This window comes from Thermobia domestica, chromosome 14 (assembly GCF_964235325.1).
Source record: "Thermobia domestica chromosome 14, izTheDome1.hap1.1, whole genome shotgun sequence".
In the NCBI taxonomy this organism is placed as follows: domain Eukaryota; kingdom Metazoa; phylum Arthropoda; class Insecta; order Zygentoma; family Lepismatidae; genus Thermobia; species Thermobia domestica.
In genome coordinates this window covers 135,615,062-135,731,414 of record NC_137467.1, presented here as the reverse complement: position 1 = coordinate 135,731,414, position 116,353 = coordinate 135,615,062, and the positions used below count along the sequence as shown (strand labels likewise).

The 116,353-nt window shown below is 35.2% G+C and overlaps 1 protein-coding gene across 1 annotated transcript; it reads left to right on the top strand.

The window, feature by feature from the left end:
• Nucleotides 1–23,922: 23,922 nt before the first annotated feature.
• Nucleotides 23,923–110,907, top strand: LOC145670331 (acid ceramidase-like). The gene is made up of 10 exons (XM_081738859.1): nt 23,923–24,093; nt 28,121–28,268; nt 35,172–35,212; nt 47,104–47,188; nt 49,481–49,764; nt 55,659–55,803; nt 57,816–58,037; nt 87,395–87,628; nt 96,453–96,558; nt 101,852–110,907. Exons 2-9 carry the CDS (start codon nt 28,146–28,148, stop codon nt 96,540–96,542), a joined length of 1,224 nt encoding a protein of 407 aa, XP_081594985.1. The 5' UTR covers nt 23,923–24,093; nt 28,121–28,145; the 3' UTR covers nt 96,543–96,558; nt 101,852–110,907.
• The last annotated feature ends 5,446 nt before the right edge of the window (nt 110,908–116,353 follow it).

Genomic DNA, 116,353 nt, shown 5'->3' with positions numbered 1-116,353 from the left:
CTGTATGTAGTTCTAAGGACTACAAGAAAATTTTTGATTGAAACATATTGAATATTTTGATCCAATAACAAAATTGTATTTTGCGTGGCCAAGATACGAAGGTAAATTTATCATCATTATCATAGGGTAAACATTGTTTCAATGCGTCCAACTTCCAAGATACGCAGGTGGACCAACTTACAGTGTAATAAGTAGAGCAACCCACATTATGCTTTATTTGTTTTTTCAAATTATGCTTTATTATTAATTTCATTGTTTTACGTTAATCGTTTATAATGTATAATATTTACTACACATTAAATATTATAAATATCTTGATCTATTTATTAATATTTTATGCAAGCAGTTTCTTTCATATTTCATGAACTTACTACTTAATGCACTATAAAGAGATATGTTTTACTCGAGTCCGTTTATATATATACAACTTGTGTGCACCTAAGAGCAAGGTGACCAGACGTCCCGTTTTAGCCGGGACAGTCCCTTTTTTCAACCGTTGTCCCGTTTTTCTCTGATTCTCAAACGGGACGCCTAAATGTCCCGTTTTTAAGCAAACATGACGCAAGTGTCCCGTAATTATTATTCAAAATATAAATGGTCAATGCAAATTCTACATTCTTCCATATCAACACTCATTGGGAAGGTTCAGCAGTATCTGAAACTTCTGAATGTTCATATGAGAATTGAGTGCTCTGTGGTTCAAATGGGAATTGAGTTCGATTTCTCAGTGTTCAAGGAGTTAAAAGTATTGTTGGGTAGTACTTAACTTAGAAACGCTGTGTTATCATTCTTACTTTGTATTTTGTAAATTGAAAACACTGTTGAGTCCCAAAATACAATCAGATAGTCACATATTTACCCCATTCCCCACCATGCCGATTCGTATGTGTCCCGTTTTTGCAACTAAAAATTCTGGCCACCTTGCCTAAGAGTGCACATATACGAGCACTCGTACAAAACGAAAAGCAAAAGATGCCACCAAAAAGTACAGAAAGGGCTACAGTTCAAAAGGTACACATAACAATATAGTGTGGAGTTCTTGTATACTATTCATTGTCGGCGGAAAGTTTTCTTCTTTTCTTTTTCTCTTCTGCACATCAAAGGATTACAACGAAATAATAATAATAAAAAAGAAGCTTTTCATTGTTGCATTGTTAGGTTCTCAATGATTTTGCATTGTAAATATTGGATTTAAAAAATATTAATAGGGATGGGCACGAGTCGAGCCAAAGGGAATTTTCTCGAGTCGAGTTTCGAGCCAAGTCACTGTTTTGAGGTCGAGTTTCGAGTCGAGTCGAGTTTGATAAATTGCTCGCTCGTTTTGAAATCATGGCCTGATTAAGTGATTAGACTGGAAAGCGAAAGCTATGAGAAATGTGAACAGTAATGTGGAATGCTTTTAGTGTTCCTCACGAAAGGGGCATTGCTCGCATTTCGTCTCGTCTCGATAATGAGACAACAATAGATTTTTATAACGAAACAGTCTCAAATATGGTGAGCATCAATATAAATATATACTGTAGTTCTTACCATCAAAGCTGAGACCTGCACGGTCGAAGTTTTGAGCCCAAGCAAAACCCAACCTCAGGTAGTGATGTGAACCGGCTCGACTCGGTTCAACTGAGTGAACAGCTCGAACCGGCTCGATTGGGATAAGCCATCAGCTTGGCTCAATTTAGACGACGGCTTGAGCTGGTTCGGTTGGGATGAGCCATCGACTTAACTCAAGTGAGCCAATAGCTCGAGCCGGCTCGGTTGGGATGAGCCACCGACTCAGCTTGACTCAGCTCAGGTGGGCCTTCGGCTCGAGAGGGCTCGGTTGAAACGAGTCCATGGGCTCGGCTCGACTCGGTTCTACTAAACCAATGGCCCCAGTAGGGTTGGTTAGGATAAGCCATCAACTCGGTTCGGTTCCGCTCAGGTGAGTCACCGGCTCAGGCAGACTCGATTGGGATGACCCATCGGCTGGAATAAGCTATTGTCCCGACTCACTTCTCGGTATGGATATGCACAAGTCAAAATTTAAGACTGTTTCGACTCGAAATTCGAAACGTACAAGGTTATATAAGCGTTTTTTTAAATAATTTACATTTTATGTAGCAAATTGGATTACAAATTTCAATTTTTATGGCAATTTTAGGACATTTTATGCACTATAATGAATAATTATATATTCATAAAGGAAGTCCAATAAATAATAAAGTACTTCACAATTCCATTCATTATGAATGGAATTGTGAATTGCTTTCGTATTTATTGGATTTCTTCTATGAATATATTATTATTATTATTATTATTATTATTATTATTATTATTATTATTATTATTATTATTATTATTATTATTATCTTCTCGACTACAATGATACAAAAAACAAGAATTCCGTCACTAGTAACTTAGAAGCGAAAATTACTTCTAATTGGAAATAATGGACCTATGTGTTTAATTCCGGGGAGAGACTATAGGGGCACTTTAGAATTTACTGGTTTTCTTAGCGATTCACGCTCAATGTTTGATAAGCAATATATTTTATTATATTATTTGTCAAGTTTAGTTAAATGAGAGTCTTACCAGAGTGGCAAATTGAACAATTAGGCTAAGAAAACAAACGCATTGGCTGTTCTTTCTTCAAACATATACATATGAAGAGAGAGCCCATTTGGTCAGGATATTTTTTGTTAGCTTAGTGGAATCTTGCAAGGAGAAATCTTGGAAATACAGTATGTTGGTTTTTACAAGGGACTTAAATGGACATCCGTTATATCAGTACTTCAAATGAAAAGCAAAACGAAAAGAGCAGGATTGCCACACTTGAGACTTAAGAAGATGACAAACATCGACCTACCTAAATTATGCTACATTTTTGTAAATTATGCCAGATTTTTAAATTGTCTTCATAAACTCATTATAAATACCCGCCCTACTTATCTTCATTATTTTAATGAAGTGTTTTAACTGTATTCATGTACAAAACTAATATGACGCTGTCAGAATTCCTTTCTCAAAAAACACTTGCCTTATTAACAGCCTGGGTGCAAACTTCAAAGTTTTCATGCCGAAAGATTATAGAGACATAGTGAACAGTATAAAAAAGATTTAGGAATCGATTTCTTTTTAAAAAATATCCGCAGTTTAATATTCACAGAGGATATTTTTACAAAATTTAAATTTGATGGGTGAATCAGTAGACTTTTAATACATTCACATTGTATCCACTGAGTTACGAAATAGTGTACCTTCAGACGCACTTAATTTCTCAATCATTCTCAGATTAATCGAACAGTTTAATATATTTGAATATGACTTAACTAGCTGTATTGCTATATGTCCACATACCAATCGGCGGGATACCATTGTTAAAACAATGGGAAAGGTTAGAATTCGAAAGAAAGAAGCTCCTTGTTACTGTCACATAATTTCATCTTTCTGTCATTAAAAGAAAAGAAGATACTGTCACTTGAAAGTGACATATAGGTGTCGGACAATACTTTAACTGTTGGAAGTCAGAAAAGAGTATTTCAACATGTAACATAAATTAGTTTCATGTATTTAGAAACAGCGGAAATGTCGATAATACATTATTGTTAAAAGACATTGAATGATAGCTAAGAGACTTAAAAGAGGGAGAAAATCCTTTGAGGTCAAGTAAAGAAAGGAAAGAGACGCAGCTGTGATGTATTTTTGGGTGGTCCAAGATTTTGGAGAGGCGAACTGTAATGTCTTTTTTTAATAGGGGATTGTGACTTCTACCCTATGGAGACTGAAAATATGCGGAAAAAAAGAAATAGCACTCATTATTCTGAAGGACAGAGATTTTAAGAAAACAGCTAGTTAAATGTTACATGTCACTTTGTGAAAGTTATTGCATTGCCACATACTGATGGACTAGACATAGGATTGGGGGGCGAACTGTAATGTCCTTTTGTGAGCAAAGGACCATTTTTTTAATTGGCGTGCGACTTGTTATGCATTTGTTAAGAAACTTGTCAGCTATAGGCAGAGGAAGACTGTTCATTGTTACCTGAGTTTGAAAGGGGATAAAGACTGAATGAAATGTGTACGTAAGGCAACTTTCCCTTTTTTGCTTTTTGGAAGAAGTCTTAAAAGATTTCTTTAAGGTATTTTTTGCATAAATGATTTTATCCTTTTAAAAACTAGATTATTGAATTAATTATTTATGAATATTAATGAGATGGTAATGAATATTAATGAGGTGGTAAAGAAAGGGTTAGAAAGAATGATTTTTTTGTGTTTTTCGTATATTTAGAGCTATATTGGGATATATGTAATATAGAGTAGTACATATTGTACATAAATGTATCAGAAATTGGGGAGGAAATGGGCGCAACTCTAAGAAACGTATTTTACGTATTGATATGGTATTTTCAGTAGCTGATATGGGATTTTAGCATATAATATTATCTTTTGGATACTGTATGGGTCTAATGGTGTACGAAGCTTAGACGAATGACAAATTACATGTATATATGAATATATGATTAGTTTGTAAGTGGGTACATGTATGTATGTATATTGGTTTTGATAACGAGACAGGAATATATGTATCATATTGTAGACATATTATCTTTCGTTTCCATGTAAGTGTTTTAAGCATGTGTTGTTGGGTTGCGTAGTTTTAGGGGCTATACTAGGCTGGATGCAAACACCTGAAGTGTTTGTATTGTATTAATATTGGTTTGTATTGTAGGGTTATATATTGGGACTTTTTATACATGTAGCCTTATTTTAACGTAATGTAGAGCTGTATATCTTGTTTTGGTGATATGCTAGGTTGCATAAGCTCCAACTTTTCGATTATATTGTAGGCTTATATATTGTGAGTCCTTATGTATATATGTGTTTTAGATTACCTTGAATAGCATGTTAGGATGTATATATTGTGATTTTTACGTACGTAGATGCTTGTTAGACATGTCCTAGTGGTATTTGAAGCACAAACGATATGATTGTGGTATAAGCCATTTACTTATAGATATCTTTTAACTACAGTATTGTAATGACATATATTGGTACTTTTACTTACTTCTAAGATGATTGTTTACCTTGTAGAAGACATTTAAAAAAACGATTAGAAAATGATTGAGTTGAATTAACGAAAAGGAATAATTTGTTTGTTGAGAACAGTGGTGTATGCAGAATATGATTATGCGGGCGGCTTATTGAGAATAAATTTAGATTGTAAGTGAATATGTAAATGCTTTTGAGTGATTATATTTTTAGCTATTTAGCGTTACTTTAAAGATATGTTTGCCATTTGAAAGGGGAAAAAATAGGTTTTGAGTATGATGTATGTATATGTAAAGCTACATCATACTGTTATGGTGGCTACTTGCAAAGCACATGCAAATTATACAAATTTTAAAACATTGTTACTTACCTAAAAGAAAATGTCCTGTTCGAGGTTTGAAGCACATACGAAAACTGTATACGAACAATTAAAATATGGCGGGAAAAACACGGGAAGCGACAAAATATTTTTGTCGGTAAACGTATGAGGCATTGCCGTTTCTACAAATAACACTAGGCCGGTAAATATTGATGTTAAGCGTACAAAAGCCTGTATAGTACTCATAATTAAGGCTATATAGATGGCGCTGATTTAAAAAAGTAAGATTTTCCCGTATAATAATTTTAAATGATCATAACTTGTAAACTATTGACCGTAGGACAAAATGAACTACAGAAATCGATTTGTCAGGTCAAAAACTATATAGAAAGACACCCTACACGATAAACTTGAACATTTTTTGTTTTTTCGAATTATTACGAGAAGTTATCAAAAGTATTTTTTATTTTTGGCTTTTTACGGCAAACTATTGGTCGTAGAAAGTAAAGAAAGATATTTTCTTGAAGCACACGACCTAAGGAACACTACTATACAAGTTAGAACATTGTAACTTTAAAATAATTTTAAATGATCATATCTCGTAAACTATTGATCGTAGGACAAAATGGACTACAGAAATCGATTTGTCAGGTCAAAAACTATATAGAAAGACACCCTACACGATAAACTTGAACATTTTTTGTTTTTTCGAATTATTACGAGAAGTTATCAAAAGTATTTTTTTATTTTTGGCTTTTTACGGCAAACTATTGGTCGTAGAAAGTAAAGAAAGATATTTTCTTGAAGCACACGACCTAAGGAACACTACTATACAAGTTAGAACATTGTAACTTTAAAATAATTTTAAATGATCATATCTCCTAAACTATTGATCGTAGGACAAAATGGACTACAGAAATCGATTTGTCAGGTCAAAATTTCTATAGAAAGACACCCTAGACGATAAAGGAACAATTTTTGTTTTTTTGAATTATTACGAGGAGTGATCGAAAAGTATTTTTTATTTTTGGCTTTTTACGGCAAACTATTGGTCGTAGAAAGTAAAGAAAGGTATTTTCTTGAAGCTTAGGACCTAAGGAACAGTACGATACAAGTTAGAATATTGTAAATTGAAAACAAAAATTTAATTAATGTGCATAAACAATATGGCGTCGATTTTTTGAGACTTTGGAAATATGCTTATTAGAGGATATATTTTTATATCAATAGATGAAATGAATGATATTACTAAAATAAACACCATTTTTTCGCCTTTTTTCCGCTAACGGTGCGCACCGCGTGGTATTTGCGTCCGGAAAAAGGTTTTTGCGACGCGGGACGCGTAAAACATTGCCGCCCGGAAACTGCGCGGGATATTGCCGGTTATAAAAACAAACAACACTCGGTAACTTGCTATGGTACATGTGCACACACGCACAGTCTTATACACACTAATGTTAATGTGTGCACAGACGGCGCTGTTTAAAGAAACAAACATGGGAAAATCAATGAACAAGGGTAAATTGTTATAAAGAAATAATAGAACTATACAATACATTGCAGGAAAAATTTTAAACAAGAGAATAATAAAAAGAGTAACCTCACAGGTGTATGCTTTATAAAAAAAAGAATAATAATTTACATGACTAACAATGGTAGACTGTTATAAAAATAATAGAAGTATACAATACGTTGTAGGAAGAATTTTTAAATAAAAGAAGAGAATAATAAAAGAAAAATCTTGCAGCTGTATGTTTTAAAGAATAATAATAAAAGAGAAACGTTGGAAAATCACTGAACAAGGGTCGTTTGTTATAAAGAATAATAGAAGTATACAATACATTGTAGGAAAAATTTTAAATAAAAGAAAGAGAATAATAAAAGAGAAACCTTGCACATGTATGCTTTAAAGAATAATAATAAAAGAGAAACCTTGGAAAATCACTGAACAAGGGTCGTTTGTTATAAAGAATAATAGAAGTATACAATACATTGTAGGAAAAATTTTAAATAAAAAAGAGAATAATAAAAGAGAAACCTTGCACCTGTATGCTTAAAAATAATAAGAGAGAAACCTTGGAAACTTGTTAAAGAATACTACATTGTTATAAAGAAAAAGAAAAGAATAATAGTTTATGTTGATGTCATGGGAAGCTGTATTGTACAATAGATGAAACATTAGTGTGTATAAGACTGTGCGTGTGTGTACATGTACCATAGCAAGTTACCGAGTGTTGTTTGTTTTTTTAACCGGCAATACCCCGCGCAGTTTCCGGGCGGCAATATTTTACGCGTCCCGCGTCGCAAAAACCTTTTTCCGGACGCAAATACCACGCGGTGCGCACCGTTAGCGGAAAAAAGGCGCAAAAATGGTGTTTATTTTAGTAATATCCTTCATTTTATCTATTGATATAAAAGTAAATCCTCTAATAAGCATATTTCCAAAGTCTCAAAAAAATCGACGCCATATTGTTTATGCACATTAATTAAATTTTTATTTTCAATTTACAATGTTCTATCTTGTATCGTACTGTTCCTTAGGTCCTAAGCTTCAAGAAAATACCTTTCTTTACTTTCTACGACCAATAGTTTGCCGAAAAAAGCGAAAAATAAAAAAAATTACTTTTCGATCACCCCTCGTAATAATTCAAAAGACAAAAAATGTTCAAGTTTATCGTGTAGGGTGTCTTTCTATATAGTTTTTGACCTGATAAATCGATTTCTGTAGTCCATTTTGTCCTACAATTAATAGTTTACAAGTTATGATCATTTAAAGTTATTATACGGAAAAATCTTACTTTTTTAAATCAGCGCCATCTATATAGCCATAATTATGAGTACTATACAGGCTTTTGTGCGCTTAACATCAATATTTACCGGCCTAGTGTTATTTGTAGAAACGGCAATGCCTCATACGTTTACCGACAAAAATATTTTGTCGCTTCCCGTGTTTTTCCCGCCATATTTTAATTGTTCGTATACAGTTTTCGTATGTGCTTCAAACCTCGAACAGGACATTTTCTTTTAGGTAAGTAACAATGTTTTAAAATTTGTATAATTTGCATGTGCTTTGCAAGTAGCCACCATAACAGTATGATGTAGCTTTACATATACATACATCATACTCAAAACCTATTTTTTCCCCTTTCAAATGGCAAACATATCTTTAAAGTAACGCTAAATAGCTAAAAATATAATCACTCAAAAGCATTTACATATTCACTTACAATCTAAATTTATTCTCAATAAGCCGCCCGCATAATCATATTCTGCATACACCACTGTTCTCAACAAACAAATTATTCCTTTTCGTTAATTCAACTCAATCATTTTCTAATCGTTTTTTTAAATGTCTTCTACAAGGTAAACAATCATCTTAGAAGTAAGTAAAAGTACCAATATATGTCATTACAATACTGTAGTTAAAAGATATCTATAAGTAAATGGCTTATACCACAATCATATCGTTTGTGCTTCAAATACCACTAGGACATGTCTAACAAGCATCTACGTACGTAAAAATCACAATATATACATCTTAACATGCTATTCAAGGTAATCTAAAACACATATATACATAAGGACTCACAATATATAAGCCTACAATATAATCGAAAAGTTGGAGCTTATGCAACCTAGCATATCACCAAAACAAGATATACAGCTCTACATTACGTTAAAATAAGGCTACATGTATAAAAAGTCCCAATATATAACCCTACAATACAAACCAATATTAATACAATACAAACACTTCAGGTGTTTGCATCCAGCCTAGTATAGCCCCTAAAACTACGCAACCCAACAACACATGCTTAAAACACTTACATGGAAACGAAAGATAATATGTCTACAATATGATACATATATTCCTGTCTCGATATCAAAACCAATATACATACATACATGTACCCACTTACAAACTAATCATATATTCATATATACATGTAATTTGTCATTCGTCTAAGCTTCGTACACCATTAGACCCATACAGTATCCAAAAGATAATATTATATGCTAAAATCCCATATCAGCTACTGAAAATACCATATCAATACATAAAATACGTTTCTTAGAGTTGCGCCCATTTCCTCCCCAATTTCTGATACATTTATGTACAATATGTACTACTCTATATTACATATATCCCAATATAGCTCTAAATATACGAAAAACACAAAAAAATCATTCTTTCTAACCCTTTCTTTACCACCTCATTAATATTCATTACCATCTCATTAATATTCATAAATAATTAATTCAATAATCTAGTTTTTAAAAGGATAAAATCATTTATGCAAAAAATACCTTAAAGAAATCTTCTTTTAAGACTTCTTCTAAAAAGCAAAAAAAGGGAAAGTTACCTTACGTACACATTTCATTCAGTCTTTATCCCCTTTCAAACTCAGGTAACAATGAACAGTCTTCCTCTGCCTATAGCTGACAAGTTTCTTAACAAATGCATAACAAGTCGCACGCCAATTAAAAAAAATGGTCCTTTGCTCACAAAAGGACATTACAGTTCGCCCCCCAATCCTATGTCTAGTCCATCAGTATGTGGCAATGCAATAACTTTCACAAAGTGACATGTAACATTTAACTAGCTGTTTTCTTAAAATCTCTGTCCTTCAGAATAATGAGTGCTATTTCTTTTTTTCCGCATATTTTCAGTCTCCATAGGGTAGAAGTCACAATCCCCTATTAAAAAAAGACATTACAGTTCGCCTCTCCAAAATCTTGGACCACCCAAAAATACATCACAGCTGCGTCCCTTTCCTTTCTTTACTTGACCTCAAAGGATTTTCTCCCTCTTTTAAGTCTCTTAGCTATCATTCAATGTCTTTTAACAATAATGTATTATCGACATTTCCGCTGTTTCTAAATACATGAAACTAATTTGTTACATGTTGAAATACTCTTTTCTGACTTCCAACAGTTAAAGTATTGTCCGACACCTATATGTCACTTTCAAGTGACATTATCTCCTTTTCTTTTAATGACAGAAAGATGAAATTATGTGACAGTAACAAGGAGCTTCTTTCTTTCGAATTCTAACCTTTCCCATTGTTTTAACAATGGTATCCCGTCGATTGGTATGTGGACATATAGCAATACAGCTACTGACTTAAATTTCTATTCGTGCCTATTCTTATCAAACACGGAGATTATGAAAGAACGGATGTACTGTACAAAATATAATGAAAGTATCTCATTCGGATTTCTATCATTCCGCAGTCCAACCCAAGACTGAACTCCAAGAGATGGGCTTTCTCATTATAATCAAGATAATGTGCCTAGCTGAGATTTTACATCGTAAAGATTATATTACTGAAAATTATGCAAATGCAATTTTACAATTAAATAGAAGTTACTAAATATTGAGCTTCCCCGTGGCTATGTGGTTAGCGTACGCATCTTCGGTGAGGGAGTGCGTGGTTTGATTCACTGTAGGAGCTCATATGGTTCAAATTCCACGTTAAGTGTAGGTTCTCGTCCTATACAGCTTTGCTCCTGAAAGGGACACCAAATTATAATATAATTTAATATTACTATTTTTAATTTCATAATTCACACGCATTTAGTATCTAGCATCTTGTCTTCAGCATCTTGGCCAAATCTAGGATAATTTCATTCTCCTCTCTGGAGAACAGAAAAAGAACGAAAATTTAGATAGTTCAACGACCGTCGGGAATTTTCCCTTTTAGTTGAAGCGATTGTAGGCAAGGGCGCCTATCAGGGGAGCAAGGTGGGGCGCTCGCCCCATTAGAGGAAATTGTACTTGAGAATATCGAAAATCCAATAGAATTTTTACATTAGTTACAGCAAAATTTGAAACTATTTTTTAAAAGTCGCTTATAGTTGCCCCCCTTGGAAACCACAACATTGGCGCCCTTGATTGTAAGAGTAATAAAACCAGTCAGTATTTCCGCTGTAGTATTGTTGAATTCACATATTTTTTTTAAAAATATAAGCAAAATGTGATTCTATAAAAGAGTATCTACTTACCCATAGTTTTATTACTGTCAACTGAAATCGGAGTGAGTGGTTGTCTGGGCTGTTTCTGTCCCTTCCCACTTTACAACTTGAGAGGGAAGGGGTCATGAGCGTCAGGGGACAGTTGGTAATACATCCCTAAAAGAAATGCTTCAGGGCTATATCGGAAGAGGCATGTTTTGCATGTATTTCTTAAAATGTTATCCATTCATAAAATAATAAATTCGCCCTTCCTTCCCCCTTCCCTCTCTTCAATATAGAGAACCGACTCTTTTGCTGATTAAAGATCTTCAGAGAAAAATGAAATGGTTGTGTCTTAACTTTATTTCAAGCACAAAGTTCTTTATCGGACACAATGAACGTAATTCCTTTAGTTTCTTAGTGTGTTCAGCTTACAGGTTGACAAGTTTGAACCTTCCACGAAAATGCTAAAAATAATGACAAGTGCAAATATACAGGGTGCCCCAAAAGTAGGTATACAGTCCCGTACTGATCATTTCATTTCTTATTGTTATATATCAGGTAGACTTAGTTTCTTTATTATTTGTTCTTAATGTATTTTTACTTACGTCTTAAGCTCGGAAGAACCGAAGCATATAAACCAATAAACTAGAATGTAAGTTCCAGGGGTGTACACCTACTTTTGGGCCATCCTGTATATGACAAATCTGTGGGTAAATCAAATAATGCAGACAAATGGGAAGATGATTGAGCTTCTTCGTGGCTGAGCGGTTAGCGACATACCTTTGGTGTGAGAGACCCGGATTCGATTCCCGAGGAAACACATGTGGCTCGGATTTCACGTTAATCAGTAGGTCCATGACTCATATAGCCTCGCTGCTGAAAGGGATGTTAAATTCAAAATCAGCTTAATTCAGCAAATGGGAAAATGAGTTGAGTTGATTTTGAGTTTAATATCCCTTTCAGCAGCGAGGCTATATGAGACGTTAATGAGAAAATGATGAAGTTATCTTTAAAGTTAACAGTGATTGATGCAGCTCAGGCTACCACTTGTAAAATAGTCTTAAAATGTTCATATTTGGTATGCGTGTGTATTTGAATATTTGTTTCTGAATATTTATATACACTTGTGTCTTATACGTAATTGTATATTAATATTCATTGGATTAAGTGAAAATATAAAACGGATTGCATGGCAGTCAAATTCACTTCATTTTAGTAAGTCATTAAAAGATATTTTGTAAAATTAAATTAGATTATAGTTTGGTGTCCCTTTCAGGAGCAAAGCTGTATAAGACGAGAACCTACAGCTTAACGTGGGATATGAACCACATGAGCTCCTACCGTGAATCAAACCACGGACTCCCTCGCCGAAAATGCGTACGCTAACCACATAGCCACGGGGAAGCTCAATATTTAGTAACATCCATTTAATTGTAAAAATGCATTTGCATAATTTTCAGTAATATAATCTTTGCAATGTATACCCTAAAGTCTCAGCTAGGCACATTATCTTGTTTATAATCAGAAAGCCCATCTCTTGGAGTTCAGTCTTGGGTTGGATTGCGGAATGATAGAAATCCGAATGAGATACTTTTATTCTATTTTGTACAGTACATCCGTTCTTTCATAATCTTCGTGTTTGATAAGAAGAGGCACGAATAGAAATTTAAGTCACATTCAAATATATTAAACTGTTCGATTAATCTGAGAATGATTGAGAAATTAAGTGCGTCTGGAGTTTCATTATTTCGTAACTCAGTGGATACAATGTGAATGTATTAAAAATCTACTGATTCACCCATCAAATTTAAATTTTGTAAAATTATTCTCTGTGAATACTAAACTGCGGATATTTTTTTTTAAAAAAGAAATCAATTCCTAATTATTTTTTTTTATGCTGTTCACTAGGTCTCTATAATCTTTCGGCATGAAAACTTTGAAGTTTGCACCCAGGCTGTTAATAAGGCAAGTTTTTTTTTTTTTTTTTTTTTTGAGAAAGGAATCCAGACAGCGTCACAATTGCTTTGTACATGAATACAGTTAAAACACTTTATAAAAACAATGAAGATAAGCAGGGCGGGTATTTAAAATGAGTTTATGAAGACAATTTAAAAATCTGGCATAATTTACAAAAATCTAGCATAATTCAAGTAGGTCGATGTTTGGCATCTTCCTTACAAGGGACATCACCCAATTGTCCGGCTCCGATTTCAATGAATTTTTTGTTGCTGATAGAGGACATGTATTCATTACTTGTGATGACAGAAATTTTTGCCATGGTGCATGTTTTCTATTTTTTAATAATTTTTAAAGTTGTGATGTGGTTAATAGAGATTACTGCAGAAGTCCCTTACTACCCTTTGTAAACGGAGTGTTAATGAAAGAACAACCATGTAGATACGTATAGGGCCTAGGGAGAAGTCGTATGGTACGTATGACCTTGACGGCAGCCATCTTGAAATCCGCCATTTTGAATTAAGGTCAAATTTTTTAAATGGGAATAGGGTAATATGATACATAATTTCGGGCTAGAATTTAATCAGGAAGACAGTGGTGAAGTTAGTTTTAAGATGCGTTCATTTAGTGAAAAGTTATAGGCATATTAATAGTTTATACTTACTATGTGCGTAAGTCCCTTACCTCCGCTTCTAACCCGCGTATTAATGATAATAAGTGGATAAAGGTTTCGGTAATACATATAGTTTAAGATTCCAACTGGCACTTTGAAATTGTTTCCATTGCTCATGTTTTCTAAATGTATTACATTTTTTAAGAGTTGCAATTTGTCAGTTCATGAATAGTGTTGGGATAAGCATCCAGCAATCTTTCTGAATTTTGAAGACTTGCCATGTAATTATTAATTTCCTAGGCAGTGTAATTATTTATTTTAACCCAGAGTACATGAGGAACCTATGGACCTATGTGACGTAAAGAAATACAAATGGAATTATATGAAATTGGTGTAACACGAACTCAAAATTATCATGAAATGTAGCCTACATGTTGCGCAAACGACAAACAGCACTTTTTAAAAAAGATTATACAACTTTAAAGGAACAGCAGCTATGATAGAAAATATCAAAGAGACATAATATGACTGTTCCTAACACTGTTTGTACCATGAACAAAATATGAAAACAGGTAACTTGTTTATAAAGAGGTGTAACTTAATCGAGTTCCCGATCAATACTGACTATAAATCTTACAAACATGAACCATCGACAACAATCGCTAGAAAACGAATGACTTTTTTGTCTGACTAGCTAAAATATTGCCATAGAAAATAAATAAATAAATAAATAAACAATAAACAAATAAATATAAAACAAAACAAAATACCATTGATTTACACAACAATCATATTTCGTTTCCTTTTTTGAAGTGAATTTTCAACTTATTTCTCGTCTCATCTACTATCCATTACATGCTACGTCTCCGGTATTACCTGAATGTAAAGTTGGAGTTCTTTCGTTCTGCGATGATTCATATCAGTAAACGAGGTTTTGAAGGGCAGGTATACGAAATAAATAATTACATTGCCTATAAAATTAATAATTACATGGCAAGTCTTCAAAATTCAGAAAGATTGCTGGATGCTTATCCCAACACTATTCATGAACTGACAAATTGCAACTTTTAAAAAAATGTGATAAATTTAGAAAACATGAGCCATGGAAACAATTGCAAAGTACCAGTTGGAATCTTAAAACATTCGGTGAAAATTAGAAGTGTTGCCAATTTCAAAGATCTAATAATGGACGTTTCGTGCACATTAGAAGAGTCATAAATTCATACTGGTTAACTATAGAACAAAAATAAGCATACCATTGGCTTTTGGGGAAAATTTACTATTAAAATTTGGTGCCGCATACCATGGTTTTCAGTTTTCAAAACTTCACTTTAATTCAAAACGGCGGATTTCAAGATGGCTGCCGTCAATAATACCCTTATCGTATCACTTCCCTCTAGGCATAATATGTATTACCGAAACCTTTATCCACTGTATTATCATTAATACGCGGGTTAGAAGCGGAGGTAAGGGACTTACGCACATAGTAAGTATAAACTATTAATATGCCTGTAACTTTTCACTAAATGAACGCATCTTAAAACTAACTTCACCATTGTCTTCCTGATTAAATTCTAGCCCGAAATTATATATCATATTATCCTATTCCCATTTAAAAAAATTGACCTTAATTCAAAATGGCGGATTTCAAGATGGCTGCCGTCAAGTTCATACGTACCATACGACTTCTCCCTAGGCCCTATACGTATCTACATGGTTGTTCTTTCATTAACACTCCGTTTACAAAGGGTAGTAAGGGACTTCTGCAGTAATCTCTATTAACCACATCACAACCTTTAAAAATTAGTAAAAAAATAGAAAACATGCACCATGGCAAAAATTTCTGTCATCACAAGTAATGAATACATGTCTTCTATCAGCAACAAAAATTTCATTGAAATCGGAGCCGGACAATTGGGTGAAGTCCCTTGTTAGTCTCAAGTGTGGGAACCCTGCAGAGCTTCAATGGCTCTAAAGAGAAAAAATGAAATGGAATGAAATCTTTGAGTTTTACGACCCACGCTTATGCCGGTTAGGCTAAAGGAGACGTAATGATGAGAAATGAATCAAGTGGGAGGAAACGGGAGAACCCCAAGGAAATCCACGCACACGGTGTTTGTCTACCACAAAGTTCACTTGGTGGAGGCTGGGATCGAACCTGGGACACCAAGCACTAGAGGTGAACGCTCTACCACTGAGCCACCACGGCCCCTTGGCTCTAAAGAGAGAAAGACGAGTGTATTTTTCTATATTTTTGGCACTGAAGAATAACGTTACTATTTCAGTGATATACTGTACGCACTCTGTGTTTTACTAATCATATCCAAGCCCCATTCATGCTTCACCATATATCGGATGGTGGTTTCGTTTTTCACCATCACTTTTGGGGCACCCTGTATATACATTTTTCATTACTCATGATATGCTCAACACATTCGTTGAGGAAGTGAATAGTTTAAAAGTTATTATATAAGCCTATTGCGTTCATTGGACCAATAGATTATATTAAACTATTAAAAACTGCCAATTGCTCATTTAGACAATTTATAAAGTTCACTTTACAGCAACAGTTTTATACAAATTAGATGTCTGAAAAATGATAGATACTTAAGTACTGTTAGTATATTTAAAGTGCTATCAAATATCATTACGTATAATTATTCATTTGAATTAACTGAAATGAGATGAAAATTAAAGCTCGCTGGTGAATGGTTAACTATTAAGTTTTACACATTCTGTACCTTTACAAAGTAATACATGCTGGTACGGTATTGGCTTCAAGGCAAATAGTGTTTCTGTGTAATTAGTTCGAAATCATTTTAAAAAATAACCCAAGATTTTCGAGACATTCGAGTCGAATGAAGATTTTTACGAGCAGTCTCGTACTCAAAAATTCGAGTCGAGAAAGAAGTTTGTCTCGATTCATCTCGTATTCGAGACATGTGTCGACTCATCAGTACTTCTCGGTTCGGCTTCATAGTGAATGAGCTGAGTCGAGCCGCTCGAGCCGTTAACAACCCTAAACCTGGACCGAGGAGTTTTGAACATGTTTAGCCCGCGCCCTATAACTTTTAACAAATTTTGGTTAGAGCCTGAATTCTTGCTCCTCCGGAACTTAAACCCAGAACCTCATGAACAATGGCTTGCCTCCTAGATTCACAACTACAGAGATCGGCAGTCAACTAGTTTTTAGTATTCATATACAAACAGCCTATCTTTCATGTTTGTACTCGGTGTTCTTATAATAATAACAAAACTACTACTACTACTACTACTACTACTACTACTACTACTACTACTACTACTACTACTACTAATAATAATAATAATAATAATAATAATAATAATTATTATTATTATTATTATTATTATTATTATTATTAGTAGTAGTAGTAGTAGTAGTAGTAGTAGTAGTAGTAATAGTAACATTGGTAGTAATTATATTGTCTATGTAGAGTAATTCAAAAGAGTACTTGAAACCACACACAAGATTTGGCTCGTTTCGGCTCGACTCGAGTCGAAACTCGACCCAAATTCAAGTCGCGTTCCGAGTCGAGTTGGAGATATTTTTTTCATTTCAGACACTTCAAACTACATTTCATTCTCTCTTAACGCTGGTCTAGTGGTTAGCACATGTGCCTTTGATGTACGGGGTCCCGGATTCGATTCCTGGTAGAGGAATTTTAGTTGTTGTAGATGTTTTTGCATTCGCGTTCCTGGCGTTCAAACTTAAAGGAAATTATTGTAAAACGTTTATAATCGAGCAGAAAATAGAGACAAGTTACTCAGATACGTTTAGTGAATCAGTTAACTTAAAGAGAAGAAACAAAGTGTCTAAGGCACTTGTCTGTAAATTGTAAAGAACTCTTAAAGGTTAGTTCCAGTTCCACCAAAGTAACATTTTTCTTTTACCTGTTCTCGAAGTTTCTCTTTGTAATTCTATCGGATTCGAATAAATAGAACTTCGAGTAGAGACCACGTTGAATTCATTTATTGAGTAAGCCAGAAATTCTTGTAAGATATGACTATGATTTTATAATAATAATAATAATAATAATAATAATAATAATAATAATAATAATAATAATAATAATAATAATAATAATAATAATTATTATTATTATTATTATTATTATTATTATTATTATTATTATTAGTAGTAGTAGTAGTAGTAGTAGTAGTAGTAGTAGTAGTAGTAGTAGTAGTAGTAGTAGTAGTAGTTAAAGTACGAAGTATCACATCAGACGATGCAGTATTTACGTAAACTAAATGATAATTTATTTGATAATATTCACTAGCCCACTATACATTTGCAAGGTTTTGCTTTGGGAAATGAAGTGTATACGACATTGAATAGTAAAAATATTACAATAAAAATATATTGATAAAATATTGATTACGTAATTGGAATTAAACATGCTTTCCAGTATGAATTATATAGAGAGAGGATTTACTTTAAAGTGCGATGTAAACGAATATTCTAGTTTTAATCCGATTAGAAATCGATAACTTACACAATAATATTTACTTCATTAGTTCTATAAATCTTTATGATTATCGTATTATAATTATCTTTAAAATTATGATTTTGCCATTTCAAAACGTAGAACTAGAAATAAATGTAATATTCTACCTAGGTATTTGTTAAGGATACCTTTCAAACAGTGACGATTTCAAGGCATGACCTGTGGGAGAATTTGAGACCCTGTCGACATAAATTTCCCAATTCGTGGTCATATCTTCGATCATGCTCAAAGTGGACTAATAATGTTTTATCAGTTATCTCTCATTCATATATTGACCATTACCCGGGGAGAATCTTCTGAAATCATCAATGCTTATAATTAATTTTTCATTACAAAACCAAGGATAATAATGAAATATTGAACATACTTAATATTTTGTTTTCAGATGTGGATTTTAGATTTGCAATTCATACAATGTTCCCTTCTAATGGAATTTGAGAGAAAAGTTGTTGCCAAATATTTATTCAAAGAAATGTTCTCAGTCCTCTGATGAAAACAGGAACAGACCTTTAAGAAAAAAAAGAAAAGGAATACTTACTACAGGGTTTGAACACATAAACTTCTGTTTGATAGACTATTGGCCCAAATCACTCGACCAGTTCGTACGTCTTCACTAAGCTTTTTTTTAGACTTGTGTAAAGTGGTTTCCTGCTCCACACTTTTTTATGTCGACCATAAGTTTGTGGTGAATATTACGCCGTTACAGGTCTTGCAACGCATAAAAGTCTTTTTTGTATAAACTACATTTAATTTTACGTTCTAATAACTTATATACAACAAGTTGAATCTGTGAAATGATTGAGGTTGGAGTGATCGTAAATGTTTTCATAGTTAGGAGCCTGGATATGCAAACCCGCTTAACGTGGGGATTTGCGTCTGTGAAATTTGGCACTTACATATTTGCATAATGCGAACATTGACGAATGTTGGAAACCAATTTCTTAATACAAAATGTACCCCCACCCCTTAAACGTTAGCAATTCAAATTTACTACAATGACGGACTGATGAAAGTATTTTAAACTATATGGGTAATATTGTGTACAGCCAACTGTCAAATAACTTTTCTACAAAGAAAACATGGACAAATAAATGATGTGAAAGTACTCCTTGCCTCCGCTAATTTTGTCATTTTCACCTTATTGGTGAGATCACTGGAAGGAAGGCCAGTAATAGCTCACTCAGATATGATGGTAGGATGTATTAAATGCCAGGTAATTGAACTCGGCTTGCACACTATCGTTGTTGAATAGGACACTTCTGAATCCTGCAGTTTTGTTTTTCTGCATGGAACTGACGGATTTCTACATTAGGTTGCAGCTATTTTCAAGAATGATGTCTTTTTACTGAGGAAAAAATGAAATCTACAGTACCGTGGATTCGAGCCGGAGTCCGCAAAACAGGAGTCTCGTGGTTTAACCACTACACTATATACATGTTGACTTGAGATACGGGAAGTTTCGTTGCTATATTATAAACTTACGAAGCTTTTTCATTGTGATTTGTATATTGTGATTTGCGTAAAAACTTGTAAAATTGTGTAAAAACTTTGTGGGCCAGCGTGAACTTGGTTCCCACTTCAAGGACTAACGAAAAATAAGTCCATTCGTTAATGTATCGTTAGCGCTTCTGCAAAACACCCATAGTTCCGTTAATGCTTAACTATTCATGTAGATATGGCAAATTATATGCCACAAAGCCTCATAAGAAATTCATGGGGAGTTTTTCATTGTGTCAAATTTCCGCCAAAATCAAAAGCACTAATGACCTCTTCTACTGAAATCGTTAGTGCTTTATAGTGCAGTAACACCTAACGTTAGTTCTTCATTAATGTAGGTTCTACAAGTAAAAAAAAAAAAACTTTGGAAGCCTTCATGAACTTGGCGCCCATACTTCAACCAATAACGAAAAAATTAGAGCCGTTCGTTAGTGCATCGTTCGTGGTTCTAGAAAATACTTTCAGTTTTGTTAGTGCTTCACTATTAGTGTAGTTATGGCCAGTTACATCTTAGGAAACTCACTTGAGAAATTTAAGGTTTTTTTCACTGTGTCAAATTTCTGCCAAATTAAAAAGCACTAATGGTTACTTCTAGTACAATCCTTAGTGCATCGTTAGTGCTTCTTCGTGCACCAACCCCTAACGTTAGTGCTTAATTAGTGTAGGTGCTAGAAGTAAAATATCTTTGGTGGTCACCATGAATTTACGCCCACTTCAAGCACTAACAAAGTAATTAGTGCATTCCTTAGTGCTTCCTGAAAATACTGACATTTTGTATGGAATTTGATATTTCTGAAGTTGGCCTCCCCACCAAACATTTTGAATAAATCACAAAATGTGGTAGCACTAACGTTAGTGCGCAGTACATTTAAGTGCACTAATAACGTTCTAACGATTGCCGCCATGTTTCTACCTCTATTTGTATAGAATTTGATATTTCTGAAGTTGGCTCCCCACCAAAAATTTTGAATAAATCCCAAAATATGGTAGCACTAACGTTATTGCTTAGTGCTTTTAAGTGCACTAACGATGCACTAACGGTTGCCGTTAACCTCATGTTTCTACCTCTATTTGTATAGAATTTGATATTTCTGAAGTTGGCAACTCCAACAAAACTTTGAATAAATCCCAAAATATGGTAGCACTAACGTTTGCCGTTAACTCTATGTTCCTACCTCTAATTGTATAGAATTTGATATTTCTGAAGTTGACCCCCCACCAAAAATCTTGAATGAATCCCAAAATATGGTAGCACTAACGTTAGTGCTTAGTACGTTTAAGTTCACTAACGATGCACTAACGATTGCCGTTAACTCTATGTTTCTACCTCTAATTGTATAGAATTTGATATTTCTGAAGTTGGCAACCCCAACAAATATTTTGAATAAATCCCAAAATATGGTAGCACTAACGGTAGTGCTTAGTGTGTTTAAGTGCACTAACGATGCACTAACGGTGCGCTGAGTTTTGTGAAAATCTGTCTGCATAAAGATGGGTGGGGCGCTAACTTCATATGAAGTTGCCCCCCCACCAAAAATCTTCAATATCTCGTAAACCCTGATAGCACTAACGTGCACTAACGACGTGCAATGTTTGGTGTAATTTGGAAGAGGTGGGGGCCAACTTCAGGCACGTAACGAAATTTGCCCCTTTTATTTCTTTCTATTAGTTTTACAAAATGAGACCTGTTTTTTTTTTTTTTTTTTTTTTTTTTTTTTTTTTTTTTTACAAAATCAAACATACTTGTTCTCGGAGTCCTTTTCTGATTTTGTTTTCTTCATACGTTGTAACTGTGTATTTTGTTCATTAGCTGCAGAGAATAATATCTAAAACGAAGCACCTCGACGGAATTTGACATCCCAGTACGCACACCTCCTGCCTTTGTTTCTGCTTCTAGCCAATGTTGCTAAGTCCCTCCAATATAATATTCACCAAAATTTCCCCCTCAAAGTTTTAATAACTAATGATAAAATTATTTGGCAAAATATTGTTCTAAGTTATGGGGCGTTTACACTTAGTCGATTTAGTCGCACGACTAAATCGACTCGCTGCATTTGCCACTAAATCGAAGCAACTAGGCCGAATCAGATTGATGGATGTCTTCAATTATTTCAACCACAGAAAATAGAACGTGTTTTAATTCAGTTGCCAGTCGATTAGTCGGCTTCGATCAACAAGCGATTAAGTTGAAGTCCCGTTTACACGGTCGATTAAGTTGAAAGTGACGTCAATTCAACTGAATCGAACGCAAATCTACTAAGTGTAAACGCCCCATTAAATATATCATTTTGAACAGGCCTAATACAACAAGGAATGGAATTAAAAAAAGAATAGGAAAAAGAAACACTGAGGAAAACGAACATAATGTAACTAATAGAATTATCTCGTTACAGTCGTATTCATTATAATACAACTTCTCCAGAACTCACTTAACATTCTTCTTCTCCTTCTCTTCACTATTTTTGCCAGGACTAACTCGAGTGGCTGGATGGAATTCTCTTCGTTTTACTCTTTCATTTTCAGACTAGCTTTCCTTCAACCATGGCCTGAACACACCAATAGGCATCTTTCTTATCTTTATCGAATAAGGAAGAGAAAGAAGAAAATTTAATACTATAATAATACTATAGTAATTCTATAGTTCTTCTGGTGTCAGAAGGAAAATCAGTTAAAGAAAATTAATTAGGACGACCTATGCTCTGGTGTAGAATATTATAAAAATAATTGATGTAATATAATGTAATTATGTAATAAAGTAATTAAATATAATGTAATAAAATGCAAAATGTAATTAAAATACATTATTCAAAAATTTTGATCTCATGTTGAATTATCTATTATGTTAATGAGAAAGTATAGATACTTCTACATCATACATTTCAGATATTATTTGATTAGAATTCAAAAGTATTTTGTATAGATTAAAATCTCATCCTTCTTTCTCAATAGATGTATTCATGTTTACAACTTTAAAAGAATGCACACTCCAACGTAGGGAAGGGAAAAATAAACACATTAACCAATATTCCAGCATATGGTTCATTCCTCTCCAAAGGAAGAAGGAAGATTTTTCCACTCTATGTCAAATAACAAAACAACACAAACCATTCGGAGTTTCTACGCATTTTTTTTCGTCAAAACCTTTTTAAAATGACAGAGAAGAATACTCACCCCTCTCGTCGAATATTGTCAGCTAGCTTGAATTTCTTGGCAACATCGGATTTCGGAGAAAACAACTGTTTCACTACCATGTGGTACGAAGAGAAAGCTAATAGGTCGATTTTCCATACCTCTTCCCAAGGTTTTTAAGATGTTTCAAAAAGTTTAGACCCTATTGATAATTTACTATGAAATTTAAAAGAAGCAACACACTTCGTACACAAGTTTAATTTCTGTTTAATAATAATAATAATAATAATAATAATAATAATAATAATAATAATAATAATAATAATAATAATAATAATAATAATAATAATAATGATGATGATAATAATAATACAATGTGAGAAATTCATACGCAAAATAGGATTTTTTGCCTTCGAATATGGGATTTGATAGTGTTTCAGGTAGGCTTCACTGTGCATTAGTGAAGTCAGCAGGAGCCACATATTTTTTCTGGGCCCGGGCCTCCAGATGGGTTAATCCGGTCCTGGTAGTGTATTATGAATTACCAGGTGAACCCTTCATTTACACAGCACCAGGGAATATAATATGCATTTGAAGGCTATCACTGGCGAACTCCATGGGGAACCACATTGTCATTGTTAATAGTGTTAAGAAGTAGAAAAAAAAAATATTAGTAGATGAGATATGTTCCCAACCAAAACCGGAATCAAATGACTGAATTGAACGGACTTATGCAGAGTCGGTTTGACGTATGATTAGAGTCATACTAAAGGCCTGACTACTGCAAAAAATATATGCTAGTCGATCGGTTTAGTATTGCACTAAGCACGTATCAGAACGACTATACACAAGGCCCAAAGAGTCGAATTAAGCGGATAAGGTAACACCTTGCCTGTCACTGTATGCGGGTAGTGGCTACTATGAAATAATTTCGCATGTCATTTGTTTGTTCTTTGTTTATTATTTCTGAAGTTTCTGACAGTACCACATATCTGGAGGCATTTGAAACTGTTATTGAAGATTAAGTTATTAATTCATTGCAGAACAAGGGAAGAAGTAGTATAAAAGTAATTATAAGTACTTTCTTTGTTCGTCATGAATATTGTTAATTGTGTTATGCAGGCTTGAGGATGAAGTGTTTTATTTACGTCTGTTCATTGTTCTTTGTCATATCACATGATTTTGACACTTTCATAATACAATAATAATGGAGGAGGTGTTTCTTCTCTAGTACAATAGAAAAAAGCGAACAATAGAATAATAAAAATAATATATCAACGTTCAGAGAAATTTAACAGTATTTTAGGTTTAAACTTTAAATGTTGATCCATCCACCTGTAGCATAATATTTATTCAAATTGCGTTTGCTTCTTAGAAATCATGTTTAAATTTCATTGTTGTTATTGTTATAAAATATTAATATAAAAGGAAGCATTAAAATGCAATTGTAGAGATGAACATATGTATTTTGACATTATTGTTTCCTGTATTTCCTATTATTGTTTCGTTTTTCGGCTTTCACATGCTTTTCTGTTATTGTTTCGTGTATTTTCTGTGTATATAGGAGAATACCCTGTATGTTTTCAAATTCAATATCCTAAGCAGTATACTAAATATCTATTATTGTTTTCAATAATAATATGAATTGAGCATATTCACTTGAATTAATTCTTTAGTGTCGTAACACACGGAGAAAAGAAATAGTGGTAAACTTTATAATGTCTCTTCAGTTGGTATCCTTACGCAGACACGAGAAATTACACTCGAACAATGTTAATGAGATGGATACAAGCTATCAGCAGGGGGCGCGGTGGCTCAGTCGTAGAGCGTTCACCTCCGGTGCTTGGGGTCCTTGGTTCGATCCTAGCTTGCGCCGTGTGGACTTTGTGATGGGCAAACACCGTGCTCGTGCGTTTTCTCGGGGTTCTCCCGTTTGCTCCCACTTTCTTCATTTCACTCATCTCTCATTATCACCGTCTCCTTTAGTCTAACCGGCATAATCGTGGGACGTTAAACTTAAAGATTTCATTTCATTTTTTACAAGCTATCAGCTAATCCTCCGCAGATGGCAGTTCCGGATTATACTCCCATCACCCTGCTTTTGACGTTGTATTACTGTCTATTTGTTGTAATTTTGATGTACATTACCTGGAATTACTGTTCTCTGAATTCTACTTGGCAAATCTTTACTTTACGCAAGGCAGTGACAGTAACCGATTCATCTGAACCGGTTCCTGCAGTTACCAGTTACAGTTCGGAAAAAGGAATCAATTCATCAGAACAGTGACCAAATTACTCCCCGTTGTTTAGGAGGCGTTCTCCATTGGTCACTGTTCTCATGAATTGATTCCTTTTTCAGAACTGTAACTGTAACTGCGGAAACCGGTTCAGATGAATCGATTACTGTCACTGCCTTGGCTGGTAAAGAAAAGAAAGAACCTAGCTACTAACCTACATGAGAGACCAATATTCTAGAACCTTCCCGAACAAAAAGCATTACGAATTAAAAATACACAGAAAGGAATCTAAACTGCACTAACCTAAATAAAAACGCATGGCATTTCTACAAAATAAAAAAAAATAAAACTCACGTCTAATGATACAACATACCAGCATGACGTAAGAAAAGGAAGTAACGTTCACCAAGAGAAATATCTGCACCAAAGTTTTGCTTCTACAAATATAAAGCAAAATCAAATTCTCAGATCTATGAGTACACACCAAATTCCGCTTCAAAGAGACCATAAATTGTCAACATTTTGAGTATGTGCACCAGAGCAAGGGTCAACAAAATTCAAAGAATGATTAACAGTTAAATGGTTCTATTTTTCTCTCTCCAAGGCACTATAACCTTTCCAGCAGTCAGTTAGCACGATAGACTGTGGATGCACATGCGAAACAATAATAAACAAACTTTCGGCGGAGCGCAAATTATCAACACATTCATGTACTGCAAGCACTTTCTATTATAGCAAACCACATACACAATCTAACGACTACTCTCACGAAACCTTGGATATAAAGTCAAAAGCCGCGAACAATTTTGGCATCTCTTTTCAAAATCAAGCAAACTACAGAGAGCTGAAAAACGATAATAATTCACATCGGAATTAATGACATACTTATTCAGAAATGATGAATTCAGATGACGTGCATTAAATTCAATAAAAGGTTCAGTAACAGCAACTCGTAATTGATCAACAGTCGCCATACAACTTGCCATATTCAATACACAACTACAGCAGTCACCAAGCAACACATTTACAAACAAATGAACAATAGGTCACATAAAAAAATGATGACATCTAATGAGAAAATAAAAAAACAAACTAAATCCATGTCAATCAGAAACAGGAACGACATCTACTGAGAAAAAAATTAGATCAATCTGAATTAGCAACAGAAAGGAACCAGTGACATTTGTGAATAATACTAACAGTGACAGGATAACACTGCCTTGCCCAAAGTAAAGAGTTACCTTCCACTGTACATTCTTAACTGCTGCTTACAAATTTTTCTTACTTCAATTCTTTTGTTACTCTTCACTAGATAATTATTCAACTGTATTATTATTACTGCTCAAAATTAGTACCTTCCGACATTTAAGTGATGCAAATTACGCACTATCAGAACTAACGAAAAGAATGTACGTTCATGTTATCATATTTCCAACCAGCACAATAACAACAACGGCTACAATGTTATTTAAGTAAACTTTTAGGTGGATGGTGGTGGTAGAGGCGAAAACTCCCTTTAAAATACATGTCCTGGGACATAAACGGTAAAATATGTACTAAAGTACTTCTTTCCGCTTAATGTTTAGATGAAAGGGACCTAACTTAACCTAATAATAACAAGTTAACGAAATTGTATCATTTTTGTCGACCGAAAAGAAAGCTTCGTACCCCCTCAACTAAACGTGGGCTTTCTTTCTGTACTAGGTTGCCATATTAGGAGATATATATATTCATGAAATATAAACTTTTCTTACTAACTCAGATAATGTTTCTTAAGGGAGGAATTGCATTAATAGATGCAGATTGACTTTAGGAGAGCTAATTATAACTACAGCGCGTGCACATATAGCATGAAGACTGCAGTGTAAATAACACGAATTAACTTCAATACACAAACCAACATTCTAGGTGGCCACTAAAAAGTACAAATGCTATTTAGCCGATTTAGGGCGGGAGCGCAGCAAGGGGGCCGAGGGGGCGGGTCAGCGAACGTGGGTATACACTATGATGAGGATAGTGGAAAAACACTTGCCTTGGGTATAGCACAGCTTTGAGACACTTTTGTATTTACTTTGTACACTGCCTTCACGTACCACTTCACTTCATATCTTCCTTATGTAGTATTACGTGGTAAGAACACACTTTCCATTTCGAATTATGCATCTAGTAGGTAAGATAACGATATGTTTTCATTACTTCTACAGTTCTACTGTGAAATCAAGTAATATATTTGAAGTACATTCATAGATTTTACAAATTTATGCCTGCATAAAATGAGATAGCACCTAAAATTTTCCCCATTTCACCACATCATGCTTGTTGAGGTTCAGGTGGTGCAGTGGACACACCACATTCTCAGAGTTTACAGGTAAGATTCAGTACCCTGCATGAAGACATGTTTAAAAGGAAAAAATCTCTGCAAGCAACAGAATTAAAGTTATTAGTACAGTTGTATTTTGTGTTTACAAGTGTAGGGTTGCTAGGGTAAAATCATGACAAGTGATATACGATGGTTAAAATAAATGGGTGCATATGAATGATGACTGTAGTAGATACTATTTTCCACCGGCAAAGTATTTCAACAGTCTACAAAAGCTGTATTTTGTGTTTACAAGTTTAACGTTACAGGGTGACATGTAGATGTTTGAAAGTGGTGGTTGAGAAAGCGACAAAACTTTCTTGGTTACCTTTATATTATTTTTATTATTATTGCAATGTATTATTTGCATTCATGCTGATGTTATCAAGTTTCACGTCATTGTTATTTCATGAATATTTTTTTCCAGCACCTTCTTGCCAATATTTCCTTTTACTTATACCAGTAGGTTTACTTATTTATTTATTTGTCTTTTTGTAGGAGTAAGAATTGACTTATAGTGAAAATGTCGTTTCTGCCAAGGCTCATCACAATTACTACTCTACTTTTCGTTTCAAACGAAGGAACTAGTCGACTGTACTCTGAAAACGATTCCACCAAGAGTATTGAAGTACCTGAATACCCACCGGTGAGTATTAAATTCTAAGGTACTAACCTAAAATGTAAGTAATTGTAACCGTTTGAGCAAAAACTTCCTGAACACATGTTCATTGAATAAACTAATGTTGTCGGTGAAACTACACCACGTTGATTATCTTCTTTCGGTTTAGCTCCACAGACAACGTTAGTTTGCTCAAAACGATATATGCTGGGAAGGCAGTAACTTTTCTTTGAACGTTTTCAGTTAGTTAATCTTGAGTGCTTTCGAGTTTTCTTTTCTTTTTTTTTTTTTTTTTTTAAATGGAACCTCGAATATGCATCCTATTAAGTAAAGTACTATAGTTTAATTTCTAATTTCATATTCTGTGTTAGAAAGGTTGAGAACTACAGAATTGGAAGCAAAGTATGACTGTGTAGAGTGATTGTAGAAATTGCTCTGTCCATGTTATCGAAGTATTTAAAAGGAACGAAAGTCTACAGGTGCTGTTTCGGCAAGGGAGAGACAAATCTTCATGTTTAGAGAGAGAGGGAAAGAGAAAGAAAACACTTTTCTCTTAACCTTGCCTCCTTGGAATTAATATAGAAACAAACTAATAAAATGACGATATTTCGCTTTGCATGCATGATCCTCTTCATTTGGTTTAAGTGAATATTTCGACTCGCTCGATAATCATCGTCGAAACCATTTTTTACTTTTTGTAGGCTGGAACTTCTATAATACTATTATGTCTCCTTATATAAGTGCTGTGAAGAAAATGAACCCCGAATTTACGTACTACACTAGATTTTTTCAACGTTATTCAGTTTAACACTTCCTTTACAATATCGACCCACTAATACACGATTAGGAACTGTTATTTCGAGTAACGGTTTTGATATCAAATGATATTTCTTGTTCATTTAACTTGTCACTATGCACACTGGTTTCCAGGTATACCAAGGATCACAGTTGCAAAAGTAAGCTTTGTCATTTTATTAATTTAAGATGCACCCCGTAGCATTTATCAACAAATGTACCAAACAAATTGTTTGATGGAATATCTGGCTTCTTTATAAATGTACTTTTTTTTCGTTACACTACAAACTACAATGTGATAATATGTTACCGAATTCATTTTTGTTTCGTAATTGTATACTAGCGTATAATAAGAATGAAGCAAAATAAAATATTGTACCGTAGTACGACTTATTTTATTTTTATCCAAATTTGCTGTAGTAACTTTCGGGCCTCGTGCACGAAGTGCACTGTCAGAGTCTGTTCCTCGACCTTGGCGTCTTAGCATGTGACCGCTATTCCCTAAGCCCTGCGCGGTAGAACCAAAGCCCTGCCTACCAGTTACCCACTTGTGGAGGCGGACTGCTAGCGAGTCAGTCCTCCCATGCTCTGTGGGCATGGTGCCCAAGCATTTCAAGGTAAGCTCACCCCCCGCACATGCTCACCGTTATCTAGATTCCTGGGATTGTCTGCTATGAGTTAACGAATCCCACGGTATGACCACAGCCCGGCAGAGTTCAACCCAATCCGGGAGCCCTAGGCATGCCCGGTGAAGCTTGTTCAATCCCGGCCCTGCCTGCCTTTATCGTGCAATTGGCAACCGCCTTCGCGTGTAGACCATGCACATGTCGAGGTACTGCCGTATCTCATCTCGAATCCAATGGTAAGCGGTTAGCGTACGCGCCTTTGGCGTACGAGCCCCGGGTTCTATTCCCGGCGGGAGCTTAATGTGGTTCGGATTCCATGTTAATCAGTAGGTCTACTTCTCATATAGCCTCGCTGCAAAAAGGGACGCTAAACTAAAATCAACTCGAATCCAATGGTACGTGTTAAGTCACCATTTGATTTTGATGCGAGCCCATACCCCCCAGAGTTTCCTCTTTTCCACTACGATCGGAACCCGTTACCCTGATACGTGGGATTGGCACCTTTTCCCAGTCGCCGTTCAATCCCCCTGCAGACAAGAATGACATTCCCCTTCCGATAGGATCGTTTAAACAATACGGGACTTCCTCTAATTACGGTAGAGGTACATTTTTACCAGAGCGAATGACTGATGTAGACCGTCTGGTCAAAGCAGGCATTATCATTGGGAAGCCATGTCTCCTCTGGTAGGCTCGTCCAAGCAATACGGGGCTACCTATCTTTTACATGTTTAGGTACAACGTACACGTCGTAGCTATATTACGTCCGTATATTGCTCGTAGGAGAAACCAAGTGAACAACCTTCTGAACTGGCAATTATGCTGCATTTTCATTAACATGGTTGCCCGTGTTCCCTGGACTTGTGATACATTCGATATATGTATTGATGATTTGGAGAAAGGAATCTCGAAGCGGAGCCCTTTCAGTAGATCGGGTAGGAAGGGGACAAGTAAAGAGAAAAGAAACAAATTCAAGAACAGAAATAACCTTGGTACTCAGGTGAGCACAATGTTCGATTGGGGGATCACGTGGTCATGTGATAGTGTTACGAGGTTGGGAATAGATAAGACTTTAGTGGAAGAAGACAAAATAATAGGATGAGTAAGTCGTAAAAGTGCAGAAGAGGAAACGAATAACAAATGAAAAGAAAGAGGGTTGAAAAACAGTACTACAATAATTTTTAAAAATTACAAATAAACAAATGAAATTTTATTTCACTGAAACTATGGTAGACTTTCAAACTATTCTATATTAGAACAAGAAGTGGTGTTAATAGAGGGAGGGCAAAAATGGAACCTCTTCCTCTGATGCTGAATGTACTTATTACCGTTCTTGTTTTATAGTAATCAATATTGAAACCGAAAATACTATTTTTTATCTCTTCTGGTTTTAGTAGAAAGTTAAGTGTAGAGTTAGGATCTGCTCTTTCTAGAAAAAGAACACTCCTTGCTATATGTTACCATTTTCGCTATGGGAGTCAGTATTGAGACCGGAAGTTGTAGATTTTTGCCACTTCCGGTTTGAATAGGATGATAAAAATGAGTATAATGAAACCTAATCCGCATAAATTTAACGCTGTTACTAATTACGATTATTTAATGATAATACATAAAAGTAAATTCACTTCTATCTACTAATTTCAAATTGAGGGACGCGGTGGCTCAGTGGTAGAGCGTTCACCTCTGGTGCTTGGGGTCCCGGGTTCGATCCCAGCCCCCGCCAAGTGAACTTTGTGGTGGACAAACACCGTGTGCGTGGGTTTTCTCGGGGTTCTCCCGTTTCCTCCCATTTTCTTCATTCCACCATTTCATTCATTACTTGTCATCACCGTCTTCTTTAGCCTAACCGGCATAACCGTGGGACGTAAAACTGAGAGATTTCATTTTTCAAATTGAGGGACGCGGTGGCTCAGTGGGGAACATTTACCTCTGGTGCATGGGGTCCCTAGTTCAATCCTCGACCAAGTATGTGATTGACAACGTCGTGTCTGTGGGTTTTCTTGGGGTACTCCCATTTTCTCCACAATGTAATTCACCAATTTTTGCACCATCACTCACTTGCCTTAATCATCCGTCTCGCATAGCCTAATGGGACGTTAAACTAAATCACCAAAAAGAAGGATTGTAAATATATATAAGTGCGAAATGCCACTGACTGCTCATTGTGTTTGAAACCCCTTACAGTAATGAGATGAAATTTGTCAGAAGCAGGTTATTAGACGATGTGGAATTTAGCGACCGTTTCAGCAAAGAGGCTATATAAGATGGACGTAAAGATCGTGAAATTAGAACCATATGGGGTCCCATGAGGAATCTAAGCCGGGTCTACCGCACCGAAAATGCGTGCGATAACCATATAACCACTCTGGAGCTCTTGTTAGAGCTGGTGGTGTTCACTTCAAGATGCTCGCTAGGCAACGAGTTTTGAAAACTCAGATCCTAATAAGGTCGAGAAAGTGGGATATCGTATCTTAAGTTTTTTTCTTTCAAAGGGTCTTCTTGTTCATTCAGATAATTTCGATATGAATCACGCTGCGTCGCTAACGCATTCGCCTTTGGTGTGAGCGGTCTCGGTTTCGATTCCCGTTCGGTCGAAAACATGTAACAGCTTTTTCTAGCCAGCCGTCTGGATGAGGTTTTTCCTGGGTTTCCCTCATTTACACCAGGCAAAATGCCGGGATGGTACCTAACATAATGGTCCCAGTCCGCTTCCTTCCTTCCCCAATCCTTTCTTCTTTCCCTTTCATCGGATGATGTGCTCGCCGAGGGACGTCATCCCTCATAAATGGACATAGATGTTGAAAGCCCAGAAATATAATTCCTAATCCCTAATTTGATAAGAATCACGGAATGGAAGGGCGTCTTTTTCTTTTGACCGGGTAGACGTTGTGTCGCGAAATGTGATGTCAAGGACTCTTCTTTTTCATAGAATGCGAATTTGTCCTTTTGTGACCATAGTAAAACATGATGAATTGGCCAGTGTATATATAGTTCCAACGAATATTGAATAATGTCATCTTGTATATCATCAACCTCTATTGTTGGTTTTAGCAAATTTTTAAGGACAAGAATTTATTGGTTAGAGAAGTTTGAAACGCGTATGTTCAACTTCCATCTACTCGCACCGTATTCATCGCACAGGAATGTTTTAAGGTCAAGCTACGAGTTTGCAGTAATGTTTCGCTATCGTAAGTGTATGCATCATAGCTTCCAAAGTTAACATATTTTATCGTGGCAGGTTTGCATGCAAAATTTTCCATGTGCAAAATTCATGAACGGTGCGAAGAAATAGGAAATGATTGGTATATCAAGAACATAATTGAGCGATACAAGAACCAAGAGGGCCCAGCTGGTAGGTCATCACCGAAAGATGGCGAGTGCCATTGAGCAGTTGTGCCCCCCCCCCCCCACCTTCCTGTGTCTCAGAAGTTAACGTCGAATAGCTTTCAGGAAAACCCCTTCTGCAAAACGTATGATGACCACACGGCTACACGTGTCCTAGAGATCTATGAACTACATCCTGCGCGGCACATTAAATTTCCGGAAGGTATTTGAGTGCCAGGGGCATTACCTAAATGAAACCCATCTTTGGGAGAGACAAGTGCAGATGCCTTTATGAGTGCCATCCATCCGATGACAAAAGGAAGTTTGTCACTATGCTGAATGAAAGTTGTATTTGTCTATCCGATTGTGGTATACTGCGCTCCATAACCTACACTTTAGCCGACCAAAGTTTCAATCTAGATTTCATCCGTAATTGCAAGGCAACTGTCTCGAAAAGAATTTATGCTCATTACAGGATATTGCTATAATGGAAGGTTACCGTATGCACTATTCGTCAAATGCCTAAAAACTCTCAAATCAACTTTGCATGCACTTTTTATACAGATCTTCCTAGTCTGTATGGAAATGCCACAAATCAAGTTCCTTTGTATCAAAACAAGACCTCGTCACATGCATCTCATTCTACGCACTGATTTCTGCAACGAATGGAGACAACTTCCGGAATCAAGAGTATTGGATTTGAGGACTTTCCGGTGAAGTCACCAGATGCTAACCCTTTAGATTTCTATGGGTTTGATCTTTTGAAGAGAACACTTTTCTCGCATGTTGTCACCACTCACTGGGGCTTGCATAATGTAGTGACTGTTTATAGAGGGTAATGGCAGAAGATTCCCGTCGTGTGCTTCATAGAAGCTTTCACAATGGAAGTTGTGGTGCGGGCTATTCTTAACATACGGGAACTGATTGAGGCAAATAGATAGTGGTTGTTAGTTTTTCTAAGATAATTTCGAATTCAGATTTGGATACATATACAGAAGTCAACCCTCTGTAAAATAAATATGATCTAATATTATTTGAAGGAACAGATCCCGATTTGCGAAACACTTAATATAGGAAGCAGAATAAAGTTATTTAAATTATATATATCCTTTCTGTGTCGTGTTATGTATTGGTGTTGATTATTTCAAATTAATCTTAACTTTTCCTTTGTTAAATTTGAAGAACAATTAGTTAGCGTGTGTGCTTCAGTGCGTGTCTTTCCCAGGTTGAATTGTCAGTGGAAACAAAATTTTCTGTGTCCGATCATCGTGAGGCAATTTGGGACTTGACTTGAATTAAAATGTAACAAACTTGAAAGCCACTGCCGATTATACATCACGTAACTACGGTCTTACTGAAAATAGGCCGTAACGGTCTTGCTGGTTACACGTCGAAAGCAAATATAAAAGAATAGATTCTCCAGCGAAGAACAGTGAAGATACACCTTGTTGACTGCTGCTGGTCACAAGTTAGAAAGAATATAAAAGGGGGGACTTACCCGTGAAGAGGGTGAAGATACATCTTGACAATTGTTGCTGATTGCACGTCAAAGCGGAATACAGAAGAATGAACTCGACGGTAAAGAGTAGAGAGCTTGTTGACTGGTGCTGGTTACACGTCAAAAGGAAATATAAAGAAATTATCTATTGGGGGAAAACAGTGAAGATACACATTATTATTTGTAGTTTGTCGCTACGAAATAACTGATTCAAAACGTTCGTTTTGTTTGTTTGTTCAAGTACGGAAGGTTGCCAATTCATGTTAAAATTACTGTTGTGGTAGTGGTGCCAATACTGGATATAACTTTTAATTACTGTCTCCCATTCCTTGCTTAACCACCTTTTATTTATGTTAAGTTTTAGATGTTTCAGAAGAACAGACTGCTTTCTTCTTTCTTTATGTTGATTGCTGCATTCTTGGCTGCAAATAAAATTTTTAAATTTGCAATATTATATTGTGTATTTTTTACATATTTGGAAAAACCTGATGCTGGATGTTCTATTTTAGTACCCCTAAAATGTTCTTTATCATGAATCTTCATATTTTGTTTGATAATTCAGTACACATTTTAAGGGTAAAAACTAAGTGAAGTGATGAAAAGCTTGGAGAAAATATTTTAAGTATACATTAACAACTATTCTCGAACTGTACTGAAGTGTGAAATGGTAATATAATATTTGTTTTTCAGTTCCGAAATTGTGAACAACATGCATATCCTCCTCAAAAGAAGTAAGTATTGTGTAATAATATGTGTAAAATTAGGCTAAATATTTAAATTGTGTGATGAATTTATGAACAACGCGTCGAAAACACTCGTTAAATCCATTTTAAGTCGAAAACATTAATAATAAAGGAAGATTGGTAGGGATTTCGTTTTGTGGAGGACTGAACTCACCTGGCATCTATATGTTCGAAGAAGTATTCGTTTTATAGAACTAAGGAAAACTGGAAGAAAGTCAAATGATCAAATACCCGGAACCTCCCGTGTATAAAGAATTATGCTAATGGCACCTATGCGTGCTCGATAATTTTCGTCAGCATACGTCATATTACTATTGTAGTTCTTACATACAGTAAATGAAAGTTCACAGAATCTTCAATATAAAGTAATACAAATGAAAAATATGTATAGTTCAAGGGTTCTTTTTTCTGTTAGTTTAAAGTTTTAAGAAGTGTGCCAGTACCATTTTACTTCGTACATAAATTTGTTCAATAGTAGTCATGTCCGGAAGAATTTTCGTTGTTATATAGACTTTCGTTGTAGATTTATTAATTTAAGAAAATAAAATAGTTAGTACGTTAATATAGTACAATTTTTATTAATTGACTCTACGTTATAATCAACATTAGCGTTTCTGGAAAAAAAAAAGAGAGAGAGAGAGAACGACAGAATTCTCAAAGACATTCACAAGAAAAATGAGAAATATGTCATTCTTGTATTCGCGCAACTATCTAATATTTCTCAGGCTTTAAATAAATCACGTGAACGGAAGAGCACGTTTCCCATTATTTCCTTGACCATTGTGGTTCAGTCATGGAGCACTCGCGTCTGATGCTAGGGTCCATGGTTTGATCCCAGGCCGTGTGAGCCTTTGGTAAACAACATAATGCCCGCGAGTTTTCTCGGTGTTCTCCCATTTTCTTCCACTTTCTCATTCCACTAGTCATTCATAATCACTTTCATTAATCAATTTATTTTCTTTAGTCTAAATGGCATAATCGTAGGACGTCAATCTGAAAGATTTTATCAATTTTACCATCAATACTGTTTAGGCTAAAGGACATAGTCGTAGTTCGTTAATTAAAGGTTTCAGTCTATTTATTTGGGGGGCGCGGTGGCTCAGTGGTAGAGCGTTCACCTCTGGTGCTTGGGGTCCCGGGCTCGATCCCAGCCCCCGCCAAGTGAACCTTGTGGTGGACAAACGCAGTGCTCGTGGGTTTTCTCGGAGTTCTCCCGTTTCCTCCCACTTTCTTCATTCCACCATTTCACTCATCTCTCATCATCACCGCCTCCTTTAGCCTAACCGGCATAACCGTGGGACGTAAAACTCAAAGATTTCATTTCATTTCATTTTCAGTCTATTTATTTATTATTAAAAAAAAAGAAAAAAGAAAACTTACATATTTCGGAGGAATTTACACTGCTTTTCATTAAGTAGCATTTGAATGAGTAGGAAGAAATACAACTAACCTGAAAGACATGTACCTCCTTTACCGGACGTAAGGGAGTATATATTCAAATTAGATAATTTAATTTAAGAGCATTTTTCATGTTCTATCTTCTTTTTAACTACAAAAGAAAAAGAAAGGGACAAAGACTTTTTGATCCAACATATACTGTATTGTATATCAATTAATCAGTTAGTAAGAGCAACTACGTAGTGGTTACTGTTTTATTGGGGTTACTGTGCAGTTACGACGCCAGGAGGAATGTGCTCCCCTCCCTCGCAGATATGCTGTAGTGTAATGTAGGTCAAGTAATATAAAACTGTATTTTCATTCGATATAAAAAAAATATGTTCCCCTTCCCTCCAAAAAATGTATATACCTCTGTGTTTCCTTCTCCTATGAAATTAAAGTTGATGTCGTCACTGTTGCTATGCAGTCGAATAAACTGCATATACCATTGTTGCACTTGGTCTCAGAAATGAAATGAAATCTTTTAAGTTTTACGTCCCACGGTTATGCCAGCTAGGCTAAGGGAGACGATGATGATGCGAAATGAAGAAAGTGGGAGGAAACGGGAGAACCCCGAGAAAACCCACGCACACGTTGTTTGTCCACCAGAAAGTTCACTTGACGCGAGGTGGGATCGAACCTCAGAAATGGAATGAAATCTCAGAAATGAAATGAAATCTTTTAAGTTTTACGTCCCACGGTTATGCCAGCTAGGCTAAAGGAGACGGTGATGATGCGAAATGAAGAAAGTGGGAGGAAACTGGAGAACCCCGAGAAAACCCACGCACACGTGGTTTGTCCACCATAAAGTTCACTTGACGCGAGGTGGAATCGAACCAAGGACCCCATGCACCAGAGGTGAACGCTGTACCACTGAGCCACCAGGGCTCCTGCACTTGGTCTCAGGTTTGATTTCTTGTGTTGACCCAGAACTATAAGGAAATCGAGGAAAATTTGAATTGAGAGATCGTGAACTCTAGTCTAGAGAGCAACAAATAACAGCGATGGGAGCCATAGCTCTACGTGGGTTGAATAAGCAATGGCGTCTCGCAATATAATGTTTTGGTAGTTCCCAGCCGTTAGCAAATATAACTTTTACGGTTGATTAGAATTATACTCTTAATAAGTGAAATGATAAAATCAATGCATAACAAATGGCCCATTTGATTAGTATATGGAATCAATTTTCCTGTACTTCTGAGCAGCAAACTTGTCTATTATATATATATATATATATATATATATATATATATATATTTGAGGCCTAGTATATTGTTTACATTTTTTTTTCTTGTTGATAGTCAATGCACTGATACGATTCTGTATTAAGCCCGGTGGGGACACTTGGTCGAAAAGGTGTTAAAAGCTGTTTCAGGCCAGCCGTCCTCAATGAGGTTTCCCTGGATTTTCCTCATTCACACCAGGCAAATGCCGAGATGGTACCTAACAAACAGGGCTCAGGCCGCTTTCTTCTTTCCCTTTCCTCAGATAGTGTGATCACCGAGGGACGTTATGCCTTATACGTGACGGGCTAACATGGCCATAGATGCCGAAAGCCCAGAAATCTACTTCCTAATCCCTGATTATGAATTAAGGCATTCCTTTTATTGTCTTTTATGTTCTTTAATATGGTAAAATATTTTTCATTTCTTAAGTGGGCATCGGAATGTAAACTATAATTTTCAGGAGCTTTGTTGTGCATCGGTAGGTTCCAAAAACCGCAATATCTTTCTACGAATTTCGCATCAGTTTTACGATGGTTCGGTAATGACATTTGCATTAGATTCAAAACATCTGTTTTCTCGTATATTTGAATTGTCATGTATGTTTTTTTTTTTTTTTTTTTTTTTAATTCTGTGCTAGATGCTAAGTTTACTCCATACATTTATTATTATTATTATTATTATTATTATTATTATTATTATTATTATTATTATTATTATTATTATTATTATTATTATTATTTAATTTTAGTGAATAACTTGGATACAAGGAATATTGTAAATGTAGGAAGTGAGCAATTTAATGTCTACAAAATGCTGTGAAATAAATTAGTAATCGAATGAAAACCTTCTCTTACATACCATAGATTTGGATGCGCAGTTTATGACGTCATAAGTCTGGGGCATCCAAATTTATACACTATACGAAACCATCTGGGCTACTTTGTACATTTTTGATAATCTTCATTATCAATTGTAGTTGTTCACTAAATTAAGATAAAAGTGGGGATGAACTGAACGAACAGCCTTAACAATATTGTAAAGTTCTGTATGCAGGTCAGAGGTAGAGGAAATTATACTCGGGAATCGTTTTCTCCCACTATCAAATTTTATTACAAAATCTTCCTGTTATAAATAGTACGAATAAAAATCACTATAATGTAAGCAATCCTCTTATAACTGGGTAAGAAAAATGTCACAAGGCCCAAGCAGCCTAGGAAAGGATCCCCACAGAGTTCCAAGCAAATTAAGTGGAATGGGTTTAGGATCCACAATGCTCTACGCAATTGGAGAGGGATAAGAAGGCCATAAAGCTTCACGCAAGCTGGGTGGCTGAGGTTAGGAATGCCACAGAGTTCCAAGCAAACTAATTGGGTGGGATATAAGGCCTAGAGCTCCAAGCAAACTAAATGTTTTGGGTTAGGTAGCTCTCAGAGCTCCAGGCAAGCTAAGAGAGTGGATTTAACCAGCCGTAGACTGATACCAGGTGTCCTGGTTTTATAGCTGTTCCAGTGTGTCGGTGGCGCTGGTTGTCCTTCGTCAGATGATTATAGTCCGCGTCACCTGAATTGGCATATGACGTCAGCAAATAAGCTCACAGTGCGCTGATTCCAAACCTTCAGTAAGAAATTTAATCTTTCCTAATTGATTTTGTTCATATTTATAGTCATTTACGAATGATTAGATACCTCACTGAAGGTTTGGCAACAGGGCACTATAAGCTTATTAGTTGACGCCATACGTCAATTCGAGTGATGCGGATTATAGTGGTGTCGCTAGTATTCCTCTCGTCTGCCACTGTTAATAGTTTACACCGTGTGCGTGGGTTTTCTCGGGGTTCTCCCGTTTCCTCCCACTTTCTTCATTCCACCATTTCATTCATTACTCATCATCACCGTCTCCTTTAGCCTAACCGGCATAACCGTGGGACGTAAAACTCACAGATTTTGTTAATAGTTTGTAGTAGGATGCACGTGGTGGTGTTGATAAATACAATCAGGTGTTGATTGTAAACAGACCCATGTGCGGGATATTATATTCAAAATGGCATGCAGCGAATTTTACGAAAGCTAGTAACTATGAACACTTTGTCCTTGTGTTTTTTGCATTGCTGTGTCTAAGACACTTCATGATAGTTTACTTTGTATTTAAGTCCATTGTGAGCAGTTGGCATGCTTAGGACGAGACTTACAGTTTAAAAGTGGAATCTGGACTACTATGGTAGTGAATTCAATGCTTTCCCATTGCGAATCAAATCCGAAAACTCGTGCCTCAAAGGTACATACACTACCCACTAAACCAGCAGCTATGTGAACCCATTTCATGACATCAACAAATTCACGTAAAATACCAAGATTATCTGAATCTTTGAACTTAGGTGAAAACTGAAACGCGAACATGTATTCGAAATGTTAAACATGGTTTTACGAAAGCAATACACGGCTGACAGATTATGAAATTAAATATCATTGTCTTGCTTTCCTTTTGTTTATTATTTTGAAGGGAATTGCAATGGATCTGAACAGGTATAATAGAATGAAGACATTTGATTGAAAAAGTAAAGAACCATGAGAACTATGTTGAATGTAAATAGTAAGCACGTCAAATATTCGCACAACCTGATCGTGTTTTATTTACATTTCTAGTAAAGCTCATAATAAACTTGTACAAAGAAAGTAACATTCGGTCACTGCTAATTGATTGCATCAAATTTTGGATTTTTTTCTGACTGTATAATTACGTTCTTTAGGTAAAGTAAAACGAAAATATGTCGTTCGTCGTAATGACGGAAATAAACTCTCAGCTGAACTGTTGGATACAGGGGTGCACAGAAGCAAATGGAAGCTTATATCTACATGTAGATATATACCTAGGTAGATTCTTGTTGCTCGGAAATTTGCAAATGTAAGAATCCCGTGTCATATTCATACGCGCGTGCATAATTAATTCTGAAATTTCCAGAAATGAAGTATGAAAACAGACTGGTTCGAGAAATTTTGCTGCTTCAGACCTTGGCTCATGCGTAAATAGGACCCGTATTATTATTATTATTATTATTATTATTATTATTATTATTAATAATAATAATAATAATAATAATAATAATAGTATTTTTATGTTCTAAATGAAAGCTCCACATCAAACATAACTTTCAAAGTAAACTTTAGCAGTATAACATCTAGTCAAGGATCAGATATTGAAGGGAATACCTCAGGGATCTCCCCTTTCGCTTCTTCTCTCGATTTAGCAATAATTTGCTCGAATAAGTCAAATATTCAAAAATACTATTATACACAAATGACCTGAAGCTTTTTACAATAGTTAATAATGAGTATGATAATTATGTGTTACAGAAAGATTTAGATACAGTAGGTTACTGCTGCAAAAATAATTTATTAGAGATTAACTATGGAAAAGCTAAATACACGACATTCAGTAAGAAAACTCAGTATTATGTCAGCAAATATAAAATTAATAGTTTCAATTTAAAAAAAAAAAAAAAAAAAAAAAAACGAAGAACAAACTAAAGATCTGTGTATTAAATCTGATAGACAGCTGAAGGTCGGAAGTCATATAAATGATACAAGACAAGGGACGAATAAAACAAGAAGCCTTATGCTCAATCAATGGTCTGATTTTAAAAATTATTGTTCTTTTATGTACTTATATAAGGCACTTATTCATTTAATTTTGTTCAGTCATTCGAATTATTGTATATAGTATACAAAGAAACGAAATAGAAGCAGTAAATGAATATTGTATTAGACTAAAATGTTACTAAATAAAAAAAAATATTATTCACTTAATTCTGAATATTGATAAAATTATTAGCGACTCCAACCTTTATTTAACCAATCTATATTTATGTTACAAATGCGACAAGAAAGGTGATATATCTAGATATTTTTAACTAGTGGCTTGAAAATAAAATGAAGATTGACTTATTCTATTAAATGAAACATTAATTATATTCTGAAAATAGTATTTAAGAAATATTGTTCTATGGCTCCCGGCATACCATTGAGATGCTCCTCAACCAACTGAATGAGCCTCATATAGAATCTGATGTCCAAGACTGCATATCTGACTAGTCTAACCTAGTTGGTTTAAGTCCTCCTGAAAAACGGGCAGAAGTTCGCAATCAATTTGGGACAAGCCAATCATCAAATTATATCAATCAGTGTTATTACAAGAAGCAGACAGTCAAGAGGATAAGGCTAGACATCACCAATTTCAGGTGCTTGGCTACAGGCATTACCTTCACACACCCTAGGACTGCACCTTCCAAACGAAAGTTTTCGTACTGCAGTTGCACTTCGCCTAGGAGTAGACATCTATGAATCATACAACTGCTCTAAATGTGGTGCATCAGTCAAGCAGAATGGTCTACACGGTCTGTCTTGTATAAGTAGCTCCGGAAGACATGTGAGGCATTCGAACGTGAATGACATTATCTGGAGAGCACTCACATCGACGGAAGTTCTATCTGTTGGTGAGCCTGTGGGGTGTAACAGATCTGATGTCAAAAGACCAGATGGCATGACGCTGGTACCATGGAAGAGGGGAAAAATTCTTCTCTGGGATTTCACCTGCTCTGACTCTTTCGCGTCATCTAATCTCACTCTTTCTTCATCTCGAAAAGGAGCTATTGCAGCTGCAGAGAATGTGAGAAAAGAAGAAAATGAAAAAAGATGTGCTCGATAGATACATGTTCGTACCCGTTGCCATTGAATCGAGCGGCATTTGGGGCCTCGAAGGGCTCAATTTCATCAAAGAAGTAGGCCAACGTATTGCACACCTTACTGGTGACAAGTGGACTACAACGTATCAGCATAGCAGTTCAGCGAGGAAATGTGGCTTTCATTTTAGGTACATTACCTCCTGGAAAATTATTAGAAGTTGTTTTCCTTTTATAACTAACTGTTCAGAATTTACTGTTTATTGTTATTATGCATCTTCAATATATCTTTACGTTATAATCTTTTATCCAAAGAACCAATCTTTTATGTTGAAAATTGTTAGTAACTGTATTTATTGCTTATTACAGCTATATATATATATATATATATATATATATATATATATATATATATATATATATATATATATATATATATATATATATATATATATATATATATATATATATATATATATATATTTACATCTTTAAGGTTTTTTTTTTTTTTTTTTTTTTTTAATCGAATGATACGATTTGCAGTATTCAATATACTTTCAATGACGATAAACTTCTGAAAGCAAAGTTACCATTTCTGCTCTAACAACCAATGTAGAAATAAGTATTTTTACAAAGCTTTCAATCAGATCTTGCATTAGCGCCAATGTTGTATGAGGCCGCCACCAGGACTTTTTTGATTAAAAATGTGTATTCTTTTAGGTAACTTGATAAAATCTTTCTTTTCATTTGAAACTAGTTTATTGACCTTAGGATAAAGAACTCTTATCTTTTCACATATTCTATGCAACGCATGGTCCACACAGGTGACATGCACCGTTTTGGAGTAGCAAACGGCAAGGCCTACTGCAACTTTTTTAATGTAAGCAGCAGCATCTGTAACAAGAAGAACGCCAAATTTTATGCCTTCTGGCCTCAATAGCTCTTTACACACTAGCAAATATTTTCTCGTCAACACAGTTTCGTCATCATTACGTAGCACTCCTACAATCACGTTTCCCACTTTTTTACTACTGGAGTCTGTAGTTTCGTCCATACATAAACAAATATTTTAATGCGCACATTCCTAGCGAATATGTTGTAGAGTTTTCTCTAACACCTGTGCAGATAAGTTTTTCGCAATGTTGATACCTGAGGCAGTTCGAAGTTCGTATATTTCACGAGAAACTTTCGTAATTCAGGGTTCTGTAATTTGAACAGTGAAATATCTGCGGATACAAAAGCTCTGCGCAAATCCATTGAAGAAGCGAACAATTTTGACGGTTCACCAGAACTAGACGCAATTGGTTGACCGATAAATGCCTGTCTCTTGCTCAAACGTGAAGCAGCAGCAATATACTTCTTACTCTCTAAATGCTGCGTAATTTGTGAACATTGGTCAGCCGCGACAGATTTACCACACGGTTGGCAAAATAGCACTTTGCCATCAGTAGAAAATACATCTTTATATTCGTCATAGAACTTCTGCAAACGAGATGAAACGTTTGCCTTTATTTTAGGCATTTTACAGTAAGGAAACATACGCTGTGCTGAAGCACCACTCAGAACACAATAAACGAAAAGACACGTAGTGGATTCAAAGTCCTGCAATGTTGTAACTGGCTTGTTGCTGGGTAGAATTCCCTTAACAGGACCTTACGTGTAGATTAAAGTAAGGCGCCAGAAGTCTGCTAGTCAACGTGCTCAAAGACAAAACAAACCTGACACACTCGATATGAAAGTGGTGTGGGAAAAGCATTTTTTCTTTCGAAGATTTCGATGTAGCAGGCCTCAATGAGAGATTTTATGTTTTTAAAACGAAAATTCTTAAAGTATGTATTTACATACGGAAAGCTGGAAAATATGTGTTTTTGCTGTGGAATAAAATTTGCTGTGGTGACATAAAGGGGTATGATCAACATTTTGGCAAAAGAAAGGGCCTCTATCTCACTGCAGAAAAAAAAACATTTATTTAAATAAAGTTCCGTTCCCTAATTATGATGTATCCCGGTGGCTCAGCAGTGGACCACTCAACTCTGGTGCGAGGGTTCCTTGTTTCGGTGTTTGTTTTGTTTCGGAATGTCTTGAGTCATTCTTGTTCATTAATCATACGTCTCCTTTAGCCTAACGATTAAAATCGTGGAACACTAAATTAAAGATTTCATTTTTAAATTGTAATTATATATTCCAATTTTAATAAGAGAAATTACATTAAAAATATAATTAGATTAAGGAAGACAAGATTTAAACACTATTCACCATCGACTACTATAGAGTTAAACTACTTACGGATCCTAACTCGGCTGATCCTCGGTATTGAAATGGGACGCTGAATTCCAACTAATTAAGAATATCATTTCCCGATGTTCATGTGCCACACTCTTGGTCACGAGAAATATGAAAACTAAATTATTTTATTTTAGTTTAACGTTCCACACTTAGGCTAAAGGAGACGGATGACTAACGAAAGTGAATGGTTGTGAAGGTATTATATTGTACTATCCCACCGGAAATTGAACCAAGGACTGTGTGCACCAACGACGCATGCGCTATCCACTGGACCAGCAGGGAGGGCTACGAGCGAAGAAAGACGTTCTGTATACACAAGTAGATAATAGAGGGTATGTTTCGAAACAACACCGACAACGTTTGGGAGGTAATTCCTGACACCAAGACAAAACAAGAAGTATAGACAAACCTGGGTGCACATAAGCTTCCTTTCGGAATTATAGGCTGCCGAAAACACGAAAAAATGAACTTTAAGTGTCCATAGTTCCAAAACTATGGGGCCTGTCGTAGTCGGGCCAAGACTTCACTTAGGAACTAATATGTGCGCTATCAAAAATAAATGTTTCAGAATCTTGCGGATACTCACGCATATAGAGGGAGTTTGGCTACGGATATATAATTTGAAGTAATTACCAACTACCTCTATACGGTAGTTGCGGAAGTACCGTAGTATTCTGAAACTTGGATATTTGGATAGGGCACATACTAGTTTGTAAGTGACGTCTCCTCCCGACTACGGTAGGTCCCACAGTTTTGGAGCTATGGTCCTTTAAAGTTCATTTTGTCATGTTTTCGGTAGCCGATAACTCCGAAAGAAAGTATTTGTGCACTCAGGTTGGTTTATACTTTTTGTCTTATCTTGGTGTCAGGAATCATCTCCCAAACGTTGTATATGTTTGAAAACATCCGATTTCCTGCACGCATTCATGTTGCAAAATCCACCTATAACTTGAATGACTTGGAAGTTTTATACGTTCTAATTGTTCCTGTTTACTAGGTTCAATTGCAAAAGGTATAAACTGAACATAAGAATAACAACAAAATTAATAAGTAGGTACATAGTTCGAGAAAAAAAAAATATATATATTTTCCGCAAATATATATTTCTTGTTTTATGTTATTAAGAGACAACTTATTAGTGCATACAATCCGAAAAATCGGATGTTGTGTTAATTATGTTTTAATTCATTATAACGCCACATCCAGAATTTTTGTGAACAAAACATTGTTGCCCGATCATTTAACAGTCTTGAGAGGGTGTTATTGTTCTCGAGACACTTGCACTTTGGTTTTGCAGGGCAAATCCTTCAAAAGCGGCCATTGTTATTGAAATATCACTAATGTTTCAAGAACATGACTGTTAAAGAAATGTGGATTCGTTGAATAACTAAAGCCGTTAACCAAAGTAACAAAGTGTTAATGTATGAAGAATAAAATATTATTATAAAAACATAGGTGAAATATAGCCTATTAGTCAAGTATTTCCCGTGCATGTGATAATTTTTTTTTTTTTTTTATGGCGCTTGCCGCCCACTACAATCAAAAATTTCAGCTAGAATCCGCTACAGTCGTTTAAAATGCTCTAAACATACCCCAAAATAACAAATTGTATGCAAATATTACCTCTAGGAAATTTCATGCACTAATGGGTTATGTCATTTTTGGAACTGGTAGAGAATTAAACTGTACTAGATTTATCTGCATTCTTGTGTTTTACTGAAATAGCATTTACCGGAACCAATCTGATACTTAATAGAAATTGACAGAGAACTTCTCAGAATGGTTAAATATTCAGTTTGGGAAGATACACTTCCCAAGTGAGTACCTTAACATTGTATTTGAAGAAATATTTCTACAAATGAGTGTGATTTTATTCAAACCCAGTTACTTTGAACGAAAAAATGAACAAGGTCACAAGGAAACTCAATAAAAGTGAACACGTTCCTTCTCTGGGCTGTAAGTTTAGATTCATGTGCACAGTTTTGGCCAGCGGTGCATACGTTAATTCTAATTAGCAATGATATAAAATATTAATGTGATTTATTTCTAAATATTCAGTTGTGTAAAAGTAAATGTTTTCTGTTGCAGTAAGTTGGCCACCTCAGTTACATGTACAAGTATTAATCCATAAATTGATTACTTAAACAAGTTGGGTGTTGTATGTGACATTAGAGTTGGCCAATTTAGATGGATTCTTACTGTATTTTATGTATTTTAGTTTTACATATAATGTGTGATAATCTGCGTATTTACAGGGATAAAATACCAACGTACAAAATAAACTTGGATTTGCCTCCCAGTGAGAGATGGGTCAGTTTGGTGAAGGATAAGAAACAAGATGTAAGTATTGATTTCTTAGATTTGTAGTTAACACACACACACACAAAAAAAGGCTTTGTTTAAAAGAGTATTTTATTAAAATACAGGGTGGCGCAAGAAAGCAGAATTTCATTTGACGTAAAATACACGGATCAACACAGGAAAAAAATACATTTAGTAATGAGAATCCATGTACAGAGCATGTCACTAGCTATACATGCAGGCCCGGACTGGCCCAGGTGATAGGCGGCGATTGCCGTCCAGACAAGGGCCAAAACAAAAGGGAGCCAAATGAAAATTTTAATAAAGAGAGGAGGTCAGGAGGAAGAGAAGAATAAATGTGGAAAACGTGTGCGACAACTAAATTCTTGTGCACAGTCACGGTGGCAATCTACATACATCAAACTCTTTGAACGTTTCATTAAAATTTAGTTGCGACTCACGTCCCCTATAAAGTAAGAATGGGCCATGCCAGCTTCAGAGTGATGTCGTTGCAAGTAAAAACAATAGTGAAATCCAACACGCTTCCTATCGTGAAATATGAAAGGGAGCCCAAAGTATAGTGGGCTGACAATACAATTCTTGAGAATTTAATTACTTGGCCCAGGAAAAATAACAATTTGAAACACAACAGAATGAGATCTAAGATCACTTTTAAGATATCATGGCGCCGAGCTGTTGCTTCGGTAACAAGATCCCGTAGTTTTGCCATTGTTGAGTCACTCATGAGCGTTTGCTTCCATCTTTTCAGTAGTTTCCAATTTTATCTGCCAAGAAGTCGACCCGTTGTCAAGTTATTCAAAATCACACTGTGAGGTAGTGTATATCCTTATTGTGTCGAAAAATACTGTGGAAACGGAGGTTAGTGCAATTGTAACGAATGGATTATAAATTCGGTCTTCTTGAATCCACAGCTTTGATAAGTAAAATATTAGTAATTTCTTTGCACGTAGGTGTTTTCTTTTAAACGAAACTGTGGCTACTGCTGTTGAATCCGGCTTCACAGTTGTTGTGTATTCATATACTACAATTGCTATTACAGTAAGAACTGGATATAGACATAAATTTGGAATAAAATACGTAAATCGAAATGAAAATTAATTACACCACTTTCTGATAGCAATATTAAGATATACTGTTGATAATTTCTTTCCTGATCTTTTATCACTTCGCAACCATAGTGGGTATAATTCCATTACGATCACCCTGTAGGCCTATATGTGCCCAATATTTGCATAAATACACACAATCTAGGTGCTTGACATAGTTCGTGTACTATAAGTGCTTACTGATATTAATTCCTTTACGAGAAGATTTTGTCGTTCGGAAGGTATTTCCCACCGGGGAAAAAAAATATTTCGGACTACGTGCAGTGGGCGGTCCTTTGCAGCTTATCGTACCCCTTGTTCAAGAATACTAAAACCGCCAGTACTAACTTTAAATTAATTTGTCCGTAGTTCTTTATGAACAAATTACAAATTTCAGCCATCCCAAAGTGAGATGAAAAAAAGTATGTTAATGATTAATGAAAAAAAAAGTATGTTAATGATTACTGTCTGTGTTATTCTCATAAATATTGTTACATAACATATACCCTGATTTTATATTATGATCTTTATGGTATAATGTACGGTATGCTACTAAAGAATAGTGTGTTTTCTCTAAGATGATAGTGTGCTTTTATCGTGGGAAAACAGTGGGCAGTTGGGGTAATGGTGGTTGGGAGGGGGGATTGAGAATTTGGGGCCAACACAATTCGTCAGCCGCCGGGGCCAACTAGTAGCCAGTCCGGCCCTGTTTACATGCCGCTTTACGTCTTGAAAATAACGTCGGAAACATGTGTTCCATTATGGTAGATAAAAAGCAGTTAAATGCTCAGTGTGCGGTGCCAAGTATTGTAAAGGATCGAAGAAAAAAAAAAAAAAAGACAGGATTAAAAAAAAAAAACTACAGTATTTTCCAAAGGCAGAAAAACTGAAAATAATGAAAAATTGTAGTTTTTGTTAGCAGTTCTTTGATTTATGATTTGATTTTCAGTTTAACGTCCCTTTCTAAAAGTTATTTTTTAGTTATGAGTGGTTGATAATTACAGCATGATGTAGTGTAAAATTCTTGCTGATACTTTTGTACGTCGCTAGTTTCTAAACGAAATATTTTGTCAACCTGTGTTCAGTAGACTCTATTTTTGCTTTGTTTGATGTAAAGCATATTTCACTATTATCGTTTTTGTATGAATAACATTTTCTAAACAGGATAACGTGTTCTGTCTCTATTATTATTTTATTATTTCATCTTGTTTTATTTTATTTTTAGATGTACAGACTGCTTATAAGCATTAAAAACTATACTGAGGAATTACTTGGAGATGTAGTGTTTAAGATGGTGGATACATTCCTGCCTTATGTTGCGAAGAGACTTCCTTATCCATTCGCAGATGAATTAAGAGGAATTGCTCATGCTGTTGATATGTCGCTTGGTGAAGTTACTTTGTTCAACGTATTCTACGAATTCTTCACGCTTTGTACATCGATAGTTGCAGAAGATGAACGTGGTAGATTGTATCACGGAAGAAATCTTGATTTTGGATTGTTTCTAGGGTAAGATTTATAAAGAGTAATAGTTACATGCAAGCGATATATATATTTTTTAAATGTGATTTTTTTTTTTTTTTTTTTAAATTAGACTAACAATAACATTCACTTTTGGACCTAATTTACGTAGATACGTAACAACACTTGATATCTGAAGTGATTTCAACAAGGAAAACTAAATATCCAGATCCCTGCAGAACAGTTTAGAAGTTTCTATTTACCTTGTTTTGAATGTATATAAATTTATGAATCTAGGGTGTCTATCGGTCACGAAAAAGTCACGAAATCAGAAAACGGTCATGAAAGTCACGAAAAAGTCATGATATTTAGCGTTTGGGTCACGATTTTTTTAAATGTGCAAATGTAAGTACAGATTGGAAAATTTTGTTGTATAAAACGTCAAAATTCACCACCTAAAATGTCTATGGTCGGCTTTAGACGCTACCAAATCGCAAGCAAAGTACGTTTCTATCGCATGGATGAAAATTCGGCCTAATTCGCACCCGAATTCGCTATTGAAAATGTTAGGAAATTTTATGATTTGGTAAAGAAAAGGTCACGAAATTTCATTTTGGAATTTTAGTAGACACCCTGGAATCTTTAATTTTTTTTATTATTTGTTTTTAGGAATTTCTATTTAAAAAATGTAGCTCCTTTTGTAATTAATAATTTTGACTTTTAAATAAAGCTTTGATATAGGAGTAATAATCATAAACGGGGTGTTCATATCACGTAACAATAAAGAAGACATTATTTGTAGAATAAGGTAAATACGACAAGATAATTGTGCCGTAGCATTTGTAGTGTTGGTTTACAAATGATATTGGTGTTAGTTGAAGAATCAGAAAATAAAATTAACTAGCTGAAACTGCGCTCTCTACACAGCATATCATTCACATATGAACATGAATCTCCGTGTCGCTCCTCACAGCATCTGTACATTTCCCTTTACAGACACAAGTGAAAGACGTCTTGATAAAAATCGGCAAGGGGTATCATAAAGGAGAGGTTTTTTCGATTATTTTTTTCAATATCTCGAGCCTACTCCCGGTTGGAGTTTCTAACTCATGTATGATCAGTGTTTTCTTTTTTACGTGCATGCAGTATGTAATATGCAAATACATTACACTCACAATTAATTATAATATTAGTGATATATGATGTTTATTGGGCAAAACACTGCAAACAATAAAGATTCATCTTAGACTGTAGAAATGGTTATCCCTCGTTTTACATTATCATTTGGCCATGAAACAAACGCCGGAGAGATATACTAACCCCTTATACAAATGTGTGGAGTTGGAATGTATAACTCGTAGGATATGGTGCTTCAGTGCTTCACTTTTTAAAATTTCAGCACCCCTAAAAATGTAATATAGAAAGAACGGCCATTTTTTAAAAAAAGAATATTGAATTAGAACTGAACAGTCTACACAAAATTTGCAATCGATCAGTGAAAACGATATCTTTCTAGAGCTTGTTGTTTCCGAGATATTGTCAAAAGAATTCACCACAAACATAAAAACATCTATAGACATATAAACTTTTCTTGACCACAAACATATAAAACTAGCATTTTAATATGTAGATAAGGCGCTAACAAACTCAGTAGAAGCTGCGAAGAATGTGAGAAGAGAATAAATCTAAAACAAAAGCAACGGCGAATGGAATGAATCTGTTGATATGAAATATAGAAGTAGGAGGGGTCCAGGTAGAACAGGTAACTAGTTTTTAATACTTGGGTAGTATTGTTAGTGAGAAAATGAAGTGCGAACGTGAATTAAAAGCAACGATAGCGAAAAAAAATTAGGAACAAGAAAAGTTCATTTTGTGGGTCATGGAATAAAGAGGTAAGAGCAAGACTCATAACGTTTTTTGTGTGGAGTGTTGTACTCAGTGAGACAGAAACATAGACTACGCCACTAGCGTTCGAAACAGACTGTAAGCTTTCGGAATAGAGAAAATTAACTGGGTCATACGGGAAACGAATGAGGAAGTATTAGACATAGGAGGGAGAAAAAAAAAAAAAAGATGTAATTTAAAAAAGAGAAGCTTAGCTGATTTCACACTGCCATGTCCTAGGCATCTGTAAATCGAGTTAGACTACTGTGGATCATTGACGGTGTGAAGGTAAGATTTCACACTTCTATCATTTAGTTATACGAAGATCGGGACAGGTTAATGTGACTCATGAATGGATGATCTTTAGATAAGATTTCATACTTCCTTGACATAGGTATATGGAGATCGAGACAGGCCACAGTGGACTATCGAAGGTGTAAAGGTAATATTTCACACTTCCATGACTTAGGCATATGAAGATCGGGAAAGGCCAATGTGGAAGTAAGATCTCACACTTCATGACCTAGACGTATGGAGGAGCTAATATGATTAGCACCATTCTTCAGTTACCTTTATCTCACAGGGTTTTCCTGATATCCATTTGACAGGTTATATGAACGTTTTGGCCGCATTTGGATGAGGGTGGAACGAGATAATAATTTCGCTCCCACCGAGATCGAACCCGGCGTGTCAAGTTGGTAGGTAGACGCATTACCTGCGATTGTCAGTGGCATGTTGACAAAAATTTCTCAGACTTGTAACTCATAAACAAGGTGTTTTTCAACTATATTATAGGTAAACTAATTGCAAAACTAACTTTATTGTGCATTTTTGTTTAATAACTGCGAGAAAATTTCTAGAAATATTGCTGTTGTCTTCCTCTGTCACGATGCACGCTAAAAAATGGACGTAAAGAACTCACAACCATATGAGTCCATATAAACGTACAGTAAATTATAGCAACAATTAAGAAAACGACGAGACTTCACTGTCTAGAAAGCATCCAACTACGTAGTTGTTAATTAAGTTTTATAAATGCATCATCACCCTGAAAGAGTTTTGGAAATTATTTTATCGTGATTAAATAAAAATGTGTAATGTATTTAATTTTATTATTAATTTAATAATAATGGGCCCAACATTTCCCTTACTAGATATTGTTTTGTGTTATAACCAGATCAGTAGTAGCAAATTCTTTGTTATTACCATTTTAATCTTTCAATGGTAATTCTTTTGAATGAATGTTGTGCTCAGGACGAATGATAATAATAATAATAATAATAATAGCTGTGACAGAAAAATAAAAAATAACAATAGAAAACACACACAATTGTTTTAACCAACTACTGCTATATGTGATGGTAGGAGATTATATCAACCAATGCATGAAAGGGTGAGTATTGCCCCACCTCACCTTTTGTACAGGAATCGATCTGGAAGTGAATGTAACAAGATTAAATACATACTGACAAGTCGCAACTACACTTAAGGATCTAGTAGAAATATGAGATTCAATATAATAATATAGAGGAAGAGTATGAAGTTAAATATTATAATGATCTTTATTATGAACACATTTTTAGGACATTCATATTATTTTGTGCAATGGACTTATAGAAGTGCATTTCATTTCACTTGTGCGGTTTTCTTTTTTTCTTTTTTTTTTTTTTTTTTTTTTTCATTTTACGTTACAATGGACTCATTATTCACGTTTCAACCTCATCCGTGGGTACTACAGCGATAACATATTCTCACATACCTTGCTTATACGTCATGATAATGCTCCAGCCAATGAGAGTACATGTGCAGACGAAATGAATAAAACTTCGTATGATATAAGGGCTTTGAGACGAAATGAATAAAAATTCGTATGATATGAGGGCTTTGAGATTTCGTTTTACGCCTGGGTTCTAGATCCGTGGGCGGGGCTTCATCTGAGAAGCGGGAAGAATGACGCTGCAGTGTTCAGGATGAACACAATCCAGCGAGACCTGCGTAACTTTTCTGCTCAAATATTTATGAACATTTTTCACTATTTGTCTTTTTTTTTTTTTTTTTAACCTTTGTATAAGTATGTAGAATCTTACGTATAAAAGTATACAATATGTTGAATTGAATCATATATGTAATTTCTTTTCGATATTTTCCTCAGGATCGTCATGTGCATAATCCGCCTAGTATAAGTTTCTTTATACTATGTTCTCTACAATAGAATTGAATTGTGAAGTATATTTGTTTCAATATAACTCCTTTGTGGTTTATTGTGGTTGTTTGTAGTGAAGTTGGAACAAAACTTCGTTTTCTTTGAATCACATCACAATTTGCATTCGTAACATCGTTTGTATACGGATAGCTTTGTATACTTTGTACGGGCGCTGGACGGATTCCAAGTTCGATTCCTGAGCTTGGTTATTACGTTGGTATCCTTTACCATCCGCAGTAATCATAATATCTCGGAGTAATAATACCTCGGAGGAGTTTCAACAAATAATTGACAATAGTTTCGTCATAACTACTGTCGGGTTTGAAAACTGAAAGATGCTTTATGCACATTTAAATATTCCATATTCTGAAGTGGGGGCCATCTTCTTCCTTTAGATTGGAGGATTGTAGTTTTATTTGTATAATTTCTCTAACCAATCGCTTCCCAAGAATACATTTGGTATCCATTCTGAACATTCTACTAAAACTGGAAATGCTAGAAATTCACTATAACATCCGGTTTCAATATTGATATACATACATCAAAAACAATCAGAGATAGCAAGAAGTGTTTTTTTGGAATCTGTTTAGTGTTCTAAGAATAGATACTATCGTCTGTTTTAACTCCCTAGAAACTGGAAATGGTATACAGCAACCACTTTCGGTTTTGACGCGTTTTAATATTAATTGAAAAAATATTACACCATACAAACCAAACATTTTCATGTTGTGCACACGTGACACTGCTAACTATTTAAACAGTCTATAATAATTGGAAGAGCAAAAGTGAGTGCCTGCTAAGTTTATTGATAAGATTACTCTTCAAACGGTTTACATTACAGTAGTTTAAGTTAACCTTTAAAAAAATGCTTTGAAAAATTTACCTACTTATTATCATGTTCCAATGGACATGTGTAATGAAAAAGTTAAAAATTGCTATACTCACGTAAATCTATATATATAAAAGAGAACGTACAAAATCCTTTGTTCCCTCATCACGCTAATACGGCTGAACCAATTTCTTTTATTTTTGGGGGGTTATTAGGATTTGGACCCTAGATGGTTTTTATCATATCACTTTAATTTTTAATTACCAGTGTCTTGAGATAATTGACCATTCAAGTGTCCATAACGTACAAATCCTTTGTTAGTTATTCATCATAGGTAAAAATAAACGTATTTATATGCAACCCGCATGACCGTGTCACTCGGCGGGTTAACATAAATGACAGGCGATATAATGTTAACATTTACTGCAATCTTCTATGGTTTTTATCATATCACTTGAAAGCGAAAAAGTAAAAATTATCTAAGTAACAAAGTTTATTGCGTTCCGGGGTGACCGCAGCGAAGCGGGGTGAACGCTGCTAGTTTGTGATATTTTTTTTAGTAAATATAATTTTAACGCATCCCAAGCTGACAGACATGGAGGGACATTGCTTAATGTGAGTATGCTTTGTGTTAATTGCATGACCTAATGCTTAAGAATTGTCTCCTTGTGATATGAACTCCGTACCACTATACTACGCACATCCTGTTGTAATTCTGCATAATATTCTGTATACTATATCGTTTATGTAAATTTGTAATGGTGTTAGGTAAATATATCTTTAGCATTTTTTCAATAAAATTACTCTCATATATAACATAACTCGTTTATTATGTCGTAACACACATCCTGCAAGTTATACATAAATTTAGCAACTATAACAATATTTCAGTTTTATAAATCTCATAAATAAATAACATTTAAGCATCATCTTATAACCGAATTATTCTTAATTTGATCTGAGCATGTTTAACGCAAATAATATTTCTGTTTCTTCCATTAATTGAAGTTTATTTTCTCTTCTTAGATGGGATGTCAAAAATCAAACATGGTTAACAACGGAAAATCTGAAGCCTCTGGTCGTAAAAGTGGAATTTCAGAAAGCAAACCGTACGCTTTTCCAGTCAATTCATTTCACAGGTTACGTTGGAATTTTGACTGGAATAAAGCAGGTGAGTAATGTTACATATATCGTGCGATAATTAGGAAAGTTGATTTTGATTCGAAGTTAGTTTCGGCACGGAAATTTTTCGTAGCTTGCGTGTGACTTTGAATACACGTGTACAAATTTCCAGCTCGGCCTGTCGCTAAACTGGCATGTGACGCGGCTGAATGTAGGCTAGTGTTGTGATTCCTTGTCACCGTTTCAACAATGGAAGAAGGAGTGAATAACAAGTCCTGTGAGCCTTTAGGGAAAACTCCAACGGAAACATTTGAAATGTTGAAAAATATTATAGATTTTACGTTGCCTTCTTCGTTGTCGTGTTTCCAAATTGTACAAAGGTTTCAGAGCTTTAAGGGAATTAGTAGAAGATGACGAGCGAATAGGTTCAAGCATGTGTCAGAGCAACTGAAATGATTGACAAAGTTCGTGGTATTATTTTGAATGACCGAAATGCAAGTTTTAGAGTAATATCAAACCTCGTAGTGGTGAATGAAACTTTCACCAAATAATAACACAGGATTTAAAGAATCGAAAGTCCTATTGCTTAACGGAAGATTAGAAACTGGAAAGAGTTTTTTGCTCTGTGTTTCTAGCTATAGCCAGATTTGTCCTCCTGTGATTCCTTCCTTTTCCCCAAATTGAAGGGTTGCATTTTGACGGTATTTCCACCATCCAGAAAGTAGTGACAAGAACCTTGAACATTATTATAATACAAGACATACTAGATTGTGCAATGTTGTGTGTGGACAAAGGAGATTCCTAGTACAGACCCAATCTCGTTCCTAATTATTGCACTGTGTAGTACGTGTGTTAATTGTAGAGTGAGTGTTAGATGGGAGTTGATTATATTTTGTGCATTTTTTGTTTTTAAGGAACAGGAACTCATAAATAAATAAATATAAAGTAAGATGAAGGTCTACAAAGTAACTACTTAACATTTACAAAATAACAATCGAAAATAGCCATTGTATCCCGAAAATTCCTTATTGTTGAAAGATATTTCAACAAAATGTATGACAACAATTAAATTGGACATATTGCTTAGCAATTACAAACACAATGAAGATAAAAATATTGCACATTGTATCCGTGTGTAAGTACTTTAAAGTTAAGTTGTAAAGTAATTTTTTTTTTTTTTTTTTTTTTTTTTTTTAAATCCGCATTGTCTCCATTGATTGTTTTGGAAAAAAGACAGGCAAGAACCATACTATACCGTAAGCATTATAACAAAAAGCAATTTTAGGTAGAGCCATGAATAATTTGGAAGACTGAGCCCCCCCATGACCCTTCTGGGTATGAACTTGTGTTACGGGTCGACAGTGTTGCCACATAAGTACGAATGTGTGGGGGGCGCTTGAATATGCCCCTCCCTCTGTCACACAGAAACGAGAGCCAATCCTAACCATTTTAAAATGTCAATTTCGTATTCAGTACCTTCAAATTAGTTAGAAGAGGATATTTTCATTTATGTAACAGAAAATAAAGGTAAAATTTGTAGAATAGTGTAATCTGTAAAGTTACATACCTCTCACATGAAATATAGAAGGAAATTCACCCGTGTTAAGGATTAAAATAAAATTGTCTTTAGTGTAACCATTATTGACATTATGAGTAAACTTTGCGCCTTCGATAGTGTACAGTCGTAAAAATATATTACAAAATTATGGTTAATCATTTCTAAATATTTTAAATCCTAAGTCTGAATTAGAAATATCAAACTGGTTACTTTTCCTAAAGAACCTGACTCCTTGCATGGCACAGGATCTGTGGCGATCGCTTCATTTGCTCCACCCATAAGATTAAGATTAATAAACCATGGTCTAAAGAAACAGAAGTAGTGACGTTAGGAGTAAATGTGCTAACTACGCATCACTCAGTTGAACATGCACCATGTGCCTGGCCAGGGAGCTTCAGTTTATATACTATAGTACTTGTTATTGTCATTGTTAGAGTGCTTTTCATTATCTAGGTAACTAAGAGTGTTCCGTAATTAATTTTTATCTGTGTTATTAATTCTAGAACAAGTTTACGTTATCAGTTAATGAGAGGTTTCGACTCAATGGCGGATACGTTGGCCTTCTAGAATGGATCTTTGGACGTAAAAACCAGAATTGGATGGGTTTCTTAACAAGGAATGTGTTTGAGAACTGCGAAAGCTACGATGAAGCTCAGAAAGTTTTAGCGAAATCTCCGTTGATAGCTCCAGTTTACTTCATCTTAGGAGGAAATAAGTCCACTCAGGTAAGATTGGAAAGTCTTGTGCCTATTGAAATTTATGTATATTAAATGCTATATTTTGCTCATTCACCTAGTCGTAGATAAAAATTGAGAAGAACAGAAATCTGAGCTTATTAAATGGAATGAGCGCGAAGAAATATTCATATCGCCTTTGACGTGTAAACTTCGAGGAAAAGAGTGGCCGTTGCAAAAAGTAGTAATTTAAATGGGTGTGATCATAGCGTTGAAAGGCATTCATAAAGTTCAAATTTTAAAGCTTGCATTCTTCTTGCTTCCAACAGTTCCCATTTTCACATATACCTTACGAGTTGATATCGGTGTGTATGAGTTGAAACCTGTCTTCTTGAACCCAGAATTTGAGTTACGATCTCAATTACTTGATTTTAAAATCAAGATCCTCGGTTTAATTCTTAGTCCGAAATAAATTAATTTGAATAGAAACTAAGTAAAATATCGTTTGTGTTTTATTGTTCCAGTAGCTGAATAATACTGACCATAATATGCAAGAGAGGGTTGCAGCTTTGTAGCTCAACTCTTAGCAAGGGAATGGTCGGGGGAACGTTCTGATATACTGTGAACTAGGAGTTTCAACTGAGGTGGTAGCTAAGTGCCTACCAAATAGAGTCTGCGAAATAAAATGAAGACTTAAAAAAGCAGAAGATAAGAGATAATGGTGGAAGTAAAAGGGTGTTACAGGATGAGTGTCAAACATAGTACGCGTGGCTAAGCAGTTAACGTACCCACCTTGGGCATGGGAAACCCTGGTTCGATTCCCGGCTGGAGCTCATGTAGTTCGGATTCCATTTTAAGCTGTAGGTCCGCGTCTCATATAGCCTTGCTGCTGAAAAGAACGTTAAATTAAATATCAAATCAAATCAAAGACAGTACTTTGTTACTTGTGATGTCTTCTGGGTTTGCTCTTCGTGACTCTGTCCTGTTCGTGGATCTTAAATCTTAGGGGCCGTGGCCGGACAGATGGCTAAAACGAACTGTTATGCATTGATGTCATTCAACTAAGGGCAACGCAACGAGATGACGGCCTGGTCAGTCTGTTCTGGGTTTCTGGGTTCTTCTTCACAACCATATTGCGGAATCTGATTGTGCCACTATGAATCTGGTGGCAACTCCCCTCAGCACTGTCTCTAAGGCCTTTTACTTCTCTCACTTCCAGTCTCACGTTTTCAGTCATAACATATCCTTTCTCAACCGTTCCCCTCGGTTTTTGCTCACCAGACACTCCAATGTAATACTGACAAATAGATGTAAGTCACTGTGCAGTGAAGTAAGAAAGACACTCGCGCGTGTCAGGAATTAGATAGAAGAAGCTTGTTTGCTTTTTATTGCAGCTCCGTTACATTATTATTTGAGGATTTCACATAATGCGTCTGGATTATTCTGGAGCGAGTAACTACTGGCAGGGTGTATCCTAAGTAAAGACGCTGTAATTTTATGATCCCAAATATTCCATCCTTCACAATAAGAAAGTAACATGCAAATATAAAAATGTCGGATTGTGTATGTCGTCATCATCATCATTATTATTATTAGGTATTCTGCTGTTGTTGGCAGGTCATTTGCTGCAACTGACAATCTTCCAAGCTCCACGGCCTTCCGCTAACCACTTCGTCTTCACGTACGACTTTCCTGTTTCAATATCGTCCATTAATTGTAGTCTCCTTCGCTCCCTTCCCCTCTTTCCTGCGACAATACTCTCTAAAATGTCCCTCATGATACAGTTCCTTCTCATCCAATGTTCCAACTAGTTTCTCTTCCTCGTCTTAATAATATCTAAAATTGTTCTTTTCTCCCCTACCATTTCTAACACCCTCTCATTCGTTTTCCGCTCGACCCAGCTAATTTTCTTCATTCTTCTCTATACCCACACTTCGAAAGCTTCTAGTCATTTCTCACCATTTTTGCGTAATGTCCATGTTTCTGATCCGTACAGTACAATATTCCACATGAAGCATTTTATGAGTCTTTTTTTCTCAACCGTTTATTCAAGGTCCCATAAAATAGTACTTTCTTCCTCCTAAAGGCTTCTTTCGCCATTCCTATCCATGCATTTATTTCACGTTCACATTTCATATCATTACTAATAGTACCACAGAAGTATCAAAAACTAGCCACCTGTTCTATTTTTTCCTCTCCTACTTCTATATTTGACACCGACCACTTCGTTCCAATCATCATGGCTTTTGTCTTTGTAACTATTTTCATCCCATGTTCTTCACAGCCCTTCATCAAGTTTTCTAACATCTTATTGATTTTCTCTTCAGTTTCTGCATTAAGCGCCATATCATCTGCGAACCATATACACGTAATCCTTCTACCTCCTACTGAAATGCCGTCTTCATTTTGCAGACTCTTTTTCATTATCTCTTCTAGATAGATATTAAATAATGTAGGCGAGAGACAGCATCCCTGTCGAACTCCCCTTCCAGTTGCACTCTCCTCTGTCATTTTCTCCCCTATTCTAACTTACTTGTTGGTTCATATATAAGTTTCTTATGAGTCTTCGATCTTTCCATTCCAACCAAACTTTCTTTAGAACTTCCAACAGCAATTCCTAATTCATGCGGTTAAAAGCCTTTTCTAGATCAATAAATACCACATACACCTCTTCCCCTTTTTCTATAAACCTTTCACCTATCACTCTTAATAATCCAGTTGCATCTCTTGTACGAAAGAGAACTTGAAGAGATCGAGAATTTTAAGTACCTGAGAAGTATTTTGACAAGAGACGCCTACTGCATCAAAGAGATCGGGTCAAGAATTGCCATAGCGAAAGAAGCATTCAAGGAAAGATCACTCTTAACTAGCAAGCTCAATATTGGACTTAGGAAGGAAGAAGGTGGTCAAATGCTATAGCTGGAGCATTGAACTGTATGGTTCTGAGACTTGGACATTAACGGAAGTTAGAAAAGACATATTTAGAGAGCTTCGAAATGTGGCGTTGGAGGAAAATGTAGAAGATAAAATGGACAGAGAGTAACAAACGAAGATGTTTTAAAACGGATAGCAGAGAAGAAGACACTTCTAGCCAGCATCCTTCGTAGGAAGGCCAATTGGATTGGACACATCTTGCGAAGAAATTGTCTTCTTCATACCGCCATAGAAAGAAAGATGGAAGGAAAGCGAGAAATAGGAAGAAGAACACAACTGATCGATGATTTCAGAAACAGAAGAAAATATTGGGAGTTGAAAGAGGAAGCTTGAGGATCGAAAGACGTGGAAGAAACATTTCCAGGCCTAAATCTAAAATTGAAAAAAAAAAAAAAAAAAAAAAAAAAAAAAAAAAACTGGTCCCAGGACCTGCCAAAAGGCAGAATACTCGATAGTAATAATATCTTGTACTCCTACCTCTCCTGAACCCAAACTGTTCCTCTTCAGCTTTTTAATTTGTTCTTCCATATAACCTTCTGTTCATAGTCCGAAGGAAAATTTTTGCTGCATGAGATATGAGTCGAATAGTTCTATAATTTATAACAAAATACTTTGGATAGATTAATAATTACCTGTACCTTGGGCAGAAAGTGCTAATACATGTGCACTATACTTAATAGAATGTTAATTTAATAATAACAAAAGAAGAATGTTTTTAATATATGTAAAATTATTATTATGGGATAGTTGTTGCTATGTAAATGTTTACGGGTACCTAGTCAGCAATTTTGTGTGCTTGACAGTTTGAAGGAAAATATATTATAAAGTATATCAGCTAATAAACCATTTTAGCAACGTTCATCGACGTTATCATTCTAATAGAAAAGGTGAGAATAATGTTATATAATTATTAAAGATAATTTTTACATGCAAACTAATACTACCACTCAATATTTGTATATCTTACTTAGACGGACCAGGTTGACGACTACCCTTGGTGAGTCGTTATAAAAATTTTGGTTTACCTCACCCGGGACTTTTCATAAATTCTATACCCCGAAGCAAAGTAAGGGTGAATTTACTTTTACAATTAAGTTAATGAATACAAATTTGACCATATTGAGAAGTGGTAGAATAATCATAAGGAAAATGGACACTGAAATAATGGAGAATGAATCCACTAATAGTGACAACGGTGAACCTAGTGTAACATCAAGAATGACATCGGAAGACCGAATCTTGCTAGTCTTACAGCGGCAATTGAGTCAGATGTCTACCGAATTAAAGCAGACGATGAAGCATAACTCTGAAGAATTAAGTAGACGAATAGAACAGAAGTCTGATGAATCTAACAAGCAATACGAAGAATTAAAGCAGACGATGAAGCATAACTCTGAAGAATTAAGTAGACGAATATAACAGAAGTCTGATGAATCTAACAAGCAATACGAAGAATTAAAGCAGACGATGAAGCATAACTCTGAAGAATTAAGTAGACGAATAGAACAGAAGTCTGATGAATCTAACAAGCAATACGAAGAATTGAAGCAGACGATAGAACAGAAGATGGAACAGAAGTCGGATGAAACGAAACAATTAATTATCCAGACGATGAGCGATATTACCTCGCAATTCGAGGAAAAGTTAAAAGGAATATCGGAGGAATGCCAGGGTAATCACAACCACCTGAGCCAAGAAATCAGTGACATAAAAAAGGATTTAGAAGTAACCGAATCTTCTGTTCAACAACAAAAGATCCAGGTCATCAATAATGCTAACAACATCCGAGCAAATACGCAGTCGATAGCTACGTTACAGGAAGAAATTAGAATGCTACAGGTTAAGGACAACACATACCGTAATAACATGTGTAGTGATCGCTTGGAGTTTCCCCACTCACCAGAGATGAACTCGCCTTCGCCGGTGTCTGATGATGATATTATATTGGAAGAAATACATCCGAAGGGTACAGATGGGCGAAACATAGATGGTGTAACGACACATCACGTCATGGATAGGAACTATCACCCAATAAGTACACGGAATGATAAAAGGAAGGTAAAATTAAGTGTTAAGATGAGTGAAATTCGAGCTATGAGCAAATTCAGTGGTAAGTGTAACGAGAAATTAATTATGGGTTTAGATTTATTATCTCAATTACGTGTCATGCTTGATTTTAAAAACCAAACGTTGACTATACCGGGTATACCTCAGGAAATCGTTCAGAAACTGCTTCCAAAATCAGATAATCTTGCTTGTCAATATAATGATATTTCTCCTGTAGTGAATAATGTTTCTGTTAGTGCAGAAAATGGTAAATTAAATGATCAACGAATGGAAGACACACAAAATTTGGTGGATTTAAAGGACGATGTATTGTTTTCTGAGCGTGTTAAATCACTCGGAAGCAGCCTTGACTTTACTGATAATACAGTAAAAGCTAACTTTAAGGATATCTTTTCACGATATGTAGTAGCCTATCCCTTGCGTAGAGCAACTTCCGCTGCTATCGTAAATAAAATTCTGAATGTATATTTTCCACATTGTGGCCCTATCGAACATATATTATGCGATAACGGTTCACAATTCAAAAGTGATGTGTTCCTCAAAGCCATGAACAAGGCTAACATTAAAATTCATTTTGTAACTCCGTACCATCCTAGTAGTTCTGTGGTAGAAAATGTACATCGTAATTTTGGTATGTTGTTTCGACACTTTTGTAAAGATAAACATGCCGAATGGATTAAGCATGTCAGCCAAATTACGTACCTTTTGAATCATTCTATATCAGACACTTTAGGTGTGTCTCCTGCTAAGGTGCATAATGGTTCTGATTTGGTTTTCCCTGTGGAACAACATTTTGATGTCAAATTAGAAGATTCGACAATTATAGATTCTTCCAGTTTAGTGAATATGGTAAAAATTCGAAGACATAACCAATTTTTGAAACGTAATTCACAAGTAGAGTCCTTGCAAGAAGGAAAATATCGGATCAAGGTCAATGACTTAGTTTTTGTTAAACAACATCCACAAAGTAATATGTTGTTAAAGAAGATTTATAAATTTTGTGACATTTTCTCAGGTCCTTATTTATGTTTTAAGGAAATAAATCCTAAAGTTTTCGAATTGTTGAACGCTAAAACGGGTACGTCAATTGGACTTCGTAATATAGATGAGTTAAAGGTTTGGAAACCTACTCAGTATACAAAGGAAAAATGGATGCATCTAGTGAAAGAGTTAGTTGCGCCTGACATTCTTGCTCAAATAAATAGGAATGAAGAAGACTGAAAGAAAATATATATATATATATATATAATACCAAAAGGGTGTTTTCTGTTTATGTAAAAATAGACTTATTTTCTTCCTTTTTGGTTATTCAAACGTAGGTTATGTTTAAATTTTGATTTTTGTTCACTTTAATTTTCTTTGATTTTCATTAACTAACGATAAGTTTTCAATGATTTGAATTCTTTCTTATTAACGTGAAGGATTATAATTTAATTCATGATTGATTAAGCACAAAAATTGTTTTCATTATATCAATTTGTGTTGGAACTTTATTGTTAAAAATAAGTATTAACGAAATTAAAGATTTGTTATAAATGTATCTATATCTATAATATGTAATGAAGATATATACGAGGTGTGATCAAAATATCAAGAACATATGTAATGTAAGAATACTATTGTAAACGGACCAGTGGTTCTTGAAGATAAAAGCCAAGCTCACTCATGACTTTTATATTCAGTCCATTTGTCGGGCGACATTTTCATATAACAAAATACTTTGGATAGATTAATAATTACCTGTACCTTGGGCAGAAAGTGCTAATACATGTGCACTATACTTAATAGAATGTTAATTTAATAATAACAAAAGAAGAATGTTTTTAATATATGTAAAATTATTATTATGGGATAGTTGTTGCTATGTAAATGTTTACGGGTACCTAGTCAGCAAGTTTGTGTGCTTGACAGTTTGAAGGAAAATATATTATAAAGTATATCAGCTAATAAACCATTTTAGCAACGTTCATCGACGTTATCATTCTAATAGAAAAGGTGAGAATAATGTTACATAATTATTAAAGATAATTTGTACATGCAAACTAATACTACCACTCAATATTTGTATATCTTACTTAGACGGACCAGGTTGACGACTACCCTTGGTGAGTCGTTATAAATTCTCACATCTCTTTGGATTCGATTTCTTAGCCATGGGTATCATGATCGTCTTCAGGAAGTCTTTTGGCCACTCTCCTGTTTCATATATTTCATTGCAGAGTCGGAACAAGTTGGCGAATGAGATAACGGGCTATTGTACAAAATATTGAAGTAAGAGTAGACTTTTGTAGTATAACTGTCGTATACAAGAATACTTTCCATAACAGTTAATTAGTTTTAAGATACGTCCGCGCTGTGCAAACCCGCGTTGTTCGAGTTCTGTTTACTATAAATTCAAATTGAAGTTGTTGTACATTAAAATTTGGAATAAGAAATAAATTTTAAAATGATACATTTATATATTAAATAATAAAAAAATATCATTTTAAACATATAAAAGTTAGAAAAACAAAACAAAAAACAATATAGTACGTCGTTAATTGTAAATAAAAAATGAAATCTTTCAGTTTTACGTCCTACGTGTATTCCCTGTAGGTTAAATTAAACAGATGGTTTGTGAAAGTAGATGATTATGAAAGGAAGTGATAAAATGAGAGTGTAGGAGGAAACGGGAGAACCCCGAGAAGACCTATAGATACAATGTCGTCTACCACTAACGTGTGGCCTAGGATTGAACCACGGACCCTCGTATCAGAGGTGAGCTCTCTACCGTTGAACTACGGTGCTCCTATTTTTCAGTTGAAGTTAATACCATCATATCACAAGCCAATACTTGACTTATACTGTGTTGCCATCTACATAATACGTGCTGTGTACTGCTTTTATTTAGATTTTCACTGCTTTTATGTGTAGCAATAAAAACTGTGTTAGGCACTATAAACGTAACCAAGAACGTTCTGTCGCTTTTTGTGGAGGTCTGTGTTTTCAATTTGCCCTTACAACGTGAGTTGAATGCGAGTGGAGATAAGGCGAATGTTAGTTGTTGGTCTGGGTATATCCAACATACTACCTGGTTGTGGCAGTTCGGTTACACCGTGAACTTGCGTCAGGACAGAGTGAACGTGGGACCTCCACAGAGCGTCATAAGGGAGTGTATGCTGTACGCGTTCAAACTGGGGTCAAACGTCGCTGCAGCGGGGCGGAAGATACGCCAGACCTTTTGTGAGGGTTCGTGACTACGCGGACAGTGCAGCGGTGGTTTAACTAGTTTAAGTACGATGACGAAACACTCGAAGACGCACCACGTGCCGAAAGGCCAACATGTTCAAAATGAAGATCTTCGGGCAGCAATTGAGGCGAACAGTGGTCAGACATGTTAGGAACTGGGATTACAATTCAGTGTGAGTAGAGATACATTCAGCAGCATCTCCATCAACTTGCGAAGCACTACAAGTTGGGTCGGTGGGTCTCACATGATTTGACTCCGGACCAGAACGGAATGCGAGCCGACACCTGTGTTTCTTTGCTGTCTCGTCTGAGGAAGGGGCCTTTTCTGTACAGGGTGTTGACATGTGATGAGAAGTGGGTCCTGTGCGAAGTTTCACGATTGGTTAGCATTCCATGAACTTGGTTCCAAAACAGCCGAAACCAGCACTGTACCGAAGGTCCTCCTGTGTATATGGTGGACTGCTCGCGGCATCGTGCATCGGGAACTGCTACCAGCTGGTCAGAGCACCAATGCAATCCATTGACTTTTATGATGTATGGCACGTAACCTCTTCTCTCAATTAGGGGAAAGGGATACGCCCATTGCGCTAGAGGACAAGTCTAGTCTCTCTCCCAGTTATGCCCATCTACAGGTGGAAGCGACTCCTCTAGCGAACAAAAGTCTACCAGCGTCTGCATTGTCTAAGCAATATGGGACTACCTCAAGTTTGTGTGTTTAGATGCCACATACACGTCAACTATAATGTACTTATTTCGGACCCAGTGACACATATAGGTCTTCATTGAGAGAAGGGCAGTATCCATTACTCTCCCCTGGTACGGGCGACGAACACTGCCTCTAGTTACGATAGAGGTTCACCGTACAGTATTCTAACCAGTGACTGATGTAGACTATCTTCATACAAAGACATTGGCATTTGGGATACTAAGCTTTCTTCCGGTAGGATCGGTGCCTTCAAAAATGTGTTGAGGTCCCACATACACTTATCTTCCGAAACTAAGAGTACGCACTAATTCCCTATTTGGAAGGATAGGTGAAGACTCCCCTCCCATTGTAGGATTGGAAGATAGCCGCCTAGTAGAATTCCCTTCTACCTCAAGTTTACTTATTGAAATACTAAGTACTTCCTCCCGGACCCAATGGGGTGTATCAGTTTCCCTTTGAGAGGCCGGACTAAGTCTAAACCATTCTTTCTTGGTGCGGCCGTTCCAATCCACTCAACCTGTGCAACCACAGCTACGTTAATTTTACATGCTGAGGTAACATACATGCACCCGGATCCGGCTAGCGCGTCACTCACTCATTTAAGAGTCCACGAAAGCTTCTCATTCCCCCGGTAGTTGTAAACCATACCATCTCGAATAATGCGGTGCGAGATAGCGCTAGCAGTATAATCGTTGCATGAATGTTTATACCCATGCAGTGAGTTCTCCTCCACATAGCTTAAGTAACTATCATTTAGAGTGGCACTCAACGAAGTACGGGGAGGTCCTCCTTCACCTTTCTCAAAACGGACTTGTTATTGCAGTGTTTTTCTGTGATATATATTTAAAAGGACACTCACACCGCTGCCCAATAATACGCTTTTCACCTCAAGCTATGCCCCTCCCAAATCGGGGAGTTTGCGGTTGTTTCATACCAAAGAACTCTCCGATTTGGAAGGGACATAGCTTCGGATGGAGAGCGTGTTGTCGAACAGCAATCTACTTACCCTTTTCAGTGTACATCATGCCGTGCTTAGGAGAACATCGCGTTTGAGAGGAGTTTTTTTAAAAATGGCATGTCACCGGTAGGAATGCAGCTTGGATTTCGTATCAGCTTTGAGCATTATATCAATAATAGAGGCCAGCGCTTGAATAATATTTTATTCTAAACATGTTAATTAGAAACGACATATGTATATTTTGCAGAAATGAGAAAAAGTATCTTGTTTGGTCTTGAATTTATTTGCTTCTTAAATAGTGTAAATTTTTCTTCCCCATCCTTTATTATAAAGGAATCCTGAAGCTGACAGAAAGCAAATTACCGGAAAAGAGTGAAAAGATAATCATACGGTATTTTAAAAAGAAAATGTAAACCGTATGTGCATTTGCTAAATATTTTATCAATTAGGACGAGGAAGAAGTAAAATTAAGAAGAAGAAAAAGAAACAAGATAACAATGAAATATGCAAGTGGGCGTCATACATCAATGTCATGGTATTACGTAATATTGATATAGCCTCAAATATACTTTTGTTCTAATTTATATTTTTCTGTTGTTGTTGTTAATAATAATAATAATAATAATAATAATAATAATAATAATAATAATAATAATAATAATAATAATAAATTTTACTACTACTACTACTACTACTACTACTACTACTACTACTACTACTACTACTACTACTACTACTACTACTACTACTACTACTACTACTACTACTACTACTAGCTGCACCTGCGCTCTTTACACAGCGCATCATTCATATATGAGCATGAATCTCCTTGTTATTCCTCACATCTGTACATGTCTCTCTGCAGACACAAGTAAAAGAAGTCTTGGTAAAAATCGGCAAGAGATACCGTAAAGGGGAGATTTTTTCGATTACTTTTTCAATATCTCGTATCGTTTGCAAAGATTTGAGCCTACTTCCGGTTGGAGTTCTTAATTCATGTACGATCTGTGTTTTCTTTCTTCTTGCATGTAGTATGTAATAAGCAAATACATAAACTAAGTAACTCTATGGCCTATGGAACCCGGAGGTTCAATACCGCGTTCACAAAAGCTCTCCACTGACTTCTATCCTTAGCCGATTGGATCCAGTTTCTACTTTGTATTCCTATCTCTGCGAGATCCATCTTAATATTGTCCTCCCATCTGCGCCAAGGTCTTCCTTATGGTCATTTTCCGGCTGGTCTTCCACTTACGATTTTCAAAGCGTTCCTACCTTCTTCCATCCTGGCTACATAACCTGACCATCTGAACCTCCTAGATTTGATGACCCTAACAGTGTTGGATAAATCGTACAAATTATGTAGTTCCTCGTTATGAAGATTCCGCCATTCCCTATTCTCGTTTTTCTTGGGTCCGAATATTCGTCTCAGGATCTTCTCAAATAGTTTCAATCTATGTTCTTCGTTCCGAGTAAGAGATCATATTTCGCAACCATACAGAACAAGAGGCATGATTATCGTTTTATAAAATTTAAAATAATCCAATACATTACACATACAATCAATTATAATGTCAGTGATATATGGTGTTCATTGGGCAAAACACTCCAAATAATAAAGATTCAACTTAGACTGGAGAAATGGTTCGTTTTTCATTATAATTTGGCCATGAAACAAACATCTGAGAGATATGCAGCCCCTATATACAATTATATTGTGTTGGAATATATAATAGGTAGGATATGATGCTTTAGTTTTTTTTTTAAATTTCAACACTTCCAGTGTACCTGTGAACATGTAATAAATAAATAATGGCCGTTTTTTTTTTTAATATTGAATTAGAACTGGACAATCTACGCAAAATTTGCAATCGATCAGTGAAAACGTCATCTTTCTAGAGCCTGTAGTTTCCGAAATCTCACTGTCAAAAGAATTTGCCACAAACATATAAACGTCCACAGACGTATAGTTTAAAAAACTCCAGAGATGGCAGCACAATTCATTTGCATTTATTTCGGAAAAGGTTTATTAAAATGCAAAGGCTTTTAACAATAATTTAAAAGGATAAACTTAAAAGAATAAAGGATCTTTGTGAAAAAGATCTCTTTAAGTAATTTATTTAAAGAACACCTTTTTAAAAATATTTGTCTTTGTTATAAACGTGAAATCACAAATAACCGTAAATCAAAGGTTTGAAAGCTAAAGTTGGAGCTCAGTCGCTCTTAATTGCTATTGTAGCATTTTAATAGATTATTTAAAAGCAGTATATTGGCAACAACAGCTTGACAACCACTAGTGAGCCAAGAATAATACAAAACACAGTGAATGCAGTGAATCATAATTATAAAATAAACAGTTTGTACATAAAATCATAATAATGAAAGAATCGTGCTAAATACATCATGATAAATGCATATAAAAATAAAAACCAAACATGTAAGTAGCTGTAATTAAAAAAATACATGCATAAAGGTTACATCCGGAAAAGTTACATGCATACATAGTAAAATTACATCCATGAACATAAAGATCAAAAGTGTATATATATATATATATATATATACTGTATATAAAAAAACATTAATAGAAATAAAAGAAAAAGTATACGCATATTAACACTTTATTTGGCAGTGTTGTTCTCAAGCAACATTGCATTCTGTTGCGTTATCCTCACGAATTATAACGTGAGTGATCATTTAATAGGCATTATTACTTTCATACAATATTCATATATACGATTTTCGTGAACAGGGGACAGTCAAAATTGTAGTATTGTAGAAGCTTTATCTCCTACATTCCGCTTTATCTCCTAAGTTCTTTTTGTTATTTTTGTATTTGTGGTTTCTTGCTATGTAGGAAAATATTTCAACGAAACTGTTGATAAATAGTGAGAGTATTCTTATTATGTTTGTCTTATTATGTCTGCTCAGTAGCCACACATAAGACCTGTTTTATGGCAATGTTGCTTTGAAATAAACATCCTGTATTTTGTAACCAAAGTAAAAAAATCCTTTAAAAATTAGAGATTATGATCACGAAGACATGGTTCAACCATAAAAGCATACTAAATGTGTTAATGGTAATGTTATCAGTGCTCCCAATTAAAAGGTTAAAGGCACCCATCCGAACAAGACTTAACGACTTTTAAAAAGTTTAAAGAATTGATGACGAACAATTGAAAATTTAAATAGGAATATATCTAAATTAAAACAGAATTTATTAGCTGTCTCAATACAGCTATAAATAGAAGATTTAGAAAATATCCTGGTACAAACAAAAGGAGTAAATTTCCAGCTCTACAGTACGGAACTCTCAACAAAATGAAACCAGCTAAATAAAAACGTCATGTAATAGATTACGTAAAAATTTTAGATCAAACAAACTGCTTCTATCACTAACAAGGTAAATTCGCGAAGTGTCCTCTCGGGATTCGTGTAAAATTGATTCAAATGCAATGTTCTCCGCACCGCAATGTGTATTGTACTAATTTTAGCGGCCCATACGGTTAAATATTTATGAGCCTTGATATATCCGGAATTCAATCATACACTACAATAACGTTCGGATACAAAATTGCTTTTAATTTCTTTGAATGTTGTAATATGCCACTACAGTCTAATGATATGTTCTTGATAGGAGGGTGCCCGAAATTTTTTGCACCGACTGTACTTGATGTTTAACAAAAGATTTCTGGCTGTTCATATAATTCGTAATTTTATTTGTTATTCTATTTCAAATTAACATGAGAAACTGTAAAAAATTCATTAGGAATTATAGTTTTGGGAATCAATACCTTTATTTATATTTTAAATTAGTTATAAGTCTTGTATATGGATGTGTAAATGGATTATTACAATTCTTACGGTGTCAGTGCTATCTGAAAACATAGGTCCACTATTGGACGGAACTTTCCAGATCAAATAACCAATCTAAAATTCGACAGAATTTTCAGGACCACCTTTCACCTCTCTTTTAGATACCTAGGTCCTTCTAAAATCTAGTTTAATCCAGATTTTACCAAATTTTATTCGTTTCAAAGCCCCACCGCCAAAATGCTTAGTTTTGATTGGATGATAAACCCACGCTATGATATTAGGGCGCAATTATTCCATTCCACGCCAGGAAATTTTACTGACAACAGCCAGATTCGGATCTTCTCGATCATAAAGTTGAAAAGGGAGTAGAAAGCTGCAAACAAGGTAATATTTGGATTTCATTAACACCTAACATCGTTGGAAGTCTCTAGGAGCCAAAAACTATTAAATTTCATACTAAAAACTGAACTAAAAAGCTGAAATAGGAAGTGCAGTATAGTAACGCCATGTTGTGCAGATATAGTTCGTGATGGACAGAATTCAGGATAGTGTGTGCATTTAATCTCCTTTCCCAAACCCAGTTTGCAGTTCAGTGAATCGAATAGTTAAATTTCCCTCTTGCCCCTCCTGAATCTGTAGGTTCGGTCAGACCTGTCCGTTCAGTAATCTGTCTGTGTAGTTAGTACGTGATTTTTTTTTCATATATATATATATGGCGGTATTTTTAGGTCTGTTTGTATTGTTAGTAACCATCAGCATGTACGTGTAAATTAAGCAGAGGGCTCCTATCTGACTCCCAACTTGGGAGTACGGCTTCCAGCGGGATGAGTTGAACATGTAGTTTGTTCCGGGTTCCTGCCCCTTCAGGGCAGGGGTCCTATTGTTAGCTAATACTTCGATATGTCCCCTCAGGGCATTGATTAAACAGGTTAAGTAAAGAATGTGATTTGGTAAATATAAGGGTCAGTTGGCCCTGTTCATTTCTTTCCTTTCGTTACCTTGCATAGAGCCGATTTAAAATGGTAAAATCTGAATGTTGTCTGTGTATATTTATTAGTATAACATGTATTAATGATAGTGATGATTGGTGTGTATTGGCATGATGTGTCTTGTAGTTTAAGTAGTATGTGTATATTTGTAATGTAGTATCAGTGGTAGTGGTAGTTAAGTGATGAAAGAGTGTGTGAGATAATTAAATATGGACAGTGTAGTATTTACTATGCGATAAATTCTTTATTATTCCGTCATTAAGTGAACTCATACACAATATTTAATAGTGAACTTAATATAGTATAATAATTCCGTGTACAAGGTCACATTCAGTTGTTCAAGGGTTGATTATATCGTCGCTAGCCCTAGTGTCAAAAGTCAGTACTAACCGCCATTCTTCCGTCGAGGTGCTTAGTGATTTAGATTTCATGAAATTGACCTTTCTTTCCGAAATAAAACCTAGAAGGTATAATTCACAGCCCATATGAATGTACAGTTAGGTCAAGTGACCCAAAATTAATATATTCTGAAGGTTTCAACATTCTGCATAGTCTAGAAATCGAGATATTTAAGTAAATAAACAATACGTAATTTTTTAACAGAAGTCGGGCGATATGATGCTAGTTCTTCGCTTTGGAATTATATTAGATGTTCATTTTTCTTCGTGGCTGCAGAAGTTCATTGTTACTGCAGAATTTTATAAACATTAAATATTATCGCGGATAATTCTATTTTCAGTGAACATACGTAGGATTTTTTTTTCGTTCTTAATAAAGCTACCAGGTATTACATAGTATTGTGTGTGTGGTGAAGGAGTCTTGAGTTCGAGTGAGGTTGTCGTGCGGTGATCGGAATGGGAAATGTTTGTAGTGACTATAGATTTTAAAGTGTTATGATGAAATGGGTATATAGGCTGGGCGTAGATAGAGGAAACAGGGTGTTTGTAAGAATATAGCGTCGTAGTAAATGAGAATGATGATATGAATATTATATGAATATTAATGTGAATATGAATATAAAGTATATGAATATTGTAATAAATGAATATAGAATATAGGACACCCATATAGTTAAATATATATATAGTAGCCCAGTGAATACTTCGCCGCGTGTTGATATATATATATATTGAATAGATACGTGTAGCTACAAACATCTCGGGTTCTGACCCCTGCACCATAATATCACGCGGACCGGACGGCGATATATAGTCGGACTATGGTAATACTTTGTAGCTTAATGTGTTATAATAATAATCAACCATAGTAATACCATCTGATAGAATGGGTAGCATCATACAATCGCTGACTAGACATATTGAATAATAAATTGTGAAAAGACAGTAGTAGTTATACATCAGGGCTGTAGTGAATTATATTTTCTGGTCGGTTTTTAAAATAGAATATCCTGCTCCGTGAGATTTTTTTTTTCCCACGTTACCTACTCGGGCTAGCTTACAATGTTCATGGAGGCGACAGCTCTGACAGGGTTACAGAATCAAAACAATTAATTATTGAAATTTATTTTCCCGTACCCGGGCATCGACCCCATTTCCCCTTGAATATTTTCGTTTTCTTTTCTTAGTTTCCAAACTAGCTAGTGATGGAAATTAATCGATGCCTCAGAATTTAGCGCATTCTGCGAAGGGGAGCTATCGGTGAGGTTTGGCAATAGAAATCACCGATCCAAAATTCAGTTTATTTAATTTTCTTTTTATTTCGGCAAATCATTAGTTAGGGATATCTTAGATAATACTTCTATTCTAGTTTCATAACTGTCCTCGAACCTTCTTAGTTTTTCTAAGGGGTCGAATATATTTTTTTTTACTTAGAGATTTCAAAATTGGGGACGCAGTTACCTGGTCCCTTTCCCCCTCTCCTTTTATCCTGCTGGTCTGGGCCGGATACGGGGATCGGATTTCAATCTTACAAGCAAACTCTTGTGGGATTGGGATCTGATGGACACAGAACTTGCATCCTTGGCAGCAGGGCGCCCCTTGAGTCTACGTATTTGAGTAGACAGACCACCCTTTTTGGCATGTAAAGGATATTTTGGCTATGGATTTTGTTGAGAGCGAAATTCGACTTCTATCTTTGTAGCGTTAGTTATTTCTCACTTAAGTCTTTGGCGCCCCTATTCTTCGTCTTCCTTCTTCTCTATCTCTCTATCTGTCTTCATTTCTTAAAGTTTTTTTTTCAACCTTTCCCCCCCCCCAAGATTTTGAACTTGTTACTTACGATTTATTTAACGTACAACTCTGATCTGAAATTACCAGCTGAGACGTTGCAAGACACGATTCATGGATAAAGTAGATATTGATTGGGTCCTCCATCACATTTTGACCTATCGCTGAAATGAACAAAGACTTAGTATTTGACGACACTTCGATTACGTTCTTTCACCGTCGTTCCTCGTAAGTTTTTTTTTTAATCCATTGGTCACTTTCTTTTCTGTGTTGGTTTTCGATTACTTTGTAGTTAACCTGGGCCCAGAAATTGTATTTTAGGTTATCTAGTTATATCTTTAGAAATGCTCTGTGTTACGTGCCTGCCTTCCAAAGTTTTTTTTCCATGATTTAAGCACGAACTGATTATATAAAAGTGAAAAATTTATAGATGCGCGGTATCAAGTAAAAAATCAATTTTCTTTTTCATATGTAATGTCGGAAGTCATTTGTTTTTGGACAATGTTTGCAACCTTGTAAAAATTTTATTATTGGGGTGATTAATTTAAATGTGTGCGCATTTATTGAATATATATATATATATATATATATATATATATATATATATATATATATATATATATATATATAGAGAGAGAGAGAGAGAGAGAAATGAATACGTCGAAATGTATATGTACTTAATATGTGAATATGATTTTAAAGTAAAAGTATGATATTAAATGTATTATGAATATATGTGAGAGCGCTCGTGTCTGTCCCCCCTAAACGTGTATTGGTTGCTATAGTTTGCCAGTGAGTTTTCCGACGAATTTGAGAATGTAGATTTTGTCATGAATACCGCCGTGCACTTAAGTAATTTTCCTTTTCTTTTGAATAAATGTAAATGATACCTTATGTAATTCTGTAATGCCATGTATTGGAAAGTACGGCAGGTCTAAACGTAACCCACATCATAACGAATATTATCCCTGAACTACCAACCCAAAAACCATTGTGGAAAGTGTACCTTGAATCCTTCTCACCTGCATATGTATCCTGTGACTTGACCAGTTTTTTTTTTTTTTTATCCTCAATTTAAACCTTCATACTCCGTACACCTGCGGGAGATCGTTTTTAAAATCCGAGTCATATACAAATATATACGAAAGTGATCTTGAAGAAAGGTCTCATGACGTGTCCCTGTGTTAAATAAATAACTTAAAACTAAGCAAATAATAAGTTTGGAAATGGACCGTCTAAGAGGAGAAACGTCCTCTAGCGATAGTGATTTTTCGAAATCCCTGGATGGGTATAAAGCGTCGCAGTGTGCGATTGCAGATATAAACTGTTAAAAGTTATAAACCAAGTATAGACGATGAATGGTTTTGTAAACCAATATATATATATATAGATATATATAAACACGAACGAAGTTAAATGGAGCGAAATGTTCTGGACACTATGAGTAGTGCGTGATCTGTGATTTGAACGCTCAAAATCATTAATATTTTATTACCCGATGTGAGGTAGAGACTCATATAAGTCCTGATACACCAAAAAGTTCCTTTTTTTTCTCTTTTCTTTCCTCTTTGTCAATTTTTTTTAAAAGTGAAATAAGTGTCTCCTTTGCGTATGTCGCAAATCATAATTTTGATTTAGCATGCCTAAGATACAATATATGTAATTATTTTTATTTGTCAAGATGATTGAATATATAAAAATTTACTAGAATATAACACTATGTACTCTATTAATATATAACCAATAACTTGTGCTTGTAATATTTTCTTCATAATTATTTGTTTGTCTTTTGTTTTCACTATGGATGTAATAAATTATTTGTATCTTTGTAGTTAGTTGGTTTCCTTTAACCATATATACACTGTCCTGAGTGAGTGAGCGTGTGAATGCATGATAGATTTAATATAAGTAATTTTAGTGATATCATTTGTTGTATTAACATCTATAATATATGTGTCGTGTTTTAATATATGTGTTAAGGTAAATAACCTAGGTCATGAAGGACCGTCACTAACGGTTTAAATCGGCTCTAGGAGTGAAACAAAAATAGCAGGACGAGCCTAAATACGACATCTTTCTTCCAGGAAGTTGAGACTCCTATTGATACGATACATAAATTTATATTGAGTTGATAAGTTTGGTTTTTTTTTTTTTTTCTTGGCTAATTCATATGTGTGGTCGATCCTAGAGAACAGAGTCCAGATGCTGGATGGTAATCAATTACCGGTTGGAATAACAGTACAAAGGATTAAATTTCACTTTTCTCATTCCCAGGTCTAGGTCTGGGCAACCCCATGATCGTGGTGCCTGGAGCTAGGTCTGGGTGGTATGAGGGAACATGTGTCTATTTCGAAGCATTCCAAAATTGATTAGTCGTTAATAACATTTAGAATGATTCATCTTTCAACGACTTTCCCGACCTTTTACTATATTTCCGGAATTATCCAGTAATCTGTTTCTCATTAAAATACCCTATTTCTTTTCTTTCTTCTTTTCCTACCTCCTTTTACCCTTCTACTTTCTTTTCTTTCTTTCCTATTTCTGAATGAAAGAAAACGGAGTCATGACAGAGTAGTCGCTATTTGCACGGTCAATAAGTTGTTTCGATGAGTTTTCTTCGGGAGTCCGATATGGAGTAATTAACGATAACAAGAAAGTTTATTGAAATTTACTGTATTGGAAAATAATCATGACTTCAATTAGTAGATGATGTTTCGTAAATCGTCCTCGTTAAAGAGAATTAATTTGTAGCGACTTCTCTCCTCTACATTAGCTCTCTTTTCTTCGTTTACTTTCAATATTGGCGGACCGTGACAGGATGTTAAAACGATCTATGGACGAAGTTTTCTTTCAATATTGGCGACCGTTGACATCGGACAGTTACCATGGAAACAATTGTTTTCCCTGGTAACGAATCTGAAATTATTTATTAAACACTGTTTAGGATCGAGCACATATTGACTTGGCCACAAAAGGTGCATAATTAAAAAGTTATAGTGGGATTAAATAATTATAGTCATTGGCTGTTCTGCTATCTTTGTCTCTCTCTGTAGAAAGGGGGAAATGAAGGAATTTGCTAAAGTGACTTCTAAAATTTGAAAATGCTGGAAGTTGACGCAAGGAGGGAATTAGATAGGAGTCCCTTAATTTATGAATAGTACTTGATTAATAAGTATTGTTAGTTTATAAGGATATAATTGCATGTGTTTATATTGTGTCTTTTTATATGGAAACTATGGCAACCAATAGGGAAGTAGTATCACACGAGAACGCGGAAGTCTCATGTACGCAATGTACTTTAGAAAGTAGTGAGAAAAGAGCTCGCGTCTCTCGTAGGCTAGTGAGGTGTCACGAATGTGGGCTGAAATGGATTCATTTCAGTTGTATTAATTTAGAGGATACTGCTGAAAACGCAGAAAAGGTCCGGGCTGGTGAGATAGTTAAATACTGCAAAGAATGTGAGGGGAAGCTCCACCAGTCGCGTGAACCCATGAGTTTATCCTCTGAAAAAGAAAATGAACATCCCGATTCGGATGGTGAGCGAGGGTATAGTACCCCGAAGAACCGAGGCCAAATATCTCCAGTGGAGATATCTGACCTCGATGATGATGAAAGAGATGGGGATCCAAGTGGTGATAAAACCAAAGAAAAGCAAAGGAAGACTGTGTCATCTAATAATGACGCTCTCCTCCTTTCATTGCAACAAATGCTACAGAAAATAGATGAAAAAATAGATAAGAATAGCCGGGAAATGAATGAAAAAATAGTTGCCTCGAACCGAGAAACCGAATCTCGATTCGAAGTATTAACTCACAAAATAGACAATATATGTGTAGACTTCGCTTCCTCAATAAACAAATTGAGGGAGCAAACGTCTACTGAAATTGATTTGGTCAGATGCGAGGCTCAACAGTCCATAAAGCAACTTCAGCAGGAGACTGAAAGTAAATTAGATCATGTAAATTCTGAAATTGAACAAATGGATACTAAATTGTATAAAATCAACAATAAATTAGAAACGCAGCAGGCCGAAATTGATAGTTTAAAGTCAACCTTGTCAGACCTATCATTGGAAACCAAACTGGAAGTAACTGACCAGAAAATTTCGAAAATTCAAAACGAGATAGCAAATATTCAAAAAGAAATGACAAAATCTAGTTGCGAAAAATCAGAGGTAACCTATCCTTTCCCCGGTAGCGATTCCTCAGGAATATTACCTGCTATAACAACTACCCGTGGCGCAGGAAAAGAAAATTTAGTGTCAGTTGATGCACGGGATATTGCGACGCACTACCCCATGCATCGGTCAGAACCAAAGTCGTGGTTCAATTCCAATAGTGTGTCGAATCAGTCGAGTGTTGTGACGACTACGGTCACTAGCGTGAGTGCTCCCTCCTTACATGGAGGTATACAATCACATAGCGTGTTGCCGGGAAGAGGAGATGGGTGCCATTCTGAGTCGTTGTTCATGGGTGCGATTGGTCCGGGGATGGAGCCCAACATATTCAATACGACCAACAAAATCCCTTTCACTTACATGGGTAATTATAACACCGCTACGACGTCGTCGGTGGTAAATCCGGTGACGACTCCGATTGTGCAGGATAATATGTTAATTCCCAGTAACTATTCCCCTGCTTATGTTAGTATGGGTTCCAAGGTTTCGCTGAGGGACATCGAACGTTTTCCCACTTTTGACGGGAATATTACCAATGGACTGCCTCGTGTTTTCCTGCTACCTAAAAGGTGAACTCACAATTTCCAGAATCTAAACTTTTCAACTGTACTGAGGACAAAAAACGGGAACTTCTATCTCAATACCCAAAGTGAATGTTACACTGTCTCATTTGAGTGTATGAGTGTATGAGTGAGTAGTTAGTTTATTAGTATTAATACATGTTAATTCTATTCAACAAAATTTTGTTATTCAAACAAAAATTTTTTTTACGACGCCGGGGAACTGTAATATGCCATTTCAGTCTAATGATATGTTCTTGATAGGAGGGTGCCCGAAATTTTTTGCACCGACTGTACTTGATGTTTAACAAAAGATTTCTGGCTGTTCATATAATTCGTAATTTTATTTGTTATTCTATTTCAAATTAACATGAGAAACTGTAAAAAATTCATTAGGAATTATAGTTTTGGGAATCAATACCTTTATTTATATTTTAAATTAGTTATAAGTCTTGTATATGGATGTGTAAATGGATTATTACAATTCTTACGGTGTCAGTGCTATCTGAAAACATAGGTCCACTATTGGACGGAACTTTCCAGATCAAATAACCAATCTAAAATTCGACAGAATTTTCAGGACCACCCTTCACCTCTCTTTTAGATACCTAGGTCCTTCTAAAATCTAGTTTAATCCAGATTTTACCAAATTTTATTCGTTTCAAAGCCCCACCGCCAAAATGCTTAGTTTTGATTGGATGATAAACCCACGCTATGATATTAGGGCGCAATTATTCCATTCCACGCCAGGAAATTTTACTGACAACAGCCAGATTCGGATCTTCTCGATCATAAAGTTGAAAAGGGAGTAGAAAGCTGCAAACAAGGTAATATTTGGATTTCATTAACACCTAACATCGTTGGAAGTCTCTAGGAGCCAAAAACTATTAAATTTCATACTAAAAACTGAACTAAAAAGCTGAAATAGGAAGTGCAGTATAGTAACGCCATGTTGTGCAGATATAGTTCGTGATGGACAGAATTCAGGATAGTGTGTGCATTTAATCTCCTTTCCCAAACCCAGTTTGCAGTTCAGTGAATCGAATAGTTAAATTTCCCTCTTGCCCCTCCTGAATCAGTGTAGGTTCGGTCAGACCTGTCCGTTCAGTAATCTGTCTGTGTAGTTAGTACGTGATTTTTTTTTCATATATATATATATGGCGGTATTTTAGGTCTGTTTGTATTGTTACTAACCATCAGCATGTACGTGTAAATTAAGCAGAGGGCTCCTATCTGACTCCCAACTTGGGAGTACGGCTTCCAGCGGGATGAGTTGAACATGTAGTTTGTTCCGGGTTCCTGCCCCTTCAGGGCAGGGGTCCTATTGTTAGCTAATACTTCGATATGTCCCCTCAGGGCATTGATTAAACAGGTTAAGTAAAGAATGTGATTTGGTAAATATAAGGGTCAGTTGGCCCTGTTCATTTCTTTCCTTTCGTTACCTTGCATAGAGCCGATTTAAAATGGTAAAATCTGAATGTTGTCTGTGTATATTTATTAGTATAACATGTATTAATGATAGTGATGATTGGTGTGTATTGGCATGATGTGTCTTGTAGTTTAAGTAGTATGTGTATATTTGTAATGTAGTATCAGTGGTAGTGGTAGTTAAGTGATGAAAGAGTGTGTGAGATAATTAAATATGGACAGTGTAGTATTTACTATGCGATAAATTCTTTATTATTCCGTCATTAAGTGAACTCATACACAATATTTAATAGTGAACTTAATATAGTGTAATAATTCCGTGTACAAGGTCACATTCAGTTGTTCAAGGGTTGATTATATCGTCGCTAGCCCTAGTGTCAAAAGTCAGTACTAACCGCCATTCTTCCGTCGAGGTGCTTAGTGATTTAGATTTCATGAAATTGACCTTTCTTTCCGAAATAAAACCTAGAAGGTATAATTCACAGCCCATATGAATGTACAGTTAGGTCAAGTGACCCAAAATTAATATATTCTGAAGGTTTCAACATTCTGCATAGTCTAGAAATCGAGATATTTAAGTAAATAAACAATACGTAATTTTTTAACAGAAGTCGGGCGATATGATGCTAGTTCTTCGCTTTGGAATTATATTAGATGTTCATTTTTCTTCGTGGCTGCAGAAGTTCATTGTTACTGCAGAATTTTATAAACATTAAATATTATCGCGGATAATTCTATTTTCAGTGAACATACGTAGGATTTTTTTTTCGTTCTTAATAAAGCTACCAGGTATTACATAGTATTGTGTGTGTGGTGAAGGAGTCTTGAGTTCGAGTGAGGTTGGTTGAGGTGGAATGGGAAATGTTTGTAGTGACTATAGATTTTAAAGTGTTATGATGAAATGTGTATATAGGCTGGGCGTAGATAGAGGAAACAGGGTGTTTGTAAGAATATAGCGTCGTAGTAAATGAGAATGATGATATGAATATTATATGAATATTAATGTGAATATGAATATAAAGTATATGAATATTGTAATAAATGAATATAGAATATAGGACACCCATATAGTTAAATATATATAGTAGCCCAGTGAATACTTCGCCGCGTGTTGATATATATATATATTGAATAGATACGTGTAGCTACAAACATCTCGGGTTCTGACCCCTGCACCATAATATCACGCGGACCGGACGGCGATATATAGTCGGACTATGGTAATACTTTGTAGCTTAATGTGTTATAATAATAATCAACCATAGTAATACCATCTGATAGAATGGGTAGCATCATACAATCGCTGACTAGACATATTGAATAATAAATTGTGAAAAGACAGTAGTAGTTATACATCAGGGCTGTAGTGAATTATATTTTCTGGTCGCTTTTTAAAATAGAATATCCTGCTCCGTGAGATTTTTTTTTTCCCACGTTACCTACTCGGGCTAGCTTACAATGTTCATGGAGGCGACAGCTCTGACAGGGTTACAGAATCAAAACAATTAATTATTGAAATTTATTTTCCCGTACCCGGGCATCGACCCCATTTCCCCTTGAATATTTTCGTTTTCTTTTCTTAGTTTCCAAACTAGCTAGTGATGGAAATTAATCGATGCCTCAGAATTTAGCGCATTCTGCGAAGGGGAGCTATCGGTGAGGTTTGGCAATAGAAATCACCGATCCAAAATTCAGTTTATTTAATTTTCTTTTTATTTCGGCAAATCATTAGTTAGGGATATCTTAGATAATACTTCTATTCTAGTTTCATTACTGTCCTCGAACCTTCTTAGTTTTTCTAAGGGGTCGAATATATATTTTTTTTTACTTAGAGATTTCAAAATTGGGGACGCAGTTACCTGGTCCCTTTCCCCCTCTCCTTTTATCCTGCTGGTCTGGGCCGGATACGCGGATCGGATTTCAATCTTACAAGCAAACTCTTGTGGGATTGGGATCTGATGGACACAGAACTTGCATCCTTGGCAGCAGGGCGCCCCTTGAGTCTACGTATTTGAGTAGACCACCCTTTTTGGCATGTTAAGGATATTTTGGCTATGGATTTTGTTGAGAGCGAAATTCGACTTCTATCTTTGTAGTGTTAGTTATTTCTCACTTAAGTCTTTGGCGCCCCTATTCTTCGTCTTCCTTCTTCTCTATCTCTCTATCTGTCTTCATTTCTTAAAGTTTTTTTTTCAACCTTTCCCCCCCCAAGATTTTGAACTTGTTACTTACGATTTATTTAACGTACAACTCTGATCTGAAATTACCAGCTGAGACGTTGCAAGACACGATTCATGGATAAAGTAGATATTGATTGGGTCCTCCATCACATTTTGACCTATCGCTGAAATGAACAAAGACTTAGTATTTGACGACACTTCGATTACGTTCTTTCACCGTCGTTCCTCTTAAGTTTTTTTTAATCCATTGGTCACTTTTCTGTGTTGGTTTCCGATTACTTTGTAGTTAACCTGGGCCCAGAAATTGTATTTTAGGTTATCTAGTTATATCTAGAAATGCTCTGTGTTACGTGCCTGCCTTCCAAAGTTTTTTTTTTTTTCATTATTTAAGCACGAACTGATTATATAAAAGTGAAAAATTTATAGATGCGCGGTATCAAGTAAAAAATCAATTTTCTTTTTCATATGTAATGTCGGAAGTCATTTGTTTTTGGACAATGTTTGCAACCTTGTAAAAATTTTATTATTGGGGTGATTAATTTAAATGTGTGCGCATTTATTGAATATAAATATATATATATATATATATATATAGAGAGAGAGAGAGAGAGAGAGAAATGAATACGTCGAAATGTATATGTACTTAATATGTGAATATGATTTTAAAGTAAAAGTATGATATTAAATGTATTATGAATATATGTAAGAGCGCTCGTGTCTGTCCTCCCTAAACGTGTATTGGTTGCTATAGTTTGCCAGTGAGTTTTCCGACGAATTTGAGAATGTAGATTTTGTCATGAATACCGCCGTGCACTTAAGTAATTTTCCTTTTCTTTTGAATAAATGTAAATGATACCTTATGTAATTCTGTAATGGCATGTATTGGAAAGTAACGGCAGGTCTAAACGTAACCCACATCATAACGAATATTATCCCTGAACTACCAACCCAAAAACCATTGTGGAAAGTGTACCTTGAATCCTTCTCACCTGCATATGTATCCTGTGACTTGACCAGTTTTTTTTTTTTATCCTCAATTTAAACCTTCATACTCCGTACACCTGCGGGAGATCGTTTTTAAAATCCGAATCATATACAAATATATACGAAAGTGATCTTGAAGAAAGGTCTCATGACGTGTCCCTGTGTTAAATAAATAACTTAAAACTAAGCAAATAATAAGTTTGGAAATGGACCGTCTAAGAGGAGAAACGTCCTCTAGCGATAGTGATTTTTCGAAATCCCTGGATGGGTATAAAGCGTCGCAGTGTGCGATTGCAGATATAAACTGTTAAAAGTTATAAACCAAGTATAGACGATGAATGGTTTTGTAAACCAATATATATATATATATAGATATATATAAACACGAACGAAGTTAAATGGAGCGAAATGTTCTGGACACTATGAGTAGTGCGTGATCTGTGATTTGAACGCTCAAAATCATTAATATTTTATTACCCGATGTGAGGTAGAGACTCATATAAGTCCTGATACACCAAAAAGTTCCTTTTTTTTTCTCTTTTCTTTCCTCTTTGTCAATTTTTTTTAAAAGTGAAATAAGTGTCTCCTTTGCGTATGTCGCAAATCATAATTTTGATTTAGCATGCCTAAGATACAATATATGTAATTATTTTTATTTGTCAAGATTGAATATATAAAAATTTACTAGAATATAACACTATGTACTCTATTAATATATAACCAATAACTTGTGCTTGTAATATTTTCTTCATAATTATTTGTTTGTCTTTTGTTTTCACTATGGATGTAATAAATTATTTGTATCTTTGTAGTTAGTTGGTTTCCTTTAACCATATATACACTGTCCTGAGTGAGTGAGCGTGTGAATGCATGATAGATTTAATATAAGTAATTTTAGTGATATCATTTGTTGTATTAACATCTATAATATATGTGTCGTGTTTTAATATATGTGTTAAGGTAAATAACCTAGGTCATGAAGGACCGTCACTAACGGTTTAAATCGGCTCTAGGAGTGAAACAAAAATAGCAGGACGAGCCTAAATACGACATCTTTCTTCCAGGAAGTTGAGACTCCTATTGATACGATACATAAATTTATATTGAGTTGATAAGTTTGGTTTTTTTTTTTTCTTGGCTAATTCATATGTGTGGTCGATCCTAGAGAACAGAGTCCAGATGCTGGATGGTAATCAATTACCGGTTGGAATAACAGTACAAAGGATTAAATTTCACTTTTCTCATTCCCAGGTCTAGGTCTGGGCAACCCCATGATCGTGGTGCCTGGAGCTAGGTCTGGGTGGTATGAGGGAACATGTGTCTATTTCGAAGCATTCCAAAATTGATTAGTCGTTAATAACATTTAGAATGATTCATCTTTCAACGACTTTCCCGACCTTTTACTATATTTCCGGAATTATCCAGTAATCTGTTTCTCATTAAAATACCCTATTTCTTTTCTTTCTTCTTTTCCTACCTCCTTCTTTTACCCTTCTACTTTCTTTTCTTTCTTTCCTATTTCTGAATGAAAGAAAACGGAGTTATGACAGAGTAGTCGCTATTTGCACGGTCAATAAGTTGTTTCGATGAGTTTTCTTCGGGAGTCCGATATGGAGTAATTAACGATAACAAGAAAGTTTATTGAAATTTACTGTATTGGAAAATAATCATGACTTCAATTAGTAGATGATGTTTCGTAAATCGTCCTCGTTAAAGAGAATTAATTTGTAGCGACTTCTCTCCAGTACATTGCACGTTATTATTAATTTTTTTTTCGTTTACTTTCAATGTAACTGACAAGAATGTAGGCATATACAAAACAAATTACATCAAGTACTGCTTTCTGACACATGTTTCTCATCCCAGCCGCCATGTTGAATCCGCCATATTGGATTCAGCTTTCGGTTTTTCAAATGGGAATAGGTGCAAATGATACATCAAATTCATTACAATATTCTCGGAAATTCAGAGCTGTAGTGAATTTTACCGCAACTTGTATCGTTTGGAAGGTATTGCGTGTTAAATCCCTCCAGGCCCTTCGCGAGTATACATTGCAGAGTAATATCAGTTACGCTTACGTTTTTGATGTTGACAAATCAAAACAATTTTTAGGTATAAACAAACTCTTTACAGCATTGGTGTCATAATCTTATTACATTTCTGTGAGTGATTGTTATTACTTTCATGTTATATTATAATAAGAAAGTATATTACGGTCAAAATGCTTAATGTCAATCCAGATACGACCAGATTTGGATGAAGACCTACCATTTTTGTATTGACGTCTGTATGTCTGTACCTTTAGAGAATATTTGAACAATAAATCACGTAAAAAATTACATACACGGGGACCTGCTCAACTTTCTATTTGGTTCAATATTCGTGAAGTGCCTGGCATTTAACATGCAATACCTTTCAAACGGTACAAGCTACGGTAAAACTCCTTACACCAATGAATTTCCAAGGAAATGTACAAGAATTTTATGTATCAATTGCACCTATTCCCATTTGAAATACCAAAAGTTGAATCCAATATGCCGGGTCCAAGATGGCGGCCGGGGTGGATAACACGTGTCAGACAAGCAGTATTTGATCCAGTTTGTTTTGCATGTGTCCACATTCATGTTCAGTTACATCTAAAGAAACTAAAAGCAATTTTGTGTCGTACCGTTATAGTAGTGTATGGAACTCCGGGTATATGTAGACCCATAAATATGCAAATTACCCGTATGGGCCGCTAAAATTAGTGCAATACACATTGGATTTGCATCAATGCATTTGAATCAATTTTACACGAATTCCGAGGGGACACTTCGCGAATATACCTTGTAAGAGTTAATAATTTTAAATCCTCGCGTATAGCACTTAAGCTGATAATAATAATAATAATAATAATAATAATAATAATAATAATAATAATAATAAAGCTCCGTTGTGGCTATATAGTTGTGTTTTCACCTTCAGTTCCAGCTGGGAGCTTACGTGACTCGGCTCGCGTGTGAAGCTGTAAATCCACGTCTTATACGGCCTCAGCGGTGAACGGGTCGCTAAACTTCAAACCAACCAGTAATTATAAAATAATAATTAAAAATTATAATTTTAAGTGCCAAGTACAAGTGTATAACTTGTTACAAAGTAAGAAAGTTAGTATTAGATTTGCATAATATGTAATTGCCTATTTTGTGTTCACTGCTTCAGGGATGCATTATAACGAGAGGCAGGAATGATTTCGATATATTGACTATGGATCAGCTAAGGGCAGCGAACAAGAATTCGTGGTATCTAGTGCAAACGAATTACGATCATTGGCATAAGCCTCCTTTTTATGATGATCGCAGAACACCTGCTACATACTGTTTGAATCATCTGGATAGACAACAGCCTTTGAAGATGCTTTACAATGTGTTATCAACGAAACCAGTTCTTAATAAGGTAGGTTTGTAGATTGAACAAGGGAAGTGTGTGTGTTCGAATTGCAAAGATATTTTGAAATTATAAAATTTAATTTCGAACAAAAAGATTATCGTTAAAAAGATTGACTCGCCTTAGCTTTTTTTCTAAAAAAATCTTGTTATATATATTTCAACGAGGGCATATCATCATCATCAGTACGAAACGTTTAAGGAATTTTTACGTTGCTTTGTGGGTTCACTTTACCAGTAATCTTTCTGCACTATATTAAAACTATTATACCATTGACATCAAATTCAATCCTGAATTTACTGCAAAAGAACCCTCTTCAAGTACTAAAGTACCAAATTGTGTTTTAATGCACACATAGGAAAGGTTGTCAATGAAACTTTTAGATATCTAGGTATTGTAATAAGTACTAGAGATTTTAAGAATCCACATGTTATTATTATGTTATTCAGTTTTCTAGTACGAAGCAAACTTGATTATGCAAGTATAGTTTGGACACCGTATTATAAGCAGTACATTGCAAAAATTGAACGAAATGAGAATAAGTTTCTAAGATATTTATATTATAAAACTTACAGAATAAACCCTTATGAAGATAAAATATCGTATGCAACTCTCCTAAGGTTATTTGATGTTGGAACTTTATCGGCTAGACGGAAGTATTTTCAACTTATATTTCGTTTTAAGTTAGTAAACGGAATTCTTGATAGTCCTGAGTATTTACGTTCATTAAATTTTAATAGTACATACAACTGCTTGTCATAAACTCATTTATTCATTATTTTGGCTGTATGCAGTTCAAGCAGTTTAATTCTCTTTTTAATTTAAAAGGACTAGCACATCCTAGCAGACGATGTTACTATGTGTGTGTGTTCTCTCACTCAGCGGATGCATGTGGGCGGTGTGACCTTGATCAGCACTTCTTTAGCCAATCACAGCCCTACGTCACTTAACGCGTGAAACCCACGCGAACAGCGAGAGCTGAAGAGATTTAGCGGGAGACAAACTACTTGGCGCCGAAGAGACGAATGTGCAACAGCTTCTACTACCCTGCTGCAACAAGACATTGTGTAATCATATTCTGCACTTAGTCGAATCGAATTATTTTTCATATTATAAGAAACATCCATACTCATTATTATCACAACTGTATTTCCTAGTTTAAAGCTATGTAAGTATTAATATAATTAAAATTTCCCAAATCGATTGATGAGTATTTTCTGCGATTGTGCATGTCATCTCCTATGCCTGGTGGTCGTCTATTTGAGTACATGGTGCAAAATTTACTTTTTACTTATTATTTGTGTAATTTGTTAGTTTTCGGAAATATGATGCTGAATTTGTTGTGTCTCTAAAGGTTGTACGTAGAATTTTTGCTTACGTGTAGTTGGCGTTGAAGGGAATCTTTTCATATGATTACTTGTTTCATCGTCAACGCTCGAGCAAACGTTCTATTTACGACTATCAAATATAATGCTTGCTCTATCTGGATCACCATCCTATGGAGTAAACATTATAAAATGGTGCCGGGATATATGTGTCGAAGCAGGAACCTTTCTTTTTGTATAAATGTTCAGTTTTGTGTCTACGAACATAGGCCTAGGTATTCTTGATGTTCAAAACTTGCTGCGTAATTTTGCCGCCATCTCAGAGAGTCAATAGTACATGAAATTCGTGTCATTGTATCCTTGTCCAGTGCATTCATCCTTGCATATTGAAGCCTAAATCCTGTCTAAATTAGACTACTTTTATTATTTGCATTCTTAGATTTTTGCAGAAATTAGTCAATTATTTGTGTTAGCGAGTTTGTTATATTTGCAACGTCATGGCTGAGGGTGATCTTAGAACAGTTCTCTTATCTATGCAAAGGGAACTGAGTGTATCAATTAATGAAATTAAAGAAAGCCAAAATGAATTGAGTGATAATCAAAAGCGTGTGAGTGAAAGCGTTGAGGCGATAAATGTAAACCAACCGAAAATGCAAGATAATATCAATGAATTAAGTAGCGAGTGTCGTGAAAACATATCCCGATGTAAAGATGATTTGTCAGGTGAAATTAACAATGTGAATAAGTGTATTAGTGCAGTGCGGCATGAATTGATAGAACGAATTGAAGCAGTGGAATTAAAGTGTTTTAATACGAGTGAAGATATACGTAGAAGTGTACGTGAATTAGCCGATGCAGTGCATGATATACGGGGCACAGTTGAAGAAAATACGCGCCAAGTAAACGACCAACAACGTCAATTAAATGAATGTCACAATAGAGTGGATGATTATGAGAAAAGGTTACGTTTGGTCGAAAGTCTCGACAAGTACCGTGAAAGCAGAATTCAGAAGTGCGAGACTAAACAAAGTGAATACGGTATAGCAGTGCAAGAGTGTATTCAAGTGTGCCACGAACAGAGTAAATTTAACCAGCAGTGTTTTGAAACGTGTCTCCGCGCCAGTGAATTAAGTGAACAAACCAAGCAAGATGTGGAGCGATTATCAGAGCGTGTGCAGCGTATAGAATTAGCAAATGAGCACCATGATACTGGAAGTAATATGTCACAAAGAAATACAGGATCCGTGCACAGTGTGAAGCGCGAGAGGAAATCGAGCAGTGAGTCTCAAATGGCGTCTGATACAGAGGTGGAAAGTGACGTAATAAAAAGAACCATGCCTAGAATCAAAACCGAAAGAGAAAGTCTGCGTATTAAGCGTGCAAGAAATAGTGAAGTGAATGCAAGGCGTTGTCCGTTGCGATTAGCAGACATTAAGCAACTCTCTACATTTTCAGGTGATATGATGAAGGAAAGTGCAAGTGCATTTTTAGAAAATTTTGGTAGAGAAATGTCGTTCGCCGGAGTGCCTCAAAACGAATATTTGACGATCATGCCGTTGATTCTTAAGGACAGTGCACTTAAGTGGTACGATTTACACGGTAAGAAGTGTCAAACTTTTCAAGAATTTGTGATAGAGTTTCAGAATGCATTTGAGAGTCCCTTAGTGAAAGCCACGCGTCTGCGTAACTTGCGTTCTATCCCATTTGATCCAAAGCGCTATAGTAGTGTTGTTGATTTTGTGACAGAGCGTTTTAGTCAAATTCAAGCTCTGGAAGAGTATGAAAATCCAACCATTACGTTGCCACACATCATCACTCTCCTGCCCAAGCGGTACCAATTAGCTATGATGGGTTCTATGCCTGATAATATAAATCAGTTCCTTGCGAGTGTACAGTCCATTGAAGGATTGTCAGGAATTACTAATATGTACGACAATCAGCATAATAAGCAGAAACAGCAAGGTGGTACCGGTGTTAGCGTGAATAATGTGAAAGTGGAACACGGTAGCGAAGTGAATAGTGATAATAGTGCGTGCTCGAATTTCAAACAAGGATGGAAAAGGAAATTTCATAGACGTGGACGGCGAGGTAATTTTAACAGAAATAATAACAACTCGAACGGTGGTAATCAGTCGCAAGGCAATGGCCGACAAAACACAAGTGCAAATGAAAATCGAAATGAAACGCAGGGTGCAAGGGCAAACGAAAATCAAAGTAGTGCGTCGACTTCCCAAGGTAGTGCGAATCAAAATAATAATTGGTTTCCAACATTTAATAGAGGTCCTGGTGTAAATAACGGTAACAATCAGCAACGTCAATATCCATACCAACAAAGTGGTTTTTACCCGCAGAGTTCTGTGCCTTTAAACTAGTAGCGCCCTCCCACTTGGTCGCTGCAAAGGGGAGGGATTTTAGTAGTGTAAACCGGATTACTTTTCCACATATGTGCAACGAGGAAGATTTACAAGCGGAAGATGATATAAGTAATGATAATGAAGAAGAAGTGATCAAATGCGAATTAGGTCATAATACAATGAGAGTAAAAATTTTGCTAAACGATCAACCCAAAATCTGTCTGTTAGATAGTGGATCAGAGCTGTGCCTATTACGGTACAATATTTTTCGAGAAGTAACAAAGTGTGTAGCAAACGTGCATTTACAAAAAGGAGAGCATATCGTTTTGTGCGATTTTCTAGGAAGAAAGAAAAAGAACGTAAAAGGAAAGGTTATTTTACCGGTACGAATTGAAAATGTGGAAGTGCCAGTTGAATTTCTTGTGTTACCAGAACTGCATGAAGATGTAATACTCGGTGCAAACTTTCTCGAGAAATTAAACAGTGTCATCGATTTTAAGCGAAGTAACTTGCGTGTTGAATTTCAAGGAATTAGTGGTGAAGTACCTTTAATACAGAGAAATAGTGAAAATGTCATTGTAGCTAATGTAAGTGAAATTAAGTGCAAGGTAGCCCCTATTGTTGTGTTGTCCGAGATAAGGGACCTTAATGATTTTTATGCGAGAACGGTGAATGTGTTCCGCAGTGGGTGCGCCGAGCCTTTAGAGAAAATTGAAGCTAGTGACTTTGTGGAGGACTTCCCACCGGATCTATATTTCACAGTAGATGAAATAAGGGATGCAGTTACACGCGCTACGCTGTTTAGTGAAAACGAGAAAGAAGAATTATTTCAGTTGTTAATGAAACATAGAAGAGTGTTCGCCCGTTTTCCTGGCCTGTGCAATAAATTTCAGTACCGATTAGAAGTGGATACAAATGAACCCAGTGTTGCTCGTCCTTACGATATCCCGCACAAATATAAGGAAGGAGTGAGTGAAGAAATCCGAAAATTGTTAAAGTGGGGTGTAATCAGACCTAGTCCGTCACGTCATCTGCTACCTTTGCATATAGTGTTGGAAAAGAGAAGAAAGTTGAACACTATTGGATCCCAACGAACGAAGACTAGTTTATTAACGTTTCCAAGGAAATCAAGAAGAAAGCAAACGAAGATTGCGTGGTGCAAGCGAAAGAAGAAAAAGAAGACGCTGAATAGTGAAATTACCGAACATTTTCGTCGAAATGTCTTGTGGTATATACGACATGGTTATTTAGATGAGCGAAAGTTGTTGAGTTTATTAGAGAAATATTACCATTAGCACTCCGAAGAAGTCAGTTTGAATTTAGAGATATGTTAGGAGGTATTAGAGTAATATACACATCTATTAGAGTATTCCTTTTGTTGTTATTGGAACAACATTAAAGTTTTACCTTAAGACCTACGACCACATTTCACCATGAATTTCATGTGCATCGTTTTCTTTTTGTCTTCTATAAAACTCTATGGGGTTTCCTTAGTATAATTTGTTTGTAACCACATCTCTATGTGTCTTCGTGGTCGTACTTACAATGGGTAGGTTTATATGGTTTTTGTGGGTTGGCTCTTCTTCATTTAGTCGTCAGACCATCCCTAAGATGGATACAGGTTGGCATCTGTAGACATCTGACATTGCTCCAATATAATTCTCCATCATTCGAGCTTATATTGGTTTATTTCTCTCTTCATTATAGTATTCATGTAACAGTCATCATTAAGGTTATATCTATAGGTCTATTATATTATCTATATATATATATTTATTCAGCATCATGTCCTATATAGGTATATTTTAATATTAATTTATCATGTACCATGTACTTATTTGATGAAGTTGCACGAAGGCGTTGAGGATTGGGACGTGCTTGTCGTAGTTTATGCTCGTGAAGCGATTTGGAAAAAAAAAGGAGAATGAAAGAAGAAATACTTACATTTCTTTTGTTAACCCATCCCAAGTCAACTTCCTTTTCACCATAATTATGTTATTTTAACCTTATTATAGTAATTACATGTAACACGTAGAAACATACACTTGATATCCATACACGAAGAATACAACACAAGGAAGAACACACGTAGGTCCAAACAATAAGAAGAACACACATTCTATTCACCTCCACTTAATACGAATGCAGCGGAAATAAGTGCAGCACATTTTAAGTCAAAAAAAAAAAAAAAAAAAAAAAAAAAAAAGGTAGAAACGAAGATGCAAATTATACGTTAATAAGTTTATATGCAATAAGCTACAATATTCCATGCATCTTCATATTGGCGCCGAATCTTGCCTGCAGAGACCGTCTAGAACTTCCACCGATGGACCTAGCCCTATCCAATGGGAAGAGGATAGGAGCAGAAGATTTAATTGCCGAGTGTTCATTCCATGGGAAGAGAATGAACGAAGAGGCTGGCCTATGGACTGAACATTGTTCTGGAGCATGGTGTAGATTGTGAATAGTGGACTACATGGACAGTGTGACGTGTGCAGATAGTAAAAGTATAAACAGTGTGCTATAACTGAACTGTGAAGTGTTGTTATTCGAACTAAATATATATATATATATATATATATATATATATATATATATATATATATATATATATACTCATTCTTTTTTGTTTTGTTCAATTAATTGCAAAAGCGAAAGTGTTTTAAAGGTTGAAATTAATTCATTGTTTGAAGTGTTTTCTCATTTTATTCATATTATTTGCAATATTTTATGGTATGTGTTAAATATCCAATTTCTTTAAGTATTGAGTGAACTTACATTTGGACTAATAGGACTATAATAAATATTTTTATGCATTTATTGATATATTACATATTTGTGGACTGAATAAACATTTTACTTTAGTGAGTGCAGTGTTAACCAAGCGTTAATGTGAACTATGACCCAAGTGAAGAGTGCTTCAAAAACTTACAGTGTGTCCTCGTCATACGCAGACACAGACTATAAGTGTTGCCAGGGTTCTTAGGATAAACGTATCTCACCAGAACTTTACCTATCAGCTGTTCGGGTGCCATTTGTCATAAACTCATTTATTCATTATTTTGGCTGTATGCAGTTCAAGAAGTTTAATTCTCTTTTTAATTTAAAAGGACTAGCACATCCTAGCAGACGATGTTACTATGTGTGTGTGTTCTCTCACTCAGCGGATGCATGTGGGCGGTGTGACCTTGATCAGCACTTCTTTAGCCAATCACAGCCCTACGTCACTTAACGCGTGAAACCCACGCGAACAGCGAGAGCTGAAGAGATTTAGCGGGAGACAAACTACTTGGCGCCGAAGAGACGAATGTGCAACAGCTTCTACTACCCTGCTGCAACAAGACATTGTGTAATCATATTCTGCACTTAGTCGAATCGAATTATTTTTCATATTATAAGAAACATCCATACTCATTATTATCACAACTGTATTTCCTAGTTTAAAGCTATGTAAGTATTAATATAATTAAAATTTCCCAAATCGATTGATGAGTATTTTCTGCGATTGTGCATGTCATCTCCTATGCCTGGTGGTCGTCTATTTGAGTACATGGTGCAAAATTTACTTTTTACTTATTATTTGTGTAATTTGTTAGTTTTCGGAAATATGATGCTGAATTTGTTGTGTCTCTAAAGGTTGTACGTAGAATTTTTGCTTACGTGTAGTTGGCGTTGAAGGGAGTCTTTTCATATGATTACTTGTTTCATCGTCAACGCTCGAGCAAACGTTCTATTTACGACTATCAAATATAATGCTTGCTCTATCTGGATCACCATCCTATGGAGTAAACATTATATGCTTGAGGACAAGATTGCCATTTATTTAAAAAAAAAAAAAAAAAAAAAAAAAAAAAAAAAAAAAAAAAAAAGTTGCACATTTGAATGCACCTTTGATGTGTAAGGATTATTTAATAAGTTAATACAAGATAACATTGAAATAGATTTTACTATGCCACTCATTGCCTACGTAAGACAGTTATAGCAATTTTACCACATTTAGATAATCTATAGCATAGGTATTTCAATTTATAAGTATTTGATTATGATATTTATAATGTTATGCCTTATTTATTAAATAAGGTAATTTAATTGTAAAATGGTAACAATGTATGCTATTAATATTTCAACAATATTTGAATGTTACTATTTTGAATTTGCTTGGTAACAATATTGTATCTGGTAATAATTGTTTTTGTTTAGTAAGTTTCCTTTATGGGTTTTGTTGTGCCCCTTTACTTTAGTATTACTTTTGAAGTCTCTCACTGTTCCTGTGTTCATAAAAACATTATATTAGACTTTAATGTGTCTTCTATGTTATTAATCGTATGTGATTTAGTAGTTTCTTATATCTTGTATCTTTTTTACCTTTTTCTTCTTTTATTGCTTATTCTTAGATTTCATATTAATTTTGTAAGCCTGTTGTAACTGGGATAAACTCCTGTAATAGGCAGCAATAATAAATAATAAATAAATACCATAACGCTAGAGAAAGAACGGGATCCATGTAGCTAATCCGTAAGGATTCTATACACGACGACTTAGAATGATATGTTCGTAGTATTAACTTTCTTACATAAAACATTATTATCAGAACTGTTATTATACAGATCAATAAAATTAACGTAAGAACGTTTCAAATACTTGATCCACGTCGAATTAGCCTAATTACTTATGAGGTTATTAGGCTAATTATTTACAATGTTAAATAAAATTGAGACTTAAACTTCTGAAATGAGGTACACTTTTGTGATATGTTCAAGTATTTGGAAAAGTAACAAAACGGCTATAAATTCTAGGTTACTAGTGTCAGTTCATTAATGAGCGTAGATAAAGAATATACTGACTCTAGACTTAACTGTCCAATTATTGCATGAGTAACATAGAAAACTCAAATAATACGAAAATTAGTAAAGAATAAGGGTATATTTCAGAGAACATACTAAAATACTGTAATGGAATAAACGTGCCCACTCCATCCTTTAGTATAATCATTAGTCATTAGTTAGCAACTGAGTGAATTGGAACAATTGTGTGGGGTATTCTTTTCTCCACGCATATTTTTATTAAATATCACAGCCATACAGGTAAAATTTGAAAGAAAAAAGACCAAAGGTAAAAGCTAAGGTATTATTTTTTATTTATCTGTTGTTTCAGCTGACAGTGTACACAGCGTTAATGCAAGTAAACAGTGGTCTACTAGAAGCGTGGATACAAGGTTGTGAAGAACCATGTTGGCCATGGTGATTGCAGGATTAAAAAGGTAATATCTAGTTAATTCATGATTTATGCTGTTTATAATACAAAAACATGTTAGTCAATGAGTAAAGCTAATTCCTAGTAGTACATAGTAAAGCTAATAGGTGTTGCTACCTACCTGCCTGATGCCACATACTGTAACTTAAAAAGTGCATTATTCCAAATGAATTATTTCAAAATAATTATTTCAAAGGTCATAACCATATTTGTTTTGAGCTTTAACATTTGTCAGTCTGTGAGTAACCGTAATTGCTAATAGTACATAGTCATGCTATTAGGTGTCGCTACCTACCCGTCTGATGCCGCTTATTGCAAATTATAAAGTGCATTGTTTCAATTTAATTATTTGAAAATAGGCAAAGGCCATAACCATATTTATATTTGGGCTTTAACATTTGTATATATTTTTACAGTAATATATTGTGATATTTTAAGCCATAGTATGCAGAGGACCGAAAACTCTGGCGCAACAACTATCTTTTATAAAGTGAATACCAGATCAATTTCCGATGAAGATAAACACTTTCAGGCAGTGGCCGAATTAGAAATAAGTTACTATTGATATTCTCGTATGGATGTAGTGGTGGCCCCGCGTAGCGTAGTTGCTAACGCTCTCGCCTTTAGTGCGAGCGGTCCCGGTGAAGACAGTCGGTCGAAAAGGTGTAAAGTTTTTTCAGGCCAGCCATCCTGAGTAAGGTTTTTCCTGCGTTTTTCTCATTCACACTAGGTAAATGCCATGATGGTGCCCCAGGCCGCTTCCTTCCTTCCCCATTCCTTTCTTCTTCTCCATTTCCCCGGCAGTGTGATCGCCGAGGTACGTCATCCGTCATGTATAACGGGCTCACATGACCATAGGTGCAGAAAGCCCAGTAATCTAATCCCTAATCCTAATTGTATGGATGGTCCTGTCTTAGGTGTACTTTTGGAGGAGATGTTAAACAAATTGCTTTACGTTGCCTATCTTTTATGAAAATTAACACATTCATTCTTTAAAATTTTTTATTTTTACCTCTTCGGTATGTAACAGCAGGGAACGACTGCCTTGCCGAGGAAATGCACCGCCCCCCCCCCCCAAAAAAAAGTTTAATAATAAAAATAAAATAAATGAATTTTCTTGAAATATTTATTATTTTTTCCGGAATAATACACAAAATACAGTATTCCACATGTCTTGTGAATCTGTATTGGTAACAACTTTTCAAGACGCGTACAAGATTGGCTAACCAGAAGTGACAACTATATTGCCAGGGAGCTGTGGATATCTTCTCTAATCAAACTGATATAACACTTTTTTTTAAGTATCTTTATTTCAATATGTGGTTATAGTCACAATATAAGATTTATATAGCAACATAGGGTGGTTCATTAGCAATAGTTTTTTTTTTTAAAAAGCTTCAGCTACATATCGAGGCACACTGTGCCTTACTTCCATTTGATATTGAGAACCTGTATGCGAAATACGAACTGGATTAAGCATAATTTAGAACTCCCCCAAAACGTTTACTTTAGTTGATCTTTGAAATTATTATGTATATTTCATGAAATATATGGTCGGAGAGAAAGTGAGAAGATATGTAACATTCTGGATTCTACAGAGATCTTTCTTCTTCGTCGACGGATATAGAAGACACTTATAATCCTCAATATGTGGTTCCGAGTCACGCAAAAGGGAGAAATACACATGGAAATTCTCCTTATACATTTTGACCCCAGAAATAACTTCAGTACTAGGCCGCTTTAATATATTCGACCGCAAGGCAATGACAACTATTGGAACTGTGTCTAAATCAACAGAATAAACATTGGAGGAAAGACTCTCTCAACAAATTCCATTCGACGCCACTGAAGGAAAAAGAGGGAAGAAATAGGAAAAAGTGACTCGTCTGTAATGCCAGGTGCTGGCATAACTCCAACTGTTCCATTTCTGCTTCATTTGGATACAAAGATGCTGCCATACAGTGATCCTCACCATTATAGCAATGTTCATATGGTTGCTTTGGTAGTAATCTAGAAACAGCATAGAAATTCTGATTAGTGTATCGCAGATCCTTAACAGCTTAGGTATACTTCAAGCCGAAACCTGCTGTTCGGCATTCCTAGAATGTGGCTTGAAGGATCAGATTAAGAGACTTGTCTTCGACACAACAACATCAAATATCTTTCGTTTGCAGAGAGCTTGCATCTGGATTCAGGATATATTGGGTAAGGAGCTCCTCTGGATGACCGGCATCACATTTTGGAAGTCATTCTATCCGACGCCACCAAGTACGAACATTGTCCTTCGGTATTGCCGAACATCTCCCTGTTTGCTCGCTCGCTTAAAAGAGCAATAGCATTCTCTTGACCACGATTATTGGAGCTTTGCATTCGAGAATCCTGATCTGGGGGAAAGCTTATCGGAATTAGGGGACCTAGCAGACCCGAAATCCCGAGCATTGAGTTTCCTGAAAAAAGTAATTGAATTTTGTGCACATCCGCGTGACAATTACAAAGATTTTTTTTCTTCATTTTTTCATATGCCTTCTTGGGTGAACAGCCTGAAGGAGAAGTTCGCATTAAAATCCCTAGCACTTTCCACCATGCCAGGTGGATGGCAAAGGTTATTTATATGATAAAGATATTCCTCTTCCAGAAGCAGGTGAAACTAACTGCGAATGAACATAATGCAGTTAACTTACAAACGTCCGTCTCTTCGTCAGTCTTTTGAACTGTTTATACTGGCATGAAGTGCCCAATCGCTGCTCACGCTCCGAAAAATGATTTGAATGATTTGACTTCATTAAGGATCTTGAAGCTGGTCTACCAGATCGGTCCGGTGCGAAAGTGGCTTTAAGTGCTCTTCAGAGACATCTATGGTATCTTTCGGAGGACTTGCCTTTCTTGACGAACGAATCTATTACCAGGACAAAAGGAAGACGGTGGATAGATTGTACATGCTAGAAGGGAAAGGACTCAAACGGTTGGAGAGGAAGAACTTATCTCTAACAGCTCTCCATGATTGCACCACCGAGAAAACGAGAAAGATCTTAGATGCAATACTTCCAAGTGGCCAAGAGAAGTCTCTTTTATTTCTCGCGATAGACCTGCCAACATGAGAGGATGGTGATACATACCAGGAATTTAAGAATACTCTCAAAAGCATGACAGTTGTCAACGACACTGCTGAGCGTGCGATCGCTCTTGCTACTAATTTTAACAATTGCCTAACGAAGGATGAGTGCCAGAAACAGTACCTTCTAAAGTTGGTTGCAAACCATCGTAAAGATATGTTCATCTGTTAAGAAGTCTTGCTTGTTTGACGTGAAATCTTACAAGTGCGACATGTTCATCCTTAAATGCTGCCTGCATTGTAGATTCATTTAATATACTTTTTCGCATTTCTACGTTTGTACTGACATAATCATTCCCTTAAAAGACGGGAGAAACGAGTGGATGCACCTAGTCAACGTAGAAAATTATACACACTTAATGATTTGTTTCGTATCGAAGTGTTTTGTATCTGAATGTAAGGTGTTTCAAATTACTTTAAAGATAAGAAAATAATTTTTAAGGGGAACCCCTAAATTTTGGACTAGAAAGACAGATTTTCGTAAGTGAACTCTTTATAGCAAGTGGTACAAATTGAAGATATGTCTTGATTAGAATAAACACTTCTAGAAAAATGAACCACTCTAAGCAATATGACATAATACGCCACAATGCCGCCCTCTCAATATCTATGTCCCTGTCGTTTTATTTGATGCCCTCTCTGGCTTTGCTATTATCCTTCTCATGGAGCCAATCTTTTCCTATGTATCATTATGATATGTTGGAGTCTGTGTGCCCATAGATAGGGAAATGCCAAGTAAGTACACTTTAATAAGGATATTAAAGCTGGGCACATCAAAGACAAGCAGACAAGAAATTATGTCCCCCGAAACAGAGAATTCGCTGTATTTCTTGACATAAAGTAGCACTTATTGAATATTTCGATTAATGTATTTCAAAAATTGGTCGTCCATGGGCCTCACCATATATTGGTTTGCCTCAACGCAACGCCGCAAAAGTTTGCGACAATAATTAAATATTGACTTTGTGTGTTTGCTGTATGAAATCAGGAAGGAAATGAATTTTACAGTATTATTTGAGTGTGATGAATTTTGCCATATACGTCTACGTCTGGAAAGTTTGCATAAACTCATAGCCACCAATTTTAACGAATATTTTTCGTTAAGTTTTACTTTGTTTGTAGTACGTAATGAAGTCCGCAGTCATTCTCAAAAGAAAACACTCACTTGGCCTCTACCAGAGATTTTAGCACATCGAATTCACAACCGCATTGTGTACATCTATCATCATAAACCTAAACTGTTTTGGAAAATTTATGATTTTCGCAGCACCGAAAATTCGCAGTTATAGAATGCTCCTTTTACACTTAAGTTTCTGCTGGTACTTGAAATGTGTACTATCCTTGAAAGGTAGTCAGGAACTTGAAACACCACACGTGTATTGTTCTCAGAATGACACGCATGTAACAAGTTTTCTATTACAATCCATCACCAGAAATTCAATGTGGATCTTCCGTCTCAAAGCTGAATTTGCTAGCAATATCAGCCGCAGAGAAGTTCCATTGGTATTGACATTTCAGATTAATATACAGGGTATTACAAAAATTTCTCACAGTATTTTGGGAATAGATTCCTCACATCAAAATTAGGGGGGAAAAAAAAGTTCGTATGGATTTGTGATCGGAAGTGCATAGTTTTGTAGTTATAGGGCACCGAAAATGTGAAAAATGAACTTTTAAAGGTCCATAGTTCCACTACAATAGGACCGATCGTAGTGGGGTCAAGACATCACTGAGGGACTGGTATGTGAACTATCCAAATATTCATCTTTTAGAACCTCCGTTACTTGCACAATCATTTTTAGAGAGGCTGTTTGGGAGGACTTGATCACTCTCCACCTACGTCTCTAAAATTGGTGTGCAAGTACTGGAGCATTCTTAAATATGACTATTTGGATAGTTCACATACCAGTTCTTCAGTGATGTCTTGACCTGACTACAATAGGTCCCATAGTATTGGAGCTATAAACTTTTAAAAGTTCACTTATTTCACGTTTTGGGCACCCTATAATTCCGAAACTATCCACTTTTCAGCAGAGGTCCATATGACTCGTTTTTTCTTATTTTGATATAAGGAATCTGTTCTTAAAAATATTGTGCCACATATTTGTAACACCCTGTACATTAAAAATATCTCTTCTCTATACGTATAGAAAGTGACTATAATGATTTATTTATTTACTTATTGCAGGTTGATGATCACTGCAGTTGTACACTGATTCAAGCCGACTGATAACTCTGAAACTGTGATAAAATATGCTGCTATTATTCGCAGTTTTAAACTTTCTGTTTTATTCTTATTTTTATACACTAATTCCGTGAGTACAGAGAATGTATTGTTTCATACTCCTTTCTTTTTTACTTTTTCGTTTTTATTTGACTATTTTTTCTTTTAATCTTAACTCGTTTAAGTATTGTAATGTAATAATTTCTTTTTATAAGTGTACGTTGATTTCATACTGAAAAAAGTTGTGTGCTATAAGAATTCAGCAACGCTTTCGAGAAGTAAACTTTTTGTCTTTAATTTTATTTTTACATAAATTCAGACAACTGCTAAAAAATGTACCTGATATCTTGTTGCATTATTGGACTTCTTTTTTCTATTTTACTGAGTACGTGTGTTTTAAGTACTAATATTGTCATATCCACAAAAATCGAAAACGAATATATTATGTATTTTTTGTGTAATTGTTAGTGTACATGTATATATTATCGTTCTGACAGATGTCTTGTGTTCTGAATTCCAAAGGATTTTTAGACTGCAACAAGTTTGACTGTCAGCGGTTGTTTTTCTGCGAAAAGATTTAGTTGTTTTGTATTAGAACAAAGCAAGAATATAAATATCCTGTTTAAGTAGGAAAGTACATAGAAGGGTGGTGTGTCAAAATTGGTAATCTCTACTTATTTTTGTGATAACAGTGGAAGCGTTGATGGAATAATGTACTGCTGCAGCACTTATTAAGAATTACTCTAACTTACATTCAAAATGGTGTTAAATTACACTTCGGTTGATTTTTGTAGTCCACCGTATCATGGGACAAGAGCTATTGTGATTATGTCCTAAAATGTTTATCCTACGGTGCATGTTTTGAAGAGGGCACCGTAGTAGCTAAGTAGCTATCACATGAGTGTGCAATTCGTGATTCCAGCAATGTTTCTTTCAGAAAAAAAATAAGTTTCGGGAGGCACACTTAGTATTCAGAGGGGCACATCTACCGCTGGTATTTATTACTATATTATAGACACATTATTTTGGTCTCTTAAGAAGCACTCTCGGAGCTCCATGGGGCAGTGCCCCCCAAAACATGTCTGGAACAAACACTAGTTCCAGGTTCAGTTTTTGGTGGGTGAACAAGTCGTTAAACTGCAGATCACGTTTCTTATAGACTTGGTGCTGGAAAAGTTAAATTGGAATCAATTGGTGCCTATCAATAATAGGTGGACATCAATCTATATCCTTTTAATTTTACTTAGTTATTATTAATAATAATAATCGTTGTTAGTTACTTTTTTTTTTTTTTCATTAAGGATAAAAAGTGCTACAGCAGTTCATCTGACAAGTTTCTTATTATCGTATTTCGTTACTTTCGAATATGAATGAAACTGAGGACAAGCATATTGCATGACGTACAATCTTTTGTGTTCTTAAGGATTAAATGTTTATCGGTTATGATAATGTCGTTAGGATCCCAATTAGGTGTTAAGACGCGAATCTTGCGAGGATGGCAAAACATGATGGGCGGTATTCAGAGAATTCGTTAATCAAGCGTTAGTCACGCGATAAATTAGTGTTGTATTAGTGATTTGACTATGCATTTAATATTAATGTCGCGAATCTGTTCATCATTCGGTAAGACTGAGAAATAATCCGCCACCACCACATGTTGAATGTATGTTATTGTATGGTCATAATTGAGTCATCATATCATCAATACCCATCTTTGTAAACGTTGTGAAGTCAAGGTTGGTGTACTTGTCTTTTCCCAAAAAAACATTTAGCAGGAAGAGAGTCTTTAAGGAGCGGTCGGCCAAAAAGATAATTATGAAACTCCTTGAATGCGATTATTATCACCGTAGTTTCCTTTTTGAATTGGCTGTATTTCCCCCCCACTCCCCATCAGTCAACGTAGCAGAAGCACATGCCACTATAACTTAGTTTGCCCTTATTCTTGTTATAGAGTTGTGTTTCTGCCTCATAAGTCCTACTATATCTAAAAAGAATCACTTAGGAAGTGGAACCAACCGGATAAATGCATTTTGTGTCCTGTAGCATTTGTTTAAATAATCGAAATTCGCTATTTTGATTTTCCATCCAAGACTTTTTTTTTTTTTTTTTTTTTTTTTTTGTTGTTGTTGTCTGTTCGGCATTTACAATGATACATTTGGCTTATTTTTACGGAAGAAATTGACCATTCTGAGCTATGCCTTAATTGCAATACATCGCGCTTTAAACTTGCATCTTAAAGTTTTTGCAATGAAAATATTCATTCCTGTGAAATACTGTAGAATGGCATAGATAGTTAATGGTAGATAGAAGGAATTGAAATGTGTCAAATCGTACGTTTACATTTATTATTGCAGTCATTGCGAAACTGGAGTGGGTGCGCTATAAACAATCATCCTTATTTGTACCTGCTACCAGGATATTCTTAGGAAAGGCGAAATCATTTGGTATTATAAAATATTTGATTAATGACATGAGGATGGCATGGTAGACCACATGGCAGTCACTGTAATAGTAATAGTCCCAATGGTATCGTGATAGTCAACAATGTTTTCTATCTTTCTTCAACCAGAATTTGCTGATAGACCATTCTCAAATCGATAACTGAATATTGTAATGCCGTTCAATTCAAGATACCTTCAGGTTTTGACAATGGGTAAACTTAAACTTACGTGAGTATACGTGAACTTTATTTTGAAACTTACGTGAGTATACGTGAACTTTATTTTGTTTAATATAACCGTGTAATCCGTATACTACCGTAACTCTCAGTTTTTCTTTCTACAATAACCATTAGTATTGTCCAATCCGAGTACGATGTATATATATATATATATTTCCATGTCTCTTGTTTAACCAAATTCTCTATATCTTGTTTTATCTGCTGTACTATATTGTAAGTTATTTGATAATGTTTTTTAAACATGGGACTAGCGTCAGATTTGATGAAAATGTGGCACCTGAATCCGAAAATCGGTTTGCTAACCAATTCGGAGAATACAGTAGAAAATTGTTTCAAAAGTTTACCTATCGCATCCTTGTTAATGGCTCTTAGTTCGGTTATATCCCCGCTTTGAAAAATTTGTCTGCATGTTGTGAATAGGACATGTAGTCACTGTCTTCCTAAAATTACATGAAATAAATTATTATTCACTACTGTCAGCGCTGACAGCATAAACAATCTTCAAAATTAGTTTGTTTCAACCTATATTCTAATTTGACCGCAAACTCTCATGGGTGAGCCTTCTGCTGCTCTTAAAGCCTTACTGTTTCTCGTAATGTAATGTTACGAATGCACTTCTGCTTGAAATTACTGTGGCTATCGCTCCTGTACCTACGTCAAACTTTATAGGAACCTTGGTACCCAAAAGTATGACCAAGCAAATTCTAGTCTTGGTAATCTGTGTCCGCTGTATTATCACAGTAGTTAGCCTAAGAATGCACTCGTTTTTTTATATTCCTTTGCATGCTGGTTTTGGAAGCCACTCGGTTCAATTAAGGATCTTCATTAGTTGTGAAACCAGTAATTGGTAGAGATTAACCTTTGAATCAGAACTAACTTACACATAACTTACTCACTTAAGAAACACATAATTTGAATTGATAATTAAATCCCCATTCCAGTTTTAAGATATATAACAATGCAATAATAATTCAAATTATATAGCTCATACATATTAACTTCATTGCAATAAATGTATGTATAGCAATATGATATATCTGTATCAGGTTTTACAAATCCATGAACAAGTAATCAGTGTATAAAAATTCAGTAAACTAATCTTATAAACATTCGAAGCACAGAACTTTGTGGTATTATGATTCAAACAAGTTAAGTGTAATAATATCTTAAGTTTATTATCCCCTAACTCGTACTTACAGTACTATCTTTTAATAGTCTATAGTCATATCGAGTACACACGTATGCAAATGATTACTAGAAATTAACATATTGACATGCAAAATAGTTAAGTAAGTACTCAGAAGCGAACATGGACAAGGATTTTTTATTATTATTATTATTTCACACTCAAATATGAACTCCTATACATATATAAATGGGCGTACAATTTCTAGTAGTTTAATGTATAAAAAGTAACTTCTTGATGCATAGCCACAGTTCGTTTTTTAAAACACTAATTACTATATTTTGAAACATTTCGTTCGTTGATTTCGAAATGCACCAGTATTTTAATCTTTATCAACAGTTACTTTCCTGGGCTTAAATACTTACTTACTCCATAACAAATGCCATATTTCTTCAAGCGAAAGTTTACAGTCTTGCATCACTCCTTACGGGTCTCACAGGCACGTAGCCAAGGGGGGGAAGTCCGGACCTCCCCCCTTCCAGACCAGAAATGAAAAAATTAAGGAAGGATAAAACAAAATGAAATGAGAAAAAAGGATCAGCGTTAAAAATAAACTACAGGAAGATTTTGGTTCCTCTTTCTTATGAGGAAATTTGTATTACTTGCAATACATGGTTGCGAGGTGTGCGATCTGGAAGAGTCAGGGAATTTGAAATTTCTAGAAAAGTTGCGGAATTCTCAGAATTTCTGCTACTAGTCAGGGAGATTTCAAGCTTCCAAAACCGTAGTGCCCTTGTGTAACAGCGTGGACATTTTTTATCATAATTTTTCGTCATCGCATTCTTGCAATATCAAACATGTTATTTCAAATACAATTTTCAACTGCTCCTTTAACCTGTTATTTGAAACAGACAGTAGTTGACGGAATAATAAAAACATAAATATATGTGGAAAGAAAGTTCTGTTAACATTTGATTCAACAGGAAAAGATTTTACAAGACATTATTGAGTATGTACTTTTTATAATAGTGAATATGTATTTTTATAATAGTTGAGGTAATAATGAAAGGAAAATTACTATATTTGAATAAACGGAGGAAGGATGTAAATATTGTAAAATCTTTTTCAATAAGTTTTTTTTTAAATTTTAGTCGAGACTTCTTCATAGTTTATTAAAATACTTACCAACATATCCCCACAAACCAAAAATGTTGATAGTATAGTAGTTTAGATTGATCGAGCTCCTGGGCCTTCAGAATTTCATGTCACGCCCCCCCCCCCCCCTTCCCGGTTACGAAATCGTGGCTAAACGAACCAATATATGTTCCAGTAAAATAATTTAGAATGATCGAGCCCCTGGTGTGATGACCACAGTATTTCATGTCACGGATCCCCTCCCCCTTCACGAAATCCTGGCTACGTGCCTGGGTCTCATCTGGGGATAGAATTAAAAAACTTAGCGACTTCCAGCAATAGAGCTATACAAGGTAAAAAATATATAAATAGAGAGATTACATATTTTTCGGGAAACATTTTATATATTTATGAAATTAAACAAAAAGAAATCGGACTTCGTATTATTTTTTAATGAGTCCACTTAAGTAAGTTATATTTTTTATACAACTTTTTATACAGATTTATTAGTCCTGATCTATTAAAATATACTGTTCAATCTACTTTTGTCAGACTGTCAGCTCATTTAGCCGAGAGGTCAATATTTATTCCGGAAAAGGGCTCATTCGATCCCCGACCGAATAAAACCTAATATTCTATATTCGTCGCCAACTTAATCGACTAGACGACTTTTTAAATTGAACCCAGAAGAGAACTTACTCGATTCTCTCTTGGTTAAAGAAAATTTCTCTTTCAGCTCTAACTAGGCTGTTCTTACCTAAGGTTCCTTTAAAATTAAAGAAAATAAAAAAAAAAAAAAAAATAAAAAAAATAAATAAATAAATAAAAATAAAAAAAGTAAAAAAAAATCAACAGCTATGTATCATTCAGATAGCTGGGTAAAAAAATCCAAAGTGAATGCCCCCTCATTCAAGAAACAATAATAATAATAATAAAAATTCAGCAGTCGACATTTAGCCAACCGGGTATTAAAGAAAAAAGAACAGCGCCTTCTCACTCCGTAGGCGGTTTAAAAAAAATAAAATATCTATCTGGTTCGTCGCATAACGACCATCATCACTTATAAATGAAAAACAATAGCTAAGGTTTCCCTATCAAACTCCCTTCCAGGCTCACTTATTCCGGAAGAAGAGTTACCATTATGAGATTAAAAAGAAACAGTCTCTATCGCTTAAGAGAACTGTCCAAAAGCATGATCACAAAAAATAATACTAATTCAAGTAAGAAAAGTAGACTTCCTTCTAATAGGGATCTAGAAAAAGAAATCCTAAATAAAAGGGGCTTAATTTAGAAGATGTCTCAGAGCCGGCTACTCATTCTGTAAGTCGGATGAGAGGTAAAAACTTCATCTCTGCGTCCCTTCATTATAGGAGGCACAAAGGAGTAAATATATAGGAGTGCTGAAAAAGAGAGTCCTTCTCCCCCACAAAGGACCGTATTTATACGCTCGGCCTTCCAACTGACCTAGCCACGACACTTTCCAGAGCAAAAAAATTCTCATACCGTGTAAGACTAAAGAAAAATCTTCGTCTACTTTTTCAGACTGAAGAGAAAAGCAACTAAAACAAAATACTATCTATGAAAAATATAGTTTCCTTCTTGTTTATTGATATTGGTTGGTGTTATTAATGAGTTTACTTATTAGTGTAGAAAGAAAGTCTATTCCACCATATGCTCTGCGTATTCTCATGAGAAATCCATGAGACCAGAATTGTCGAAAAGTTAAAAGGCAAATGGGATAGATTTAAGCACATTATCAAAATATCTATTCTCCACAATTTTGCCACGCGGAAAACTTCGTTTACTATGATCTTTATTTGCCTCTGTTCGTTGTTTCGTATCACATGTATCGGGCGGATTTGATATTTCTTCTGACCATTTAAACATAGCAGAGGCACCTGTGAGCGTCCTGAAATGCAAAAGATCACCAGATAACTATGTTCCGAGTTGATTCAGAAATAACAAACCCCTCTCCATGTGTGTGAGGAAAAAAAAAAAAAAAAAAAAAAAGTGGCGGCAGAGCAAGAAGATTTGCTGTTTACCGATGATCAGTTCGCATCTGGAGTCCATGCTACCAGTCTCTTTTTGGTTTCATTTTCTTTTTTCCGACTCTGATCTAATCGCTTTTTTCCGATCATTGGTTGCTTGCTGAACGTGCCTGCTTAGATGGATACAAAGAGGTTCAACCTTGAAATGAGACAGCGAAAGAATTGTACGTGTGAAAAAAAAAATAATAAAATAAATAAATAAATAAAATAAAATAAAAGAAGAAAGCGATACATGAATGAAAAACATACCAGAAAAGTTTGGAATGTACAGAATTCCCCGTTCTACGGAAAATTTCTCGTCGCCAACTGGTATCACTGCATACGTCATGCAAATTAATTTGTTACACGGATATTCATATTCGAATTCGCAGAAACAAGAAAAAATGAAAGAAAACCTACTTTGTTAAGCTTTATGAGTGTTATATATATATATTACTACAACTATTATCTTAGTCATTGTATTATTTTACCAAAGCTTTTATTCTGTGATTATATATTTTACAGAAGATACGCTTTCTGTACTTTTTTTAATAGATAGATAGGTATTTAATTATATATTAAATACATTAATTATTATATTTTATATATAATACATAGGAATGATATGTAAGTTTCTTTTTGCGGACAATAGAATCTCTATCCATTTTGCACAAACTGCACTGTTTTGAGAGATTTTAAAGTGAAAGATCACAAGAAACAACAGTGAATGCGTATGTTATAGATGACAGAATAATTAAATATGTATTATTTTGGGTATAACATTGTAATTCTTTTGAATTATTGTATTTACTAATTATATGGGAATTAACTATGTACCAGTAAATGTTAAAGCATTATTAGTATTAGCATTATTAATTAATGTTTTTCGAAACATCACTTAATTGTTAATTTATCTTTAAAACTGATGTATACATTAAATAATATAAATTGCAATCTATGAATTTCTTTATACGTATATATTCAGTTTCTTAATTCACAAAAATACTTTTTTTTTTTTTTTTTTTTATGTTAACTATTTAGATTATTGTACTCATTATACGCAGATCTTTTAGATTTGTAATGTGACTGTTACTTTCGGAGAAAAACAAAAGTGCTATTGTGAATTAGGATTGGTTTCCATATTAGGAGCTACTCTTTTCGAAGTATGAATAAACATTCTAAATCGGAAGTTGCAAGGTGAGAAGAGAATTGCTTGAAAAGTCGCTTTTTAGCAATCACTGCAGAGATAGATTGTCATTTGGTTTCTGGATGTGATGTAAAACATAAATGGAGCAATTGTAAGAATCTGTTTGTTGTGTATTTGATTCAGTATTTAAACTATTACGAATTGAGCCGATCCAAGCATCCGTAAGTTGAGCTAAAACTCTGACGTAAGTAATCCAAATATGTTAATCAAAACACAATAAGCAAAGTAAAGCGCCAGTGAAGGTAAGTGCGTGACAGTTTAGGGTTTGTCAGTGTTCACAAATGACAGTTCCTGCGAAATGCAGTCAACTTTTCGCTCCGAAGCAGTCTATTCACATTACAAGGTAGTCCACACGTTACACAGAAGTTACGAAGTGTATTAGTTGCCTTACTTCGGTAACTCTTTGAGATTGTACTTGTAGATGGTGGTATTAAATAACGAACAAATTCAGAAACGAATTTTTAGTTTCTGAGATAAACTTACCAGTTTTTTTTTTTTGTTTGTTTGTTTTATTTTTAAAGAAAGATTTAAATTTACAAAAAATGGTAATATGCGAGTGAATAACTTACGTTTCCGTTGATTTCTCGGTAGAATTACATGCAACAAAGAAGTTTATTTTTGTCTTTCTTTCTATTAACAGCCCATAACGAAACTGTAGAAACGGGTTTTACACTATAGAAGTAACAGTGATGCCACAGCGAGACATATTTGATATATCTAGACACATATTCAACAACAATATGTAATAAATTTGAAATAAAAAAAAATTCGAACTAGGAATTCTTTTATTCTAAGTATTACAGTTTAGAAAGTACACGAATTCAAGAAAAGAAACTAAGAAATTAATTAATATATATATATATATATATATATATATGAGGGCAGTCAAGAAGTTTCCGGAATGTTGTAGTTCTGGCATTTGTAATGCAATCATAATGAATCTTCGGCAATACAGTCTCTGGATTGTCTAATTCTGAATTTAACAAGTGTGAACACGTCTTAACAGACAGTATACGAATAGTGTAGCTGAACGGAGAAGTGTGGGTAATCAGTTGACTCAATTTCACAGATCGAGCAACGCGTCAACATCAAGTTCATGTGAAAATTGGGGAAAATCTGATTTAAAGAGTCTAATAGCCTTAAAAACAGTTTAGCACTATCGGATGTTTGGCTCTTTCCAAAGCTAAAAATGGGCTATTTCCGTTTAGCCAACGCGGAAGAGATCAACGCGACGCCTGAACTTCGGAAGATACCAAAAAAGGCCTTTTGTCGGTGCTTCCACTAATAGCAGGAGCAATGGAACAAGTATATGTCTGTGTTCCGAAGGTGCCAACTTTGAAGGCGATTAAATAAATATGTGCTTACATTATGGTAATAAAGAGCTACAACAAAATTCCGGAGACTTTTTGCCTGCCTCTCGTAGAATGCCATGATGCCGGAAAAATAAAGCACTCGTGATATAATATTCGGTAGTCGAAATCAAATTTAAACAAAATTTGGACCGTTACTTTCTGAACTAATACACAATTCCTAATACGCTAACCAATCCTCGTGCAATCTCTGTAATATATAGCTTACGTTTTAGTATATAAATCAGGTTACTTAGTAATAAATCTGGCACAAATTATTTATATAGTGTGTTGTAAAAAAACTATGCATTGTATTTTTTGTGTATTCACTGTTGTGCTTATTATAGAACTAATATCAATATTACGAAAACAGTAACGACTAAAACGTACCACTGCGAATTATAAACGAGCACTCGTCAAATTGAATTTATTGTTCTTTATGTTTCAAGTGACGGTGCGATATTGTGACGAACGAAAGGCCTAAATACAAGTAGTTCCTATCATTTTGTGTGATGATGTTTACTGTGTTTGTTTTTCTTCTTTTCGATGCATACACGTTTTTAATGGTTGCTATTGAATACTTTGTTAGTCAAACTCAGTTTTAAGATTATTGTGCAATCCTTATTTTTTTTTATCTGTTTATCGTTCAGATAAAGTTGCATACTGTATTCAGGTATTTACTCTATTAAATAATATATATTTATGTACAAAATATATATATAGGGATCATATGTTGCTGCAAAGGATACAGTCTTTTTTGTGTAAATCTATTTTAACCCTATTTCTTGAAACCGTTTGATGAAACCTAGTAGAATTAGGCGAATTATCGTGAAGTAGATCATTTATAAATATTAAAGATAATGACGTGATATGTACACAATAGCTGTAATTTAAATTTATTTCGTACAGAAAGAGAAAGCATCAAGATAATACAAAGTTTGATATTTAAGTTTCAGTTTAATTTGAACAACCCGTATTGTAAAGTAGATACTTGGTTTCATTTACCATATTTTTAGTGTAAATTTAGTAATATAGTTTAAGATTCTGACAAATGGGAAGCAAGTTGGTTTCTGATAAAATTTTAATACAGAATGATTTTTGAAGAAAAAAAATGGAAGAAATTGGTACAAAGTAATGGTAATCAATTTTTATAATAACAATGAAATTATATTGAACGGTGTTTGGGTTTTTACTGGTAGCTTTTAAATTTCTATGTTACTAATACAAAATTTTCTGTTGTAAAGGTTTTCTTTAAAACATTAGTTTTACTCTTCTCATTTTGAAGAAAATAATAGTATTTTAATGATCTCTATTAACCCAGTGACGTAATGTTTCAAGCGTGTTCATACAATTATTCGACATCTAGTGTTCTTTTGACGAATGCTAGTACTTACCATCTTGATTACAAGATACAGTAATGTGTAATAGTGCAATATTTTGGTCATATCGAAGTGGTGATGTTCATAGAGAAAAAATAATATAAGGTATTTCGTGATTTGAGGGTCCAACTGTTTTAATGTTGATTTATCACAGAAAATAACTTAGGGAAAAGAAATAGAAATAACACACAGCTTCTATGCAAAGTATTTTGCCAACTAGCTAAAACTTTGATTTCGTCAGATAATATGTCTGATGAAGCCAAAAGTTTATTAGTTGGCAAAACTGTTACACATCGATATTTTAGTAATAATAAATAAAATTGTGCTTTGCACAAAGAATTTGTGTTATTTCTATTTCGAATTACTAGAGCTGTCCAGAAGGTAACAGACTTTTTGAAATAAAAAAAGTAATAGAATGAACAAACCAATTTATATTATATACATTTGAAAGGTACGCTCTTATGCTCTTTATCCATATAATCGCCATGAAAATTAAGGCACTTATTATACCGTGGCACAAGTTTTTCAATACCATCTCGGTAGAAATCACCCGCCTGCGATTTCAACCACTGCTTACACCGGCATGCAGTTCGGTGTCAGTATCAAAGCGTTGTATAGCGAGCCATGTCTTCATCGTTGGGAAGACGTGGTAGTCGCTTGGCGCCAAATCCGGCTGTATGGTGGGTGATCGAACATCTCCCAACCAAAACCATCCAAAAGCTCTCGGGTACGCTTGGCCGTATGTGGACGCGCGTTGTCGTGAAAAACTCGGCCTTCTCTTATTATTGCATGTCCGTACACTTCACATAATTGGCGATGGATTTCTGTTGGCTTGTGTTTCCTTTTGGAAACAAAATCTTAATCACAGAACGCACCTCACAAGAAGCGGGATTTTCTATTTCAGCGCACATTGTAATATGTCACAGAAAGCACAGTAAGAGCGTCACAATCCTCACGCTACCACAGCTGGATGCGTATTGAGTGTGGCAACGTTCTGACACCAAGATGGCGACTCTAGCCCCTCTCACTGCTGCGATAGGCCAAAACATCTGATACTTTCTGGAGAGCTCTTGTATTAAAGCTAAGTCCCATCTATATCGGGTTTTAGTTCAACAGTGTAAGAAATCTGAGGGTTGTTCAAATGTGCAACTTATCACATTTACTATTGCATTTTGGACTATCAGTCTTTCTAATCTATAGATCTGAACAAAGTTGTTTCTATAAATGTGTATTTTATAAACCATATCTTTTATAACCATATCTTTTTTACAGTGTAACGAATTTCATTTTGATGTACGTTTTTGGATATTCAGAATTTTCTATATGCTAATATATTTTTACTGAATGCGCATCTAAGTATTTCGCACGTTAAAAAATGTGTATTTTACTAATTACTGTATATATAGAATTAAATTTGCAGTTACAATATGAAAATTTTATCTGTTTCTACATGTTTGTACCAAAGAGAAAAATAAATGATTATCGACTATAGCCAAGTTTCATTTTACACATTCCCGTCTATTATTGTAACTAACTTGTATCATATTAGGTATGTAATACGGGGGCCATGCAAATATTATTGCGAAAGAAATGAGTCTGGTATAGTTAGTGGCACTTACTTGAAATAATTACAGGTGTTTGTTAAATTCTTCGGATGCCTGTGCTTTGGAAGATGCGGCTGTCATTCGTTAGAACCCCTTTTATTCATGTAGAATGTGTTTTTTTCGTTGCCATCATTTTCCTAGCAGTCCTGCAACATTCCACGCACTTGGTTCTTCAAATTACAGGAGAGGTCCAAATTTCAAAGGCTTGGCATTTAGGGTTATCAATTTTATCGAAGAAATAACTCATTGTGTTGTTCGTTGGAGTTGAGTCAATACAGGTAAGTTTTTCACCTTACTCATGTGAGGTAGAAGAACTTTGCTTTGTCCATAGTCACGGCTGCCAGCTGTCCTATTTTCCTATATTTTGGAAATTTGTGTTTATTTGTCCTATATTTCCTATATTTTTCAGTGATTCAATAATTAAAAGTGCATGCCAAGGGGAGTTCTAGTGATGATTTAAATTGTTACATATGAGCAATATGCTTAAATGTGTCTTAGCATTATTTTTCTGAGGGACAGTCACTAATCCTCACTATTACTTTTTTTAAATTTGATTTTTCCTATCCTCCCATGGCCACTTTTTTTTTTCCCTCATCTTTGTTTCCTATGTGCCTATTCTTCCCCAGTGAAGGTTAGCTGAGGAACCTTGCCATGCTCCAGTTTCTTATAACGTAAGCTGTGTTAGCATTTTCTTTCAGCAGTGTGTGCAGCAGTATTGGCTAGGCATTGAGGTGTGTTGGTATTCACCAACATATCCCAACGCCTTCCAATATTGCTGTACATAAATACGCGTCCTGAAAAACCTGGAAATAAAAGTGTGTTGTGGAAACGCTTTGGAAAAGTTATAGAAAGCAGACAAATGGTGAAAATTGTGACCGTCTGCCCGGCCACAAAACTATGTTTTTGGACGAACAATGTATTTCCTTTTAACTTTTATTTATGCAACGAAATTATTATTTTACTCATAGAAACGAACAGCTATTTCTCTTTTGGTGAGAACTTCAATTTTTTCTGTGTATGCAGGTGTTCTTCAGTCGTTCTTATCGTTTCTCACGATTGAACAAAGAACTTGTTTTTCAATGCAACGCTTATCGTCTAGCCAGAGTGCTTCGTCGCAGCAAACTTATTTTTTTTCTTTCCCTAAAATAGTTTCCAACTTATAGTCTTCGTCACCATGACTGTTCCGGATATACTTTTTTATAATAAAATTTATTAAGATTGGGAATATTTTTGGATACGAAGTTGATATTGTGTTTGTCGTGTTCTCACGCACTCATATTACGTCATCCTTCCTGCCGTGAGAACAAGTGTTCATGTCCTGCAGGAGTCGTAGGTGAAATGACTCATACACACAATTACCATCGTTCGCTTCTTTTCACTGAACTGTTTTATGTATAACAGGAGTGCATAAAAATCCAACAATCATGGAAAGAATTTATTAGTTTAGACTACCACACTTTTTTCAACTTTTATTTCCAAGCTTCACTCTCACGGGAACAAAAGAAATGTTGCCAGTGTTCTTTATTATAACATCGACCCATTGGCATTGTCTATGAATGCAGAAAACATTAACATTTGCTTTATTATTTGATAGAGTGTGTTGTCAACCCTAAGTATCGAAAACGGGTTGTTCCCAAGAGAGAGTAGAAGCGGGGAGTTAGCAGTAAGAGGAGTTAGCAAAAGTTCGTCGTAAAGAGAGTCAGTGCAAGACATCGTGGGAAGTGATAGTATAAAGAACGTTGTGTTGCTACATTAACATATAGGATGTGAAGCAAAAGGACAAATAAATACCTTCGGGATATGTAGCGTCCTTTTGGAGTCAAGATACTTCGTTGACCAGCGTTTCCCCTTTCCCCTTGTCATTATTACATAGTGAAAGTCTCGACTCAGTGCGAAGAGTCAATTTATAGTGCAAGTGATATTTAAACAAGGGCTATGTTTCTAGTGTTCGTAAATAGTG

Excerpts from the sequence above, each read along its gene's own strand:
- LOC145670331 (XM_081738859.1), top strand. The coding sequence starts at position 28,146 with ATGTCGTTTCTGCCAAGGCTCATCACAATTACTACTCTACTTTTCGTT. Across the intron at positions 58,038-87,394 it reads GAGGAAATAAGTCCACTCAG|GGATGCATTATAACGAGAGG; the intron begins GTAAGATTGGAA and ends TCACTGCTTCAG. Across the intron at positions 87,629-96,452 it reads CGAAACCAGTTCTTAATAAG|CTGACAGTGTACACAGCGTT; the intron begins GTAGGTTTGTAG and ends CTGTTGTTTCAG.